The sequence below is a fragment of the Podarcis muralis genome, chromosome 2 (genome assembly GCF_964188315.1).
Source record: "Podarcis muralis chromosome 2, rPodMur119.hap1.1, whole genome shotgun sequence".
NCBI lineage: Eukaryota > Metazoa > Chordata > Lepidosauria > Squamata > Lacertidae > Podarcis > Podarcis muralis.
The window spans coordinates 16096016-16237845 of NC_135656.1; the positions used below are offsets into that span (position 1 = coordinate 16096016).

General features: G+C 44.9%; 8 protein-coding genes and 3 pseudogenes across 13 annotated transcripts; all 11 read right to left on the reverse strand.

Moving 5' to 3' along the window:
- Nucleotides 1–553: 553 nt before the first annotated feature.
- Nucleotides 554–18766, reverse strand: LOC114592818 (transmembrane protease serine 9-like). Its single transcript, XM_077920091.1, has 10 exons — nt 18574–18766; nt 16623–16827; nt 15000–15265; nt 12435–12580; nt 11125–11363; nt 9538–9740; nt 7298–7499; nt 5341–5606; nt 2416–2561; nt 554–816 (listed from the first exon to the last, which is right to left on the reverse strand). Exons 1-10 carry the CDS (start codon nt 18668–18670, stop codon nt 571–573), a joined length of 2016 nt encoding a protein of 671 aa, XP_077776217.1. The 5' UTR covers nt 18671–18766; the 3' UTR covers nt 554–570.
- Nucleotides 18767–20082: 1316 nt separating this feature from the next.
- LOC114587036 (transmembrane protease serine 9-like) lies at nt 20083–44213 on the reverse strand. The gene is made up of 10 exons (XM_077920107.1): nt 44056–44213; nt 40128–40329; nt 37100–37368; nt 36431–36573; nt 35695–35939; nt 32228–32490; nt 28018–28219; nt 25840–26099; nt 23909–24051; nt 20083–21998 (listed from the first exon to the last, which is right to left on the reverse strand). Exons 1-10 carry the CDS (start codon nt 44153–44155, stop codon nt 21762–21764), a joined length of 2064 nt encoding a protein of 687 aa, XP_077776233.1. The 5' UTR covers nt 44156–44213; the 3' UTR covers nt 20083–21761.
- Nucleotides 44214–45574: 1361 nt separating this feature from the next.
- On the reverse strand, nt 45575–55139 carry LOC114592819 (transmembrane protease serine 12-like). Of its 3 annotated transcripts, none has more exons than XM_077923939.1 (5): nt 55013–55139; nt 53494–53692; nt 52153–52220; nt 47919–48061; nt 45575–46707 (listed from the first exon to the last, which is right to left on the reverse strand). In XM_077923939.1, exons 1-5 carry the CDS (start codon nt 55113–55115, stop codon nt 46468–46470), a joined length of 753 nt encoding a protein of 250 aa, XP_077780065.1. In that variant the 5' UTR covers nt 55116–55139; the 3' UTR covers nt 45575–46467. The 3 variants fall into 3 exon arrangements, 2 of the variants coding, with proteins under 2 accessions (XP_077780065.1, XP_028576922.2); XM_028721089.2 differs by having other exon boundaries at nt 52153–52421; XR_013391771.1 differs by lacking the exon at nt 52153–52220 and adding an exon at nt 52343–52421 and having other exon boundaries at nt 46598–46707.
- Nucleotides 55140–56193: 1054 nt separating this feature from the next.
- Nucleotides 56194–69199, reverse strand: LOC144326887 (transmembrane protease serine 12-like). The gene is made up of 5 exons (XM_077923938.1): nt 67877–69199; nt 66098–66302; nt 61922–62187; nt 58808–58950; nt 56194–57445 (listed from the first exon to the last, which is right to left on the reverse strand). The coding sequence occupies exons 1-5, from the start codon at nt 67977–67979 to the stop codon at nt 57206–57208; spliced, it is 957 nt and encodes a 318-aa protein (XP_077780064.1). The 5' UTR covers nt 67980–69199; the 3' UTR covers nt 56194–57205.
- Nucleotides 69200–69705: 506 nt separating this feature from the next.
- Nucleotides 69706–73199, reverse strand: TMT1A (thiol methyltransferase 1A). The gene is made up of 2 exons (XM_028710956.2): nt 72304–73199; nt 69706–71256 (listed from the first exon to the last, which is right to left on the reverse strand). The coding sequence occupies exons 1-2, from the start codon at nt 72802–72804 to the stop codon at nt 71020–71022; spliced, it is 738 nt and encodes a 245-aa protein (XP_028566789.1). The 5' UTR covers nt 72805–73199; the 3' UTR covers nt 69706–71019.
- Nucleotides 73200–75939: 2740 nt separating this feature from the next.
- LOC144326888 (thiol S-methyltransferase TMT1A-like) lies at nt 75940–80828 on the reverse strand. Its single transcript, XM_077923940.1, has 2 exons — nt 80244–80828; nt 75940–77430 (listed from the first exon to the last, which is right to left on the reverse strand). The coding sequence occupies exons 1-2, from the start codon at nt 80811–80813 to the stop codon at nt 77194–77196; spliced, it is 807 nt and encodes a 268-aa protein (XP_077780066.1). The 5' UTR covers nt 80814–80828; the 3' UTR covers nt 75940–77193.
- A 1274-nt stretch (nt 80829–82102) lies between these two features.
- LOC114587070 (thiol S-methyltransferase TMT1A-like) lies at nt 82103–90484 on the reverse strand (annotated as a pseudogene). The gene is made up of 2 exons (XR_013391774.1): nt 85199–90484; nt 82103–82364 (listed from the first exon to the last, which is right to left on the reverse strand). The product of XR_013391774.1 is annotated as a thiol S-methyltransferase TMT1A-like (transcript).
- A 141-nt stretch (nt 90485–90625) lies between these two features.
- Nucleotides 90626–94759, reverse strand: LOC144326890 (thiol S-methyltransferase TMT1A-like). The gene is made up of 2 exons (XM_077923942.1): nt 93974–94759; nt 90626–90887 (listed from the first exon to the last, which is right to left on the reverse strand). The coding sequence occupies exons 1-2, from the start codon at nt 94475–94477 to the stop codon at nt 90651–90653; spliced, it is 741 nt and encodes a 246-aa protein (XP_077780068.1). The 5' UTR covers nt 94478–94759; the 3' UTR covers nt 90626–90650.
- A 7920-nt stretch (nt 94760–102679) lies between these two features.
- Nucleotides 102680–107376, reverse strand: LOC114587050 (thiol S-methyltransferase TMT1A-like; annotated as a pseudogene). Its single transcript, XR_013391772.1, has 2 exons — nt 106356–107376; nt 102680–103273 (listed from the first exon to the last, which is right to left on the reverse strand). The product of XR_013391772.1 is annotated as a thiol S-methyltransferase TMT1A-like (transcript).
- A 1115-nt stretch (nt 107377–108491) lies between these two features.
- On the reverse strand, nt 108492–112741 carry LOC144326889 (thiol S-methyltransferase TMT1A-like; annotated as a pseudogene). The gene is made up of 2 exons (XR_013391773.1): nt 112161–112741; nt 108492–109078 (listed from the first exon to the last, which is right to left on the reverse strand). The product of XR_013391773.1 is annotated as a thiol S-methyltransferase TMT1A-like (transcript).
- A 14451-nt stretch (nt 112742–127192) lies between these two features.
- On the reverse strand, nt 127193–137036 carry LOC114587161 (thiol S-methyltransferase TMT1A-like). Its single transcript, XM_077923941.1, has 2 exons — nt 136394–137036; nt 127193–127458 (listed from the first exon to the last, which is right to left on the reverse strand). Exons 1-2 carry the CDS (start codon nt 136895–136897, stop codon nt 127222–127224), a joined length of 741 nt encoding a protein of 246 aa, XP_077780067.1. The 5' UTR covers nt 136898–137036; the 3' UTR covers nt 127193–127221.
- Between the last annotated feature and the right edge of the window lie 4794 nt (nt 137037–141830).

The window sequence follows — 141830 nt, forward strand, 5'->3', positions numbered from 1 at the left end:
TTGCAACTAAACTTCAAACAAGGTGTGTGCACTTAACTGCAATTTGTGTTTTATTTTTAAAGTGCTATGGCAACATTTAGCATCCGTCGTGTACAGTTTCTATAGCCAAGGATGCAGAATAAAGGGTTAAATGTGTGTTTGAATCCATTGGGGAGGGGGAAGTAAGTAACTGATTTACGGAGCATATTGCTTGTTTAAGAATAATAAATTCCCCTAATATTATTATTTTTTACAACATGGAAGAAGGGAGGGTGTCACCCATCTCTGTCTGTTCCACACTGCTGACACAAGGTTATTTGAACAGAAACTGGGGGTGGGCAGGGCAGAGGTGACTTTTGCATATTCTCTTCCTCACACCACCCTCCCTGTGTTCCTCCAAAGCTCTCCCCCTCCTCCCCTGTGGTGTTACAAAAGGAAGGGGAAGTCAGTGGAAATCACCTCCCTCCATCCTTCTGGTCATGGAAGTCTATGCTAGATTATTCCATTTGTAGAGGAACACAACTGAATATAACCCAGTAAATTTTAAAAGGAATCAGACATCATTCCTGAACAATAAGATAATTTGCTTCTTTATAGAACACTGTGGATGATTACCCATCCCACAGTTAAAAAGATGAGAATACATGGTATGGTCATAGTGATGGTTTTGTCAAATAAAATAGCTTGCGATTGTATCCAGCTCCTGAAACGAGCTGTACGTATATAGACTCCTGGAAATGTTGGTCGGCCACAGCCAAGGCCAAAGCTTGTGACTCCTATCAGGTAATACTTGGTGGCATCTGGGAAATAGCACATAAGTGGTCCACCACTGTCTCCCTGGAACATGAAAAATACAGATGAGGATATGAGTGTTTCTTTTGTTATTGTTAAGCTTTAAGCTGCAGAAAATTGTGGCCCAATCGGTGTTACCTCTCATGAACGGTCAAAAGTGGTGCAAATGATCCAATTGAAAATAAATATTCTGACTATTTCACCAGCACTGAGCCTTAATTTTAGACAGCATTCGAAACTCATTTTTCTAAGTGTGTTTTGCGACAAGGAATTTCATTAGTGCAAGCAGTTTCTGAGCTCTAAGCGCAACACTGTGCCTAAGATTTCAGATTAAAACTGCCCCCAAATCCAACCCTTTTGGACATCAGTCCTACAAGAAATATGCATACTAATAAAACAGGTATTAGAGGCCACTCCAAAACTAGCCCTATTGAATATTTTCCAAGACAACAACTCACACTACAAAGAACTCATAAGCCACTTACTCTCAGCAGATAAAGGTAAAGGTACCCCTGCCCGTACGGGCCAGTCTTGACAGACTCTAGGGTTGTGCGCCCATCTCACTCAAGAGGCCGGGGGCCAGCGCTGTCCGGAGACACTTCCGGGTCACGTGGCCAGTGTGACATCGCTGCTCTGGCGAGCCAGAGCCACACACGGAAACGACGTTTACCTTCCCGCTAGTAAGCGGTCCCTATTTATCTACTTGCACCCGGGGGTGCTTTCGAACTGCTAGGTTGGCAGGCGCTGGGACCGAACAACGGGAGCGCACCCCGCCGCGGGGATTCGAACCGCCGACCTTTCGATCGGCAAGCCCTAGGCGCTGAGGCTTTTACCCACAGCGCCACCCACTCTCAGCAGATAGGAGAGCCATAACCAGACATTGGCGGGACCTGTCAGGAGTAAACATGGACCACTGGTACCAAACTATATTGGGAAACAACCCTACTAGAAAAGCTAAGCAGCAAACTGAAGCTAATAGGGGCAAACAAGAGAGGATGTCTTTGCCCCACTCTATTACATATGTAGCCAACACACACACCCCTCACACACAAACAAAACTCACTGCAATCAACTAAATGCAACTAACCATGCTCTGGGCTCTCAAACCTCTCACACCGTCAACAAAAACAAACACATAATCAAAAAACCTATTCTTGCAACACTGGCGCAAACACACTGCACATACACTAAGCAAACGAATGAAAAATCACTACCTCCCTTCTTTCTGACACCGAAAGTGAGAAAGGACTCTGAATTGAAAACAGATGTATGCACCCTTGCTAAGTATGAAAATTCTTTAATAAAAAAACTAGTAAGAGTATGAAATTAAGGTATTGCTTGGCGTTTACAGTGTCACCCTTAATGTCTTATTTTATCACATGAAGTACCATATACCAATTTCTATGCTTTGATTGCATTCTGCATATTCCTTACGAGGTTTTATATAATCATATAAATCATATAATCATGAAACAGACAGAGGAATAGAATTCTAACTCAGAATTCAAGGAATGTCTTGGGTTTCCTAACTGCTTTAGTGTTACTGCTATTTATTAAGGGACAAAACAATAACTTGACCTAACACCCACAGTATACAGTGATACGTCATGTCTTAAAATGATATACACATTCTGACATCTTTACCTGACAAGTGTCAACACCTCCACTTTCAGAGCCAGCACAAAGCATGTCTTCTTTTTTGAGTGCCCCTCCATACCAGTCAATCCTATTGCAGAGCTGCATTGGAATAATGTCTACTTCGGCTTCTTGTAATACACGTCTTTTTCCACCTGTAAGGAAAACAAGACAAAGCTGGAAGTATGCTTATTTTTGTTTAATATTGCCTGATATACACAGCAATACACAAAAGGGCTTTATATATTGGCAACTCTTGGGCCAGTAGTTCCCCTAAATCTAGTGCACTGGGCACTAGATTTTCTAAATCTCCTGTGCAGAACTAAGATAATCTACAATTCTTGCCAAAATGAAGCTTAAGAAACCTTCCAACACCTTGAGGTGGTAACGAATACTGTTCAGCAGCTAACACAGACCCCGGGTGCATACGAAGCTTTGAATATACTATCCTTAATCCTTGAGTGTGCCCTATTCTCCTTTCATCTTTCCAGCAGCACAATCTTCAAAGTGGGTAGTCAGTGTGACTGGATGAATATTGCCATCACCAGAACTAATCCCAGCACTGCATTAAGTTGTCAGTCAGGATCCTCCCAGTTTGCTCATTCTATTTACATGATGAGTAAAGTTGAACTTTACATCGTTATTAAAGGTAAAGGTACCCCTGCCCGTACGGGCCAGTCTTGAGACTCTAGGGTTGTGCGCCCATCTCACTCAAGAGGCCGGGGGCCAGCGCTGTCCAGAGACACTTCTGGGTCACGTGGCCAGCGTGACATTGCTGCTCTGGCGAGCCAGAGCCGCACACAGAAATGCCGTTTACCTTCCCGCTAGTAAGCGGTCCCTATTTATCTACTTGCACCCGGGGGTGCTTTCAAACTGCTAGGTTGGCAGGCGCTGGGACCGAACAATGGGAGCGCACCCCGCTGCGGGGATTTGAACCGCCAAGCCCTAAGCGCTGAGGCTTTTACCCACAGTGCCACCCGCGTCCCGTATTATCGTTATTGCAGACAGACAAAAGCGGACTTGTGGGACTGTTTGCTACAAACAGGTCACAGGGAAAGGAAGAACTATTTCACACATTGCAGTGGTTAAGACTGTACCTATGAAGTTTTAGTATATGTTTAAACATAATGTATGAATGTGACAAATTGTTGTATCACCCAAGTATGCCAAGCAGAGAACTGATTAGCTTGCCATTCTCTAGCACATCCTCTGAGCAATGTTCGAAATAGCCCCAAATGCACTTACAGCAAAGAAACTTACCTGAAATCACTAAACTTACTTGACCACAACTAGAAGTGGTTATTCTGAAGTAGGTTTACTCTTCCCACCAGCTTTGAAGGTAAGACCATGCAAATAATTTCCTGGTTCACAAGGTGATAAGGCTTTTACAGCATTGAGAATGATTTTGTTGTACTGACAACTGGCTGCAACATTCATCCACCTGACAAGTTTCTCTGTCTCCGACAAAGTAAACTTCTACCACATGTCTGCTGAGAGCAGAGAAACAGAGCTGGCTGCAAAAAGGGGTGAAAGGGGCTCAGGGGCAGGCTCTGGCAATAAATAAATAAATCCCAAACAGGAAACATTTCATTTTGGCTGACACCAGGGCTAACTCTCCAACAATTAGAGGGAAAACTAGAACATGGTATTTATCCAAGCACCTTCAAATGCAGAGTCCCAGATCCTGTGCTAGGTAGTAGATAATCTCTGGTTATCTTTAGTTGAAGTACCTTATGGAAGTTTCTCCAACTATAAGAATATCATCACCTATGAAATCTGCATTAGGTTCTCAGGGTTTCTAAAAGAAGCCCTTTGAGACCACCAACCCATGAAAGTGTTAGTTTTGAAGGTTTATTTTAGCTGGTTATAACTGGAGACATTGCTTATCTGTGCAAGAATATCCATTGTGCGTTGCTTCCACAGTAGCCAAGAGAAAGTGTTACTTCCTTTTCATTATAAACTTAAAACACCACAAAGGAAAAGATAAGGCAGAGGTGGAGCTGCAGCTCAGTGGTAGCGCATGCACAAGATCCTATGTTCAATTCCTGGCACCTCTACCCAAAGGCAGGTGATTCAAGAAAGATCTTTGCCAGGAACCTGGCAGTTTTTGCCAGTCAGAGAAGGCAATAATGGACATGGGAAACATAGTTTGACCTAGCGCAAGGTAATTTTCTATGTTCCTATTTGTGGCACATTTGCTGAGCGAGTGGGGCTGTTCGTTTTGTTCCACTACCAGAAAAAGTTTCAAGGACATTTTGCCAAGGTTCGTAAAGGCATATTATCTGCCTAGTGCATGAAGCACAACTTTGCTAAGATATCTCCCCATTTGGGACATCTGTTGTTCAGTGCTTTAAACTGAAAATATCAGTTCAGTACGTGGGGGAATCTAACAAGCAGTGCTTTGTACAATTGTTCACAGAAAAGTACCTCACTAGGGGTGACGTTGTTTTCAGTCTCATGGCTGGATAGCATCCATCCAAAATTCTTACTAAAGAAAGTAGGAACACTGGACTTGCTGTGAATGTTTATTCTCTTCACTGGGTAGAGATACATATACTGAACACCCAAAAGTTGTCTTGCTGTTGTAGTGAAGCGGCAGCAGTATCTTTGACTCCCAGAAGCAGCAATTCAATATCAACAGAGTCTGGGGATAACCTTCCATCTTCTGCGTATGTTTTCGGCAGAGGAGGGCAATATTCCCACTTCAATGGGTTTTTGGATTGTACAGTAAATCCTGTTTTTATTTAGCTCCATTACCTCCTAAAGCTATGTAAGGACCTCTCACCGAAGGGGCCAAGAATTTGCATAGCTCTACCTTCAAAGCAACCCTTTCCTAGATCACTTCCGTCCACTGCAAATAAAGAACATGCAGGCTAAATCCAAATTTATTTTCTCACTGCTGGCAACAACAACAAAAGAAAAGTATAGATTTACCTCTCTCCAGCGTTTTCCCCCAACCACTTATATAACATGAAGTCTCATTGGTCATAAGAAGCGGAGCCTCAGGTAAACAGATGGGCTGAATATAATCATTGAATCTGATAGAGTCCATTAATTTAAACAAGGCAAGATCATTTTCAAAGGTTTTCTCCTGGAAATCGGAGTGCATAATGATAGCCCTGATCCGGCTCTTCACAGTATAAGGCTGGTACCTATAAAGATGATGCAGTCCCAACACAGCCTTCCAAAACTCGGGGAACCTAGAATAAAATCCTTTGTGAAGTCAATGATCACTATAAAATTGCAACTTTACAGACTGAGACTTGAGAGTTGTCTCTTCCTTCACATCCCCTGCAAAACCATTAAGCATGCAACCAGACTCTGATCAGACGATGAGAGAATGGCTGAGATTGCTCCAAATGATAACATAAATGTAACAAGTAACACATATATTATGCCCAGATGAGAGTAATACTTCTTAAAACAAATTCGTAATGTGTGCAACAGTAGTAAATCAATTAAATTCAAGAATTGTCCTCAAGCAAACTTGGAATCTTACAATGATACAGTACAATGGAATCATGGAGTTGGAAGGGACCCTGAAGATCTAGTCCAAACCTCTGCAATGCAGGAATATAAAGCTGTCCCTTACGGGGATCAAACCTGCAACCTTTGTGTTATCAGCACCATGTTCTAACCAACTGAACTATCCGGCTGACAAAATTACTGTGCTTAATAATGAGTGCAAATACTTTTCCTATCTGAGCCATTCAGCAGAAGACTGGTTTTCTCATGCCAATTACTGCCTATGCAAATTCTACTCAGAATCATCGAAAGCTGTTCTTTTTGAAAACTAAAATAATCACAGCAATTCGGAAGATAAAGTCCATAGCCAAAGAATGGCATGAATAAGTGTGTGTTCCCACAGCAGTTTCTTGAGCAGCAGTTGTCCAAGCCTAAACTGCTGACCTATTGAAAGTGAGAGAAGCTATGCAAGTGGCTTGTGAATCCATATGGGTAAGGCTATTCCAAGCTGCTTACTAGAAACCATAGCCAATATTATTAGAATAGCTTCCATTGGCATGAATGGGAGGTTTTTTAAATCCATGTAAATAGCAGGCATGGTGGCACTCAATCCAGATTTGGACTGCAGCAGGGGCAGTGCATTAGAGTGCCAACTTTACCATCACTACACCTATTATTTACTTTAAAATCATTATTAATGTACTTGAATGCAACTCTTGCTGATGGAAGGGGAGAGCCTGCTAGCTGTCTGTCCCCAGCCCCAAAATAAACCTACCACCCTCTATGAGTTCCAGGGCAACTGTCACGAGGAAGCGTCTTATACTTGTGTGAAAAATGCTAATGCACGCTCTTCCCCTTCCCAAGCTTACTTCACTCAAATTATGAATGCTTGAAAAGGACCTACGTGAAAGTTTTGTGACCCTTGCTACAAAACAATGTGAGCAAAATAAAAAAGGGGAGTGCAATGTTAAGAGCACTGAGAACCAGTGTAGTTCACTGAATAAAAAGGATTATCAGGAAAATGTGGAATCATCCTCCTTTCTGCTATATACTCTTTATACAGCCAGGGTAAGTTATTTTGTTTTAGACTAAGCTGACTATTCAGAATTTTTATGAGGGTGAGCGTGATCCATATTGCAAAGCAAAATTTAAAAGGACAAATAATAAAGCATCTTATCATCATGAACAGGTTGGTATTTTTTCCCAGGCAAACTGCAGCAGATGCAACAAACGCACGCCATAACTTTCTAAGCAGTACCTTTGCAGTCTAGTCTGACAAACCAGTTCAGGGAGACAAGATGGATGCACAAATAATGTACAAATATTTAATTGTCTTACAGATTTTTTCAAGTTCAGCTAATGTATTTGCATATTTTTCTTTCACCTAAAATATATAGGAAAACTTACAGAATCAAAGGATACATACGTCCACTCTTTAATGCAGTGTGCTGCTGTCAGCACTGAGTTGTGGTTAATTAAAGATCCACCACACATGTGCTGATATCCTATGCCAAAGTGGAAAACTTGAAGACTGACTTGCCAAGGCCATGCTCCAAGTTGAGCATCATGTCCACCTACAATCCGAGACCCTGCTGGTATCTCATCCACAATAGGCCTTGTTCCACAAGCTAGAAACAAAACACAGTTAAAATGGTGAAAAGTCATACTTGTTAAGTGCCTCATAAAATGAGGCATTCAGATAAAAAAGTGGCAAAGGAGCAATATTCCTGCTGGTAAAGAACTCAGATAAGCAGGCAAAGACTGTTCTAAACTTTACTTAATTTTATTCAGAAAAAAGAAGTCAAACTATATTTTTGGGAGATAAAGAGTGAAATTCAAAGTAAGATTAAACAGATAGCATAACTTAATGAAGACTGTGTTGCACTTTTCCATGTCCCCCCCGAAACGTAATTATTTTTTAATTTTTTTTAATTAAAGGAATTGAAAAAGGATATGAAGTACATTATCCTGCAGCGTTAGAGGACTTAATTTCTAAAATTAAGAGAAAAAGAGCAATAAGGTATTTAAAAGAGAAATGGTTTGTGTATGTTTACTGCATGAGACACATTTGGTAAACAAGCATCAGAAATACATGAATAAGCAAGTAGATCATGTTTTGTTTTCATTATTTGATATTAAAGTAAAAGGATGTTATTTTCATTGCTAACAATATGCCATTTGAGGCAATTCAGTGTTAAAGAGATTAGGAAGGTAGAACTGAACTGTAATGCTAAAAGGAATGAGACTCAGAGAAAAATGGGCATTAATTGCCACCCCAACTTTCGAGCTGTGCAGGATTCCCTCTCTTTACCCAGGGTTCGGTTTCCTTGGAATGAGGGATACAGGAGCCTGTGTGCTGTCTTGAGGGCGGGGCTTTTTTTCTCAGCTGGAACTCCCTGGAACTCAATTCAGGCACCTCTCAGGTGGGCGCCATTGCCATTATTAGGAGAACAAGGGTGAATTCCAGCAATCCCTTTCCTAGAAAAATAGCACTTTTTGAGGGTATAATATACATATACAGTCATACCTCGGGTTGAATATGCTTCATGTTGAACGCGTTCGAGTTGTGCTCCGTGGCAACCCGGAAGTAACGGAGCGCCTTACTTCCTGGTTTCCCCGCTCGCACATACGCTCAAAATACCATCATGCGCATGTGCAGAAATGGCGAAAAGTGATGTGCGCGCGCGCAGACGTGCCGTCACTAGTTACCGTTTGCTTCTGGATGCGAACGGGGCTCCAGAATGGAGCTTAACAGAACTTAAGTACTTAATTCGTTCCGGAGGTCCGTTCTTAACCTGAAGCTGTTCTTAACCTGAAGCACCACTTTAGCTAATGGGGCCTCCTGCTGCTGCTGTAGCACGATTTTTGTTCTCATCCTGAAGCAAAGTTCTTAACCTGAAGCACTATTTCTGGGTTAGCGGAGTCTGTAACCTGAAGCGTATGTAACTTGAAGCATACGTAACCCGAGGTACCATTGTATTTAACCTGGGCCCAAGATGGAGGGGCTCACAAGCATTAACACCCCAGAAGGGTTTTCTTCTCCCATAGCCCCAGCCTTGGATTCAAGCTGGAACCAGGCGGGGCTCTCCCTTTTCTGCCTGCTTCTAGCCCAGCTCACAATACACTCTCTCCCATTGTCCTCCTCACTCCAGGCCACGGGCCTGACCCACCCGCTGGCCTGGCTACTTCAACAACGGAACCCTCCCCGCTAGATTTAACCCCCCCAAAACAACACCCATGCAATCTCGTTCGCAGATACCAGCCGTGAGCCCAGGAGCTTTCCGACTCCGCCAACTGCTTCCAGCGCCGTTTGCCAGCGGAGGGGAGGGAAGGACCAGCGGCTTCGCTGCTCTGCCCTCCGCCCGAGCGAACCCTCACGGCAGATGCACGTGGCCCAGCAATGTGAGCAGCGTCCCCGCTAGGGAGCGCGCGCCGCTTTCAAATATAGCGTAAAAGTCGGCTTCTGCGGACGTGACCCGGTGGCTGCCGGGACTCGTAGTTCGGAGAGCTTTCTCCTCGCCCTCCCGCCCCCCCCCCCGAACGAGGACGTCGCGCGCAAGCGCAGCAGCAAGAGCGGCCTCTGCCGGCCTTCGGGACGCCCTGGTGTGAGGGGAACCTTGCCCGAGGCCGGCTTCCTCGACGCCAAAGCTGGGCAGCCGGGCCCACCTTTCGTAGGGATGACAGAGGGCTGGACGCCCGGCGGAGCCTCGCACAGCAGCACTAGCGCCGCCACCAAGGAAGCGGCTGAGGGGCGAGAGAGGAGCCGCCGCCGCCGCGGCATCGTCAAGAAAAACGGCGGGCGGCTCTTTCCCCGCCCCCTGACGTCACATAAACGGCACATGATTGGCAGGGAGCGGCGGCGCGCGAGGCTTTTAAATCACATTTCACCGCGTTTTCATCCCCCACTTCCCTTTGCCATCATTTTCCCTTTATCGTTTTATGAAATTGTGCTTCCCTGCGCATTTTCTCTTTGGTGTATGCTAATTTCTCCCCAGTAAATGTAGGAAGACGCTTGGAAAATAGGGAGAGGTGTGTAATGGGAAGCACTTGCAAGGAAGGGGGCTAGAGATAGTTGTACAGCTAGGGAGAGGAAGGTGCTCCAGAAGGTCATAACCACAGCCCAAAGGATTATTGGTCATCCTCTCCCATCTTTGGAAGAACTGTACGGTTCCCGTTGTCTTAGGAAAGCAAATAACATCCTGCAGGATTCATCTCACCCGGGACACAGTCTGTTTGCACTACTGCCTTCTGGCAGGAGATATAGAAACATCAAGTCAAAGACAAATAGACTGAAAAACAGTTTCTATCCAAGAGCTGTGGCCTTTTTGAATGCTGTAACTCGATAGTGTGACCTGGGAGTTTGATGGGTGTTGGTGTGGGTGTGGCTGGAATGTGGTTTGTTTGGTTGTTGTTGTTGTTTTGCTTTTGTTGTTTTAAGGGATGGCATCCAATTTCGTTGCACTTGTGCAATGTTGCACTTGTGTAATGACAATAAAGAATCTATTCTATTCTATTCTATTCTATTCTATTCTAGAGATAGGGAACCTCTACTCAGATTCTAATTTACTGAGCCCTACGTGCCAAAGATAGGGAACCTCTACTCAAGAGTCTGATTTGTCTGCCCAATCGCAATGTTCCATCCCATAATTCATATGTGTTCACTTTACTCCACCAACCTCCTTCACATCATCCCTCCTCTTTTCCCATGGCTCGCTCCAAAGTGAAATGAAATGGTGAGGACTCTAGCCATTGGGAGGAGGTGGAGGGAAAGAAAATGAAGAAACCCCAGCTCAGCCACTCAGTGTGTGTATTTGGCTTTGGCCCCATCCGGTCTGCAGTTCCCCAAAGGTTACCTCTAAAAATGAAGCCCCACCTCCTGCTGAAAAATGGTCCCCACCATGCTATTTGCAAATAAAATTGTCACGTAAGACTTCACAGATCACTAATTGTACTAATGGTAAACATCAACTTGTTTGCTTTATCAAAATAATAATAATCCTTATACAAATTATATATTTTTAAATGCACTAATAATAGTGCAATCCTACATCTGGTCAGAACTGATTCCCACTGAATTCAGTGAAGCTTACTGTCAACTAAATAGGTACTAAATTGCCTTATGACTATTTCTTTTCAGATTAAGAACAAATATTTTCAGTTAGGGTTTAAATAACAAACCAACAGCTGACTAATGGGTTGGTATTGTTAAATATATTAAAATCAGTTGTGGGGGTTTTGAGGAATTTTACCTTTTATAGAACAAGGTGAAAGATTACCCACTTCACAGTCAAAAAGATCAGGACACACTTAATGTTCACAGTGCTGGTTTTACCACTTAGATGTGAAACTATCCAGTCTGAAAAATGACTTGTAGCAAGATAGATTCCTGGATACTTTTGCTGGCCACAGCTAACGCTTGAGATGGTGATTCCTATCAAATAATATTTGGAAACATTTGGGAAATAGCACATCAAAGGTCCACCACTGTCCCCCTGGAACATGAAAAATATAAAATGAAAATTTTAGTGTTGCTTATGTATTTTAAAGTTTTAGTATGCAGAGGGACTGTAAACTAATCAGCCTGAGCAGTGCATTTCATGTCAAAAGAAAACAATGCTTTTCTAGGAAACACAGGTAAATCTTGAAATCTTTGATTGGGTAATCTCACTTTGGCTGGGTTATAGTACCTGCAGGTAAGTTGCTTACAAAACCTTATCATGTGTTCTGAAAAGTCCAGCTACATGGTCAATAAACTTAAGACTTAAAATCAAGCGAAAATCCTAAGAATAGGTTCTAACAATTCTTAGCTCTCATAACATGGTGGTGGTGATGATGGTGATGCACAGATTATGTGAAAGACAAACACACCCCTTTTTGCTTTCACGTTGCTTTTTTGTTTGGAAGCAAAGTGGTACAAGTGTTCAAATTAGAAAAAAAATATGGCTCCTCTAATCTTACCCTTTCACCACTCAGCTAAAGAAGGTCTGCAACTTATGTGGGGGTTTTACATTGCAGGGATCACGCTTAAAGCCAAAATTGCGTACAGTCAAAACCTGCTGGGTTCATTGGCAGGTGCGGCGGCCAAAATCATTTCCCCTGGAACCCTATCCCCTTTTTATTTTTTGCCACATACATAAAACTGAACGTGCACAAGTTGTGAGCTTACTATAGTTATATTTGATGAAAAATTGGTATTAATGGTAACACGTTTTCAACCACAACTGGAATCAGTTTCTTTCCATATCTATAGTACAAAAAAGTAGTTGCCCTTTCCCCCTTCTCCTCTCCACCCTTTTAAAGTCTATGAATCTGCAGACAAGAACTTGTGTGTGTTCTAGATTTTTACAGTGCTGAGAGCACGTTCACAAACAATATTATCTCACTTGAATTTTACATGGATGTCTCTATTGTCTATTTTATCACACAATGTAATCTTAATTTTTATTTTGTAAATTTACTTAGTGCTACTTTGACATCCTACTGGGCAATATAATTTGTCTAAGCAAGCCACATGACAGCATCTGTTGGCAGCGTGGTTTACAGTGGAAATATCTCTGTTTTACCTGACAGGTGTTTTCGTGTCCGCTTGCAGAGTCAGCACAAATTACATCCCTTGATATTCCATGCCCTGAATACCAGGGATGTCTGGCACAGGTGTACAGTGGTATAATGTCTACCTGAGATTCTTGTAATATATATTTCAAATCACCTGTAAAGAAAACACAAAGTATTACTGGAAGTATGTTTGTGTTCAACCTTCTGGGTCCAGTACAAATGTTATAAGCCTGATGCAGCAGACCTTCATCCCCTTGTGCAGAATCTACATGTGTTATCAAACAAGGCTTAGAATTCCTTCTAACATTTTGGAGAAACAAAAAAATTTGTCAGCTAAAACATGAAACTGTAGATGTGATCTCATTTATCCTTGCGTGACTGTCATACCGTGTGACCTGTGGGGGTTCTTATTTTTTATTTTGTTAACAGTACATGAGATTGGCAGGCTGCTATATTTTTCTTTTCCTTTACTGTGGTACTTTCCTTTTATATCTTTCCAATGATGCAATCTTTAAGTGAGCAGCCTGTGTGCCTGGGGGTAAAGATGGTGCAATAAGTCGAGACCACATCATGCATATGGATAACAATTCATACATTAATACAGTGCAATTCTATGGTACCTTTGAGGATATTCTAGAGGCCGTAGGAAAGGTTGGATATACTTCTCAGACATCAGAGAAAATAATCATTTGTAATGGTGCATGTTTGTTCTCGAAGATACAAACATGAGTCTGACCAAACTGCGGGAGGCAGTGGAAGACAGGAGTGCCTGGCGTGCTCTGGTCCATGGGGTCACGAAGAGTCGGACACGACTAAACGACTAAACAACAACAACAAATGGTGCTCGGAAACAGGGCTACACCTCCAAAGTCATTAGCAACGGAATCATTCTTGCCCCTACTGAATCAGGAGTCCACAATTTCCCACTTTAACACATCCTGCCAGCTACTGATAGAAGCAACAAACAGACAAGGGTCAACCACAGGAGGAGACTTCTAGCAGTATAATAAGGCTGAGATGTTTCATAAGGCAATACAGGACCAGGACAATTTTGGGCATCTGTTCCTAGGCACTCCACCCACCCCACCTGGATTTGGGATGAAAGATCATGTAAAAGTGTGCGTGTGAGGAGGTTAAGTTGTAAGCAAGTACAATTTGTGGTATAATTGCTGGCCGTGGGCTACGTCTGTGGGGGACACCATTGCACCTGCAAGCACCCTCTGGCACCTGCAAAAGATACCTACTAACAAATGGACACAGTGAAAATCCAGATGGAAACCAGACTTCAAAGTTCTCTGCTGGGCTGCAGGTATGCTGAGAATGCCTCCTTTCAAAACTAAGTTCCAAATGGATGCACTTCAGGGCAAAAAGAGTACAGGATGTAAAAAGTGACAACACTGCAGAGACTGATGGTGGTTGAAACAAAAAAAATTCCTTCCAGTAGCACCTTAAAGACCAACTAAGTTAGTTCTTGGTATGAGCTTTCGTGTGCATGCACACTTCTTCAGATACACTGAAACAGAAGTTGCCAGATCCTTCTATATAGTGAGAAGGTGGGGAGGGGTATTACTCAGAGGAGGGTGGGGATGGGTGATTGGCAGATAGCTGTGATGAGCCTGTTGACGACTATTAACGACTGCAGTAGGTCTTACAGGAAAAAGCAAGGGGTGAGAAGGTGAAAAATGGCTTTGTCATGTATAGTGAGATAAGAATCCAATGTCTTTATTCAGGCCAGGTGTCTCCATGGTTTTAAGTTTGGTAATGATTTGCAATTCAGCAGCTTCTCTTTCCAGTCTATTTCTGAAATTCCTTTGTAGTAAAACAGCTACTTTGAGATCTTTTTCCTGTAAGACCTACTGCAGTCGTTAATAGTCGTCAACAGGCTCATCACAGCTATCTGCCAATCACCCATCCCCACCCTCCTCTGAGTAATACCCCTCCCCACCTTCTCACTATATAGAAGGATCTGGCAACTTCTGTTTCAGTGTATCTGAAGAAGTGTGCATGCACACGAAAGCTCATACCAAGAACTAACTTAGTTGGTCTTTAAGGTGCTACTGGAAGGAATTTTTTTTGTTTTGACTATGGCAGACCAACACGGCTACCCATCTGTAACTGATGGTGGTTGAGTTTAGGTGGGGCCACAGAGCCCACATGTTCAATCCCTGCCCCCAGTTTTTAATTGTTTGGCTTTTTTAAGGATTTGGGGTTCCACCCCCCCCCCAAAAAAAACATTGCCCAGTCAATAATGAGACTAGGAACAAAACTGAACTTCAATAAATTTATGTATCATCCTGACAGCCAGCAGCAAGCGAAACCCAGGTTTTCCTCAGGTGATATAAATCTTAATGTATTGATGTCAACAAAGCTTTCTGTGTTCACTAAAACAGTGTTTCCCAAGCTTGGATCTCCAGCTGTTTTTGGACTACAACTCCTATCATCCCTAGGTAGCAAGACCAGTGGTCAGGGATGATGGGAATTAAAGTCCGAAAACAGCTGGAGACCCAAGTTTGGGAAACATTGCACTAAACTAATATTAGATTATTCAGAAGGGACAGAAACAAAAGATTTACCTTTCTCCTCTTTTTCCCCCCATCCACTTATATAACATGGGTTCTTGTCTGTCACTAGAAGAGGAATGTCAGGTAAGCAGATGGGCTGAATATAGTCATCGTATTCGACAAACTTTATTAATTCAAATAAGGCAATGTCATTGTCATAGCTGTTCACTTTGAAATGAGAATGGACCACAATGTCTCTCACCCGGCGATTTATAGTATGAGAATGACGTTTATAAAGCTGACGCAAGCCAATCACAACTCTCCAGTACTCTGGGTTCCTAGGACAAAAAAACCCCTTGTATGGTTAATACAAAATTGCTGCTTAAGAGAATTTTAACTTTGAGCAACACCGTAAGAAAGCTCAAAACATGCAGTAATAATTCCACTTGAAATCATTGAAATTATTTTGGCAAACTATTCCATACAAATAGCAATCTTATAACTGGCTTTTCATTCAGCAGGGGATTGATTTTATGACTGCAATAAAGTGGTACCTCGGTTCTCAAACATCTCCATTGACAAACCTTTCAGAACCCAAACACCGAAAACCCAGAAGTAAATGCTTCCGTTTTCAAACACGCCTTGGAAGTCAAACAGCTTCTGCTGCATGTTTTTCAATTCAATTTTCCTCTTTGAGCTTGCAGCCAGCCCTTTTCACCTCAGTTATCAAATGTTTCAGAAGTCAAATGGTCTTATAGAACGGATTACTTTTGAGAACCGAGGTGCCATTGTAATTCCTCATGGAAACTATAATCAGAATCAGAGCAAGTTCTATGTGCTCAACAGGTAATTTAACCTTGTGTTTATTGAGCAGCAGTTGTCTCATGCTGCATGGAAAGTTTTTTGAAACTGAGTGAGTGAAGCTTCATAAACAGTTATTTGGTATGGGAAACTGCTGCTCAAAGTCCAGAATCACCCTTGAAACACAGTATAAGAACCTGGCAGGATGGGGTAAGTGCTGAGAGTGCCATGTATAAGCTAAGCTGCCTAGTAACCTCACATACTGGTGATGAAGTTGTTGAATCACCATGTGTAGCTACACCTTCATAAGGTCCAGTGAAATCAATAAACGCCCCCCCCATGGAAGTTCTTCAAGATGGTTGTATGAATCACCATTCAGAACTTGTGCATCTTTAAGTTCTAAATCACACGCTTCAGATCCAGTGTAACCCGCCATCCTTATTCCTTTTGGAAAATGTAAGAAAGATTGAGTATTATTTGAGATAGTGTTGAACTGATGGCACTGGATCAATTACACAGGTCTTCATGAGATGACACATTACTTGGATAACATGGACAATTGAAGGTGCCACTCAACACCCCTGGCAGCAGCGTGACTTGTAAAGTACACAAAAATCTCAAATAGCGTAAAATACATTCTTATACAGTATGCAGTAATTCTAAAGCACTGGACCCATGATTTAAACATAGCTTACTCTGAGTATGTTTTCGGAAACTGTATTCATAAAATGATATTATTTAAGATTTGTGAGAAGCCTACCAAAATGATGTGCACAGAATACTGACATCAAGACAGGCTATAGCCAAGCAACCAAGAAAAAAGAGGAAAAAAAGAACCCACACATTTTCCCCATTATACCTAAAATGGACAAGATAAAATATAAAGATACATACACCCATTCTTTAATGCAGTGTGCTGCTGTCAATACTAAGTCGTTACTAATTAAAGATCCACAACATCTATGACGATACCCGCCTTGAAAAACACGGTAAATTTGAAGACTAACGAGCCATGGCCATGACCCAAGCTGAGCCTCATTATCACCTACTATCTGAGTCCCAGTTTTTTTCTCATCTATAAGAGGCCTTGTTCCACAACCTAAAAAACAAAACACAGTTATATTGGTGAGATGCAATGTATTTAAGTGTTCCATAAAATACAATCTGCATCCAGCAAAATGCTTAGAGCCACTGCTTTAAACTGATTGGTTCAGTACAGCAATTCCCTAAACAGGCCACCTGCTGGAGAGCTGAAGCAAACCCATTTTGACTCACCATCCCTTGTTATCAGAAGTGAACCCAAAACAATTTCACAGCTTCTTTGATTCTCAGAATAAAAGGACACATACTTGCAGGATGATATCCCAATGTTCAAAAGACAGCGTAATCCATGTGCTTTGTTTATATACTACAATTTATTCAGTATCAGGGCAGTATTCATAGTCTTCCCTCATGTTATCCACATAATAGCATTGTCATGCTGAGGGAGCTTGGTGGCTTAGGGGACAATCCAAACCCAAGATCCACAGGATGTGCAAATTAAAATCCAGTGGATCTCCAGGTCAGCTGGTCAATTCATCGAGGAGTTGGGCTATATATCTTAAGTATAAGGAGTTAATGGTACTTGACTGACCAAGCTGAGTGAAGATCCAAGTTCAACATAGGCTGTCCATTTTTAGGGCTGGACAGCCTATGCTGAACTTGGAGCTTCACTCAGCTTGGTCAGTAAAGTGCCATTAACTCCTCAAGATTGCTCTCTTGGTGTCTATTTGAACTCAGGTCTCCCCAGCCATAAAGGTAAAGGGACCCCTGACCGACTCTGGGGTTGCGGCGCTCATCTCGCTTTATTGGCCGAGGGAGCCGGCGTACAGCTTCCGGGTCATGTGGCCAGCATGACTAAGCCGTTTCTGGCAAACCAGAGCAGCGTGTAGAAACACCGTTTACCTTCCCACCGGAGCAGTACCTATTTATCTACTTGCACTTTGACGTGCTTTCGAACTGCTAGGTTGGCAGGAGCAGGGACCGAGCAACGGGAGCTCACCCCGTTGCGGGGATTCGAAGCGCAGACCTTCTGACTGGCAGGTCCTAGGCTCTGTGGTTTAATCCACAGCGCCACCCGTGTCCCCTCCCCAGCCATAGTTCAGTGCTAACAGGCTACATCATACTGATTGGCATACACTTCATCCCCCCCCCCCCGCCTTCACAAAAAATGACTGCTATCAATGTAACGTCAAGATAAACCGGGTTATAATCACATCGTTAAGATCATCACACTGTCCTTGCACAAAAGCCCAGAGGCTGTGGAAGCAGCACCCTTGAAACAGCACCTCAAAGTGGGTGCTGCGCTGACGTGCGCTTCTCTCCGAACTTGGGCAAATTAGGACAAATGCCGACAGAGGGCAACGTTGGACGTAACACGGCTTAATGATGTCCTTTGCAAAAAGCGTGTCCGTGCAGAGACGCGCTTCCGAAACATCTTTCCGCTGCGACTTAAACCTTAACTACGGCAACTCCCCGTCCCTCTGCCTAGAAATGGACTCTCACAAGCAGCTCCACATGCCTCAAACTCTATGCAAAACACCGCGTGCAAATCCGTTGCCCGCCGAATCTCGCACACGTGACTCCCACGTGAAGGATCGCGCCTTCACACCTGACACCCGAAACGCCACCTGCTTTGTACTGGAGTCTGCCGGGAGTCGTAGTTCAGAAAGGGTGACGCGTACTCCATGCGCAGGCGCAGTTACTAGCTTTTGCCGTGACGGCGCCCGAGCGCTAAAATGTGAACCCGCCCGGCCCACAAAGGGTTTCGACGCCGGCGCCGCACTTCGCGGGAACGGGGGCTCACCGTGTGTAGGGACCCCGGAGGGTCGGGCTCCGGGCGGTGGTCCACACAGCAGCACGAGCAGAGCCAGTGAGAGCGCGGGGCGAAGCCTACGCCGCATCGTCCCTCGAGGGAGAAAAAAATGGCGGCCAACCCGCCGCCTTTCCCGCTCCTCGGCCGGAGCGACGCTGGGAGCGTCACGTGACGGGGCGCGCGGCGGCCTCACGCTCAAGCGTTTTCGGCAGGTTGTCTTTGTGGGAGACGGAAGCCTGCGCAGGGAAAAGGGGGCGCGGGACCTGGGCAAGAACAAAGTATTTTAAATACCGACCCCAAGCCTTCAGCAGTTCTTATAATAACTAGCTGGCAGGGTTCAGGTGCAGAACTTGCGTATTAACAGCGAGTTGGGGAAAGCTGGCTTTTGCAACATCCAGAGTACCTATCAGGAGGAAAGGTGGTGTGCTTTGTAATAATATATGTATATAATAAATAGATAAATAAAACTGTCATCTTCATGTCAGGCTGATGGCCCTTACGCATTTTCTTGATGGGTGTGGTTTTGCTGCTGCTGCTAATTTATTAAGTCTGTGAAATGCGGCGAAGTTCACCTGGCATCTACATTATACACCTTTAGGCGCCAGGCAAAAACATCTCTTTTTAACCAGGCCTTTGGTTGACCTGATCAAAATCCTATACACTTTTAAAATGTGGCTCTTTTTTGGGGGGGGGGGTGGGGTTGTTGTTATTGGGTTATTGTTCTTATTTTGATTTTATATATTGTGATCTTTTATGTGAACCATCCTGAGACCTCTGGGTATAGTGCGGTATATAAATTCAATAAAAGAGAAATTTTTTATACCCTGCCCATCTGGTTGGCTTTCCCCAGCCATTCTGGGCAGCTCCCAACAGAATATTAAAAGCACAAACACCAAACATTAAAAACTTCCCTAAACAGGGCTGCCTTCAGATGTCTTCTGAAAGTTAGTTTATTCCTTGACATCTGATGAGAGGGCATTCCACAGGGCGGGCGCCACTACCGAGAAGGCCCTCTCCCTGGTTCCCTGTAACCTCACTTCTCGCAGTGAGGGAACCACTAGAAGGCCCTTGGAGCTGGACCTCAGGGAGCTTAAGGCAACAGGGATGGGAAGTACTGTTTTGGCTGCCTTATAGGAAACACTTAAACTGAGACAGACCATTGTTGGAGGTGCCTGGGATCGAAGCTGGCCCCTTTTGCAATGCAAAGCGTGGAGTCGAGCACCAAGATACAGCATTACCAGCGATTTGATTTACAGTAATCACTTCCTGTTCCTCCTTTCCTAAGCAGCTGCCAGGCACAGTTCCTCCCCCATTTTATTTTTTATTTCATTTATGAATGAAGAAAACTGCCCAGCCGAAGCTCCTTCAGTACCAGTGGCATGCCCACCACACTGCAGAGAGCAATAGGAGGTGGGTTTTCTGTGTGTAGGAACCACAGAAGGCTGAGCTTCGGGTCAAGCTTCATCCAGCACTATATGCAGTGCCAGTATGGACGCAACTGCACGGCAAAAGCTTCATGGGATTGTCCCATCAAAGAAACAAATAGCTGAGTTGTCCCTCTGCTTTCTCTTTTGTTGGAGGGACATTGACCAGCACATGCCAGGGGACTGGGATGAGGCTGACCAGGAGGATGGATGCATGCAAATTCTGGCATGTTTCTGGCTCAGACTTCTTTTCATAAAGCTACTTAATGAGTTGCCTATTACCCATCTTACATTCTTTGGATGGGGCAGGAGGTCAGTCCACAATGGAGGAAGAGGGAAGATGGGCAGGAACTTTTTTTAGTTCTGTTGCAGCACATTGATCTAGTTGATATCATGTTGATGCGTAGCAGTATTGGAAAAATAAAAACAGCTGTGTGGATGGTCACAGATTATTATGGTCATCAGTATCTTTTAAAATAATTATTTAACAAGAGAACATATTTTCTTGCAATGGAGGAGGGAATCATTGGATGGTTTGTCCCTTCCACTCACTCTACTAGGCAGGACAATACAATTATTTTTGCTTGGCCATGTTCTCCTGTTTCTAGAGGTTTGCTGTTATGTCTTTGGCATGTTCAGCTTGGTTGCTCTTGAACATGAGGTATAATTTGTGTAGTGCTGCCTAGTACAAGGGACAGACCATCTGAGGATCCCGTCCATCCCTGGCAGAAAATGAAGCTTCATGGCAAGTCCAATGTTACATCTACCATTCTGTCACAGAAATTAAATCTACTGGGCCCTGCACATAGGTAACAATCTTCACACAACTGCTTAGTTCAATGATTTGTGTATATATTTAAAACAAATGGGTGACTGCTCCTCTCTTTTTTCAAGTAATAAGGAATCCAAATTCAATATATGGAGAGTTCTGAAGTTTTAAAGTGATACAGGCCTTTGTTCAACTTTAAAAAATACTAGCTTACCAAACTTTTTCAGTACAAAGCACTGCACTTTTACTCAGAAGTTCACCTTTAGTGTAAAGTCTAACACCTAGTCAGTATTTAACAGACTGCACCCTACAACAGATGCTGGTGTTTTGTTTTTAAAAGATTAACACAAAGCTGCTTAGAAGAAATATGGTGTGATTACATTGCAATAAACAAATCAGCAGAGGGAGCAATGACTAAGATAAAACTGTCCAATACTTTAGGCCCTACTTCTTCAAAACACTGTGGATTTACTTTAAGAATGCAACACAATGAATTTTGTTTGCAGGATAGATCCTTGAAAATGTGGTGCTTATATTTAACAGTTCTTCATTTGAGTGAGGAAGTGTTCCACTAGAGTATGTGTATACAAGTATAACATAAGTTTTATTTTAAAGTGCTATGTATATATGACAACATCTGCCATCTATCATAAACTCTGATATTCTAGCAAAGAAATAAGATGTAAATATTGTGATAGTATTGGTTTAATTCTGAAAATTCTTCTAACATTTTTATTGTGTACTGAATGATCATATTCAGTTCTTATTTCTTCAACTGTTAATTTTCATGTTTTATTTTGAAGAGTATGATTTCATAATGTGATTTACAGACCATTAAACACATATATTTTAAATAACATCTGATATATATGTATATTTAATTTATAAGGGGGAATACGGTAAATTTGTTGATAAAAGTGAAGAATTTTGCTTCCAATTTTGCAATCCAAGTTCACTCTAGTACAATGGAGAGAGAGTTTGCCTCTTCATAGAATATGAACGACTGTCCATGCAACAATCCAATAGATCGGAACCCATCGAATGCTCACATTGGTGGTCTTAGCAATTAAATGCGCATCTATCCAATTTTTGTAATTAACTGTACGAGCATAGATTCCTGGATATCTTGGTCGGCCACAACCAAGCCCAAAACTGGTGATTCCTATCAGATAATACCTGCTAACATTTCGAAAATAACACATCAAAGGTCCACCGCTGTCTCCCTGGAACATGAAAAAATATGGTACTCTGAAGTTTTAGGAAACAGGATTGGGATCCAGTCAATCTTGAGTTATGTCTCTCATGAACTATCAAAAGAAAACACGTTTTTCTAGAAACAGTACCTCCAGAAAGCCTGACTTGGGTATCTTACCTTGGTTTCCTTGCTGACACAATTTGATCATGGATGCTTTAGGAATTCCAGCAACAGTTTCAATAAGACAGTGTGGTGTAGTGATTAGTGTGTTGAGAAGGACCTGGGAAACCAGGGTTTAAATCTCAAATCAGTCATGAAGCTCATGAGGTGACCTTGAGTCATTCTCTCAGCGTAACCTATCTCACAGGGTTGTTGTGGGGAGAAAAGGAATAGGAGAATCATGTGCACCACCCCTTGGAGGAAAGATGAGAGATACATGTAATAATATAAGGAAGTAATAAGCTGACCCTGAAAATCAACTCAAGACTCAAAAGGGCTATTTAATCTTAGCTATCAGAGCAAGACATGACACAGGTGTGGGGACAGCACCATCCTGCTTCCATGTTGTCTGTTTTGGATGGAAGCAAAGTGGTCCAATGTGTTCCGAATGGAAGGAAATGAACATCCTACCTTTTCTGCAAAGCTCCTGTACTTTTATCAATAACCCTAAACTTTGGTAATCAGAACACCAACATTCCTAACCCCCTTATATACCCAAATGATTGCTGCGTTCTGAAGGAGTGTCTCTTGCACATGCCACTTCATCAGGTGACCCATTCATATGATGTAGGAACCTACCCTTTGAATCTCGCTGCTATTACAAAGCAAACAAGCACTGTCTCTATCATCTTTTTAAGCTTTCTAAGTGGAGATTTTTATCCCAGTCTGGATCTGTTTTTAAAGGTAAAGGTACCCCTGCCCGTACGGGCCAGTCTTGACAGAGTCTAGGGTTGTGCGCTCATCTCACTCTAGAGGCCGGGAGCCAGCGCTGTCCGCATACACTTCCGGGTCACGTGGCCAGCGTGACGAAGCTGCTCTGGCGAACCGGCACCAGAACAGCACACGGAAACGCCGTTTACCTTCCCGCTATAAAGCGGTACCTATTTATCTACTTGCACTTAAGGGTGCTTTCGAACTGCTAGGTGGGCAGGAGCTGGGACCGAACGACGGGAGCTCACCCCGCCGCGGGGATTCGAACCGCCGACCATGCGATCGGCAAGTCCTAGGCGCTGAGGTTTTACCCACAGCGCCACCTGCATCCCTTGGATCTGTTTTTTATATATGTTTAAATATGCTTTTAAAGTTGAAGTTTTTCAATTGACATTAAATAATTTTGGGATGTTTCATGGGAAGATATTCATAAAAGAAATGACATTATTACTGCATCATCATTATTTTAATATTAGTATTCACAACGTGATATGTTTTAAACCTCAACAAGGATGATGGTTTCTTTATTTATATAATCCTTCGAATCCATATTAGGAAAGAACATTCCCTTTTTCCTCCAATTCCCCTCTGCTTTTGTATTTATTTTTCTTTCTTCAGTTGTGAATTTGCAGTCAGGAACTCATGTGCTGTGTTTTTGTACTGTGCCTCACGCAAATTATGTGCTTTTAGAAAGAACTGATCGTGCTGATTTACAAGGTGAAGTTATGTCGCTGCTTGAATTTTATTGTGATGTTTCTCATGTCCCATTTTCTCACAGCAACTAATTTCCCTCCAAAATGTATTAACTACTTTGGTGCTACTTTGACACAGCAGTGAGTAGCCTGGACAAATAATTGTATGACAGCATGTTTTGGCAATATGTCTTAAAATAAAAATGATTCATTTCCCCCTCATTTACCAGCGACTTTGATATATTGCTTTGATATATTAGTCAAGCAACTACATGACAGAATGTTTTGACTACTTATTGTATATTCTCCATTTTACCTGGCAGCTATCAACACGTCCAGTCAGAGAGCCAGCACAAACCATGTTTTCTGTTAATCTCCCTGCATACGAGTCATATCTATTGCATAATCTCAGCGGAAAAACATCTACCTGAGCTTCTTGTAATATTAATTTGCCAACACCTGAAAGGAAAGCACAAAAACTGCTGGAAGAATGCATTTAACATTCTGAAACAAGGTTCTCAGGTATGCAACGTGGCTGGGTAACCGCTTAAGCTAGTCTAACTCTTAAACTTAATAAACCAGGTTTGTATTTCCCAAGTAGGCCTATGAAACCTACCTTCGTTTTCAGAATAAGGCTCACAAATCCTTACTGAACTTGTAATGAATTATGTTTGCTAGCCATCGCAGGCCCCAGGTATATATGGAGCTGTGTATGCTCAACATTGAGATTTGGGTGCCTATGTTTTAATTACAGTATTTTGTTTTCTTCTTAATTATTCTATGATTTCAGGTGTTATTGAACTTGTTTGTTATTGGTTCAAGGTTTGAGGTATTAATTAATTAAAGCCAGCCCTTCAGTGTTCCCCATCCAGCAAGGTTGAATTGAAATAAAGTGCATTAGGTTATCAGTACATAAGTGTCTGCCGGGTTTGGTTAATACATTTAAATATAGCCCAGTGGCTTACCCAATTCGGTATGCCTGCATCAGCTATGCCCAATTCGGTATGCCTGCATCAGCTATGAGTCATAACAAAAGATATATGCTTTGTAGACTAGATCAAATACCTTAAAAATTAAAGTATAGTTTTCTCAAGTGCACAAATCTCAGGCAAGTTTTGAAAAAGCAGAGAAGTGACTTTCTGAGTGCTTACCGTATTTCTGAAAAGTATGATAGAGACAAATACATGGCAGGTTCAAGGCACAAGTACATATACTGCCCTCATATGATAAGTGCAGAAAGCATGACAAATATTTTGCCTAAGCAATAGATCATATACAAAGAACCTTTGGCCAGCCAGATGATGAACTACAACTCCCATCCTCCCCTGCCACTGGCCATCCTGGCTAGGGCCAATGGGAGTTGCAGTTCAGCAAAATCTGTAGGGTGTGTCTGCAGACCTTGCAGAATCCAGCTTTTCTTAGTGCAGAAATTTGATGCTCACAGAGTGAATTTTTATTTTGTGTTTTCTGACCTTGGTTATAAGCTGTTAAATATTTTTATCTTGATTAATACAGTGGTACCTCGGGTTACATACGCTTCAGGTTACAGACTCCGCTAACCCAGAAATAGTACCTCGGGTTAAGAACTTTGCTTCAGGATGAGAACAGAAATTGTGCTCCGGCGGCGCGGCAGCAGCAGGAGGCCCCATTAGCTAAAGTGGTGCTTCAGGTTAAGAACAGTTTCAGGTTAAGAACGGACCTCCGGAACGAATTAAGTACTTAACCCGAGGTACCACTGTATAGAGTTTAAAAACATAAACACAGCTAAAGAATTTATAGACTCAACAAATGACACTCCCTTTTCTGGATTAAAAGAGCAAATACCTCTGAAGAAATCTGCCCAGTTTGCTTATGGTTAGCTAGTAAATATTCTGCACACAAGATTAAAAATTTGCATCATTACTGCTGACAGAAAAACTGACTCAGGGTTAGGGCTGCTAATATTGATAACACTTCCTGAACACCTGTTTTACAGTTCAGTGCCCAGGAAAGGTGATGAGCAAGAAACATTTCACAATTACATTAAATATTTAAAAACTTTAATTGTACATTAAAAAATATAAAGAAAGGGTACGAAAACCAAATTAATCATCACGACTATCAGAAATTCCTTGTGTACACTAACGGGCAAACCAAACCCAGGTTTACCTTTGTGTAATACACCATCAAATGGCAAAGAAGCTTTTTGAAATAACTAATTCTCACTCTTAACAATAGTTTAGTTTAAAGGAAAAGTAGAAGATTTACCTTTCTCCTTTGTGTTTCCCCAGCCAGCTATGTAACATGGGTACATGTCAATAGTATCATTTTCAGGTATGCAGACGGGCTGAATATAATTATTATATTTTACATGTTTTATTAGCGTAAACAAGGCAATATCATTTTCATAGCTTTCTGAATCATAATCAGAATGGACCGTGATTGTACTGACCCGGCGCTTTCGAGTATAATAGTTGTGTGCATGAAGATGATGCACGGCGATGACAGCCCTCCAAAAGGCTGCGTTCCTAGGACAGAATAAAATCAAAAACAGAGTCAGTAACTATTTTAGAATAGTTACTTCAAGCCTGGTGTAAAACTAGCAAGCATGGAGCCAGAGTCAAATGGTGAGAGAATGACAAAGGTTTCTGCAATAATAGTAATATAACCAGTAAAAGCATATATGCATAAGAGGAATCCTGCTAGATCAAACCAAATCATGCCCTATAACAGCCAATCAGATGGTTGCCTGTAGGAAGCTCACAAGCAGAACCTACAGTTGCTGCTCAGCAATTGGTACTCAGGTATAGTGCCTCTGCATCTAGAAGCAGCATGAGCCATGCTCAGTATGACTATTCACAATTGATAGACATATCCTCCATAAATTTGTCTCATGCACTTTTAAAGTCATCTAAACTGATGGGCCTCACATTGATCAAAGCAACCTTGAAACATGCCCCAATAATTCCATTTGCACACAACTCCCCCACAATCTTATCATGATGGACTTATCAATAAGCACAGCAACTTTATAAGTTGTCTGCCTGTCTCTGCCTCTGGACTGGTCTTATGATAACAATTATCCCTTCTCCAATGTGAATCTCCAGGTCACCGAGATCTGCAGGCGAGACCTTCCTAGCCAAATTGTCATCTGCTAAGGTCCATCTTGCTTTAAGTATGGGATTTCCCCCCCTGTTGTTCCACTGACCCTATGGACTCACCACAGCTCTGAAATAAGACAAGCACCAATAGAGATGTGCTCATGGGGCTTGTTGAAAAATGGTTCTCTCAGATCATTTGTATTAGCTAGCTCTGTTTTTGTTTGGTTTTTTGGGCGCTGCTGTTATTTATTGCTTTAATGTATTGGTCTTAATAACTCTACTGTGAACCATAATGAAATTATCTAAATAGAAAATTGTGTACGTGTGTGTGTGTGTAGAAGCTACAAGTTGGATTCAAGTAACTCGGAGCACTAGAGGAAGCCAGTGCAAAAATGTAAGGATGACGGGAGCTCCGCCCAGTCTGGAAGTTCAGAAAAATCTCCAGAACAGAATGTGGGAAGAGGATATTGTTCCCTCCAGGGTGCAGAAATACTTGTACTAACAGAACAGTCAAATCTCTGTGATGTTGAATTCTAACCTATGTATTTAGAATTAAATAAAATCTCCACCCCTGAAAACCAGAGTAAGAATAATGAGGATGACTCCCCACAGAGTTACAAATACTAAGGTTAGAAGCCGAAGAACTGCAAAAAATAATTATACACCAAGATTTTGGGCATGTGTCAGCTACAAAAGAGTAGCTGATAACCCATGCTGCATGACAAGCATATTTTGAAGCTTGAGTGCAGTTGCATCAACACTTTGCGGAATCAGCCTGTATGCCTGCTGCCAAAGTAGGGAAAAAAACACCTGGGCATACCGTAATTTGGAAATGGGAGGACATTAGTGCCCTCCGTACTTGCGTACCCTAAAATAGATTAGATTGTATTCCGTGCAATGAGTTTCTTGAAACATGAACTTATGCTCGAAACTGTAACCCTACTGTAATAAAGGAGAAGTGCACACAACTGAAATAATCTCATAATTCTTCCCCTGCTTCCATTTCCCTCTTCACCTTTCAGACCTGAGAGGCTTCTGATAAGTGCCAAGGGGAGCAGAGGGGAAGAGCACCAGGAGATGAAAAATCTACTTTGTCACACTGTTTTAACTACCAAACTATATAGTATTAAAAAAGGAAACATCCAGTCATTTACTGCTGTGTTGTTGGGTGGGAAAAGATTTGGGGAGGATGAGAGGAGAAATGTATTCCTGAAGTCCCAGTGTCTCATTTCCTCTCCCACTCCTCCTTGAAATATGTCCCCACTCCCATGAATTCTCAATATTCACCAAGTGCTTAAAAAAATAAATCAGTACACCTTTCTCACACTTTAGAATAGATACATGCCTATTTTTTTTAACGCAGTGTGCTGCTGTCAACACCGTGTTGTTTGTAATTAAACTTCCACCACACAGATGGAAATATCCTAGGCCAATGGTATAATGCTGAAGGCTAACTTGCCATGGCCAAGATCCAACCATGGCATCATGTCCACCTATAATCCGAGACTCTGTTTTTTTCTCATCCATAAGAGGCCTTGTTCCGCAGTCTAGAAATCAAAACACAGATATACTGATGAGATGCCATGAATGTAAATGTTCTGTTAATACAAACCAATCCATCGACCAAAACAAACTTAAAAGTAGATCTAAAGGATCATTGTTATAAATCGACCAGTTTGCTGTAGCGCTTCTGTCTCTGGACCAATGGGAGAGTTTATGCAAGACTGCAAACTTTTGAATCACTTACCCCTCTGACACACGTTGTGGATCCCAATCTGGTTTTTGCCACAGAGTGGTTTTGACTCTGTGGTTGGAGGTGTTAGCACCTTTGTTATGCACCCACCCTCTGGACCTATTTTCTGTGGCTGGTCTTTATATATACCATTTAGAAATGCAAATAATTAAGTGGTATAATATAAATGTCTTAAATAAATAATAAAGATAGACACCATTTCTTGGTGAGTTAGGTCTAGCAGTGATGGTTCCCCCCTGTAAAGGTGAGGGGCAGGTTAAGAAATGTACAGATGATAAGGAATTCTTTAGGGCACTGGTTCCCAAACCTCTCACCCCAGACCACTTGAAAGTTGCTGAAGGTCTTAGTGGACCACTTACGTTTTCTGCCTGTTGTTGTAAATGTGATGCAATTTGCTAAATGCTGTATGATTTTTAACTGCACTTTCATTGCTTCTTTTCTCATATATTGTACTTCATTGTATTGTATTACAATTTGTATTCCTTAGAACCCTTTCCAAGTGTCTTCTTCCCATTACTTCTGGTCCACTTCCTGCTCACCTTGTGGCCAGACTGGATCACTGGGTTCTAAGAATGATGAAGCAGTCTTTGCACCCATTGTTCACAGACAGTGCTCCTATCATTCATGGTCCATTGGCCACATTCTGGGGTCCCCTGCTGTATGGGATTTTCTGATTGGCATGTCTGACACCCCTGTTGAGGTCCTGGTCTCACTGTGGAATGGCAAGGTGTCTAGGGCCATCAAATGCCCACTCCGACATTGCGGAGCCCACCAGAATTTTGACACATGCTTCAGATGATGAAACACTATGAACAATGACTGGACTGTGTCGTAATTTTTTATGTTATTACCCAAAGGTCCTAGGTTGGAAATACACACAATCCAAACCAAAAGTTAAAAATTGAAACTGAAACACTCTAAAACAATATACGGAACTCAGTAACAAATGAAACCATCAGCAACAATATAATTTCAAAGGTTCCATACCACTACTAAAGGAGAGACTGTTCCAAAGAAGAGCAGCCACTGCAGAGAAAGATGGTCCACAGACCCCTATTCCATAAGCCTCAGGGCTTCCCACGTAGATTTTAAAATTCATGCAGGTCACTATGGGAGGAGGCACACTTTCAGATACTTGGAGCCTAGGGCATTCAGGTTAACTTTTAAATTTGTACAGCTTAAATTAGGCCTGGAAGACAATAGACAAGCAGTGCAATTGTTTCAGAATCTATGTTAGAGGATACCCTGCGGCATTCAGCTAGAACTCTGGCATCAGCATTCTGTACCAGTTGCAACTTCCAGGCCATTTTCAAAGGCATGTATTACAATAGCCCTACTAGGAAATAACCAGACTATGAAAACCTGTGGCCAACCAGGGCTTCAACAGCAGCACTAACCATGTGAGTCAGAAAATCCCACGAAGCATTCAGGAATCCTTTGGATTCCATAAGTCTTCAGGGGTGGACCATCTTAACCCCCACCCTTACAGGGGGATCTTGCTGCTACCAGTCCAAAGCACACCAAAAAAGTATTCATCCATGATAAACAATTCACCACAAATCCACAATACCTTCTGTCGCAAAAATCAGATCTGGGGTATGCCCCACAACATGAGTTGAACCTTGATGTACTGAGAAACCCCATGGTTGTCATGGAGGTCATGAAATCCTCCGTGGGCCCAGTAAATGCAGCTTCAGCATGGACACTGAAGTCTTCCAACGCAACAGTGAAATGTTCTCCAACATGACCTCTGAGACCACCTCAGCTAAAAAGACTGCTGGGCAGCGGGATGGGCAGTACATCAATAGTATCTTATTCTATCTCAAGGGCCCAAATCCAGGAACAAACCCTCTTATCAGTTACAGAACACACTGGCTTCCTGGTGAGGACAATGGAATTTTCATGGTCAGCAGCATCTCTCCCCTCGCGTCTGACCCTTGGTTCTGAACCAAGTACCCTGGGGGACAAAGCTAGGATAAATATGGTCTGCTCAGCTAACCCACCTGGGTCTCAGTAATATATGTCACCTTGGGCACCCCCATGGAAAACAGATGACTTATTTGAACTGATCTGGCATCAATTAACATCACTACTAGAGCAAAGGGTTTGCCAACATGTTCACCCAAACTCTGAAGATTGGAGGTTAGTCCACAAAGGATGATGGTCTTACAGGCATCCCCAAACTCAGCCCTCCAGACGTTTTGGGACTACAATTCCCATCATCCCTGACCACTGGTCCTGTTAGCTAGGGATGATGGGAGTTATAGTCCCAAAACATCTGGAGGACCGAGTTTGGGGATGCCTGGTCTTAACCATAACTACTGGCCCTTCCAGATTTTCTAAATAATCTTTAAATGCCATTATTATTATTATTATTATTATTATTATTAAAATTCTACCCTTCCTTCTGCCCCTCATAACACTCCATGCATCCATTGAAGTGATTTTTAGTCCGTGAAAGTTTCTGCCACAATAAAGGTGTTTTTTTTAAAAGCTGCCACAAGATCCGTTGTCCTTGCTGCTGGAAGAGACTAACACAGCTACTCTCTGGGACATGGTTCACAAGAAGCCAATGTTCCATGCTTCAGTAGGGCTTACTCCAAGCTAACGTTGCAGAGGGATGAAGCCTAAAGAATGAATGCCACTCATGAGCTGCCAAATCTAGAGCACTATTTTAACTCGGAAGCAAATGCTCCACTGCCTACTTGCGTCACTGTGTCTATTAAGCAATAGCATGCTCCATGGAAGCACTTTAGGAAGGAGGGGACTTCAATTTCCAAGTAATAATAATTATTTATTATTTATACCCTGCTTTCCCAAATCTGATTGAACTACACACTGAACATTGAAGGTTTATGCCCCCCAAAACAAATCAGCCTCGAAGGTTGCTGCCTCTTTTTTCTGGCAGACCTTCTACCACCCAGCCAACTTCTTTGTTGCTACTCTTTCTACTCTGCTGTGAAATCTATTATCTCTGGGTGACACAGATTTCACAAGGTGTTGAACAGGATTTAACATTCCCAGTATGTTCCCAGTATGTTACACATACTGGGAAACAAGTTGCCATAAATATCCTAGTTTTGACCTTTTTAATAATACAAAAACAAACAAAAACAAACCAACTTGCAGACCTACGGTAACAATCCACTCTGGAGTTCCTCACATAATAGTTCTGGCCATTTTATACTACAAAAACAGAAGCAGAAACCCAACCTGCAGACCTCACTAGCCACCCTGGAGTTCCTCACGCAATAAAGTTTACACGCAAGCACCTTCCTGTGGGGTGGATAACATCATTTGGAATGCTTGAAGTATACACATTTTAACCTTTCCAGTTGTTTTAGATATAATGTATCCCTTTTAAGAAGAGATGTATCCCTTTTTGGAGAAGGGGGCGACAGAGGACGAGATGGTTGGATAGCGTTTTTGAGGTTACCAGCATGAGTTTGACCAAACTGCGGGAGGCAGTGGAGGACAGAGGTGCCTGGCGTGCTCTGGTCCAGGGGGTCACGAAGAGTCGGACACGACTAAACGACTAAACAACAACATCCCTTTTAAGGAGATGGGAGCCCGAGAGGTATTATTTTATGGTTTTTATGATGATGATGTTGGTGATGCTAATAATAATAATAATAATAATAATAATAATAATAATAATAATAATAATAATATAAAAACACCACCACCATAATAATATAAAAACACCACCACCACCAACAACAACAACGCCCCTCCGTTTCGAGCCGCCCAGCGACAGCTTGCTGGAAAGAGAACATTTGTTGGGGTTGGGGATAACAATCACATTTCTCCGGTTCCTGAGGCCGCGATGGGTCTTTCCACGGGGACCCCAATGCCGACGGCGGATCCACAGGCCTCGCCCGCCCGCTCGATTTGGGAGCAAATCCCAGTCCTCTCAGGGACTTTCCGAGGAAATCCCCGCCCCTCCTTCCTTCGCTGCCTCCCACGCGCACGCGCAGTTCCACCCCCTGTCTTTTTTGGCGGCTCGAGCGCAGCGCGCGGAGAACGTGGAAAGGGCGGCCGGAGGGAGAGAAAGCCGGGCTCACCCTCCATGGACAAGAGAGACGTGACGTTTCTGGGCGTGTTGAGCAGCCCCAGGAGCGCCAGCAGAGAGGCCGTGGCTGCCCGGCGGAGCTTTCGGAACATTGTCCGTCGGCGAAACAAAATGGCGGCCGGGCGCCCCCCCCCCGCTCCCTTGGCGGGAATAACGTTGCGGCGGCGGCGGCGCGAGGGAGGGAAGTGGAGCGAAGATGGCGCGGAGTTCCTTCGCTCGTTCTGACAGAACCTTTTGCTGCTTTCCCCCCGCACAAACACCGAACACATACACACACGTCTCGCAGGGTTCTGGTTCTCGAGGGGAGATCATTAAAGGAGCCGAGGCGGTTCTCTCAAGAAAGAACGGGGTTGGAGGTAACCGGATTACGGTTCCTCAAGAGGCTGACCCGAGACATACCTGTTAACATAGGTTAAGGCCTTAGGAGCAGTGCCGGATTTACCTGTAAACTAAACAAGCTATAGCTTACATTTCCAAAATATAAGATAAAAAACTAATAAAATAAAACCTACATACAGCAACAGTGTTTTGTGTTGTGTCCTACTTACATTCTATGATGTAAGTAATGGGCCCCGCCTGCTAGCCTGCTCCCTAAAATATCACTAGTCTGCTCATTTCTATATGCAGTGGTTCCTCAGGTTACATACGCTTCAGGTTACAGACTCCGCTAACCCAGAAATAGTACCTCGGGTTAAGAACTTTGCTTCAGGATGAGAACAGAAATCGTGCTCCGCCGGCGCGGCAGCAGTGGGAGGCCCCATTAGCTAAAGTGGTGCTTCAGGTTAAGAACAGTTCCAGGTTAAGAACGGACCTCAGGAACGAATTAAGTATGTAACCCGAGGTACCACTGTACGATATAGGCTGCCTACATTCTGCATGGAATGGTTGCATGGCAACATGTAGCATGCAGCTGCAGACTGCAGTGTAGCACAGCTGAATGTATACTTCTTGATTGTATTTCAGTTCAACAATTACCTTGATAAAATACACATTTTGTTGTGGAAAATGGCTTTAGATACCTAATAGGTCCATAAATTACCACATAGCATATAAAGGTAAAGGTACCCCTGCCCGTACGGGCCAGTCTTGACAGACTCTAGGGTTGTGCGCCCATCTCACTTAAGAGGCCGGGGGCCAGCGCTGTCCGGAGATACTTTCCGGGTCACGTGGCCAGCGTGACAAGCTGCATCTGGCGAGCCAGCGCAGCACACGGAAACACCGTTTACCTTCCCGCCAGTAAGCGGTCCCTATTTATCTACTTGCACCCGGGGGTGCTTTCGAACTGCTAGGTTGGCAGGCGCTGGGACCGAGCAACGGGAGCGCACCCCGCTGCGGGGATTCGAACCGCCGACCTTTCGATCGGCAAGCCCTAGGCGCTGAGGCTCTTACCCACAGCGCCATCCGTGTCCCACCACATAGCATATATTCAACACAAAAAACAGTGACAATTTGTTGTTGACAACAAAGGACAGCTGGACATATAAAGGGCCCCATTACCTTCAGTAGCTTAGGGGCTCATCAAAACGAAATCCAGCCCTGCATAGGAGCCAACTCCTAGGGGCCGAGGGGTCTGCCCCCCCCCATTTTCCTAGGAACATTTTGCGGCAGGGAATCTCATTAGAGCGATTAAAACTGCAGAGTGGAAGAAAAGGAAGAGCTGTTTCGGCTTCCCCACTTCCAGCCACTCTCTGAAGACCAGAGAAGAGACCCTCTTAAGAATATGGGGGGGGGGGGGTGGGCAGGAGAAGGACTAGACCATGTGAAAAATGAACATGTTTTAGCTGCAGTTCATTCATTGTCAGCTTTGTATTCTTGTGATTAAAAAAGCGCGCCTAGACATTCCGTTGTTGCGCCCATAACCTAGGTTGAAGGTGCCCTTTAGCTCCTAGCTTTCATGTCTCAGGTTTTAACATTGCCATCCAAAGCACAGATAAGGCTATCATATTGCTTTTTGCACTCGGACCTTGCTGAGTTAATCTGCAACTACAGTAGATGTCTTTCCCCTACAGCTTGCCTTCCAGGAGCAGTAGTTCCAATTGCAACATCTTGGCGCAAGTGTAAATAAGTATATACTTAACAGACCTGGCTAGGTATTTACTTAATGAAGAAACTGGCTTGACCATTTTAGTAATAGCTTCTGCAGAATACAATCTTGCCACTATGAAATTACAGGATTGCAGAGGACCCCCAAACCCATTTAATTTAACACCAAATCATTAAATACTTTGCTTTGCTGTAGGAGAAGTTGCAGAAAGCAATTAATAACAATAAACATGGAACTAAGGGTAAAGGTAAAGGGACCCCTGACCATTAGGTCCAGTCGTCACCGACTCCGGGGTTGCGGCGCTCATCTCGCTTTATTGGCCGAGGGAGCCGGTGTACAGCTTCTGGGTCATGTGGCCAGCATGACTAAGCCGCTTCTGGCAAAACCAGAGCAGCACACGGAAACACCGTTTACCTTCCCGCAGGAGCGGTACCTATTCATCTACTTGCACTTTGATGTACTTTTAAACTGCTAGGTTGGCAGGAGCAGGGACTGAGCAATGGGAGCTCACCCCGTCACAGGGATTTGAACCGCCAACCTTCTGATCGGCAAGTCCTAGGCTCTGTGGTTTAACCCACAGCGCCACCCGCATCCCTAAAACATGGAACTACTTATAGGCAAAATTCTCATTTGTAGATTCTCCTTTGGGGGATAAGGACTAAAAAATATTACCCTAGAATTTCAAATATGCCTGTATTCAACTGTAAATTACGTTTGATTTTTTAAATGATACAGAAAAGCATGGCAATGGTAGGCATCTATCATGTACATTTCTTATAGAATATGGATATATATTTTGGATAGGATCATTTGAATTTTGTAAATTAAGCTTCTATGAATAATTAAAGCATTTCTTTCACATATTAAATTAGAATTTTCTTCATGTTTTTGAAACCATGCTCTTTTTTCATATTGCAGCCTATCAGTACAATCACAATATGACTTACAGCCCCCAAACATAAATGTAACTGAACAATGCCTTTTGGATTGACGCTTTTAATGAAGGATTTTTCCATTCATTTTGGAGAAGGTTAAACAACTGAGTACAAAGCATTCATTATTATAAAAACAAATGGCTCCATATACTTGCTTGCAAGAGGAATGAATACGTTTTAAAAGGAAAAGTATAAAATTCCAAAAGAACAGGACTTTTCATAGAACAAGATGGAAGGTTACCAATCCAACGGTCAAAAACATTAGAATGTGTTGAAAGCTCATAGTAGAAGTTCTGCTGAATATTGTGACTGCTCTATCTATCCATGGCCGATAATTTTTTGCACGTATATAGATTCCAGGAAGTTTGGGTCGACCACAGCCAATACCAAAACTGGTGATTCCTATCAGATAAAACTTGGTGTAATCTGGAAAGTAACACATCAGAGGTCCTCCACTGTCCCCCTGGAACATGAAAAACAATAAGTTTTAATTTGCATCTCATGAACAGGCAAAACAAAATACAGTTTTCTAGGAAATATGGATCAGTTGGGAAAGCCTGAATCGATAATCATGCTCTGCCATGTTGCTTTGCCATGTTGCTGTCTGATACAGGTATGGACAGAGATGTTTAAAGCAAACCATTTTTATTTACACAAATCAGAAAAACACACATGCATGCACCCTTCAGCTTTCAGGGCTCGGACATAGGACAGATATTAACAACTGACAAGCTCTTTTCATCCATCTATTCAGTTAAATCTTCCTTTTCTTCATACTCCATTTTCTCCTGCAGTTTCAAAAGATTAAAGAGTCCCAAAACCACATTTCTGTGAGTGCAAGCATAACTGCTAGTTTGCGTACACATGCAGACAGGGAGATGGGAAGCTGGTAAAAAATGACATGCTAATATATTTTTGACAATATGTTTTAAAATAGAAATATTTCCTTTTTACCTGGCAGCTATCCACATGTCCAGTTTCAGAACCAGCACAAAGCATATTCCACGATACTACGCCTGCATACCAGTCATATCTATTGCAGATATATAGTGGAATAACGTCAACTTGAGCTTCTTGTAATATAAATTTTCCTCTACCTGTAATGAACACAAAACACTGTTAGAAGTATGCTTGTGTTTATTTAGCGCCTTGTAATATAAAATTGCTAGGTATAGCAGCTCTTGGGACAGGACAATGATAAAACTCATGAACTGTGCCACACATCCCTTGTGAAGTATTCCACAGAAGATTAATAATTTTTAAAAAGCATTTTAAGAGTACATTTAAAAACACACAGTGTGAATGCAACAAACAAACACACACACACACACACACACACACACACACACACACAGAGAGAGAGAGAGAGAGAGAGAGAGAGAGAGAGAGCGCACTTTGACAGGTACAAGGAATCCTCCGTACATGCTACAGCAAACTCAGTTTTCTTTCTGTGCATTGTGCAAAACAATCCTGAATGTCCTCACTGGAGTGAATCTAATGCTACTCTGAGAAGGGCTAGCATTGAATACAACTCACTGCAAAGATTCTTCCTGAGATCACCAATCTCAATTAGATCACCAAACTGATTTTTAACACAGATTAAAGGACACATAAGATATTTACCCTTCTCCTCTGTGTTTCCCCATCCACTTATGAAACATGGGTTTTCATCTGCCACTAGTTGAGTAGTGCTGTTAGGTAAGCAGATAGGCTGAATATAATCACTGTAGCTGATAGGCCTTTTTAGTTTAAACAAGGCAACATCATTTTCGTACGTGCTTCTCTTGAAACCAGAATGCATCACGATAGCTCTGACATGGCGCTTTACGGTAGAAGATTCATAGTTATAAAGATGGTGCAAGCCAAATACAACCCTCCAAAATGCTGGATCCCTAGGAGAGAATAAAATCCCTTTATCATGTCCACATACAGGAATTTTCTTACAAACGGGTGGTTCAGAAATGATTTTTCTGCACATGTGATTGGTTCATAAGACACCCACATACCTTTTTCAGTCATCATATTTGTTGCTGTTCCACTGCTTACTGTCCACATCAGTAGGCAGATGCTGATGAAAAATATTCTGGATTTTATATTGTTCCTCACCCCAACCACTCTTTCTCTGTCCTCCACTACATTTTTACTGTATTGCCTTGTAAAAAAACGTTCAGAAGTGTGGAAGGCTGCAAATGCAAACACTGCCACCTTCACAACAGGCTTGTGATTTGTGTGTGAGCAACATCTATTTCCGTTTGTTTGTTTTATACCTTAATAATGGAGATCTTGTGCAAAAATATTTGTCTGCGTCTCCATCATGAATGTGGGCATGTATTCTCAATATAATTACCACCTCTTAATGCGACTTCTTTATCACAGTGCAACTACACTTACTGTTCTTCAATGCTTATTATTTTATCTCCAGATGCAATTATAAATACTTCTGGCTAAATCATAGTTTTATTGAGCTAACATAAAGGTAAAGGTAAATGACCCCTGGACTGTCAAGTCCCGTCAAAGGGGACTATCGGGTTGCGGCGCTCATCTTGCTTCAGGCCAAGGGAGCCGGCCTTTGTCTGCAGACAGCTTTCCAGTTCATGTGGCCAGCATGACTAAACCACTTTTGGCGTAACAGAACACCGTGACAGAAGCCAGAGCACACGAAAATGCCATTTACCGTACCTTCCTGCCACAGTGGTACCTATTTATCTACTTGCACTGGCGTGCTTTTGAACTATTAGGTTGGCAGGAGCTGGGGCAGGAGCTCACCCCGTTGTGCGGATTCGAACTGCCGACCTTCAAACTATCCCTGTTTGGAGTTGAAAAGTCAAATACACCTTTGGTTAACAGTCAAATGCACTAACCAGTTGCACCAGAGACACCTGCAAGAAACTGAGTTGAAAAGTGTGATTATCTGCAGTAAACAGAGCCACACCACATTTAAGTATACACATTTTAGTGTATTTTTCATCTTTGTTGGAAGCCGCCCAGAGTGGCTGGGGAAACCCAGCCAGGTGGGCGGGGTACAAATAAATTATTATTATTATTATTATTATTATTATTATTATTATTATTAACATTCATTGCACTCTTAAAGCACACGACTCCCCCCCCCCCATAATCCTGGGGACTGTAGTTTGTTTAGGGTACTGGGGCAGTGAGGAGGCAAACTATAGTTCCCATGATTTTGGGAAGAAGTAATGGGAGGCAGGTGGCGCTGTGGTCTAAACCAGAGCCTAGGGCTTGCTGATCAGAAGGTTGGCGGTACGAATCCCCACAATGGGGTGAGCTCCTGTTGCTCGGTCCCTGCTCCTGCCAACCTAGCAGTTCGAAAGCACGTCAAAGTGCAAGTAGATAAATAGGTACTGCTCCGGCGGGAAGGTAAACGGTGTTTCCATGCACTGCTCTGGTTTGCCAGAAGCAGCTTAGTCATGCTGGCCACAAAACCCGGAAGCTGTATCCTGGCTCCCTCGGCCCATAAAGCGAGATGAGCGCCGCAACCCCAGAGTTGTCCACGACTGGACCAAATGGTCAGAGGTCCCCCTTTAATGTGCTTTTAAAATATGCTGTACATAAGAGATAAGGAAGTAATTACTGAAGTTATTCTTTTGCAGTATAAAATGTCTCCAATTGGATCCATAAATGAATCATTCAGGAAGCTGGTTTCATTGCATCTGCTTTGCTGGCAGCCCAGTTCCATCAGGCACCTCCAGCCTCTGAACTATGCTGGCTGGTCAATACAGAAATATAGAAACTGTCTAGAAATCGGTGCTTGAGTTTTGTTTTCCTCTTCCCTCCTCCTCCCTTTCCCCTTGTGTGTTTGTTTTTTTGTTTGTAAGCCTACAGGTAGGGAGTGTCTTGATTTTATTTCATGTAAGCCGCTCTGGGAGGCTTCTTGGCTGAAGAGCAGAGTACAAATGCTCTACATAAATAAATGCTTGGCATTTTCCTGCAGACAGATGTGAACTCATTTTGTACACAGAAAGCAGAGACCTTGCTCTTTCCTCGCCCCTTTTTCAGATCTGAAAAACTACAACATTCTAGTAGATATCTGTCCACCACCTTGCCCAAGAAGGGGGTATTTATGACTGGGTGGTAGTTCTTTTAACTGCAGGGTCCAGATGGCCTTTTTGTGTGTGTAATGAACTCCACTGTAGAGATCTGGTTTTCCATGCCTTGTATTGATATTTGCAAAGCGTTTGGATGTCTGCGCTGGAATTCACTGCCTGGTGGTTGGAGGGCTGTGAGCATTTGTGTGTGTGTAGAAACCTGTGAACTCCAGAAATGTATGAATTACATTGATTGTTCAATCCACTTTTTGCCTTTGGTTGCCCATAGGCTGTGAAAGGTTCCCCACCCTTGCTATAAAGCATAGCAGGGAATGGTTTCCGGTGGGGATGGGGGGAGTGAAAGGAAAAAGGGCCCCCAATTTCTGAACTATCCCCCTGCCTCTAATCTCTGGATTGATGTTACAGGCCTATTGCCTCAAGAGGGTTGCTCCTGTTATTGATATACTGAAATGTTTTGTTCCAGGTCTCTAGCGGTAGATACAGATTTCAAAAATAAGCTAATATCGTTTTAACGAATACACTTTTCTCACGCCTATAATTGGCAAAAAAAAGAAGAAAAAGATTTAGAACAGAAATATACCTACGTCCATTTTTTAATGCAGTGTGCTGCTGTCAGCACTGAGTAGTTATTAATCACGGATCCACCACATACATGGTGATATCCTGTACCAAAGCGGTAAACCTGAAGACTAACTTGCCATGGCCATGCCCCTGGCTCAGCATCACGTCCACCCACAATCCGATTCCATACTGTCATCTCTCCCATCAGAGGCCTTGTCCCGCAATCTAGAAATGAAAAGACAGTTACGCTAGTGGTGAGATACGTCCCTCAAAATACAGCAGGCGTTCAGCAACAAATACATTTAAAGCAGATCCTTAGAACCGTTGTTTTGAATGGATCGGTATGGCACAACAATTCCGTGACCAGATGAATTTCTGTTGGGCATTGTGGAGGGAAGTATTTATTTACTTATTGGACAACAAAACCCAACTCCCACTCGCCACTTAAACTTATGCTTCTGCCACCATTCAGTCTCACTCATTTTCTCCAAAACTTTAGCTTAACAAAACTAACCAGGTTTCATTAGCTGATCATATAATGCAGGGGACTTTTTATATATATAGATAATTTGGTCCAGAGTTATACAGTCGTACCTTGGAACTTGAATGGAATCGGTTCCAGAAGTCCGTTCGACTTCCAAAACGTTCGGAAACCAAAGCACGGCTTCTGATTGGAAGCTCCTGCAGCCAATCAGAAGCTGTGGAAGCCCCGTCGGACATTCAGGTTCCAAAGAACGCTTGAAAACTGGAACACTCACTTCTGGGTTTGCGGCGTTCGGGAGCTAAAACGTCCGAGTACCAAGGTGTTCAGGATCCAAGGTATGACTGTATAGGGTTTTGTATGTAGGCAAGCAGGAACTTAAAATTAGCTTGGTGGCTATTAGGCAGTCACTGCAAGATCCCTCAATGCTGGCATGGTATGTTCCCACTCACCACCCGAGCTGTAGTCTGCTCTGCACTAGCTGCAAACCCCACATACAGCACATGACAGTAGTCCAGATGGGAGACTTCCAATGCATGTGTCACAGAGGCCAATAAATACACCAGCCACTTGGGCCCCTGTGAACAAGGATGATTCCACGAATACCGCTGAACTGTGTGCCTGTTCTTTCAGAGGGAGTACAAACCCATCTAGAATGGGCAGAGTCCCCAATTCTTAGCACCAGGTATCTCAGGATTCAGTTCACAGCTGTCAACTTACAGATTTGAAAATAAGGGGCCAGCAGCCTCGAAAATAAGGGATCAGCAGCCAAAATAAGGGATTTTCCGGGCACAGGTATGTTCAACTTCTGAGCCCTTCCGAGCCAAAGGCAGAAAGCCCAGCCAGCAGCCAAACGAAGCCTCATCAATAAGGGACAGCAGCGGGACATGGCGCTGGGAAAAGGGACTGTCCCGCCAAATAAGGGACGCTTGAAAGCTATGATTCAGTTGATTGTCCTTCATTCATGGGATCATATATTCCACCTCTGCATCCAGGCAGGCACTGGTTCAGATTATGCATGGCCTCTCCTCACTCAGATTTACTGGAAAAGTAGAGCTGAAAATCATCAGCACACTGACGGCGCTGTGCCCCAAAACTCCTGATGACTGCTTCCAATGGCATCTGATTGGCCACAGAGAGGACAGGTTGCTGGGCTTAGATAGGTCACTGGCCTGATCCAGGAGGCTTTGCCTATGGTTTTAAGTTTACACAATCGATTGAAAGCTCCATGCTTCAATGAGGTGCTATTTCCTCCCTACCACCACTTTGACTCTACTTCGCTGAGAACTGATTGCAGAAAATCCAAGGCATCAGTCATGACACAACAGCATGCCAACCCGGCCCCAAAACCCAACAAGCAATTATAGTCTGCTTTAGAAAAGTTTATTTTAAAAAGCCTATTTTCCACATGAAAGGAATGTCAGAACATTACTACTACTACTACTACTACTACAATAATAGCAGCAACAACAACAATAATAATAATTTATTTATACTTCGCCCATCTGGCTGGGTTTCCTCCGCCACTCTGGGCAGCTTCCAACAAAATATTAAAATACCGTAATGCATCAAACATTAAAAGCTTCCCTAAACAGGGCTGCCTTATTGTATTCACTGCCACTTATTGTTTGGTCATGGTGTTCCACAACTTCCTTAAAATCCTGTTTCTCTCTCGTGCCAATGGATATAAAGCCCGAGGTATGAACTTGGCAAAATGCACCCATTACCATGCATAGGTTCTGGACTACACAGCACCACTTAACCGGAGACATCATTTGTGAGAACCAGCACCTCCACACGCCCAAATTTCTGCTATAACGGAGGCTCTTCTGCATAAATTTCAGTGGCCTTGTGAGCGGCACCCATTTGGAGGTAGCAAGACGCCCCTGGAAAAGCTTTCACATGTGACTGCCCCGCTCCCGATTCGCTTCCCATCTGAACTGCAAAAATGCGAGAATGAGAGCGCGAAGCAGAAACCCACATGTAGGAACCCTGCAGAGCTTGCCTTCCACATTCGCACCCCCCCATCTCCTGGCAAGTGGCTCTGGGGGTGGCATTTGGGTCCCCGTGGAAGGACCCATCATGGTCGTATGAGGCATGCTGTCCCCCCCACCCCCAATGTTTTCTTTCCAGCAAGTGTCGCTAGGCGGCTCAAGATGGAGGGGTGTTTTGTTGTTGTTGTTTTTTAAAAAAACCCTTTAAAAACATAAAATAACACAAGATGTGATCCAATCAAATTAAAAGGAATGAATACATTATATAATTTGAAGGGTTAACATGTGTATACTTCAGCTATTCCAAACTATGCTACCTACCCCAAACACAGGGGTGTGTTTGCGTGTAAACTTTATTGTGTGAGGAACCAGGCCCAGACAGGGGGGGGGGGCATATGGGCCACTTGGCCCGGGCCTCTGATTCCAAAGGGGGCCTTGATCAGCATATTTAGCTATATTTTCCATTTTGTCTTTATATGCAGATACGGTTCAAGCCTTGAAATAAAATTATTTGTCAGCATAACTTTTGTGAAAATTATTTATATACTTACTTATTTATAAGACTTCACTTATCCCCAGGGTAAAAAAAAAAAAGGGGGGGGGGCACATTATCTACCTGGCCCGGGTCTCTGCCTGGCTCTGCAAGGCCCTGTGAGGAACTCCAGAGTGGCTAGTTAGAACTGCAAGTTGGGTTTTTGTTTTTCTGTTATAAAAAGGCCAAAACTATTGTGTGAGGAATGCCAGAGTAGATTGTTAGGTCTGCAAGTTGGTTTTTTTGTTTTTGTATTACTAAAAAGGTCAAAACTAGGATATTTATGGTAACTTGTTTCCCAGTATGTGTAACAGAGTGCTTAAATCTTGTACAACACCTTGTGAACTCTGTGTCAGCCAGAGATAATAGATTTCACAGCAGAGCAGAAAGGGAAGCAACGAAGAAGTTGGCTGGGTGGTAGAAGGTCTGCCTGAAACAAGAGGCAGCAACCTTCCAGACTTACTAGTTTTGGGGGGCATAAACCATCAATGGTCAGGGTATAGTGCTATAAGTATTTTAAGGTCTCAAATATAGAATAAATACTCATAAATGCACACATATCTAAAAGTATAAACAGTGGCCCGTTTCCAGGACCCAAATGCAACCCCCCGAGCCGCTTGCCGGGAGACGGGGAGGGATCCTCACGTCGGATCCACGGGCCTCGATCTGCAGGAAAGAAACCGCCCGCTTGATTTGAGGGATCCAATGCCTTCGCATCCTTCCCTCCCCAGCGGCGACCCCGATGGCGAAGCTGCGCCGCCTGTTGCGCGCTCCGCGCCCGTCCCCCCGGAGGTTTTGAAGCGGCTTCCCTCCCGCTCCCCGCCTTCCTCGGGGAAAAGAGCTCCACGCGCAGCTCCGCCCCTGCGATCCTAAACGCTGAGCGATCCCAAACGCTTCCGACGGGCCGCGCACCGCTCAAGGGGGACGAGGAAAGCCCGGCTCACCCTCCGAGGGAAGCAGAGACGTTATGTTCAGGGTCACGGCTTGACCCAGCAGCAGCGCCAGCAGAGGCGCAGCGGCTGCCCTGAGACGGCTTAGCCGCATCGTCCGTCGAGGAAACTTTCTCCTCCGGCCGAAGTGACGTTAGCGCGGGGGAGGGGAAGGTGGGGGGGGGGGGCGAAGCGCGCAGCGGGAGCTTCCGCGCCTTCTTTACGCCCGTCGGTTGGATCGCTTGCTCCTCGGGGCGGGAGTCTCCTGTCGGGGATCGATAAGGGAATCCCGAGAGCCGGCAACGAGGGAGGATGGGGACGACCTCTCCCCAAGCCGTACGAAAGCGAAACTTCCTATTATTATTTCTTTTATTCTTCCTATTATTATTTCCTTCCCGACGTAAGGAAAGCAAAAAACCGCCTGGTGAAATGTCACAGCGACGGCAGCTCATAAGCCCGTTACAAAAAATCGTATTTTACGAAAGTAATCGGGGCTAAGAGAGGCAACGGGAGGGGGCATAGGTTCTTTTAGCAGTTAAAGGGATTTTGATAAATAAGGATCGATATGCCTAATAATAATGATGATGATGATTTTATTATTTATACCCCGCCCATCTGGCAGGGTTTCCCCAGCCACTCTGGGCAGCTTACAGTACATAAAAAATTGTAAAGGTAACGTAAAGGACCCCTGGACGGTTAAGTCCAGTCAAAGGGGACTATGGGGTGCAGTGCTCATCTGGCTTTAAGGCCGAGGGAGCCGGGTTTGTTTACAGACAGCTTTCCGGGTCACGGCCAGCATGACTAAACCGCTTCTGCCACAACGGGACATAGTGATGGAAACCAGAGCGCACGGAAACGCTGTTTATCTTCCTGCCGCAGCGGTACCTATTTATCTACTTGCACGGGCGTGCTTTCAAACTGCTAGGTTGGCAGAGCAACGGGAGCTCACCCCATCGCAGGGATTCGAACCACCAACCTTCTGATTGGCAAGCCCAAGAGGCTCAGTGGTTTGTCCCTGCTATAAAAATGGTAAAATATTAGGCATTAAAAATTTGCCTTCAGATGTCTTCTAAAGGTCAGGTACCAGTAGTTGTTTATTTCCTTGACATCTGATGGGAGGGTTTTCCACAGGGTGGGTGCCACTACCGAGAAGGCCCTCTTCTTGCCTGGTTCCCTGTAACCTCCCTTCTTGCAGTGAGGGAACCACCAGAAGGCCCTCAGAGTTGGACCTCAGTGTCAGGACTGGACAATGCTTGTGTAAGAGCAACACAAGTGCCCTCCTACTATTCCTTCTTATAGATGACCATTATGCAGTAAGGGCAGGGGGAAGTGTATCTTAAAGCATTTAGTTCTGAATCAACTCACAGTGTTTTGGGGCAGGGTGTAAAACTCATGGAAGGTTGGCTTTGCATCTGGCCAACTGAAGCACTACAGTATTGTAATTCTACAGCACTCTTTGTGTAACTTTTCCCATGGAGGGCGGTGTACATTGTCCCCCCCCCCCCCCATATTATCACAATAACCCTATGAAACAGTTTAGGATGAGAGTTCGTGACTGGCCCAAGGTTACCCCATGAGCTTCATAACCAAGTGGGGATTTCAACCCATGTCTCTTAACTACTAGAGCACACTAGGAAGAAGGACTTATGGTAGAATGAGAGCTATTTGTTTCAATATTTATATGCCACTTTTCCGCAGCTGATAAAGCACTTGTGAACAGTTCACATCAGTATTAAACAATAAATTACAACGGTGTGTGATAAAACACTGAAACAATAATGTATCACTCAACAAACCAGTCTCCCTTGTACTGATAAAGCTTGGTCCTAAACGCAGGCAACTTATTTATTAGCTACCACTGATCTTACTACCGTAGCTTTTAAAATTGTACATAATAATAATGATTTTATTATTTATACTCCACCCATCAAAAAATGTAAAATATACATATATGTAAATTCCGCATATGCTGTGCCTAGAAAGCACAAGTCCTGGCAGTTTCCCGCTTGACTGGAGTTTTCCCCTTTCCAAGGGAAAACCCGCTCTTTAGTGATATATCAGAACAAATGGCAATCTGGGGGAAACCCAGATTCCTGTTTGCTCTAATTGAACACTAAAGAGCAGGGGTTTTTTTTCCAGGAGGATGATGGAAGCAGCATAACAAGGGGAGGCATGGATAAACTAGTCTGTATATACATATTTTTTATTGTGAAATCGCTTTGGGAAGCTTTATGAGAAGCGATTCATAAAGGAAATTAAATGAACAGTGTTTCTGGGTTTATATCTTTGCAGATAAAACTTGTTTTTGAATTTGTCAATTCAACGTAGATTATAAAGCATAGTAACTGTTAAATATTGAATTTTGGTAAAGATTTGCAGGAGGAAATAATTGAGTTTAAAAGTGCAATGGAAGCAGAGTTTGCCTGTTCACAGAACAAGATGAATGGTTACCCACACCACAGTTGAAAAAATCAGAACACATGGAATGCTCACAATGGAGGTTTTGCCAAGTAGGCGTGAATCTATCCAACTTCTGTAATTAGCTGCATGTATATAGATTCCTGGTAATTTTGGTCGACCACAGCCAATACCAAAGCTGGTGATTCCTACCAGATAAAACTTGTCATCATCTGGCAAATAACACATCAGAGGACCACCACTGTCTCCCTGGAAAATGAAAAATAAGGAAGACAATCTAAGTGTTGTTGACAGTATTCGGAAGGTTTCACATGCAGAGGGATTGAGATACAATCGTTTTGAGTTTTACCTCTCAGAAATCATCAAGAGAAAATACTCATTGCTAGGAAATAAGGATGAGTCTGGAAATAATGAATTGGGTAATCTTCCTTTGTGGCTCAACAGCACTACCAACAGGTAAGGTAAAGGGACCCCTGACCGTTAGGTCCAGTCGTGGACGACTCTAGGGTTGCAGCACTCATCTCGCTTTACTGGCCCAGGGAGCCGGCATACAGTTTCCGGGTCATGTGGCCAGCATGACTAAGCCGCTTCTGGCAAAGAAGAGAAGCGCATGGAAATGCCGTTTACCTTCCCGTCGGAGTGGTACCTATTTATCTACTTGCACTTTGATGTGCTTTCGAACTGCTAGGTTGGCAGGAGCAGGGACCGAGCAACGGGAGCTCACCCCATCATGGGGATTCGAACCGCTGACCTTCTGATCGGCAAGCCCTAGGCTCTGTGGTTTAGACCACAGCGCCACCCACTCTCGAGTACCAACAGGTAGGCCACTTTAAAAATGTGATCATTTGGGGCAGGTGGGGAGAGGAATTCTAGACATCAAGCTAGTCATACAATAATAGTACTGTACATGATATTCCATTTAATGTTAGCTACCATAACAAGAGCCATGTTTTTATTACAATTCTTGCCTCACCCTCTGTTGCCAAATTCTGTTTTGGAGGGAAGCAAAGTGGAAATAAGTGAATGCCCTGAATTTTTATGCATAGCTCTTCTTTCATTTATTTTATGTTTTGAAATGTATGCTCCACTTTTCTTTCTAAAGTAAACTCAAAAGTCCCCACTCTCATTTCTCAGCTACTAGTATATTTCAGTGAGCCAAAAAAGGACCCAAAAAGAAAATAGTGGTAACAAGTTCTATATCTTAACTGGAATTATGCCGCATGCAATCTCAAATCAATATTAGGCACATGAAATTATGGTATTGCTTGAATTTTACTGTGATGTGTCAATGAGACCATTTCATCAAATGAAGAAACAGCAACTTATTTCTATTAATTTTCCAACTGCTTTGGTAGTACTGTGACCGGTGTTACCCTCATCCAGTAATGATATTTGAGCTACCAACAACAAGACAACATGTTTCTTCAATTTGTTTTGAAACAGAATTATCTTCATTTTACCAGGCAAGTGTCAACATGTCCACTTTCAGAGCCAGCACAAAGCTGATTCCTTGATAGTTGTCCATTATACCAATCGTAACTATTACAGACTTCGTGTGGAAAAACTTTTATTTCAGCTTCTTGTAATATATAACTTGGTGTACCTATAATGAATACATAAAATACAGCTGGTAGTATGCCTCTGTTTAACATTCTGTAACATATTGAACAATATGCAAAAATGCTGGCTGTTGACATCTTTTAGTCCAAAGTAACTTTCTTAAGCCTCATGCACCACAGCCACATCCCCATTAAAGTGCAGAGAACCTATGTCAATTGCTAAAACGGAGCTCAAAAGTCATTCCACCATCTTGGAGATGTGATGAATTTTGGTACACTGACCCTAGGTGAATACAGAGCTGTAGATACCATCCCTTTTTTTAAAAAAAATATTTTTTATTTATGATTTTCAATCTTATACATTTCAATAATTTTACAATCATTTTAACATTTCAAAACTCGACTTCCTTCCCCCCTTAAATTTTTATTTTATATTTTCTGCATATTCCAAATTAAATTAATCATTTATTCATCTACTTTCAATGTATACTCTCAGCTGTAGATGCAACCCCATTTATCTTTGAGTGTGCTGCATTCTCCTTTAAATTTTCTAGTGGTGCAACCTTTAAATGAGCAATCTGAATGGCTGGGATTAACGATGGTGCAATGAGTTTAGGCATCACTATGGGTAGGGTTAGAAGTCATGGCAGCAGCGTACTAAGTTGTAATAAAATTAATTACAATAGGACCACAAGTTATCTGAGGGGTTATGTGGGATGTCAAGCAACCTTCCCAGAGCCCAGAATGCAAGGCAGAGGGCTTAAAAACTATTTCTGTGGTAGGAAAACCCTTTGTGGAAAGAGCTTTTAAGTCCTCCACCTTTCTTACTGGGCTCTGAGTCACACAAGGGTTCTGGAAGTTCTCACAAGTCTCCAGGACACTGATAAGCAAGGCTGCCCCACCCCCCTGTCTAGTCCCCCTGGTCACAGTGTGTAAAGCTGAGATCAAGTACAGTGGTACCTTGGTTCTCAAACATCTTGGTTCTCAAACTCCAAAAACCGGTAAGTAACTGTTCCAGTTTTCAAACTATTTTTGGAAGCTGAACGTCCGATGCGGCTGTCGGCTATTGTTTCCAGGGCACCTGTACCAATCAGAAGCTGCGCCTTGGTTTTCGAACATTTCGGAAGTAAAACTTCCGGAACGGATTAAGTTTGGTGCTTTTGTTTTTGTTATTTATTTTGTGTTTTTGTTTTTGAGGCTTTTTCGGTTACCGTATTTTTCGCACCATAGGGCGCACCGGACCATAGGGCGCACCCAGTTTTTAGGGGGGGAAATCAAGAAAAAAATCTTCCCCCCCCCCCAGCCCCAAAGAGCAGCGTACAGGGTGCGCACAACCTCTCCCTGCCGGAGGGGTTGCAAGCAGCTATGGAGCAAGCCAAGTTTTGGCTTCCCCTTTAGCCCCATGCAGCCTCTCCTTGCCGGGAGACACTGCGCAGGGCTAAAGAAGCCATAGCCCCGTGCAGCCTCTCCTTGCGGAGGGGTTGCGCGCAGCTATGGAAGAAGGCAAGGCAGCAAGCGGGATGGATCCCGCTCGCTGTTTTGCCTTCCCCTTTAGCCCCGCGCAGCCTCTCCTTGCGGAGGGGTTGCGCGCGGCTATGGAAGAAGGCAAGGCAGCGAGCGGGATGGATCCCGCTCGCTGTTTTGCCTTCCCCTTTAGCCCCGCGCAGCCTCTCCTTGCGGAGGGGTTGCGCGCGGCTATGGAAGAAGGCAAGGCAGCGAGCGGGATGGATCCCGCTCGCTGTTTTGCCTTCTCCTTTAGCCCCGCGCAGCCTCTCCTTGCGGAGGGGTTGCGCGCGGCTATGGAAGAAGGCAAGGCAGCGAGCGGGATGGATCCCGCTCGCTGTTTTGCCTTCCCCTTTAGCCCCGCGCAGCCTCTCCTTGCGGAGGGGTTGCGCGCGGCTATGGAAGAAGGCAAGGCAGCGAGCGGGATGGATCCCGCTCGCTGTTTTGCCTTCCCCTTTAGCCCCGCGCAGCCTCTCCTTGCGGAGGGGTTGCGCGCGGCTATGGAAGAAGGCAAGGCAGCGAGCGGGATCCATCCCGCTCGCTGTTTTGCCTTCCCCTTTAGCCCCGCGCAGCCTCTCCTTGCGGAGGGGTTGCGCGCGGCTATGGAAGAAGGCAAGGCAGCGAGCGGGATGGATCCCGCTCGCTGTTTTGCCTTCCCCTTTAGCCCCGCGCAGCCTCTCCTTGCGGAGGGGTTGCGCGCGGCTATGGAAGAAGGCAAGGCAGCGAGCGGGATGGATCCCGCTCGCTGTTTTGCCTTCTCCTTTAGCCCCGCGCAGCCTCTCCTTGCGGAGGGGTTGCGCGCGGCTATGGAAGAAGGCAAGGCAGCGAGCGGGATGGATCCCGCTCGCTGTTTTGCCTTCCCCTTTAGCCCCGCGCAGCCTCTCCTTGCGGAGGGGTTGCGCGCGGCTATGGAAGAAGGCAAGGCAGCGAGCGGGATGGATCCCGCTCGCTGTTTTGCCTTCCCCTTTAGCCCCGCGCAGCCTCTCCTTGCCGGGAGATGCTGCGCAGGGCTTTCCTGGCTTTCCTGGGAGGTGGGGGAATTCCCTCACCTCTCGCAAAAGCCCGCAGAAGCCGTGAGCTCTTTAAAGGGGCTGCGCGGCTTCTCCTGGCTTTTCTGGGAGGTGGGGGAATTCCCCCACCTCCCGCAAAACCGGCAGAAGCCGCGTGCACTTTAAAAGGGCTGCACGGCTTCTCCTGGCTTTCCTGGGAGGTGGGAGAAGGGACTGATGCGGCCAGTCAGTCCCTTCTCCCTCCTGTGGAAAAGCCCGCAAGAGCGCACGGAGCTTGTGTGCGGCTCTTGGGGGCTTTTCCCGCCTGCCTCCCCCCCTGCATTCGCTCCATAGGACGCACACACATTTTCCCTTGCTTTTTAGGAGGGAAAAAGTGCGTCCTATGGTGCGAAAAATACGGTAATTTGTTTTTGTGACTGTGTGGAACCCAATTCAGCTATTGATTGATTGATTGATTGTATGACTGCGGAAATTGATAAAAGCCCCCCATCCTGACTATCATCAGTGCAGGGAAGAAAAAAATTAAATTTTCCTTTTTATCATCTACAATACTGTCTTATTTATTTTATAGTACAGTACATTGATTATTGCTTATATTTTATGGATCAATGGTCTCGTTAGATAGTAAAATTCATATTAAATTGCTGTTTTAGGGGTTGTTTTTAGAAGTCTGGAATGGATTACTTCATTTTGCACTACTTTCTATGGGAAAGCGTGCCTTGGTTTTGGAACGGACTCCCGGAATGGATTAAGTTTGAGAACCAAGGTACCACTGTATGTGAAATGTGCATATGTTGTGGTCCTAAGTTTATTCTGCTCATTGTCAGTTTATTTGTTTTGGCCATGAACACCTACTGAGTGTATACTTGTTGGGAAACCTGGGTTTCCTTCCGAGTAATGTGAAATAGTCCCAATGTATTCACAGCAAGGAGGTATTCTAAGATCACCAAACTAATTCTCACTCTCAATAATAGATTAGTTGAAAACCATATATATATATATATATATATATATACACACACACACACACACACACACACACGTATTTTTCGCCCTATAGGACGCACTTTCCCCCCTCCAAAAATGAAGGGGAAATGTGTGTGCATCCTATGGGGCGAATGCAGGCTTTCGCTGAAGCCTGGTAAGCGAGAGGCGTCGGTGCGCACCGACCCCTCTCGGTCTCCAGGCTTCAGGAAGCTGTCCGCAAGCCTTGCGCGCCCGGTGGGAGTTCCCGCCGGGCTCGCAAGGCTTGCGGGCAGCAGGCTGAAACCCGAAGCACAGGGCGCGCTTTGGAGCTCGCCCCGTGCAGATGTCCGCAAGCCTTGCGCGCCCGGCAGGAGTTCCTGCCGGGCGCACAAGGCTTGTGGATAGCAGCTTGTTCTGGGGTCGGGGGAAGGGGAATATTTATTTATCCCCCCCCCCAAAAAAAAAACACACACAAAAAACCACCGAGGTGCGTCCTATGGGCCAGTGCGCCCTATAGGGTGAAAAATACGGTGTGTGTGTGTATATATATATATATAGGTTTTATATTCTGATTTTGTTCTGTGAACCGCCCTGAGATCTTCAGGTATAGGGCGGTATATGAAGCCAGTAAATAAAAAATAAAAGGAAATATTTACCATTCTCTTTTGTCAATCCCCATCCACTTATATAACATGGGTTCCTGTCACTCAGGAGAAGAGGGGTGCTAGGTAAACAGATGGGCTGAATATAGTCATTGTATGTGATAACCTGGCTTAATTTAAACAAGGCAATATCATTTACGTGACTTCTTGCATCATAACGACAGTGGGGCATGATTTTCATCACCTGGCTGTTTACAGAATGAATCTTGTCTCCATAAAGTCGACGCAAGCCAAACACAGCCCTCCAAAGCTGTGGTGTTGTCCTAGGACAAAATGAAAGCCCTTGCAGAGTCAATCATTAAGCTAGGATTGCAACTTCAGAGCAATGAATTTTGTGTCTTGCTTCACCATCTGTTCAAAAATAAACATGAAGCTAGACTCATCAAACACCAAAAGAATGAAAGAGATTGCTGCAGATAATAAAAGCAACATATCCAGCAAATCGTTTAGATTCCAAACAGATATACAGATAGGTAATACTAGCCAGAGCAAGCTCAAAACATGCTCAACAAGAGTTTCAATTCACTTCAACTAACTTGGAATTGAGCAAAACTAGGCTTTATTTCACCCAGGTCAAAGACAGAGTTTGGCACCCCCCCCCCATGCTGGGAGCTTCAGTGGCACCCCTCTGGGGGCTAGCCCCTCCGTAGCTATGGCATTGCTTGGAATGCCACAATGACAATTGTGTCTGTAAATAGAGCATTGTTATTTCCTTTTTTTAAAAAAAATGATATTTATTAGAAGTTTAATAGTTACAAAAAAAGAAAGACAATAAAAAGAGCAATGTTATTTCCTTTCCTATCTGTGCCTTTTTTGCAGGGAGTTGATTTTATGATGCTCATTATCCCAGGGGGGAATTACATTCAGAAATTTGCTGGAGTGGACTGGGGGACATTCAGTGAATAGGATGGATCCTCCCTCTGGAACAGATAGGCAAAGCATTTCAAGTCTTTTGCCTCTTCCAGGATTAGGAGCCATTCTACCCTCCAGTTCTGCCCTGCCTCTGGTCAGGTTGGCAGATTCCTTTTTTCTATGGGTAAAGGAGGGGGGTCCTTATTCTATATACCACTGTCTTTGTGGTTTCTCTTTTGCTTCGTTTTTGCCTCTTCCATGTGTTTGAGAGGGTTTTCTCCAACAGATATCCATAATATAGCTATAACACTACAAATCACCTGGCCTTGCAAAAAGCTGAAATAAGATAAAGAGCCACATGTATGGATACACATACAAAAAACATTCAGTAAGTCCATATACATGTACTTATATTTGATCCATATACTTTTCTCACACCAGACACAGAAAAAAGATTGAATATATAAAGATCTGAATATATACCTGTTTTGAATGCAGTGTGCTGCTGTTAGCACGGAGTCATAATCAATTAAAGATCCAGCACATACATGAAGGTATCTTCCATTAGTATGGTGAACTTGAAGACTAACTTGCCAAGGCCATCTTCCAACTTCAGCGTCATGTCCACCTACAATCCGTTCTTCCTCTGTGGTCTCATCTACAAGTGGCCTGGTTCCACATTCTAAATATCAAAATTTATATTGGTGAGATGCAATCCAGCAATTGGTTTGCATCTTTCCATTTATGCAAGGACTTGTGTTTGTGCACTAGTACATTCCTTGAATTGTTGGGGAAACCCAGAACACCTGACGGAGACATTATGCAAACCTGAAACATTCAGTGTGGGGGAAAATAACCCTGGTTATACTGTATTGTTGGGTTGCAAACCAAAGCCAGCCTCTGCAATAACACTGATTTTAACCTATGTTAACAGAAGACTACATTATACGACTATTGTAAGATGCTCTCTTTTTTTACCCCAACAGGGCACCTAAACCTGCAAGAAGATGGGTAAAAATCACATGTTCTAAATTGAGTAAGATCCTAGTTCCAAGGAAAGATCCAGAGTTCATGATTTTCCTCTCCCCCTTTCTGAGGGTGGATGGACAAGGGGCATCAAGAAATCTAAGACTGTTCCTGTTTTGTATGTGGGCATCTCATTCTTTCTCTCGAAGGTGCTCTCCATAAAAGGATCTAGCCTTGTTTCCAGTCAATTAGGTGAAAAAAAGGTAAAGGTAAAGGACCCCTGGACAGATAAGTCCAACCAAAAGCAACTATGGGGTGCAGTGCTCATCTGGCTTTCAGGCCGAGGGAGCCAGTGTTTGTCCACAGCCAGCTTTCCAGTTCGTGTGACCAGCATGACTAAACTGCTTTTGGTGCAATGGGACACCGTGACGGAAACCAAAGCACACGGAAATGCTGTTTACCTTCCGCTGCAGCAGTACCTATTTATCTACTTGCACTGGCGTGCTTCCAAACTCCTAGGTTGGCAGGAGCTGGGACAGAGCAACGGGAGCTCACCTCGTCACATGGATTTGAACTGCTGACCTTCTGATCAGCAAGCCCAAGAGGCTTAGACCACAGCACCACCTGTGTCCCTCCAGTCAATAGTCCCATAGTCGAAGGACTCCATCGTTGCCTTTGACTGGACTTAACCGTCTAGGGGCCCTTTAACTTTACCTTCCAGTCAATTAATTCAAGGATTGGCTCTAAATAATTATTTCCCCACCCCACCCCTAAAACACTGCAGATAATTTTGCTTGCTCCAATAGGATAGAAACCGAATCCCCTTATTTTTGGGATGGCGGCCAAGGGTCTCATTGTGCAGCCCTCACCCCCAGCCTCCTTCCTTATGGGCTGTTCTCACTGGAGGGGAAGCCCCTGACACCGGAGGCCACTAGCAGCCTCCCTCCAGCCCCAGCCTCGAAGGGCGTGCCTGACACGTGAGAACCTGACACGTGAGAATGTGCCCGCGGGTTCCGCCAAGGGAAGCCGGGCTCACTCTCTAGAGAGATCCCGGCCGAGGGGTTCTCGCCAGTAGCCTCGCCCAGCAGCAGCAGGAGCAGCGCCAGCCAGCCAGCAGCCGGCCCACTAAAACGCCGCATCGTCTGTCAAGGACACAAAATGGCGGGCTGCGAGTCTTCTCCCGCTTTCCCCCCCGCGCTTCCCTGCTGAGCGTCACGTGACGGCCGCGCTACGTTTTTCCGACGGCGGCCTTCGCTCCCAGGCGGCGGGTATCCCCAACTCGTTCCTCTGCAAAATGGGTCTCCCCTCCCGGCGGCGGAGGTGGCGGGAGCCGGTGGAAGCGCCTTGCTGGAGGGAGGGAAGGCGATTTCCATTCATTTCCCTGCTCCCGGCCTTCGGGGTCACCTCGCATGCTGTACTGGAGGACGGAAACCGCCTGTTCACCCCCTCCCAATACTTCTGAAGCAGCTTTTTTTTGGGGGGGGGGACTTAACTCTTATTTATAGATCTTCACAATACCAACTGTATGTATCCCCCCCCTCCAGTCATGCGAGGTAGGAAAGAGATTTGTACATGGTGATCCAAGGTATCTATAATGGAGATTCGTAACTTGGCAGGAGTTTGAACTTCGGTTTCCTTTGTTTCATTTTCTGGTAGGTTTACTGTGCCATTAACAAGCTGAGAGGCAGAAACGCAACAGATTGAGCTTTCCTTTTTGCCGCCTTTCCACTCCAGAAACAGTATTCTGGCATATAGGTGTTTCTTTGTTTTATCTAACATTCATTACTGGACCAAGCATGGGAGTGCACTCGTTTAAGCTCTTGTCATGTTCAGAAACACACTGTACTTTAGGCAGCTGTATAGAGATGGTAACAAAACAGAATAATTCTACTGTGCCACAGCACTTTTCGTCCTCCTTTGTATCAAAAGAGCAAGCCTGTATTCAAAATGCTATGTTCCTGTAAAAGGGACGGACTCAGGGTTCAACACACGTGGCTGTTTTCTTATCTCTTGCCAGGGACACAAGTGCATCGGGAAGTTTTTAATGTTTGACGTTTTATTACATTTTTATATTCTGCTGGAAGCCGCCCAGAGTGAATAATATTCACCTCACCCCCCACGCCCAGGTGAATAATATTCACTGCACCCCCACGCCCTGTAAGTTGGGCACCAGCAGCGGAAAGTTAAGGATTCCCATAAATACTACACTTGGGTTTCAAATAGGTTGACATTCAACTGCAAAATTTATTATCAAACACAGTACAATTGTATGGCATTGTTTGTTAGGCAACTGTCGTGTACATTTTTTTCTAGAATAAAAAAATGGGTAAGATTTTAATTCCACAAATTATGAGTCCTGTGCTTAAACATTAATAAAAATATGTTTGTATCGTATGCTCAGTGACTGTTTTCAGAGCATGCCTTTTAGCCCATTTTGAAGAGTGTGATGGTTGCAATGTAAATCACACATGTTAACTGAAAAGTGCCTTTCGGGTTCATATTTTTAAATTAAGGGTGAAATAATATATTTGAATCTTATTTTGTTCTGTGAGCCACACTGAGGTGTCTGGGTATAGGGCAGTATATAAATTCAGTAAATAATAATAAAAATTCAAAGCATATAGGTTGTTTAAAAATAAAGGACTGGATGCAAACTAATAACACAATCCCTTACATAAACACACGTTGATGGGGACTGGATGAAATGTAATCACCTCTCTGCCATGGAGTGGGGGTTGCTTTGCAGATGCCCCAGAATCATTCATTCAAAAAGTTACTGCCAGTGGTAGCTAGCAGCCACAAAGCAGGCATCGCAGGGTAGAGTCAGGGTACTGGCAGCTTTGGGTCTGTTGGACCCAAAATCCCACAGATTCCCTGAGATGTTTGATATTCAAGGCCTCTCAGCTATAGCAGACTGGAGCTGGCACAGCAAAAAATATCCCTCCCCTCCCCAACATCTGCCTTGGTCAGCATGAGTCAGCAGGACTTTTGATGTGGCAACATATTTGTCACTCCACTGCTGTTTCCAAGCCCAGTTTGGGTTGCTCTGTGTGTCACTTTTCATTCCCAATTAAATCCATGGGACAAACTACACTTTGATTTCAACGGGATCTTAATGCCTGAATCCAGATCAATGAATTTTTCTAAAACACATTTGCCAGGAGGAAGAAGTAAATTCAGAAAACAATTTGAGATTATTCTAGTTCAGTGGAGTAGAAGTTTGCCTCTTTTAGAAAATGAGGCGGAAAGTTACCCATCCAGCAGTTGAAAAGATCAGGACAAACTGAATGCTCACAGTGGTGGTTTTGTTGTTAGATACATGTGAATCAATCCAACTTCTGTAATTTGCTGCACGGATATAGATTCCCGGTAATTGTGGTCGGCCACAACCAACACCACTGCTGGTGATTCCTACCAGATAATACTTGTCATCTAGGAAAGAACACATCAGAGGACCACCACTGTCTCCCTGGAGGATAAAAAAAATAAAGAAGATAACTTGAGTGCTGCTGAAGGTATTCTGGAGATGTAGCGTGCATAGAAATTATGATAGTAGGGGCTGTATCTAATGCTGGAGCTTTACGGGTGCAATAGGCTTCCATGCACACAGTGGAACTTCCTCTCCCTTCCCTGTGCACCCTCAGAAACAGTTCTGGAGGGTTGAAAAACCAAACCACTTTTGGGCATTGCAGGGGAGGAGAGGAAGTGGAAGTCCTGTTTGTGAGTGGAACTCTACTCACACAGCACTGGATAGAATTCAGTAAGTCTGAGCTATGCCTTCCATGTTATTGTAAGCCTCCCAGAGAGCTTTGGCATTGTTGAGCGACAGATTAAATGCTATTAATAAGTAACTATAAACAATAGTTATCAAAAGAAAAATACAGATTGCTAGAGAAGATGGATGTGGGAAAGCTGGACTTTGTGGAACAGCACTAAACATAACTATGTCACTTACAAAAAATTGGTAATGCCTATTCTGGGAATTCCAGCTATAAGCTCAGTAAGCCTGATGAGAAATTTAGTCTACGCATTGAAGCGCATGGCGCGCCATCCAGTCTTTGCTCTCGTAACTAGGCATTATGTACACAGGTGTTGAGAAGAACATTCCTCACCCTCTATTTTGAATGCAAATAATGTGGTCCAAGTGTTTGAATGGAAGAAAATAAACACACTCTGACTATTCTATAAAGTTCCTCCGCTTTTATCCCTTACCCCACCTCTTAGCAGTCTTTACTGAGGTAAACAAGTTATTAAAAATCATGGTGAAGGCTTTTCTACTTCAGCTGGAAGTATGCCCAGATTTGCACATTCCTTGAAATCTGTATTAGAAATCTAGTTCCACTAGGGCTGCCATATGAAAAATCGTGATTCTTTTTGTGTTTTTGTCACACACAAAAAGCTCAACAAAACAACTTTGGGGTTTGTCTTTTAAAAAGCGCAACAATTTCTGGGTTTTCCTTTTAAAAAGCTCATTTTGGGGTGGGTCTTCCTAAAAAAGCCTCAACAACTTTAAGGGTGTCCTCGCTTTTATTTTTTGAAATATGGCAACCCTAGTTCCACCCTTTCTCCAATTCTCCTTTTGTCTTTTCAAGTGTATACTTGCAAGGGGGAACTTTTTATTATTTTTGTTCAGTGTGTAAGGGATACTTATGCACTATTGTAAATAATAAATGTTTTAGCACATAAATATGAACAAATTTTTATGTTTCTGGAACTGACTGACTATGGTGTTACACTGACATATAATTGTGTTACTACCAGGTAGTAAAGTTTGACTTAGCAACCACATGGCTGGAGGTTTCGCCAATATGTTTTTCAAATGGAATTTTACCTGGCAGCTATCGACACTCCCGTTTTCAGTACCAGCACAAAGCATATTCACTGATACTCCCCCAGCATACCAATCAAATTTGTTACAGATTTGCTGTGGAATAATGTTGACTCGAGCTTCTTGTAATATACGTACAGCTTTGCCTATAATGAAAACACAAGACAAAAATGGAAGTATGCTAATTTGTTGTTTAATAATCTGCAATGTACAGGACAACAGGGATATTAGTAGCTCTTGGGTCAGTACATCTTTCTTAAGCCTGCTGCACCAGACCCCCATTCTCCATGCATAATCTACATTAGTTGCTAAACTAAGGTTCAAGAGTTATGGCGTGTACTTTTAAGAAACTAATGCAGAACTCAATTCTCTTTCATTTTTCCGGTAGTGCAATTGTTTAATGAGTGTGGCTATGTGTAAATATAGTACATTGAATTTAGATCCCACCACTGAGAGTAGTAGTGTCTACTGTGCAATAAAATGTCATTATGGCTTGGCAAACAGATGTAAATTTAGTAGATTCAGTGCCACATTATTTGCTTTGTAAACTGAACTGCTATACATATTATAAAGATTTTATTACGGCTATCACTATACTATGCATGGTAGTTCAAACAGTTTACAAATTAGCCAGGTTTACAAATTAGCCAGGTTAGTCTGGTGCACAATATGAGAATTATGATGTTTGCACAGGTTTGGTCAGAGCAAAAGCCAGAGTAATTGAGTATCTGAATAACTGGCATTTTTTTTTTTTTGTAGAATAGACCAGCATCTACTCCTCCTTCCCACAAAAATGACTCATTATATATTGAGACATGAGTTCTATCATGTATTGTGCCTTTATCCTCAGATTCCACTTAGAAATACTAGAAGAAACAAGTTACAGTTAGGTAGCCATGTTGGTCTGCCGTAGTCGAAACAAAATAAAAAAAATCCTTCCAGTAGCACCTTAGAGACCAACTAAGTTTGTTATCGGTATGAGCTTTCGTCTGCATCTTAAGAAGTGTGCATGCACACGAAAGCTCATACCAATAACAAACTTAGTTTCTAAGGTGCTACTGGAAGGAATTTTTTTGTTTTGTTTAGAAGAAGCAACACAGCCTGATGGAGGAATTTCCTACAGATGTGCAAGACCAAACCTGTACATACCCATCTCAGGAGCTTTGACCAGGCATCTTGAATCTACTACCCAAAATACACAAAGCAGGAAACCATAGGGAACTGTTTCAGGCATTAGTACCTGCACAGTTGGGGGTGCCTGGATATATAGACTCAATGCCACCAGCAGAGTAATCCTTAATCCTACACGCATTTGACTTGTGCAATTTCAAGCATATGCAGTTGAAGGTGGGCTGGTTGAAGTTGTGCAGGTTAAGTACCAAGCAAGGCAGAGAGCTTAGTCGTTTTGTGCTGGGTCTGCTTGGGGTTACCCAGCATAAAAATAGCTTTAAAGCTCTCTGCCTTGCTTGTTGGTTAAGGCCCGTTCAGCATGCTGGCTGTGAGATGCTCTCATGAGATCTTGCAGGGCAAAATAAACACCACTATCCTTTCAGAGCCAGTGCATTGAGCAGAATTTACCACCCACTACCCCTGCCCCAGCAAGGCAGAGCGCTTAAAAGCTATTTTTTGCTGCAGGTCCATTTGGGTTACATGGTACAAAAAGGTTTTAAGCTCTTCACCTTGCAAGGTTAAGTCCCACTCAGCATGATGGCTTGGTTTGTTGGAGTGGCTCCAATGGTTTGAATATACCTGTTAAGATGTGGCACTACTATACAAATTACATATGGGATACTACTAACTCAGATGAAACTACTGTCCATTGACAATGTCCCCAAAACCACCATGCCAGCTACTATGGATGCTGCAACTCTTTACACCAACAGCTCCCACAAAGATGGACTGCAAGCCATCAGAAGCACCCCCCATGGGGCTACAGAACATCTAGCCACCAAGCCCTGCTACTATGCACTTTCTCACAAATACTTCAGCTTTGGAGAGAACATTCATTGTCAGATCATCTGATCGCAAAGCTCCATAAGACGCAAACATCTCCATAGCTGACTTACAACATTCCTTCCTCAGGTCCTGTCCCTCAAAGTCTCTCTTCTACCTGAGGACACACCAGAGTGTGTAAGTGGTAGCTAGAAGCACTTAAGTATGTGCAGCAGTTAGTGAGTTTCCAATTGAAGGTGATGCTTATATTTCTATTATACAGTTGCACAGTAGTGTCCAGACAGTTAACCTATTGTATGCAGTGGTCCAGGTTAATGTTGGAGTGAAAGTTACTGAAGTCCTGGTGGAACTGCTCAAGAGTCTCCTGCCCAAGAATCCAAATGATAATGTACATCAGTGTATCTCAGACATTCACTTAATGTTGCAAATGGGCCACTGGCAATAAACAGCCTCGGCCCTGTACACCCGAAGGAGCATCTCCACTTCCATTATTCAGCCCAGACACTGAGATCTATCTCCGAGGGCCTTCTAGAGCTTCTGTCACTGAGAAGTTACAGGGAACCAGGCAGAGGGCCTTCTTAGTAGGGACATCCACCCTGTGGAACGCCCTCCCATCAGATGTCAAAGAGATTAACAACTACAAAACTTTCCAAAGACATCTGAAAGCAGCCCTGTATCAGGAGGTTTTTAATGTTTTGCTTTGTTTTTATTATGTCAGAAGCTGCCCAGGGCAACCCAGTCAGATGGGTGAGGTATGTATGTACAAACAAACAATTAAAATTTATTATTATTTCCCTGGAAATGGCAAATCTGGATTAAATGAGGAAAATACAAGCTGCCATTGGGATAATGACATCATGAGGAATCTACAAAATACTTGCAGACATGAAGAACACTGATCCTGCAATAACAGCAATCTGGAAGGTAAAGGAAAAGCTTTTGGGGAAATCCGAAAGTGTTCTAAATCAGCCAGGAAAAGGTTGCCATACTGTGGAGCTATGTATGTGCTCATGGCAGTGCCACTGATCTGAAGATCCATGTTCTCCCCATGTGTGAAATAAGTTCAACTGCTTCAATGGGACTTACTTTCCAGCTAAGTATGCAGCTGGAGATAACTTAATTCTCACTAGTAACAAAAGTTTAAAGGAAAAATAAAAGATTTACCATGTTCATATGTGCTTCCCCATCCACTTATGTAACACGAGGTCTCATGAGACAGGAGAGGAGGAGTGTCAGGTAAGCAGATGGGCTGAATATAGTCATTGTACTTGACAGGCTTGGCAAGTTGAAACAAGGCAACATCATTTTCAAAGGTGCCCCATTCAAAGTCAGAATGGATTGTGATAGTGCTGACCTTCTGTATTACAGTACGAGAGTGGGGTTTATACAGATGATGCAAGCCAATCACTGCCCTCCAAGATTCTGGACTCCTAGGACAGAATAAAATCCCTTCTAGAGTAAATAATTAGTGCAGAAGTTCCCATTTCAGACTTTAAAATTTGAGAGCAACAGCAAAACAGGGTCAACACACATGCAATCATTCCCCTTCAGGAACTCTACTCAAACCATGAACTTCGAATCTTGTCATGGCTCACTCTTCATAAAAGCTAGCCTAGGAGTTTTGCTATCTCTGTGATTTAAATAGTATATTAGTTTTATGGAACTTTATTCGGAAATTCTATTCAGAATCAAAAATAAAGTTAAGTGGGGGGAAAACAAGAAAATAGGAGGTAATGGAAAGATTGTCCATCGATGCAAAAGAACTGCACAGATAATTTTGCATTTGACACTAGAACTTTTGAGTAGAAACTATTCCAGAGCACTTTTGAATGGGAAGAGCTGCATAAGCAGTTTATGCATCAGTTTATACACCTGTTGCTCAAAGTAAACAATCCCTTTGGACATGTCATAGCGAATCATGGAAGCCATACAGAAAGAAAAGATAAGTGTCATTTGTAATCTACAATGGTACGAGTTTCATGATACGAGGCTGTTTTAAAACCTGAACCTATGGTGAAAATCCTTTTGCTGATAAATCCTACTGGAACTTCTAGGTCAGCGCTTTTCAAACTTTTCAAGTTGCTGGCACACTTTTTGGACAAGCATCATTTCACGACACAGTAATTCAGTTTTACTAGCACACTGGAGGTTAAACTAACCCGTTCCAGCCCCTACTTAAGCCCAGTCAAAGGCAACTATGGGGTTGTGGAGCTCATCTTGCTTCAGGCCGAGAGAACTAGCGTTTGTCCAGACTGCTTTCTGAGTCATTTGGCCAGCATGACTAAACTGCTACTGGCACACAGATGACCATAATGAGTGCCAGAGCACATAAACGCTTTTTACCTTCCAGACGCAGCAGTACCTATTTATCTACTTGCACTGGCATGCTTTTGAACTGCTAGGTTGGCAGAAGGCGGGACAGAGTAACAGGTGCTCACTGTGCCGTGTGGATTTGAACTGCCAACTTTCCAATCAGGAAGCCCAAGAGGCTCAGTGGTTTAGACCACAGCGCCACCGGCTCCACTATCTGTAGAAATGAGCCAGTCAATGAAAGCTTATGCCGGTAACACTTGTGAAGTCTTTAAGGTGCCTCAATGCTTCCTGTTTCTCCTGCAAGAGGCTTACATGGCTGCTCTCCTGCAAAGCCTACTGATGATACATCCAAAAAAAGTTCATTGGGGTGTGTGTGTGACCTATTCATATAACTGGTTGACGTGCAAAGTGCACCACTGATGGGCTCTGATCTGCATGTACTTTTCATTTTGCTGGTTCTCCGGCCCCTGCAATTCCGTTGCTCTTGGTCACCAAAGTATGTTGGTGATACAGATATTGTTTTTGTGTTGCATACCACTTAGGTTTTTAGAATATTAAGCAATTTCGAAATGCTTTTAAATAAAGAGAAAGTGCCCTTCGTAGCATCCCCATTCTCAGCTGTTACACGTTACCTTAGCATGCATGGCTGAGGGTTAAAATGGCACATTTATGTTGAAAAATTCCAATAACTATCTACTTGCGCTGGTGTGCTTTCAAACTGCTAGGTTGGCTGGGACAGAGCGATGGGACCTCACCCCGTCATGCAGATTCGAACCACTGCGGATTCGAACCACCGCCCTTCCGATCGGCAAGCCCAAGAGGCTCAGTGGTTTAGACTACTGTGCCACCCGCTTCCCTGCAACACACCTACACACTGCAGCCAGCACACTAATTTGTCGCAGCACAGAGTTTGGAAAGCTCTCTTCTAGGTACTGAATCCTAAATGAGCCTAGCTGTGATCGAAAAGCAATTAAGTATCCAACTATGAGGTTAACAGTGGCTTATTAAGATGGGCTAGATTCTGATCTGGAGGCCAATGTGGGGTGGGGGAGGTAGGCCAAAGGAGGGCAATTTGTTTAGGTGGCGGCAGCTGCTTCATGTGGTGTAGAGCTGCTACAATCAGTAGCCAAATAAGCCATATTTCCCAATACTGCAGTTGAAACACCACTACAAGATCATAACAGAATGTCATTCCTGTCAGGGCATTTTGGAGCGTCACGGTGACCCACAAAACAACCAAAGACAGCAGCTATGCTCTGCTTGAAGTAGTAGGAGAAAATTGTTTTTAGTAAGGCACCACTCCCCCAAAACTGTTCAACTTTCTCCCAGAAATGAAAATGCCTTCCTGCTTTGAATGTTATTTAAAGGACTGACACTGGCTTCTGATGTCACAGAAGCATACAGACTGCACCTAGACAGCCTTTCTGTGATTCTGCTGTGTCGCAGTTCTGTGAAAATGGCACATATCGAAAATTTAGCCTATACCCTCACAGTATGATACTATTCCTATATGGGCTGACACAGCAATTCATTATTTTTTCTCTAGAACTTGGGCAATTGAGGGCCCATCTGTGTGGAAGAGAATTGGTGCCACTCAAAAAAAAAAAAGCGGATTATTTCTGCATATTCGGGGACTTCCTAGATCTGCAGTATTTAAGTTAAATGAAAAAAATATATTTACAAACACAAAGACAAAGAAGCAAAAGCCTGACATGAATCTGAATTTTTGGGCCTAACAGAATCTTAACATCATAGCTGAGAAGGAAAAGAAAAAAGAAAACCTGAGGTGGGGAAAAGAAGGAATTGGCATGCTCAAGACCAAATGGGTTTGGGCAAGCTTCAAGTGACGCTAAATGATTTCTGCCTTCACTGTGCATTCAAATACCAATGATGGAAATGTGTAGGTATGTCGTGATAATTATAGGATCAGAGTGCTATAGATAGTGTGAGTTTAGAAATCTGATCTATCGTTGAGGCTAATTCAGCTGTCGAATGGTGAAGATGTCAATTCAGAGGGCAAGATGGCCTGCTTAAGCCCCTAACATTTAATAGTATACTGTAAGTGATCATTAGAGTTGGCAGATAGGCACCATGAGCTACAAACAAACAAACAAACAAACAAACAAACAAACACTCCTTTCCTGTGCTGCTCTCCCCACCCAGTTTTCTTACCCTTCACCATAAAGTCCCAGAGTGGGTAACAACATAATCATATAATTAAAAACATGTAAATGTGTAAAAATAACTATAGTAAAGTGGCATTCCAGTCCATCTTGCAGATGATTCTCCTGGAGTGTGGATATATCATTTTTGGGGACTCAGAGTTTGAGGTACACCTCTCCACTTCTTTTGTACCTATTTTGAGTATTATTAGCATAATTATATTACTTTAATAAGACTGCATTATTATACAATACTATATGAGCTATTAAGGAAACAACCAAAACTTAAGTACATAACTGTTATGTAGATGTTATGGTTCATGAAATAAGTGCTTCAGGAGGATGGCTGGTGGCTATTTTGGAAAGAAGGTTTCCATGGACATATGCCAGCCTGCAGGTTCTATCTACCCAACTTTTTTTTTTTTTTTTGACAAGCTATGTATTCTATAGCAACCACATGGAAATTGTCATCAGTAAAGACTGCCCTACAGAAGTATTGCACGGATTGGATTAAATTAAGTGTTCAGATTTATGTCTGGCAACCAGCCCTGAACTTGAAAACCACAGTATTATATGGCATAATGGGGAAAGGTTTCAGAATGGTAGGAAAAACTGAAATCTTCCCCTCTTCCTTTTCTCCCTCCTCTTTCCCCTGAGCCATGGCCAACGCTATAGGGCTCCTGCTCTGGTATGGTTCAATTAGGCTAGTTGAAGACACATGAACCAAAACACCCCTGTTAAGGGTTGGCAATAAACAGTACTAAAAAATTTTTCCAGATCCCCCCTTGTGGGTAGAGACCAATACATGTCCCTCAAGCACAAAACTGACAGAAAAAGATTCAGAACAAAAAATAATAATACATACATATTTACTTTAATGCAGTGTGCTGCTGTCAGCACTGAGTTGCTATTAATTAAAGATCCACCACATATATGGTAAAAAGATTCTCGAGGAGCAGGTTGAGCTTGTAGACTAACTTGCCATGGCCAAGCCCCAAGCTGAGCATCATGTCCACCTATAATCCGAGATCCTTCTGCTGTCTCATCCACAAGAGGCCTTCTTCCGCATTCTAAAAATAAAAAAGTTGTACTGGTATTTCAGTGTAAAACACAGCAGGCATTCAGCAACAATACAATATAGCCATTGTTTCAACCGTCCAATCTGACACAGCAGTTCTGTTATCAGATTGCTTTCTGTTGGAGATTATGCAAGTATGAAGGCTTCTGTGAACCATTAAATAATCTTATTGTCAGATGCCGGCCTAAAAGAACACACCAACTTGTTTGATTGAGGTTAACAGAGTGCATGCCTCCAGGATGGTGGCCAAACATATAACAGAAGCCAAAACATAAGAGGTCAATGTGACTGGGACCAGAGTAGCATACAAATTTCATTCACATTCACCCACCCAGTAATTTAAATGCATCCCCTTCTCTCCTTCCTCTTCCCTCCCCGGATGCATTCAAGCTTAGAGAAAAAGTTAGAGTCACACAAATGGAGTGTGTGTGTGTGTGTGTGTGTGTGTGTACACACACATACAATTTTGTTAAAATTATATCCTGCTCTTCCTTACAAAGGAGTTTTATTTCCTAAGCTGAATTGCTGCTCAGACTCCTGGCAATGTTTTTTTTTGGGGGGGGGGCAGAGGTGATTAACCTTTCCCTCCCAACTGCTCCTCACAGCAATTTAGCTTCAGGAAAAGGTTCCAGTTGTTGTGTATGGGACCTTTTTCTCTAAATGGGGTGGGGGTGGCAGCACATGGGAAAGAGAGGATTGTTAAGTTTTCCCACCTCAGCTGCCACTGTTCCCTGAAAATTTCACCCAGAAGGCAATTCAAGTTAAGGGAAAGGCTCCATTTGCACAAATGTTTCTTCCTCTTCCTTTTTACTACAAAAGGCACACGTTTATGAACAGAAACAAAGGAGTACAAAACATTACAATTTTTAAGAGATATTATGGAAGGTATTGTTATAGAAAAATTTGGGGTTGGCTTTTGCAGCCCAACTCTCCATCAAGGGATTCAGTGTCCCTTAAGACAGTTATCGGTCACAGAAGAATGGATGGAGGCAGGAACCAGTCAAAGCAAGGCAGATCTTTATTTTCCTGTTGCACCACCAGAGTCCTCCCTCCCTTGCAAGGAGGTGAGAAGGGCCCACAACACCAGTGTATAACAGCTTTTGAAGACTTAGAAATTACCCAACCCCTTATTCAAAGACCACCCGTTTGACAGGAGCAGAAGGGAGGGAAAAGGGTAGAGTCTACGCTGCCTTCTTTGCCTAACATTAGATCCACGTGCTTCGACCTCCAGGAAAAACAGCAGCCAGGCAGAGCGGCAAACCGAGGGCCGCTTAACTTGAGAAGAGATCCCAGTAATCGGGAGAGTAGAAGGAAAAGCCGTCCGGGAAGAAACAGCTGAGGATTCCACCACGCCAGGAGGCATCCCTCCACGTGCTCGACTCTCCTTGGCATGCCCCTTACGCACTCTGCGTCCGTCGCACTGGAGGCTGCCGGGAGTCGTAGTTCGCATAGTTCGGAGGGGTACTCCGCGCGCAGGCGCACTTCCGCCCAAGGCCCTGAGGGAACCTGCCCTGCCCAAGCGCCCGCTGCCGCACCCACGGGAACCAGGGGGGACGCCGGGCTCACCGTGTGCGGGGACCTTGGAGGGCAGAGCTCCGGGCAGGGGTCCGTACAGCAGCGCGAGGAGCGCCAGCGAGGGCCCGGCTGCGGGGCGAAGGCTCCGCCGCATCGTCCGTCGAGGGAGAAAAAATGGCGGCCAACTTTCCCCCACTCTCGCCGTCTTTCCCTCTCCTCGGCCGGAGTGACGTTGGGAGCGTCACGTGACGGGGGCCGCGAGGAAGCTCCGCGCGGCGGCCTCCCGCTCTTGCATTTGCCTGGAAAGGGCGCGCGGGACGGAAACGAGGTCCGCGCGAAACTCTGGCGGGACGAAACCTCCCTCCGTAATGGGGCAAACATAACAGCGAGGCCGATCGAGCCGCGGTTGCGAGGGATTTCTGCGCGATTTAAAGCCCATTCCAAGAACGCTGAGGGAATACATCCGCAGCCTTCGAAGAAATCTTTTTTGGAAGTAAAATTAAAAGTTAAGATTTGACTCAGATCCTTATTTTTGTTTCGTTTTCGATAAAGAATTGCATTGCATCCGCACCGCCCACACACCTCCTTGCTTTACCGGTTGGTTTGATCTGCAGCAGTTGCAGTATATTATTATTATTATTATTATTATTATTATTATTATTATTATTATTATTAATTGAATTTATATACTGCCCTATACCCAGTTGGTTTGATTTGCTGCAATTGCATTATTATTATTATTATTATTATTATTAATTGAATTTATATACCACCCTATACCCGGAGGTTCACAGAAAAGATATAAAAACCACAATATATAAAAAATCAAAATGAAAACAACCCAATACCCCCCCCCCAAAGGATCCACATTTTAAAAGGGCATAGGATGTCAATCAGATCAACCAAAAGTCTGGTTAAAAAAAAGAATTGCAAATTAAATTTCCAATAAACAGCAAGTGAGCAGTAAGCAGGTGTGTATACAGACGCCTTCGTTTCGTGCATGGAAGCATAGAGTTGGAAGGGGATCCCGAGGGGCATCTAGTCCAACCGCCTGCGATGCAGGAATCTTCTGCCCAACATGGCTGGCTAAGCTTAACTGCTATAAAGCAATGAAGAGGGTGGTAATACAAGGGCTACTGCAATCAACACAATATCACCAAGGTAACTATCTGTAAACAATCAACGTCCATAAAAATGGCAAAAGTTTCTCAAATTGTTGTTGTTGTTTAGTCGTTTAGTCGTGTCCGACTCTTCGTGACCCCATGGACCAGAGCACACCAGGCACCTCTGTCCTCCACTACCTCCCGCAGTTTGGTCAAACTCATGCTGGTAACCTCGAAAACACTATCCAACCATCTCGTCCTCTGTCGCCCCCTTCTCCTTGTGCCCTCCATCTTTCCCAGCATCAGTGTCTTCTCCAGGGAGTCTTCTCATGAGGTGGCCAAAGTGGTGGCCAAAGTACTGGAGCCTCAGCTTCACGATCTGTCCTTCCAGTGAGCACTCAGGGCTGATTTCCTTAAGAATGGATGCATTTGATCTTCTCCAACACCATAATTCAAAAGCATCAATTCTTCGGCGATCAGCCTTCTTTATGGTCCAGCTCTCACTTCCATACATCACTACTGGGAAAACCATGGCTTTAACTATACGGACCTTTGTTGGCAAGGTGACGTCTCTACTTCTCAAATTAGTTTTATCTTAAACAATAGCAAACACAGTAAATAAAGAGTTCACTTGTAATATGACAGTGGTTCAGTGCTCATGTCTTCTCATGTTTAATTCCTACGCTTAGGAGTTCATTGACCCTTTGATGAACTTATGAAGTTGGCATCAACCCCACTGCATATACTTAGGTAGGTATATGAAATATAGTCAAGAAATACCAGAATATCATGAACATTTATTAATCATCCACCATTACCAGGAATTGTAAAAATAAATCTGGCATACTGTTGGATTGTGAAATCTTGTTAAATATAAGGTTCCACATTGGCAAGGAAGATACATGCCCATACTGTTTATTTCTGAGGCTCATGATGATCATTCTTTTGCACTATTCGTCATTAAGATTTCCTACTGCTAGACCATTTTCAACCCCTGGCTCTTTATTCACCCCCTAAACTGTAGGGGGTCAATATCAACCACTTCCAGAACCCAGGTATAAATGCATATTTAACATGTAGAATATGGTAGTCCTAAAGGCATGTTAAAATAGGTTTGGGATAGAGTTTTATGTATAAAATATGTATTGCTATGTCATAAAAAATATATCAAAGTGGGTTGCAGCAATAAAACAACCATAAAGCAAAAATGATAAAGTTAAATACTGACATCAATTAACTACTGCTGAAGTAGGCAACTTTTGAACTGGTTCCTGTACCAACCCCTTTACCAGCAGTTTCATCAACAAAAAATTGTAATAGCTACATTACAAACACATCTTCACTTCTTAATATAGGTAACCATATATAGGGTCAGACTTTTTGTCCAACTCTGCCCGTGCTCACTACGCTGCCAGAGGTCTTGGACAATATTTTTTCCATGTCACCTGCAATTGGGTCCTAACAGGAAGCCCAAGGATTGCACCTTGTACTCTGTCACTGAGCGAGGGTCCCTTCCCCACCAGTTCATCTGCCATGGCTCTGCCCCTCACAGTCCTGGAATTGTTTGAAGCAAGTGGTGAGAATTCCCCAATCTCTACACCCCACTCAGATAATATTTAGGTGCCTGTCAGTAAAAGCTTCACCAGCTGATTTCTGCAGATCAAGTCAGCACAAGCTGGCCAGGCTGATTTCTTTTTCTGGCCAGTTAGCAATGTTATGTGTTTACACATATTTTTTAGGAGAAAAAAGCATGCAGAGAACTTTAAAATGGTGTCTTAGTAGTGCTTTAATTTGCAGTTAATTGATTTAAACAAGCTGTCGTTGACTATATTCTAAGATTTCCCCAGTCTGCTCTGCACTTTAGAAAGTAGAACTGAATTCCTTTCAGAGAAAGAAACTTCCTTTGAAATGTGTATATAAAAGGAGAAGCCTTAGCATGTTTACTCAGAAATAAAAATAAAAGTTCAGTGGGGCTTTCTCCCAAGTAACTGAGCATACTACTGTATTGCAGTCTGACACAGGAGCTGAACTCAGTGGAACATATTTTTCAGTAAACATTCATCTGATTGGATTGCACTGGTGAATTGAGAATTACTTTACAGCATAACCAATGATATGTGGCTGAATCGGTGTCCAGTGTAAGGGGACGTATATATGTTGCAGCTTTACATCTGAGAAATTTGCTTTGTCAAGAACACTCCAGATCTCTCTTGTTAAGCAGCATCCGTCAAAGAGAAGTTTCCATGTTGGGAAGAGAACTTGCTGCCAAAAGTAGCACCAGCTTGAATGGTCTGCAGCCACGTGTTCCAAGAAATAAAATGCTCCACCCTAAAGGAAAGGAGGAGACCATTTGAACAATAAGTATTCCAGGGAAATCAAGAGTGTAGGATGTTTTTGTGCATGATATAAGACCACTTTCAGTGCCTTAAAATCAATTTCACCAGGTATTTATTTTCCCCAAAATCTGACTGACCTACTTGTGCTTTGCTTCTTCCTTGCATAAATACCCGCGAAAATGTCAATATTCCAGTAGCTCGAAGGTCTAAGAGCTCCTACATATGTATGTTATTACAATCTGTTGCAAGCTGCATTGAGGATCATTCAGTCAAAAGGCAAAATATACAGCTTCTGAATGAATATTAGACTTGGGGCATTCGCAAACATGTAAGCCCAAGGGCTGATTACCTGCCACTAGCAATCTCCCTTCTGTCTGACAGGGAAATTTAGTACAAGGTTGGGGTCCGTAGTCAGTGGTCCCAAAAGGAATGCCAAATAGACACAGGCTTCAGTGAAGCTTTAGGCCTTTGTCAAAAGGAACATACACAAAGTCAGTCTGGTAAGACAGATGTCTTCTAAAGGTTGTATAGTTACTTATTTCCTTGGCTCAGGGATCGCATAAATCCATACCCGCCGACATTTATCCAATGAAAATAGGGACCTCCTAAGGAAACGTGGGACATTCCGGGATCGAATCAGAAACCGGGACGGCTTCTGTAACTCTGGGACTGTCCCTGGAAAATAGGGACACTCGGAAGGTCTGCAATCCTAGGCATGTTTATTCGGAAGCAAAGTCCCATTTAGTTCAGTGGAGCTTACCTCCCGATAAGCATGCTTACAATTGCACTGTAACACACAGCTTCTTACCAGGCCTGTTCAGAGCTTGTCTGAGGTCTGGGGTGGGAGTCTTGTTATTGGCATGACAGCGTAAGTTTGGGAGACCCTGGCGAGGGCCCCCATGCCATCTTCGAGGTCTGGAGCAAGTGAACCCCGCTGCTCCCTTCCTTTGCATCGGCCTGCTGCCTACTATACCCCTCTGAAATTGCATCTCTAACCCACCATGTCTCTTTTGCTGCCCTCTCCCCCTCAAATACTCACCGGCTTGAGGACTCTGCAGACTTCGCTCAGAACACTTTGCATGTCCCGCACGGAGCAGAGGACCAAAGTGGAAACAACGACATCGACGGAAGAATCGGCCACCTCCTGCAGATTCTCCGCCGGGGTCACCAAGAAGCTGTCAAACTGAAGGTGCTGGTTCTGGGCCATGCTTTTGGCTAGACTCCGTTGAAAGTGGGGGTTGGGGTCTGTACAGGTGACCCTGCAGTTGGCCGGGAAGAACTGGAAGTTGGAGCCCGTGCCGGTTCCTATCTCCAGTAGCCGCAGCTGCCCCGAGGGGCCTGCAAACTCCAACAAGTTGCGGAACAGCTCTTGTTTCTGCCTTGACATCTTCTTGTTGTAACTGGGTGCAAACTTCTCCATGAAGGCCGGGAAGATCTTCTTGCAGTAGGGCTGCCATACGCCTAAGTACGACAGCACGTATATGGGAAGGGCTAGCAGCTGGAGGCAGAGACGGAGGCAGAAGACCAGGGCTGTTGCCATTTCAACTCCTCCAGCCCAGTCTCGGATCTTTCACCCTCTTTTCCCCCTCGGAAGTCCAGAAGCAGGGGAAATAGCTTTGAGTTCTGTGCAAACATCAATATAGCCTATCTTGGAAAAGTTAGGACGTGGGTGGCTCTCTTTCCTCTATCATCGCTTAGTTCCAGTGCAGATCTCAAAGCAGGGTTGTGGACGAGGAGAGAGGAAGCTGCAAACTTCTTCCTAGGAACTTCCTAAGGATCACGTTACCCACTGACTTCCTCATTCAGCCTGAGCCTTTTGTTTTGACTGCCAAAAGCAGTCTTTGGCAATCTGCCAGAAGGGAAGGGAAGGAGGGTGACTGTGTAACTCTTTCTCCTCTGGTGTTCTGAAGCGCAAAAGCAGTTTGTTTTTTTTGCTTAACCCACAGCTTACTCAGATTTCTCTTACCTGTCACACATGTACACATGAGTGTGTACATATTTTTGTGAGGGGGAATAACTTGGGAAGGGCCTGGAGCTGGGGGCAGAGAGATATGAAGGCACACCTGTTTAGGGAAGTTTTTAATGTTTGATATTTTATCATGCTTTTAATATTCCGTTGGTAGCCTCCCAGAGTGGCTGGGGAAACCCAGCCAGATGGGCAGGGTATAAATAATAATAAAATTATTATTATTATTATTATTATTAGTAGTAGTAGTAGTAGTAGTAGTAGTAGTAGTAGTAGTATGATTATTACCTGCATTTTCCATTCAGAGGCAGCTTAACCCAAGGGTTTATTTTTTTGTGGGGAGGGATTAAGAAAAAAATCTGTGGAGGATATAATCACATAAGAGAGCCAGTGTGGTGCAGTGGTTAAGAGCGGTAGTCTCGTAATCTGGGGAACCGGGTTCGCGTCCCCTCTCCTCCACATGCAGCTGCTGGGTGACCTTGGGCTAGTCACACTTCTTTGAAGTCTCTCAGCCTCACTCACCTCACAGAGTGTTTGTTGTGGGGGAGGAAGGGAAAGGAGAATGTTAGCCGCTTTGAGACTCCTTAAAGGGAGTGAAAGGCGGGATATCAAATCCAAACTCTATAACTGATTAACATGTAGCCAAAACTTAAGTGTTTAGAACAACGTACCCTCAAACATTTATCTGATGAAAATACAGACATCCTATTTAATAATAGTAATAATAATAATAATATTTTTTCTCATTTATACCCCGCCCATCTGCCTGGGTTGTCCCAGCCACTCTGGACCACTTCTAACATATATAAAAACCTAATTAAACGTTTAAAAAACTTCCCTATATAGGGCTGCCTTCAGATGCCTTCTAAAGGTTGTATATTTACTTATCTCCTTGGCTCGAGTGTCCCGTAACTCCATACCCTGCAATATTTCTCCGATGGAAATAGGGACGTGCTAAGGAAAAGCGGAATCATATCAGAAACCGGGATGGCTTCTGTAAATCCAGGCATGTCCCTGGAAAATAGGGACACTTGGGAGGGTCTGGAACAATTTGTTCCTGCTCTAACTCATCCAAGTTGTTCAGCTCAAAGCAGCCTTGCAATCTCTCCCCATAGCTTTCCCTTGATGTCACTGCAACCTTTTGCGCCTCGGGCAGGGATCTAAAGACCTACCTTCTCTGCTCATGTTTTACGGAGAGTTCTTTTGTGCAAAGGACGGCTGTTACAACGGCGGCTCATTTGGGGCTAAGGGCTGCCATTAGCCAGCTAGTTTGGCAAATGTAGCATCAGGATGAAAGGACCTTTCACGGAAAGTTCAGTTTAACCCCACTGTTCGCCAACTCACTGCCCGACACACACCTCTTCAAAAAGCACTTTAATTGCTGGATTGTCTGTTCTATAGAGACATAATCCCTCTTGTACTGCAGCCCTATTTTGCCCCTGTTTTCATCTTCACCCTCCTGTCCATAGCTTCTTTTCTGCCTCCTTTTTGCAACCCCACTTATGCTCAGACCACACTCATAGTAACTGCCTGAACCTTCATCCCCAGTCCCACGCCTCCTTTTTTGCAGCCCCACTTTGGCACTCCCTCCTTTTCACTTTCACCCCTCTTTTCTCCTCTTTTTTTTCAAACTCCCCTTGCACCATCCTCATTTCCATGGCTCCTCAACCCTCCTGTTCTGCAGATATGTTACTGTACTCTTAAGAGGAATGGAACCTTAACAGCAAATCTGCCAGTTTGTTCAGTTAGAGAAGGCTGTGTGGAGAAGGGAGAGCATCTCATGCCTCCTTACTTTCCCGGCTGCTGCACAACAGCCCTGCAGTGCTGCCAGTTGAGTCTTAAGTCTCCAGCAGTTGCTGCCACCGCCACCCAATAAGGGGAGCAGGTGGCGCTGTGGCCTAAACCACCGAGCCTCTTGGGCTTGCCAATCGGAAGGTCGGCAGTTTCAATCCGCTCAATGGTGGTGAGCTCCCATTGCCGTGTCCCAGCTCCTGCCAACTTAGCAGTTCGAAAGCACACCAACACAAGTAGATAAATAGGTACTGCTGCGGCGGGAAGGTAAATGGCGTTTCCATGCGCTCTGGTTTCCGTCACGGTGTCCGTTGCACCAGAAGCAGTTTAGCCATGCTGGCCACATGACCTGGAAAGCTGTCTGTGGACAAACGCCGGCATCCTCAGCCTGAAAGCGAGATGAGCGCCACAACCCCATAGTCGCCTTTGACTGGACTTAACCGTCTGGGGGTCCTTTACCTTTCTACCTTTTACCACCAGCCTCATTTTTAGGCATCACCCACAGTCCCAGAACCCAAGAGGTGGAAGTGGGGGGGACTGGGGCTGCGCCAAAGCAATTCATTTTTTTATTTGGAAAAAAAAGACTCCTAGCAACTGCACCCTGCACTCCTCACCTGCACACAATGTAATGGGGAAAGGGCTAACTTCCAGCTGCCTTATCCCACTCCAAGATCAAAGCCGCTCCACCCACCCACCCACATCTTAAAGCCCTGGAACATTGGGACCAATGCACCCCCCATTTCCCAGACCGTTCGCTTACACGTTGCTCACAGTGTAAAAGCAGGCCACGCTCCCCGTCTTTCCGAGATCAAAGAAGAATGTGCTGGTTTCTTACGATGCTGATCTTCAACATTCAAATTAGCATGAATTCCATGCACATGGGGATTCCAGAACCCTGAGGTTGGTTACTGCACACACTTAAGCGGTCAAACTGTGAAGCTTTATTAGAAATAAAAGGGGAAGCAGGTAGAGGAAGCAGAATACAAAAATAAACCAAAGCGCTGCAGGACAGGGGTCACCAAACTTTCTGAGGCTGAGCTGTGGTGTGGCGTGGATCGGGGTGGTTTCCCTGGGTGCAAAATTTTAACACCCAGTGCTGCTTCAATACAGCTGTGTGGTTTCATCAGTGGACTCTGTTGAAGACGACTTCTCCATGTGAACCAGGAAGTGACCTCTTCAGAAAACGGAACGACTCTTCTTATCTCTGCAGCTGCGATCTCCTGGGTGACACGGATGCCATGAGGCATATATACCTCACCTGTTTCCCTTCATCCCACCCACCCCCTCCACGCAGCCACAGGCGCTGGCATGCCACGCTCTGCCACTGAGCCTGAGGGAACATTAGCAAACCTGATAAGCTGTTGTGGGCACACTCCACAACCTGTTATACCGGCTGCAGTAAGATGTTGCTCTTTTTTAAAAAATAATTTTTAATTAAATTTTCCATTTTAACAATCCAATCAAATCACATTAAATATTCCAAATTATACAATTAAATATCATATAGTCCAAATATTCTGCCAAATTTTAAATTTTTATTGGGACTTCCCATGCTTCAAGTTCGGGGGGGGGGCGCTCTGATCATCTCATATCTCTGCTGCCTTGAGTTTCTAATAGTTCCTTTAAATCTTCCTGTTGTTAACCTTCAGTAAAATTTTGCTTTAAGTGCAGGGAAGGGACTCCGTGGGTTTCAGGAAAGGCCTCTGTTAGCACGCGTTTGCCTGCAAGCACCACACTGGTAGCATCCGCAATAGGAACCTCTCAATCATCTTCCAAATTAAAAAGAAATTCTGTTTAAGATAATCAACAATGGCTGATATCCCAACCTCCATGGGGACCAGATGCTTCCAGGGAGAATAGTAATGGTAGTTCATGCATGCTCACGTATAAGTGAATGAGGCAAGCCCAAGCTATGTGTTATGGCAACGTTCACATCTGCATGGGAGCAGCTGGATTGTGGAAAGTGAAGGTAGCTGGACAGTCTGTCAAGCAGAAATAAAAAATGGATTGGCGATAAGATACATGTGTGTGCATCCAATTACAGATTGCACAAGAGCTTCACAGCCCATAGGTGACATAGTGATGGGCTGTGCTATAATTCTAATGATTAGGTTCTACACCTCAACCCAGAGACACCTGCATGAAGATCTTGTTCAGTAATTTATTTCCAAGCTACTTTACAGCATAACCTATGATATGCGGCCTAATAGGGGGCAATATTAAAGGGGCATGTATGTGCCGTAGCTTCAGCTCTGAGAAGCCAGCTTTTTCCAGGACTTTCCAGGTTTCTCTGGTCATGTGGCACCCGTCAAACAGACATGTCCAAGTTGGATCAGAGATCTGCTGCCAGAAAAGAGTCCAGCTGGAAGGAGCACCTGCAACGTGTTCTAGGAAGTAGTAAGCGCCACCCTGGAGAAACAGAAATGGAAGCATATAAGTTACTTTCTATTCTCCTTTGGAGTTCCTCAGATATTCCTTTGCACAATCAGCGCTAATGGTATCAGAGTGCTGTTAATTTTTCATGGCAACAGCCACTGTTCCCCTGAATTCTGTCCTGAATCTTCCCACATTCAGCTGCATTGGATGGCTTTGGGGTTCTGGTCTTATGAGAAGAACATGGAGAGCTCAGTTGGTTAGAGCATGGGGCTGAGAACGGCAAGGTTGCAGGTTCGATCCCTGTACGGGACAGCTGCATATTCCTGCCTTGTAGGGGGTTGGACTAGATGATCCTCAGGCTCCCTTCTAAGGCTCCCTTGTAATTCTCTGTCCGATTTCTCCATTTCGAACATCACATTACACATCTCCATCATTTGCCTTTTCTCACAGCTGCTACAAGCTGGGTCAACATCTTCACCAAACTATCTGCTATGGCTGCAAAGTCTCATCCCTGGTCACTTACCACCAATTCAGATTCCTGAGGTTATACGTGATTTTATTTTTATTTATCACCCCCAAATCACTCTACACTTGATTACTTTGAACTTCACAGGCCATTTTAATGCCCATTCGCTCAGTTCGGAGCAGGAGTGCCAACTTGAATAAAATATTGGGGAAGGCCAGGTATGCCCCTCCCCATATAATCAACCACAAGAAGTAGTACACAGACACACTCCATTTTAATCGTATTGCCCATCACCTATGGGGGTTCCTGGCCACTCAAATATTTTACTCGTGGGGTCAATGGGACCTCGGCCCCTAGGAGTTGGTTCTATGATTTGGAGAAATCCTTTTGGAGCTTTTCACAACTGCTTTTTGCCAACGTGAAAAATTGTCAAACTTGACCCCAGTTCAGTCCTTGGACATGTTAAGGATTAACAGGTTGAGTTTAAGGGCTCGTTTCTCAAATAACTGATTGTGCAAACTGTAAATTCAAGTATACTGTGAAGTGGTATGTAAACTGTTAAAAATTCTGAAGTTTATTCATGTTGGGTGCTTTTAGGATTGTGAACTGGGATAACTAACGGACCTTTTGGGCCCAAGGTTGCAGTCATGCTTAGCAAACCCTTTGAGAGCTGCATGCCAATGCTGAGATGGTCCAAAACTCAGTATGGATCCATACAGATGTAAGAGTTGAAAAGGGGAGCTATCCCTTTTCCTGGTTCATCAAATCAATTAACTGATGACCGAGGAGAGGGCAATTTACATCCCCACCAGGCCACTGGGCTTGAAGGAGAGGTTTAAATAACTTCATCCACCCTAGTACCCTGGCAGGTGTTTAACTAAGTAGACCTATTGAAATTATGGTAATCGCGGTGACTAAGAGAGGTTCATTCATTTTAATAGGTCTACTCTGCACTGAATGCTACCTTATTTCATTTTTTGTGGCAGCTGTCCAAATTGGTGGTGTTGCAGGGAGAAAGATAATAACTGTTTGGTCTGGATCATGTCCCTATGCTAAGAGTCCTGGATTTACATCCCGGTTTCTGATTTGATCCTGGAATGTCCTGCTTTTCCTCAGTCCCTATTTTCATCAGAGAAATGTTGGAGGATATGGAGTTATGTGACCCCCCAAGGCAAGGAGAAGACATCTGAAGGCAGCCCTGTATAGGGATTTAAAAAAAAATGTTTTATGTTTTATTATGTTTTTATGTATGTTGAAAGCAACCCAGAGTGGTTGGGGCAACCAATAATACAACTGCTGCTGCTGCTGTTTAATAGGATGTCCCTATTTTCATCAAATAAATGTTGGAGGGTATGGGATCTGTCACTAGAGTCAGTTAACAGCTTAGCCAAGGGTGATTTTGAGTTTGCCCCCGACTTTGCCAGTTTCATTGGTGAGCAGAGATGGAAGATGTCAAGGAAATCTCAGTGGGTGAAACAGATACATTTTACTCACTATACTTCGAAAGGAAAGAGAGGCTATAATGTGTTTAAAAAGCCATTCCCAAACATTCATCATTTTTTTTATTTTATTTTTAAAAAAAGGCAGGTGGGGATAGACACAAAACAAATGCAGAGAGGCTGAAATGTGAGAATGAGGAATAATAATAATAATAATAATAATAATAATAATAATAATAATAATAATTTATTTATTCATTCATTCATACATACATACAAGTTTCCCCAGCCACTCTGGATGGCTCCCAAAAGAATATTAAAAACACGATAAAAGATCAAACATTAAAAACGTCCCTAAACAGGGCTGCCTTCAGATGTCTTCTAAAAGTTTATTTCCTTGGCAGGGCGTTCCACAGGGTGGGTGCCACTACCGAGAAGGCCCTCTGTCTGGTTCCCTTCACTGCTCAAAGTGAGCGAACCGCCAGAAGGCCCTCGGAGCTGGATCTCAGTGTCCGGCTGAACGACGGGAGTGGAGAGGCAGCTTCAGGTATACTGGGCCTTCCTGCCCAACCCTCTTATCAGTTTCAACATGAGAGACAAGCATGTTTAAAAATTTGCTTTGGTCTTTCACAAGTGCGCAACAACAACGGACAAAATAATAAGAGGCATGTCTAGATTTGTCTAAAGTGCCCTCAATAACACAGAGTGTAGGATTGTTTCTTCCTAACTGTAGTTAGGGAGAAAAGCAAGGGAGTGATCCCAACATTTGCAACTTAAGAGAATGTAAATAGCTCAGAAGCCAGTTGGTTTACGCAGAAACAACCAGGGATCTGAATCCATCTACCTGCATTTGTGATTCCCCAATGGAAATAGAATTGACTAACACCCGAGAAGACACATGCCCCTGCAGTTACTGAATTGTCCTTGTTCTTCCCACTTACCGGTCTCAGCACCCGCAGAACTTCTTTCATAACTTGCTCGGGGCTCTTCACAGAGCATAGCACCAGCGTTGAAACCACCACATCCACCGATGCAGCTGGTACCTGGTGCAGGTCCTCAGCCGGAGCCACCAAACAGCGTTCCACCTCCACGTGTGGATTTTCAGCCAGGCTTTTGTTGTAAAACTTCTGGAAGTTGGGGTTCGGATCAGTGCATATGATTTTGCATCCCGCGGGGTAGAACTGAAAGTTGGTGCCTGTTCCTGCACCAATCTCCAACAGTGTGAGGGCTCCCGTAGGACTGGCAAAGTCCTTCAGGTTGCTGAACATTTCCTTTTTCTTGTCAGACATATACCTGTTATAAAGGATGGACGCCACGGACAAGAAGTAGGGGAATAACTTCTTGCAAAGGGGCTCCCAGATACCCAGATACCACAGCAAGTAAACAGGGAAGGCTAATATCTGGACGCATAACCTGAGCAGGACAACTAGGTATGTTGCTTCCATGTTAGCAAGAGGGCAGAAAACAGCAAAGTCAGAGGAGAAGAGAAAGCGCCCAGCGTTGGGCGTCATGTATTTAAAGACTCTAACCCCTCCTCCGAATTGGCCACAATCAAAACTCCCCAGTAACCCAATTTAACTAATTATGCCTTGGGTTATCCGATTCTGCCCAGCAACAACAGGGTGGCTTGTATCCCTCAACCGCAACACGTGCTCTCTGTTAGGGAGAACACGCTGTACTAGAGCCCTTGGCAGTGACCACACTGGCTGCAAGATCTCAAAGGGTGGAGAGGGATGTTGTTCATAAACTAAACACACACACACACACACACACACACACACACACACACACACACACACACTGACCAATAACCTTGCCCCTGTCAGAGGGAACTTAAAAACTGTATTTGCTGTCTTTAAGAGGGAAATAATCTCATTTAGGGGGTATTCTAACACTTTATTGCAGACATACCCCGCGGTCCTAAATGCCGGATTTACGTATAAGCTAAACAAGTTATAGCTTAGGGCCCCACTGTCTTGGAGGCTCCCCCTCAAATTTGAAGGAAACCAAACTTGTACATTTCCAAAATATAAGATAAAAAACAAATAAAACAAAACATACATACACCAACACTGTTTTGTGTTGTGTAGGCTTTAAGTGCAGGGAAGGGACTCCGTGAGTTTCAGGAAAGGTCTCTGTTAGCACCACACTGGCAGCACCTGCGATAGGAACCTCTCAGTCATCTTCCAAATTAAAAAGAAATTCTGTTAAAGGTAATCGACAATGGTGTGGTGTAGTGGTTAAGAGTGGTGGACATGTAATCTGGTGAACTGGGTTTGCTTCCCCGCTCTTCCACATACAGCTGCTGGGTGACCTTGGGCTAGTCACACTTCTCTGAAGTCTCTCAGCCTCACTCACCTTACAGAGTGTTTTTTGTGGAGGAGGAAGGGAAAGGAGATTGTTAGCCACTTTGAGACTCCTTAAGGGGAGTGAAAGGCGGGATATCAAGTCCAAACTCTTCTTCTTCTGATATCCCAACCTCCATGGGGATCAGATGCTTCCAGAGAGAATAGTAATGGTAGTTCATGCATGCTCACGTGGAAGTGAATGAGGCAAGCCCAAGCTATGTGTTATGGCAACATTCACATCTGCATGGGAGTAGCTGGATTGTGGAAAGTGAAGGTAGCTGGACAGTTTGTCAAGCAGAAATAAAAAATGGATTGGCGATAACATACATGTGTGTGCATCCAATTACAGATTGCACAAGAGCTTCACAGGCCATAGGTGACATAGTGATGGGCTGTGCTATAATTCTAATGATTAGGTTCTACACCGCAACCCAGAGAAACCTGCATGGAGATCTTGTTCAGTAATTTATTTCCAAGCTACTTTACAGCATAACCTATGATATGCGGCCTAATAGGGGGCCATTTTAAAGGGGCATCTATGTGCCGTAGCTTCAGCTCTGAGAAGCCAGCTTTTTCCAGGTCGTTCCAGGTTTCTCTGGTCATGTGGCACCCGTCAAACAGACATATCCAAGTTGGATCATAGATCTGCTGCCAGAAGAGAGTCCAGCTGGAAGGAGCACCTGCAACGTGTTCTAGGAAGTAGAAAGCGCCACCCTGGAGAAAAAGAAATGGATGCATATAAGTTACTTTCTATTCTCCTTTGGAGTTCCTCAGATATTCCTTTGCACAATCAGCGCTAATGGTATCAGAGTGCTGTTAATTTTTCATGGCAACAGCCACTGTTCCCCTGAATTCTGTCCTGAATCTTTCCACATTCAGTTGCATTGGATGGCTTTGGGGTTCTAGTCTTATGAGAAGAACATGGAGAGCTCAGTGGGTTAGAGCGTGGTGCTGAGAATGGCAAGGTTGCAGGTTCGATCCCTGTACGGGACAGCTGCTTATTCCTGCCTTGTAGGGGGTTGGACTAGATGATCCTCAGGCTCCCTTCTAATTCTACAATTCTATGATTTCTCTGTCTGCTTTCTCCATTCCAAGCATAACATTACACATCTCCATATTTGCCTTTTCTCACAGCTGCTACAAGCTGGGTCAACCTCTTCACCAAACTATCTGCTATGGCTGCAAAGTCTCATCCCTGGTCACTTACCACCAATTCAGATTCCTGAGGTTATACGTGATTTTATTTTTATTTATCACCCCCAAATCACTCTACTTTTGATTACTTTGAACTTCATTGGCCATTTTAATGCCCATTCGCTCAGTTTGGAGAAGGAGTGCCAACTTGAATAAAATATTGGGGAAGGCCAGGTATGCCCCTCCCCATATAATCAACCACAAGAAGTAGTACACAGACACACTCCATTTTAATCGTATTGCCCATCACCTATGGGGGTTCCTGGCCCCCTCAAATGTTTTATTCGTGGGGTCAGTGGGACCTCGGCCCCTAGGAGTTGGTCCTATGGTTTGGAGAAATCCTTTTGGAGCTTTTCACAACCCCTTTTTGCATTAACCAACGTGAAAAATTTGGTATCATTGTCAAACTTGACCCCAGTTCAGTCCTTGGACATGTTAAGGATTAACAGGTTGAGTTTAAGGGCTCGTTTCTCAAATAACTGATTGTGAAAACTAAATTCATGTACCGGTACACTGTGAACTGGTATGTAAACTGTTCAGAATTCCGAAGTTTATTTATGTTGGGTGCTTTTAGGATTGTGAACTGGGATAACTAACGAACCTTTTGGGCCCAAGGTTGCAGTCATGCTTAGCAAACCCTTTGAGAGCTGCATGCCAATGCTGAGATGGTCCAAAACTCAGTATGGATCCATACAGATGTAAGAGTTGAAAAGGGGAGCTATCCCTTTTTCCTGGTTCATCAAATAAATTAACTGATGACCGAGGAGAGGGCAATTTACATCCCCACCAGGCCACTGGGCTTGAAGGAGAGGTTTAAATAACTTCATCCACCCTAGTACCCTGGCAGGTGTTTAACTAAGTAGACCTATTGAAATTACGGTAATCACGGTGACTAAGAGAGGTTCATTCATTTTAATAGGTCTACTCTGCACTGAATGCTACCTTATTTCATTTTTTGTGGCAGCTGTCCAAATTGGTGGTGTTGCAGGGAGAAAGATAATAACTGTTTGGTCTGGATCATGTCCCTATGCTAAGAGTTCTGGATTTACGTCCTGGTTTCTGATTTGATCCTGGAATGTCCTACTTTACCTCAGTCCCTATTTTCATCAGATAAATGTTAGAGGATGTGGAGTTATGTGACCCCCCAAGCCAAGGAGATAAGTAACTATACAACCTTTAGAAAACATCTGAAGGCAGCCCTGTATAGGGATTAAAAAAAAAATGTTTTATGTTTTATCATGTTTTTATGTATGTTGAAAGCCGCCCTTAGTAGTTGGGGCAATCAATAATACAATTGCTGCTGTTGTTGTTTAATAGGATGTTCCTATTTTCATCAAATAAATGTTGGAGGGTATGGGATCTGTCACTAGAGTTAGTTAACAGCTTAGCCAAGGGTGATTTTGAGTTTCCCCCCGACTTTGCCAGTTTCATTGGTAAGCAGAGATGGAAGATGTCAAGGAAATCTCAGTGGGTGAAACAGATACATTTTACTCACTATACTTCGAAAGGAAAAAGAGGCTATAATGTGTTTAAAAAGCCATTCCCAAACATGCATCATTCTATTATTATTTTTTTTAAGGCAGGTGGGGATAGACACAAAACAAATGCAGAGAGGCTGAAATGTGAGAATGAGGAATAATAATAATAATTTATTTATTTATTTATTTATTCATTCATACATACAAGTTTCCCCAGCCACTCTGGATGGCTCCCAACAGAATATTAAAAACACGATAAAAGATCAAACATTAAAAACGTCCCTAAAGAGGGCTGTCTTGAGATGTCTTCTAAAAGTTTATTTCCTTGGCAGGGCGTTCCACAGGGTGGGCGCCACTACCGAGAAGGCCCTCTGTCTGGTTCCCTTCACTGCTCAAAGTGAGCGAACCGCCAGAAGGCCCTCGGAGCTGGATCTCAGTGTCCGGCTGAACGACGGGAGTGGAGAGGCTGCTTCAGGTATACTGGGCCTTCCTGCCCAACCCTCTTATCCGTTTCAACATGAGAGACAAGCATGTTTAAAATTTCGCTTTGCTCTTTCACAAGTGCACAATGGACAATATAATAAGAGGCATGTCTTTATCTGTCTAAGGTACCCTCAATAACACAGAGTGTGGGATTGTTTCTTCCTAACTGTAGTTAGGGAGAAAAGCAAGGGAGTGATCCCAATATTTGCAACTTATGAGAATGTAAATAGCTCAGAAGCAAGTTGGTTTACGCAGAAACAACAAGGGATCCGAATCCATCTACCTGCATTTGTGATTGCCCAACGGATATAGAATTGACTAACACCCGAGAATACACCATGCCCCTGCAGTTACTGAATTGTCCTTGTTCTTCCCACGGCGTGAGCTACTTACCGGTCTCAGCACCCGCAGAACTTCTTTCATAACTTGCTCCGGGCTCTTCACAGAGCATAGCACCAGCGTTGAAACCACCACATCCACCGATGCAGCTGATACCTGGTGCAGGTCCTCAGCTGGAGCCACCAAACAGCGTTCCACCTGAGGGGGGGATTTTCAGCCAAGCTCTTGTTGAGAAAGTTCTGGAAGTTGCAGTTCGGATCAGTGCATATTATTTTGCATTCCACGGGGTAGAACTGAAAGTTGGAGCCAGTTCCTGTGCCAATCTCCAGCAGTGTGAGGGCCCCCGTAGGACTGGCAAAGTCCTTCAGGTTGCTGAACATTTCCCTTTTCTTGTCGGACATCTGCTTATTATAACTGATTGTCACCACAGCCATGAAGTAGGGGAATAACTTCTTGCAAAGGGGTTTCCAGATACCCAGATACCACAGCAAGTAAGCAGGGAAGGCTAATATCTGGACGCATAACCTGCGCAGGATAACTAGGCATGTTGCTTCCATGTTAGCAGGAGGGCAGAAAACAGCAAAGGCAGAGGAGAAGTGAAAGTCAGTCGCAGAGTCTCGAGGGTGGGGCTTGTTATTATCTGTTGCTTCCAGTCCTCAAAGATATCAAAGGGGGGAAAGAAATATTGTTAATAAACTCCACACGCACACAAACTCACCAATAGCATGGTTTGTGCATGCACTTGTAATCTTGCCCATCAGAGGAACTTAAAAACTGTATTTGCTGTCTTTTAGAGGGAAATAATCTCATTTAGGGGGTATTCTTACACTTTATTGCAGCAGTGTACTCCGCGGTCCTGTAGTAACCCAAAGTGAATGTTGGTTTAAATTTGTTACAAGCTTTTCCTAAATAATAGGGGGAAACCCTTTCCCCATGGCAGAACTCTTTCACACCAAAACTGCGGTGAAAAATGTTGGGGTGGAAGGATTTGCTCCCTCTGAGTTGAAACTACGGTCGTCTTCAGTGATATATTTGCTTCCCTTGTGGATTTGTTTTTTTGTCTCAAGCAGCTGCAGACTTGAGCAGCAGTCCTGCCCTGCAAATGCTTTTCTTTTATTCGCTCTGGCTGTTCTTTTATATATATATATAAATTTTCCAACATACATTTATAATATCCATTCTAAATTTAATCACATATTTTCTCTTTTTGACTTCCTTCAACCTCTCTGACAATCATCCATTATTCAAATTCTTAAATACGCATTTCCTAATTTTATATTGCATTTTTTTCTCCCAAACTTGTACTTGATACAATGTATGTGGAGAGATGATTTCCAGAGCCCATGGGTAAAAAATTTACAGCTGAAAATTACGGCAATGGGAATCTCCTCATCCAAATTACTAGAGCAGGACATAGTTCCAGCTAAAAGAACAGTAACCTGTAAGCTAGAGGAGATGGACTTGCAGCAGACGATGGTCTTGGGCAATGGTACCTGCTCACCTCTAAACCTTGGTTTATTACCCCTCTTAAGGCTCCCAAACTATTTGAATTCCTTAACTTCTTCGGCTCATAGATACGCCTTTGTAAAGGCAAGATTCAACACCTTCCCATCGAACGTGCTGAGAAATAGATTCTCCAATGGACAGATATCGCTCTTATGTGATTGTAATTGTGGGGCACCGGAATCGTTGCATCACATAATCTTTGACTGTGCTTTTCACTCACCGGCCAGGAGCAAGTTTCTTGCTCAATATCTAAAGGGAATTGCCGATGATACGAATGAAGCCAAACTGAGATATCTATTAAATGATGATGACCCCCTAAGATCACTCACGGTTGCCAGATTCTTGATCAGCGTCCTATCCCTAAAGAAGAGAAACGGACTCCTGTGTGGCTCAGATAATCCCTTTAAACCATGATCTATGTTTTAGGATGTAATTAGGTGATATCACCATTGATGTCTTCTATTAATTTATGAGCAGAGGGCGATGTTTATGTTACAAATTTATTGTAATGTATGATGTTGGTCTTTTGTTTTTGTTTTGCTTTGGTTCTTGTCTGTTTTTGTAAGTTTTGGCGGTTTTAAATTTGGAGGTTTAGTATATTATGTTGGTATGGGAAACTGTCGTGTGACGGGCCAATGGCCGTAATAAAGATCAATCCAATCCAATCCAATATATTGCATTTTATAAACCTTCACACCCTTAGTTTTCATCAATACAATAGTCCTCTATCATTTACAGAACTTCTTGAAATCCCACTAGCGTTATGTGCTCATCACATACACATTTCAGATAGTCTGAAAATTTTCCCCAGTCTTCAAGGAACTTTTATCTCGTATATATCTGATCTTTCCTGTTAGTTTGTCTAGTTCAGCATAGTCCATCAGTTTCATTCTCCATTCTTTGAGCGTCGGCAGTTGTTCCTGTTTCCATTTTTGGGCCAATAATATTCTTGCTGCTGTTACTGCATATTGGAAAATTTATTTCATTTCCTACTATTCCTAGAAGAAAAGCCTCTGGTTTCTTAACAAACGTATATTTCAACATCTTTTTCATCTCATTATATATCATTTCCCAGAAGCCCTTCACCTTCTTACAGTCCCACCACATATGGTAAAATGTTCCGTCTTTTTCTTTACATTTCCAACACTTATTACATGTTTTATACATTTTTGCCAGTTTCACAAGTGTGATGTACCATGTATAAATCATTTTCATAACATTTTCCTTTAACGCAGTACATGCCGTAAATTTTATATTTTCATTCCATAGTTTTATCCAATCGTTAAACTGTATATTTATATCTCTCGCCCAGTGTATCATAACCGATTTAACTTCCTCATCTTTTGTATACCATTCTAGCAAGATTTTATACATTTTGGAGAAAATTTTATTTTCATTGTTTATTATTTCTATTTGAAATTTAGATTCTTTTTCCTCATAACCTCTTTCTTTTAAGTCCTTTTAAACATTTTGTTAACCTGATAATAATGCAACCAATCATACACATACTCTTTCACTTCTTCATAGGGTTTCATTTTCCATTTTCCTCCTTCCTTTATAATCAATTCTTTATATGTATTCCAGCTCCCCCTCATATTAACTTCCTTAAGACTCATAACTTCTAACGGAGTCAGCCAGTGGGGAGTTTTTGATTCTAATAAACTTCTATATCTCTCCCATATTTCTATGAGAGATCTTCTAAAGATGTGGTTTTCGACAGTGGCGTAGCGTGGGGGGTGCCAGGGGTGCCGGCCGCACCGGGCGCAACATCGGGGGGGGGCGCGAGTCCAGAGGGAAGGGACAAGTTCCTTCCTCCGCCGGGCTCCCCGCCGCCACCGCCAGCCTTGCGCCCTAGTGCGCGCGCGCCCCCCGCCGCTGCTGTGGCTGCGCTCCACTCACTGCTCGCAGGAGGAGCAGCCGCTGCAGCATCGCCGACGCCGCCACCGACGCCTGGCCGGGCACGGGCAGCCTCCGCACCCCGCCGCCGCCGCCATCCCCTCGGCCCAGCCACAGGCGGCGGCTGCTTCTGCCGACTGGGAAGGAGAAGAGCTCCGAGGGGCCTCGCTGCGCACTGCGCTCCCCAAAACCCTCTGAGAGGAAGCCGGCGGGCGGGCGAGGGTCTCCCGGCGGAAGGGGGTGGCGCTGGCTCTGGCTCTCAGCGCAAGTCTCAGCCGCCGGGGGGGGGCGAGGACGGAGCACGGCTGGAAGCCCCTGGACCCGGCCGGGAGAAGGAGAGGCGCTCGCCAAGCCCGGATCTGGAGCTCCACCTACAGCCCAAGGAGAGGAGGGGGCGGGGAGGCGCCCGAGTGGAGGGGGCTTCGGCTGCCTCGGCCCGCAGGGGCTCCGCAAATAATAAAATTAATAAATTCCTGCTGAGCCTTTTGGGGGGTCCCTTGGCTCTTTCGCTCGCCCCCAGCCCCAGTGGCGTAGCGTGGGGGGGTGCAGGGGGGGCCGGGCGCAACATCGGGGGGGGGGGGCGCGCTCGCACTCGAGTGCTAAAATCCACGGGTTAGGGGGCGCAAATTACTTGCCTTGCCCCGGGTGCTGACAACACGCTACGCCACTGGTTTTGAAGCCTTTATGAATCTTTCTTTTCTCACACCATAGATATGCGTGCCAGCCAAATCTATTATCAAAACCTTCTAAATCCAATAACTCAGTATTTTTTAACTTTATCCATTCTTTCAGCCAGCAGAGACATGAAGCTTCATAATATAACTTCAAGTCTGGCAGGGCGAAGCCTCCTCTTTCTTTCGCATCCGTTAATAACTTATACATAATTCTTGGCTTCTTACCCTGCCAGATATATCTTGAAATTGCTCTTTGCCACTCTTTAAATATAGCTGTCCCCTTAATTATTGGAATTGTCTGAAATAAGAATAACATCTTTGGCAGCTGCCACTCTGGCTGTTCTTTTGTTCTCTCGGTGGCAGAAGAGACATGGACACCTGATGGTTTTTATGACCTACTTTAGGTTAATTATAAATTAACCTAAACTGCATAACGTCAGATTTTTTGTGATTTTTTTCAAAAAAAGATTTCCTGCAGCTTACGGTGTCAAGGCCTGATTTCTTAGTGTAGGATAAAAACCCTTTGGTTTTCACCGCTAAACCTTTCAGAGTGGCATTTGCAACCGTTTGGCACCATTTATGAGTGAATTGCATAACGTCAGGATTTTAGTGAAATTCTGACCACGCGGGTAATATAAAAACCCTTCTGTTGAGATTAGAATATAGGCATACAGCGATCCTTTCAGAATAACTGGGCCCTGTAACAGGATCAGTGCTGGATTTACGTACTGTATAAGCTAAGCAAGCTATAGTTTAGGGCCCCACTCTGTTAGAGCCCCCAAAAAATTAAAGGAAAAAACCTTGGATGTACATTTCCAAAATGTAAGATAAAAAAATAAAATAAAACCTACATACAGCAACAGTGTTTTATGTTGTGTAGGCTCCTATGATGTAAGTAATGGGCCCCACCTGCTAGCCTGCCCCCTAAAATATCAGTGGTTTGCTCATTTCTATATATAAGGGGCTACAATCTGCTATTTATAATTATTAGTAGTTTGCATCATATACCGTATTTTTCGCCCTATAGGACGCACTTTTCCCCCTCCAAAAATGAAGGGGAAATGTGTATGCATCCTATGGGGTGAATACAGGTTTTCGGTGAAGCCTGGAGAGCGAGAGGCATCGGTGCGCACTGACCCCTCTCGCTCTCCAGGCTTCAGGAAGCTATCCGCAAGCCTTGTGAGCCCAGGGGAGTTCCCAGGAGCAGCTGGATTGTGGAAAGTGAAGGTAGCTGGACAGTCTGTCAAGTGGAAATAAAAAATGGATTGGCGATAACATACATGTGTGTGCATCCAATTACAGATTGCACAAGAGCTTCACAGGCCATAGGTGACATAGTGATGGGCTGTGCTATAATTCTTATGATTAGGTTCTACACCCCAACCCAGAGACACCTGCATGGAGATCTTGTTCAGTAATTTATTTCCAAGCTACTTTACAGCATAACCTATGATATGCGGCCTAATAGGGGGCCATTTTATAGGGACATGCATGTGCCGTAGCTTCAGCTCTGAGAAGCCAGCTTTTTCCAGGACTTTCCAGTTTTCTCTGGCCAAGTGGCACCCGTCAAACAGACATATCCAAGTTGGATCACAGATCTGCTGCCAGAAAAGAGTCCAGCTGGAAGGAGCACCTGCAACGTGTTCTAGGAAGTAGTAAGCGCCACCCTGGAGAAACAGAAATGGATGCATATAAGTTACTTTCTATTCTCCTTTGGAGTTCCTCAGATATTCCTTTGCACAATCAGCGCTAATGGTATCAGAGTGCTGTTAATTTTTCATGGCAACAGCCACTGTTCCCCTGAATTCTGTCCTGAATCTTCCCACATTCAGCTGCATTGGATGGCTTTGGGGTTCTGGTCTTATGAGAGGAACATGGAGAGCTCAGTGGGTTAGAGCGTGGTGCTGAGAACGGCAAGGTTGCAGGTTCGATCCCTGTACGGGACAGCTGCTTATTCCTGCCTTGTAGGGGGTTGGACTAGATGATCCTCAGGCTCCCTTCTAATTCTACAATTCTATGATTTCTCTGTCTGCTTTCTCCATTCCAAGCATCACATTACACATCTCCATCATTTGCCTTTTCTCACAGCTGCTACAAGCTGGGTCAACCTCTTCACCAAACTATCTGCTATGGCTGCAAAGTCTCATCCCTGGTCACTTACCACCAATTCAGATTCCTGAGGTTATACGTGATTTTATTTTTATTTATCGCCCCCAAATCACTCTACACTTGATTACTTTGAACTTCATTGGCCATTTTAATGCCCATTCGCTCAGTTTGGAGCAGGAGTGCCAACTTGAATAAAATATTGGGGAAGGACAGGTATGCCCCTCCCCATATAATCAACCACAAGAAGTAGTACACAGACACACTCCATTTTAATCGTATTGCCCATCACCTATGGGGGTTCCTGGCCCCCTCAAATGTTTTATTCGTGGGGTCAGTGGGACCTCGGCCCCTAGGAGTTGGTCCTATGGTTTGGAGAAATCCTTTTGGAGCTTTTCACAACCCCTTTTTGCATTAACCAACGTGAAAAATTTGGTATCATTGTCAAACTTGACCCCAGTTGAGTCCTTGGACATGTTCATGATCAACAGGTTGAGTTTAAGGTCTCGTTTCTCAAATAACTGATTGTGCAAACTGTAAATTCAAGTACCGGTACACTGTGAACCAGTATGTAAACTGTTCAAAATTCCGAAGTTTATTTATGTTGGGTGCTTTTAGGATTGTGAACTGGGATAACTCACTAACCTTTTGGGCCCAAGGTTGCAGTCATGCTTAGCAAACCCTTTGAGAGCTGCATGCCAATGCTGAGATGGTCCAAAACTCAGTATGGATCCATACAGATGTAAGAGTTGAAAAGGGGAGCTATCCCTTTTTCCTGGTTCATCAAATAAATTAACTGATGACCGAGGAGAGGGCAATTTACATCCCCACCAGGCCACTGGGCTTGAAGGAGAGGTTTAAATAACTTCATCTACCCTAGTACCCTGGCAGGTGTTTAACTAAGTAGACCTATTGAAATTATGGTAATCACGGTGACTAAGAGAGGTTCATTCATTTTAATAGGTCTACTCTGCACTTAATGCTACCTTATTTCACTTTTTGTGGCAGCTGTCCAAATTGGTGGTGTTGCAGGGAGAAAGATAATAACTGTTGGGGCTGGATCATGTCCCTATGCTAAGAGTCCTGGATTTACGTCCCGGTTTCTGATTTGATCCTGGAATGTCCTGCTTTTCCTCAGTCCCTATTTTCATCAGAGAAAGGTTGGAGGATGTGGTTATGTGACCCCCAAGCCAAGGAGATAAGTAACTATACAACCTTTAGAAAACATCTGAAGGCAGCCTTGTATAGGGATTTTAAAAAAATGTTTTATGTTTTATTATGTTTTTATGTATGTTGAAAGCAAACCAGAGTGGTTGGGGCAACCTGTTATGTACTGAAGTTCTCACCCTGGGCCAGCAGGGGGATACTGTAGATAGTTTTCACTCAGGTCCACGTCAGCTATTTTAGGCAGGAAACCATGGGTTTTTGTTGCTAAGATGCTAACTGCTGGCTGCCTGTAAAAGCAGGCCGGCTGAGCTGTTTGCTGTTCAGTTTTCTGTTCCAGCTTACAAAATAAAGAGCTGCTTTGGAGAAATCGCTGTGTCGTCTGCCATGTCTACCCACTATTTAACACAACCAATAATACAATTGTTGCTGTTGTTGCTTAATAGGATGTCCCTATTTTCATCAAATAAACGTTGGAAGGTATGGGATCTGTCACTAGAGTCAGTTAACAGTTTAGCCAAGGGTGATTTTGAGTTTGCCCCCGACTTTGCCAGTTTCATTGGTAAGCAGAGATGGAAGATGTCAAGGAAATCTCAGTGGGTGAAACAGATACATTTTACTCACTATACCTCAAAAGGAAAGAGAGGCTATAATGTGTTTAAAAAGCCATTCCCAAACATGCATCATTCTATTTTTTTTTTTTTTAAAAGGCAGGTGGGGATAGACACAAAACAAATGCAGAGAGGCTGAAATGTGAGAATGAGGAATAATAATAATAATAATTTATTTATTTATTCATTCATACATACAGGTTTCCCCAGCTACTCTGGATGGCTCCCAACAGAATATTAAAAACACGATAAAAGATCAAACATTAAAAACATCCCCAAACAGGGCTGCCTTGAGATGTCTTCTAAAAGTTTATTTCCTTGACATCTGATGGCAGGGTGTTCCACAGGGTGGACGCCACTACCAAGAAGGCCCTCTGTCTGCTCACAGTGAGGGAACCGCCAGAAGGCCCTCGGAGCTGGATCTAAGTGTCTGGGCTGAACGACAGGAGTGGAGAGGCTGCTTCAGGTATACTGGGCATTCCTGCCCAACCACCTACCACTTTCAACATCAGAGACAAGCATGTTTAAAAATTTTCTTTGGCATTTCACAAGTGCGCAACAACAATGGACAAAATAGTAAGAGGCATGTTTAGATCTGTCTAAGGTACTCTCAGTAACACAGAGTGTGGGATTGTTTCTTCCTAACTGTAGTTAAGAGAGAAAAGCAAGCGAGTGATTCCAACGTTTGCAACTTATGAGAATGCAAATAGCTCAGAAGCAAGTTGGTTTACGCAGAAACAACAAGGGATCCGAATCCATCTACCTGCATTTGTGATTGCCCAACGGATATAGAATTGACTAACACCCGAGAATACAGCATGCCCCTGCAGTTACTGAATTGTCCTTGTTCTTCCTACGGCGGAGCTACTTACCGGTCTCAGCACCCGCAGAATTTCTTTCATAACTTGCTCGGGGCTCTTCACAGAGCATAGCACCGTTGTTGAAACCACCACATCCACCGATGCAGCTGGTACCTGGTGCAGGTCCTCAGCCGGAGCCACCAAACAGCATTCCACCTCCACGTGTGGATTTTCAGCCAGGCTCTTGTTGTAAAACTTCTGGAAGTTGGGGTTCGGATCAGTGCATATGATTTTGCATCCCGCGGGGTAGAACTGAAAGTTGGTGCCAGTTCCCGCACCAATCTCCAACAGTGTGAGGGCTCCCGTAGGACTGGCAAAGTCCTTCAGGTTGCTGAACATTTCCTTTTTCTTGTCAGACATGCACTTGTTATAACAGCTGGACGCCACAGACATGCAGTAGGGGAATAACTTCTTGCAAAGGGGTTCCCAGATACCCAGATACCACAGCAAGTAAACAGGGAAGGCTAATATCTGGACGCAGAACCTGAGCAGGATAACTAGGCATGTTGCTTCCATGTTAGCAAGAGGGCAGAAAACAGCAAAGTCAGAGGAGAAGAGAAAGCGCCCAGCGTTGGGCGTCCTGTATTTAAAGACTCTAACCCCTCCTCCGAATTGGCCACAATCAAAACTCCCCAGCAACCCAATTTAACCAATTATGGCTTGGGTTATCCAAATCTGCACAGCAACAACAGGGCGGCTTGTATCCCCAACCGCAACACGTGCTCTCTGTTAGGGAGAACACGCTGTGCCAGAGCCCTTGGCAGTGACCACACTGGCTGTGAGATCTCAAAGGGTGGAGAGGGATATTTTTTATAAACTAAACACACACACACACACACACACACACACACACACACACACACTCACCAATAACCTTGCCCCTGTCAGAAGGAACTTAAAAACTGTATTTGCTGTCTTTAAGACGGAAATAATCTCATTTAGGGAGTATTCTAACACTTTATTGCAGAAGTACTCCGCGGTCCTAAATGCCGGTGTCAGAGCTGCTCCCCGATCCCAGCTCACAGAGGATCACGCTAGCCAGCGTTCGCTTTATAAAAGTCTTTATTGAGTTACAGTTTCCATTTCCAAGCTGCTGCGTGCAACTCTACGTCTTATGGCTAGACCGGCGAAGCTCCGTCTGAATCTCCGCCCCTCGTACACCAACTTAATATCCTCGCCTTACTCCACCTTTTCCGCCTGACCGTCCTTCTCTGGGTCCCTCTGCCCCCCGTGGTCTCCTCCCTCCGGGACTCCTCTGACGCTGACCCCCCGGACCCTCCTGTCTCCTTGCGTCGGGCTTTAGGACCTGGCTCCCTTTCCGGGCTGCTTACTGCGCCGCCTTCCTGTGCATTTGAACTTGGCGCGCGCGCCCAGCCTTCCACTTTCCGCTTGACCGTTTCTTCGCTCCCCGATGGGGGCGTGGTCACTCCTGACTCATGCCCTCCTCCCTGCTGCGAGCTGCCAGGGCTCGATCCCTGACGTCCTTCCTCTCCACTGCGCTCTGGTGGGGACGCTGGCCCCGATTTCCAACTGCTGCCCTCTGAACCCCCGCTGGTCCCTTCCTCCTGGGGTGTCCCCCTAGGCCCCCCCTTTGCTCTGGCCACTGGCGCCCCTTTCTGTGAATCTTCCGATTCACTGGAAAGACTCGGAGATCTCGGGTCGTCGTCATCACTCATCCTTTCTTTGGACTCCTCCCCCTCGCTCTCTGTTTCCTCCCTTGCCCTCGCCTCTGCTCCTGAACCCCTGACATCCATCCCCCCCTCGAAGCCCCCCTTTCCCCCCTCCCCTCCTTCCGGTGCGGGAGCTGGGTGCTGCCGAGTCATGGGGACGAATGCCGGATACAGTTCGCTTCCCTTGGCGGGCCTCCAACTGAAGACTTCCGATTCTTCCTCCCTGCGCTCGTCGACAGCGGTCACCTCCGCTTCCATCTCTGTGCCGCCGTGCTCGAAGCCCAGGTCCTCCCCGAACATGTCCACGTCCGTCTCCGCCTCAGTCGTTCCCGGGTCCGTCGCTCGACCTGGAACCTCCAGCCACTTCCTGCGCCACTGCTCCTCTGGTCTATCGTCCCACCAATACGAGGGCTCTGAGGCAGATCCCGAGGGCGACCCCTCCGGGGAACGCGTGTCCATTGTCGGTTCCTCGTCCGAGTCGAACCCGTGGAAAGTGCTGGCTGAAAGCGTCGGTGTGAAAAGCCAATCGCCGAAAAAGTCTGCTGGCATGGGCCTGTGTGGGAAAAGGGCGTGAAACTCGTCCTTGAGCAGAGGTTCCTCCAAGGCGTAGCCTGGCACCCAGCTGTTGGCACTGGCCGGGAAGCCCTCCTTGGCGAGGAGGTATTCTACTCCCTCTTCTCCCCATCTAGAGTCCAAAATCTCTGTGACCTCGTTGATGGACTCCTCTTGTGTCACTCCCCCTTGTTCGGTTCCCTCTCGTAGCGGACTCGGAGCCGTTCCTGGTTCCTGAAACCTGTGAGGTGTCTTGTAGGGAGTGAGTACCGACCTGTGGAACACCGGATGCATTCTGGAACCCTCCGGAAGCATCAGCCTGAAAGCCACCGGGTTGATCTGTTCTTCGACTTGGTAGGGCCCTAGTTGTTTATGCCCTAGTTTCTTCTTCGCTAATGACCTGGCCGGCACTGCTTGGGCTGCCAACCAGACCCAGTCTCCCACCTGGATCTCTTCGCCGACTCTCCTGTGTTTGTCCGCTTGCACCTTGTATGCGTGTTTAGCCAGCTCCAGGTGCCGCCGAAGTTGATCGTGGACCTCTTGCAACTCTGACGCGAACGCGTCTGCTGTCTGCGGCTCCCCTTCCCCCATTCTTTCCAGTCCCGGGAAGGTTCTGGGGTGCCTTCCGTTGTTGGCGAAGAACGGCGTCACCCCTGTGGACACGTGTTTCGTGTTGTTGTAGGCGAACTCGGCGAGCGGCAGGTAGTCCACCCACGTCGCAGGCTGTTGATTTGCGTAGCATCTCAAGTACTGCTGGATGATGGCATTGACCCGCTCCGCTTGCCCGTTGGTCTGCGGGTGTCTAGCCGAAGCCAGGTTGATCTTGACGTTCAGGAAGCCCATCAGTTTCTGCCAGAAGTTCGAGATGAACTGCCGCCCCCTGTCAGACAGTATAGACCGCGGCAGACCGTGAACCTTGAACACGTGATCTATGAACAGTTTGGCGGTTTGTTCCACCGTGGCCACCTTCGCACACGGAATGAAATGTGCCATCTTGGAGAACAAGTCCACCACCACTAGCACTGCCGTTTTGCCCCTCGAGCTGGGCAGATCCGTGACAAAGTCCAGGGCCACTCTCTCCCATGGTTCGAACGGGGTTTGCAGAGGTTCCAGCAGTCCCGCCGGCGGTCTGTGTACTGGTTTGGCCCTCTGGCAGGTGTCGCACCTCGCCACGTAGTCCGCGACTTCTCCTCTCATTCTGGGCCACCAGAAGTCTCTGGCGACTAATTCTATCGTCTTCTCTGTGCCAAAGTGCCCGGCAGTGGGCGCGTCGTGCAACTGCTGCAGTACCTTGGCGCGAAGATCGTCCCCTGGCACGTAGATGGCCCCTTTACGGAGGAGTAATCCATCACGAACCTGGAACTCGTCGGTCGCCGCCGTGCCCCTGTGCGCCTCTGCCATCTTTGCTCGCGCGAAAGAGTCGTCCCGCAATGCACGTCGTACCGCCTCCAGGTCAACAGTCGCCGAAGCGCACGCCCATGCTGCCGGTGCGAAGATATGCATGGCCGCCGCTGGCGTCGCCTCTTCGAGGTACTGCGGTTTACGGGAGAGGGCGTCCGCCATGATGTTGGTGTCCCCCGGGACATACTCTATACGGAAGTCGAAGTCCGCAAAGAACTCTGCCCAACGTATTTGCCTCTGGTTCAGGAACCTCGCCGTGCGCCAGTGCTCCAGATTCTTGTGGTCCGTGCGGACCTGCACTGTGTGCTTGGCTCCGATCAGGAAGTGCCTCCACGCCTTGAAGGCTGCATGAATGGCTAACAACTCCCTGTCCCAGATGGTGTAGTTCTGTTCTGACTTGGTGAGCTTCCTGGAGTAGAACGCTCCCGGCCTCCAAGCCCCCTGCGGGTCTTGCTGCAACAGAACTGCTCCTACGGCTCTGTCTGAAGCGTCCGTCTCCACCCTCATTGGTCTGCTGGGGTTGACGTGTAGTAGCTGCTCCTCCGACGTGAAGAGACGCTTGAGTGCCTGAAAGGACTGCTCTGCTTGCGCCGTCCAGATGAATTTCTTCTTCTTGGAGCTGAGCGTGTCCGTGATGGCCGCCGTCTGCATCGCGAACCCCTTGATGAACTTGCGATAGAAGTTCGCAAAGCCCACAAACCGCTGGACCTCCTTCCGGTTGCGCGGACTCTTCCAATCCAAAACTGCGCGAACCTTGGCGCTGTCCATTGCGAGCCCTTTGTCTGACAACCTGTAGCCCAGGAAGTCCACCTCCGACACGTCGAACTGGCATTTTCCCAGCTTGGCGTAGAGCCTATGCTGCTGTAGTCTGCTCAGCACTTCTTTGACGTCTCTGTCGTGATCGTGCTGCGATTCAGAAAAGATGAGTATGTCATCTAGGAAACAGACACACTTCTTGTAGAGCAGCCCTGCCAAGACGTGATGCATAAAAGCTTGAAAGCAGTGGGAGCCATTTTGTAATCCAAAAGGCATAACTCTGTATTCGTAGGTGCCCAGGGGCGTGAACATGGCCGTCTTCCACTCGTCGCCCTCCCGCATACGAATGAGGTTGTACGCCCCTCGGAGGTCCAACTTGGTGAAGACGCGTCCTTTGCGCACCGTCGCGAGGAGGTCGTCGATCCTGGGCATGGGGAAGTCCGATGGCTTGGTCACAGCGTTCAAAATCCGATAGTCCACCACGAGCCTTTTTTGGGGCGTGTTTTTCTTCTTGACAAAGAATACCGGACTGCCCCCCACTGCCTTGGACTCTCGGATGAAACCACGCTCCAGATTGTGATCTATGAACTCCTTGAGGTCCTGTAGTTCGTCCTCAGACATGGAGTACAGTTTCCCCTTTGGCAACGCCGCCCCTGGTAGGAGGTCGATCTTGCAGTCGTATGGTCTGTGGGGGGGGGGTAGCTTGTCCGCCTCCTTCTCGCAGAAAACCTCCAAAAAGTCTGCGTACTTGTGGGGAACAGCTTGCAGCGTCCCAAGCTGCAGCTGTGACTCCTCTTCCTCTCCCTCCTGCTGGGGCAGGATGCAGTGTTCAGCACAATAGGAAGAGCCGAAAGTCAGCTGCCTCTGATTCCACGCCATCGCCGGGCTGTGCTTGTCCAGCCAACTCATACCCAGTACAATGGGCGTGTCCGATAATTGAGTGACATTGAAGCTGATGACTTCCCTGTGGTTCCCAAGTCGCATCACCATTGGTGGCGTTTGCTTCACGACTTGCCCCCCGAGCAGCTCCCTGCCATCCACCGTGACTACCTGCAGGGGCAGTGTGGCAGGCAGCAACTGTATATCGTGCTGGTCGACAAAGTCTTGCCCTATAAAGTCCGCATTGCTTCCTGAGTCAATAGTGATTGGCACGTCCATGGTGAGTCCATTGGGTAGTTGGAGCGATGCGGTGAGCCGCACTACTGGTTTGGGCGGGAGGGGGTCCGTGGGTTGCAACATCTCTGGGGACTGCTTCACTGACACGTCTGGCTGGGCCCCAGTGCCTCTGTCTCCAGCCAGACTCCTTCGTTTCCCTGCTGTGGTTCTCCTTGCTGAGTCGCTGCAGTTACCATTGCTGAGGCTGCAGTGTGCTTGTGGAGCCTCTGGGGACACTCTTTCGCCATGTGCTGGGGATTGTCGCAGATGTAGCACTTCCGGTTCCCTCTAGGAGGCTTTGCTTTCACTGCTCCCGGTGCTAGGGCTCTGGTTGCTGACTGAGCCCTTGCACCGCCAACCTCCATAGGTTCCGCTCCTCCTCCTGGCGGAGGCGTGGATTGCGCACGCGCTGCTTCTCTGGGAATGAAGGAGTAGCCTCTGGCTGGTTCGCGCCCTCCGCGCCCTTCGTCCTTGCCCCAAGGACGTTCCTCCAGACGGACCCCAACTGCGAGCGCCCTCTGAACGATCTCCTGCGTGCTCTGGGGTCTCTCCCCCCTCGCAATTTCGTCCTTAACCGGGCCGCTCAAGCCTTCCCAAAACAGGTCTCTGACTGGCGCCGAATCTCTGTCCCATTCCAGGGCACTGACCAATGCAAAAAAGCGGGCATGATACTGCCGTACACTGGCCCTCCCCTGCTTAAGTCCATGCACCTCCTTCCGGGCAAGATCCACGTCTATGCTTGATAAGAAGCACCCATCCATCGCTTTAATGAAGGCATCCGCATTTTGGAGCACCGGATCCTTATCTCTCCACAAATTGCGCAGCCATGCTTTAGCATTTCCATGCAAATGGGACATGATAAACCCCACCTTCTCTTGCTCATCTCTAAAGTCCTTTTCCAGCAGTTGCAGTGCACACTTTACATCTGCTCTAAAGTTGGGGTACTGTTGCAAATTCCCATCGAAGTGAGAGACTAGACCGCCTGCTCGTCTCCCCAACCCAATCCCCTCCGGTCTGGGTGTCAGTTGCCCTTGCTTCGTAAGCATTTCCAATCTGACCTGGAGATCTCTGTAGGCGGCAGCTGCGTCCTCCTCTCTCTTCCTGGATGCAAGTACCTCGGCATTCAGTTGTGTCACTGCTTCTCTGAGATCCGCTATCTGTTGTTCGGCCGTCATCTTGTCTGCCGTTCGTGAGCTCTCGAGTAGGCACCAGCCTTCTCTCCTCTCCGCTAGGCTTTCGATGCCCACAGAAATGAGAGACGGAGCTTACTGTCAGAGCTGCTCCCCGATCCCAGCTCACAGAGGATCACGCTAGCCAGCGTTCGCTTTATAAAAGTCTTTATTGAGTTACAGTTTCCATTTCCAAGCTGCTGCGTGCAACTCTACGTCTTATGGCTAGACCGGCGAAGCTCCGTCTGAATCTCCGCCCCTCGTACACCAACTTAATATCCTCGCCTTACTCCACCTTTTCCGCCTGACCGTCCTTCTCTGGGTCCCTCTGCCCCCCGTGGTCTCCTCCCTCCGGGACTCCTCTGACGCTGACCCCCCGGACCCTCCTGTCTCCTTGCGTCGGGCTTTAGGACCTGGCTCCCTTTCCGGGCTGCTTACTGCGCCGCCTTCCTGTGCATTTGAACTTGGCGCGCGCGCCCAGCCTTCCACTTTCCGCTTGACCGTTTCTTCGCTCCCCGATGGGGGCGTGGTCACTCCTGACTCATGCCCTCCTCCCTGCTGCGAGCTGCCAGGGCTCGATCCCTGACGTCCTTCCTCTCCACTGCGCTCTGGTGGGGACGCTGGCCCCGATTTCCAACTGCTGCCCTCTGAACCCCCGCTGGTCCCTTCCTCCTGGGGTGTCCCCCTAGGCCCCCCCCCTTTGCTCTGGCCACTGGCGCCCCTTTCTGTGAATCTTCCGATTCACTGGAAAGACTCGGAGATCTCGGGTCGTCGTCATCACTCATCCTTTCTTCGGACTCCTCCCCCTCGCTCTCTGTTTCCTCCCTTGCCCTCGCCTCTGCTCCTGAACCCCTGACAGCCGGATTTACGTATAAGCTAAACAAGTTATAGTTTAGGGCACCACCACTGTTTTGTGTTGTGTAGGCTTTAAGTGCAGGGAAGGGACTCTGTGGGTTTCAGGAAAGGCCTCAGCACCTGCGATAGGAACTTCTCAAACATCTTCCAAATTAAGAGGAAATTCTGCTTAAGGCAATCAACAATGGTGTGGTGTAGTGGTTAAGAGTGGTGGACCCGTAATCTGGTGAACTGGGTTCGCTTCCCTGCTCTTCCACATGCAGCTGCTGGGTGACCTTGGACGTCACACTTCTCTGAAGTCTCTCAGCCTCACTCACCTTACAGAGTGTTTGTTGTGGGGGAGGAAGGAAAAGGAGATTGTTAGCCCCTTGGAGACTCCTTAAGGGGAGTGAAAGGCGGGATATCAAGTCCAAACTCTTCTTCTTCTGATATCCCAACCTCCATGGGGATCAGATGCTTCCAGGGAGAATAGTATTGGGAGTTCATGCATGCTCACGTGGAAGTGAATGAGGCAAGCCCAAGCTATGTGTTATAGCAACATTCACATCTGCATGGGAGCAGCTGGAATGTGGAAAATGAAGGTAGCTGGACAGTCTGTCAAGCAGAAATAAAAAATGGATTGGCGATAACATACATGTGTGTGCATCCAATAACAAATTGCACAAGAGGTTCACAGGCCATAGGTGACATAGTGATGGGTTGTCCTATAATTCTTACTGTTAGGTTTTACACCCCAACCCAGAGACACCTGCATGGAGATTTTGTTCAGTAATTTATTTCCAAGCTAAAAAGGTAAAGGTACCCCTGCCCGTACGGGCCAGTCTTGACAGACTCTAGGGTTGTGCGCCCATCTCACTTAAGAGGCCAGGGGCCAGCGCTGTCCGGAGACACTTCCGGGTCACGTGGCCAGCGTGACATCGCTGCTCTGGCGAGCCAGAGCCGCACACGGAAACGCCGTTTACCTTCCCGCTAGTAAGCGGTCCCTATTTATCTACTTGCACCCAGGGGTGCTTTCGAACTGCTAGGTTGGCAGGCGCTGGGACCGAGCAGCGGGAGCGCACCCCACCGCGGGGATTCGAACCGCCGACCTTTCGATCGGCAAGCCCTAGGCGCTGAGGCTTTCACCCACAGCGCCACCCGCGTCCCCTATTTCCAAGCTACTTTACAGCATAACCTATGATATGCGGAGGGACGCGGGTGGCGCTGTGGGTAAAACCTCAGTGCCTAGGACTTGCCGATCGCATGGTCGGCGGTTCGAATCCCCGCGGTGGGGTGCGCTCCCGTCGTTCGGTCCCAGCGCCTGCCAACCTAGCAGTTCGAAAGCACCCCCGGGTGCAAGTAGATAAATAGGGGCCGCTCTGGCGGGAAGGTAAAAGGCGTTCCGTGTGCTGCGCTGGCTCGCCAGATGCAGCTTGTCACACTGGCCACGTGACCCGGAAGTGTCTGCGGACAGCGCTGGCTCCCGGCCTATAGAGTGAGATGGGCGCACAACCCTAGAGTCTGGCAAGACTGGCCCGTACGGGCAGGGGTACCTTTACCTTTTATGGTATCCGGCTTATTAGGTTGCCATTTTAAAGGGACATGCATGTGTCGTAGCTTCAGCTCTGAGAAGCCAGCTTTTTCCAGGTCGTTCCAGTTTTCTCTGGTCATGTGGCACCCGTCACACAGACATATCTAAGTTGGATCATAGATCTGCTGCCAGAAGAGAGTCCAGTTGGAAGGAGCACCTGCAACAGGAAGTAGAAAGCGCCACCCTGGAGAAACAGAAATGGATGCATATAAGTTACTTTCTATTCTCCTTTGGAGTTCCTCAGATATTCCTTTGCACAATCAGCGCTAATGGTATCAGAGTGCTGTTAATTTTTTCATGGCAACAGCCACTGTTCCCCCGAATTCTGTCCTGAATCTTTCCACATTCAGCTGCATTGGATGTCTTTGGGGTTCTGGTCTTATGAGAGGAACACGGAAAGCTCAGTGGGTTAGAGCGTGGTGCTGAGAATGGCAAGGTTGCAGGTTCGATCCCTGTACGGGACAGCTGCTTATTCCTGCCTTGTAGGGGGTTGGACTAGATGATCCTCAGGCTCCCTTCTAATTCTACAATTCTATGATTTCTCTGTCTGCTTTCTCCATTCCAAGCATAACATTACACATCTCCATCATTTGCCTTTTCTCACAGCTGCTACAAGCTGGGTCAACCTCTTCACCAAACTATCTGCTATGGCTGCAAAGTCTCATCCCTGGTCACTTACCACCAATTCAGATTCCTGAGGTTATACGTGATTTTATTTTTATTTATCACCCCCAAATCACTCTACTTTTGATTACTTTGAACTTCATTGGCCATTTTAATGCCCATTCGCTTAGTTTGGAGCAGGAGTGCCAACTTGAATAATATATTGGGGAAGGCCAGGTATGCCCCTCCCCATATAATCAACCACAAGAAGTAGTACACAGACACACTCCATTTTAATCGTATTGCCCATCACCTATGGGGGTTCCTGGCCCCCTCAAATGTTTTATTCGTGGGGTCAGTGGGACCTCGGCCCCTAGGAGTTGGTCCTATGGTTTGGAGAAATCCTTTTGGAGCTTTTCACAACCCCTTTTTGCATTAACCAACGTGAAAAATTTGGTATCATTGTCAAACTTGACCCCAGTTCAGTCCTTGGACATGTTCATGATCAACAGGTTGAGTTTAAGGTCTCGTTTCTCAAATAACTGATTGTGCAAACTGTAAATTCAAGTACCGGTACACTGTGAACTGGTATGTAAACTGTTCAAAATTCCGAAGTTTATTTATGTTGGGTGCTTTTAGGATTGTGAACTGGGATAACTCACTAACCTTTTGGGCCCAAGGTTGCAGTCATGCTTAGCAAACCCTTTGAGAGCTGCATGCCAATGCTGAGATGGTCCAAAACTCAGTATGGATCCATACAGATGTAAGAGTTGAAAAGGGGAGCTATCCCTTTTTCCTGGTTCATCAAATAAATTAACTGATGACCGAGGAGAGGGCAATTTACATCCCCACCAGGCCACTGGGCTTGAAGGAGAGGTTTAAATAACTTCATCTACCCTAGTACCCTGGCAGGTGTTTAACTAAGTAGACCTATTGAAATTATGGTAATCACGGTGACTAAGAGAGGTTCATTCATTTTAATAGGTCTACGCTGCACTTAATGCTACCTTATTTCACTTTTTGTGGCAGCTGTCCAAATTGGTGGTGTTGCAGGGAGAAAGATAATAACTGTTGGGGCTGGATTATGTCCCTATGCTAAGAGTCCTGGATTTACGTCCCGGTTTCTGATTTGATCCTGGAATGTCCTGCTTTTCCTCAGTCCCTATTTTCATCAGAGAAAGGTTGGAGGATGTGGTTATGTGACCCCCAAGCCAAGGAGATAAGTAACTATACAACCTTTAGAAAACATCTGAAGGCAGCCTTGTATAGGGATTTTAAAAAAATGTTTTATGTTTTATTATGTTTTTATGTATGTTGAAAGCAAACCAGAGTGGTTGGGGCAACCTGTTATGTACTGAAGTTCTCACCCTGGGCCAGCAGGGGGATACTGTAGATAGTTTTCACTCAGGTCCACGTCAGCTATTTTAGGCAGGAAACCATGGGTTTTTGTTGCTAAGATGCTAACTGCTGGCTGCCTGTAAAAGCAGGCCGGCTGAGCTGTTTGCTGTTCAGTTTTCTGTTCCAGCTTACAAAATAAAGAGCTGCTTTGGAGAAATCGCTGTGTCGTCTGCCATGTCTACCCACTATTTAACACAACCAATAATACAATTGCTGCTGTTGTTGCTTAATAGGATGTCCCTATTTTCATCAAATAAACGTTGGAAGGTATGGGATCTGTCACTAGAGTCAGTTAACAGCTCAGCCAAGCGTGATTTTGAGTTTGCCCCCGACTTTGCCAGTTTCATTGGTAAGCAGAGATGGAAGATGTCAAGGAAATCTCAGTGGGTGAAACAGATACATTTTACTCACTATACCTCAAAAGGAAAGAGAGGCTATAATGTGTTTAAAAAGCCATTCCCAAACATGCATCATTCTATTTTTTTTTTTTAAAAGGCAGGTGGGGATAGACACAAAACAAATGCAGAGAGGCTGAAATGTGAGAATGAGGAATAATAATAATAATAATTTATTTATTCATACATACATACAGGTTTCCCCAGCTACTCTGGATGGCTCCCAACAGAATATTAAAAACACGATAAAAGATCAAACATTAAAAACATCCCCAAACAGGGCTGCCTTGAGATGTCTTCTAAGAGTTTATTTCCTTGACATCTGATGGCAGGGTGTTCCACAGGGTGGATGCCACTACCAAGAAGGCCCTCTGTCTGCTCACAGTGAGGGAACCGCCAGAAGGCCCTCGGAGCTGGATCTAAGTGTCTGGGCTGAACGACAGGAGTGGAGAGGCTGCTTCAGGTATACTGGGCGTTCCTGCCCAACCACCTTCCACTTTCAACATCAGAGACAAGCATGTTTAAAAATTTTCTTTGGCATTTCACAAGTGCGCAACAACAATGGACAAAATATTAAGAGGCATGTTTAGATCTGTCTAAGGTACTCTCAGTAACACAGAGTGTGGGATTGTTTCTTCCTAACTGTAGTTAAGAGAGAAAAGCAAGCGAGTGATTCCAACGTTTGCAACTTATGAGAATGCAAATAGCTCAGAAGCAAATTGGTTTACGCAGAAACAACCAGGGATCTGAATCCATCTACCTGCATTTGTGATTCCCCAATGGAAATAGAATTGACTAACACCCGAGAATACAGCATGCCCCTGCATTTACTGAATTGTCCTTGTTCTTCCTACGGCGTGAGCTACTTACCGGTCTCAGCACCCGCAGAACTTCTTTCATAACTTGCTCTGGGCTCTTCACAGAGCATAGCACCAGCGTTGAAACCACCACATCCACCGATGCAGCTGGTACCTGGTGCAGGTCCTCAGCCAGAGCCACCAAACAGCATTCCACCTCCACGTGTGGATTTTCAGCCAGGCTCTTGTTGTAAAACTTCTGGAAGTTGGGGTTCGGATCAGTGCATATGATTTTGCATCCCGCGGGGTAGAACTGAAAGTTGGTGCCAGTTCCCGCACCAATCTCCAACAGTGTGAGGGCTCCCGTAGGACTGGCAAAGTCCTTCAGGTTGCTGAACATTTCCTTTTTCTTGTCAGACATGCACTTGTTATAACAGCTGGACGCCACAGACATGCAGTAGGGGAATAACTTCTTGCAAAGGGGTTCCCAGATACCCAGATACCACAGCAAGTAAACAGGGAAGGCTAATATCTGGACGCAGAACCTGAGCAGGATAACTAGGCATGTTGCTTCCATGTTAGCAAGAGGGCAGAAAACAGCAAAGTCAGAGGAGAAGAGAAAGCGCCCAGCGTTGGGCGTCCTGTATTTAAAGACTCTAACCCGTCCTCCGAATTGGCCACAATCAAAACTCCCCAGCAACCCAATTTAACCGATTATGGCTTGGGTTATCCAAATCTGCCCAGCAACAACAGGGCGGCTTGTATCCCCAACCGCAACACGTGCTCTCTGTTAGGGAGAACACGCTGTGCCAGAGCCCTTGGCAGTGACCACACTGGCTGCAAGATCTCAAAGGGTGGAGAGGGATATTTTTTATAAACTAAACACACACACACACACACACACACACACACACTCACCAATAACCTTGCCCCTGTCAGAAGGAACTTAAAAACTGTATTTGCTGTCTTTAAGACGGAAATAATCTCATTTAGGGAGTATTCTAACACTTTATTGCAGAAGTACTCCGCGGTCCTAAATGCCGGATTTACGTATAAGCTAAACAAGTTATAGTTTAGGGCACCACCACTGTTATGTGTTGTGTAGGCTTTAAGTGCAGGGAAGGGACTCTGTGGGTTTCAGGAAAGGCCTCAGCACCTGCGATAGGAACTTCTCAATCATCTTCCAAATTAAGAGGAAATTCTGCTTAAGGCAATCGACAATGGTGTGGTGTAGTGGTTAAGAGTGGTGGACCCGTAATCTGGTGAACTGGGTTCGCTTCCCTGCTCTTCCACATGCAGCTGCTGGGTGACCTTGGACTAGTCACACTTCTCTGAAGTCTCTCAGCCTCACTCACCTTACAGAGTGTTTGTTGTGGGGGAGGAAGGAAAAGGAGATTGTTAGCCCCTTGGAGACTCCTTAAGGGGAGTGAAAGGCGGGATATCAAGTCCAAACTCTTCTTCTTCTGATATCCCAACCTCCATGGGGATCAATACTATTCTTCCAGGGAGAATAGTATTGGGAGTTCATGCATGCTCATGTGGAAGTGAATGAGGCAAGCCCAAGCTATGTGTTATAGCAACATTCACATCTGCATGGGAGCAGCTGGAATGTGGAAAATGAAGGTAGCTGGACAGTCTGTCAAGCAGAAATAAAAAATGGATTGGCGATAACATACATGTGTGTGCATCCAATAACAAATTGCACAAGAGGTTCACAGGCCATAGGTGACATAGTGATGGGTTGTCCTATAATTCTTACTGTTAGGTTTTACACCCCAACCCAGAGACACCTGCATGGAGATTTTGTTCAGTAATTTATTTCCAAGCTAAAAAGGTAAAGGTACCCCTGCCCGTACGGGCCAGTGTTGACAGACTCTAGGGTTGTGCGCCCATCTCACTTAAGAGGCCAGGGGCCAGCGCTGTCCGGAGACACTTCCGGGTCACGTGGCCAGCGTGACATCGCTGCTCTGGCGAGCCAGAGCCGCACACGGAAACGCCGTTTACCTTCCCGCTAGTAAGCGGTCCCTATTTATCTACTTGCACCCAGGGGTGCTTTCGAACTGCTAGGTTGGCAGGCGCTGGGACCGAGCAGCGGGAGCGCACCCCGCCGCGGGGATTCGAACCGCCGACCTTTCGATCGGCAAGCCCTAGGCACTGAGGCTTTTACCCACAGCGCCACCCGCGTCCCCTATTTCCAAGCTACTTTACAGCATAACCTATGATATGCGGAGGGACGTGGGTGGCGCTGTGGGTAAAACCTCAGTGCCTAGGGCTTGCCGATCGCATGGTCGGCGGTTCGAATCCCCGCGGTGGGGTGCGCTCCCGTCGTTCGGTCCCAGCGCCTGCCAACCTAGCAGTTCGAAAGCACCCCCGGGTGCAAGTAGATAAATAGGGGCCGCTCTGGCGGGAAGGTAAAAGGCGTTCCGTGTGCTGCGCTGGCTCGCCAGATGCAGCTTGTCACGCTGGCCACGTGACCCGGAAGTGTCTGCGGACAGCACTGGCTCCCGGCCTATAGAGTGAGATGGGCGCACAACCCTAGAGTCTGGCAAGACTGGCCCGTACGGGCAGGGGTACCTTTACCTTTTATGGTATCCGGCTTATTAGGTTGCCATTTTAAAGGGACATGCATGTGTCGTAGCTTCAGCTCTGAGAAGCCAGCTTTTTCCAGGTCGTTCCAGTTTTCTCTGGTCATGTGGCACCCGTCACACAGACAAATCTAAGTTGGATCATAGAACTGCTGCCAGAAGAGAGTCCAGTTGGAAGGAGCACCTGCAACAGGAAGTAGTAAGCGCCACCCTGGAGAAACAGAAATGGATGCATATAAGTTACTTTCTATTCTCCTTTGGAGTTCCTCAGATATTCCTTTGCACAATCAGCGCTAATGGTATCAGAGTGCTGTTAATTTTTTCATGGCAACAGCCACTGTTCCCCCGAATTCTGTCCTGAATCTTTCCACATTCAGCTGCATTGGATGGCTTTGGGGTTCTGGTCTTATGAGAGGAACACGGAAAGCTCAGTGGGTTAGAGCGTGGTGCTGAGAATGGCAAGGTTGCAGGTTCGATCCCTGTACGGGACAGCTGCTTATTCCTGCCTTGTAGGGGGTTGGACTAGATGATCCTCAGGCTCCCTTCTAATTCTACAATTCTATGATTTCTCTGTCTGCTTTCTCCATTCCAAGCATAACATTACACATCTCCATCATTTGCCTTTTCTCACAGCTGCTACAAGCTGGGTCAACCTCTTCACCAAACTATCTGCTATGGCTGCAAAGTCTCATCCCTGGTCACTTACCACCAATTCAGATTCCTGAGGTTATACGTGATTTTATTTTTATTTATCACCCCCAAATCACTCTACTTTTGATTACTTTGAACTTCATTGGCCATTTTAATGCCCATTCGCTCAGTTTGGAGCAGGAGTGCCAACTTGAATAATATATTGGGGAAGGCCAGGTATGCCCCTCCCCATATAATCAACCACAAGAAGTAGTACACAGACACACTCCATTTTAATCGTATTGCCCATCACCTATGGGGGTTCCTGGCCCCCTCAAATGTTTTATTCGTGGGGTCAGTGGGACCTCGGCCCCTAGGAGTTGGTCCTATGGTTTGGAGAAATCCTTTTGGAGCTTTTCACAACCCCTTTTTGCATTAACCAACGTGAAAAATTTGGTATCATTGTCAAACTTGACCCCAGTTCAGTCCTTGGACATGTTCATGATCAACAGGTTGAGTTTAAGGTCTCGTTTCTCAAATAACTGATTGTGCAAACTGTAAATTCAAGTACCGGTACACTGTGAACTGGTATGTAAACTGTTCAAAATTCCGAAGTTTATTTATGTTGGGTGCTTTTAGGATTGTGAACTGGGATAACTCACTAACCTTTTGGGCCCAAGGTTGCAGTCATGCTTAGCAAACCCTTTGAGAGCTGCATGCCAATGCTGAGATGGTCCAAAACTCAGTATGGATCCATACAGATGTAAGAGTTGAAAAGGGGAGCTATCCCTTTTTCCTGGTTCATCAAATAAATTAACTGATGACCGAGGAGAGGGCAATTTACATCCCCACCAGGCCACTGGGCTTGAAGGAGAGGTTTAAATAACTTCATCTACCCTAGTACCCTGGCAGGTGTTTAACTAAGTAGACCTATTGAAATTATGGTAATCACGGTGACTAAGAGAGGTTCATTCATTTTAATAGGTCTACTCTGCACTTAATGCTACCTTATTTCACTTTTTGTGGCAGCTGTCCAAATTGGTGGTGTTGCAGGGAGAAAGATAATAACTGTTGGGGCTGGATTATGTCCCTATGCTAAGAGTCCTGGATTTACGTCCCGGTTTCTGATTTGATCCTGGAATGTCCTGCTTTTCCTCAGTCCCTATTTTCATCAGAGAAAGGTTGGAGGATGTGGTTATGTGACCCCCAAGCCAAGGAGATAAGTAACTATACAACCTTTAGAAAACATCTGAAGGCAGCCTTGTATAGGGATTTTAAAAAAATGTTTTATGTTTTATTATGTTTTTATGTATGTTGAAAGCAAACCAGAGTGGTTGGGGCAACCTGTTATGTACTGAAGTTCTCACCCTGGGCCAGCAGGGGGATACTGTAGATAGTTTTCACTCAGGTCCACGTCAGCTATTTTAGGCAGGAAACCATGGGTTTTTGTTGCTAAGATGCTAACTGCTGGCTGCCTGTAAAAGCAGGCCGGCTGAGCTGTTTGCTGTTCAGTTTTCTGTTCCAGCTTACAAAATAAAGAGCTGCTTTGGAGAAATCGCTGTGTCGTCTGCCATGTCTACCCACTATTTAACACAACCAATAATACAATTGCTGCTGTTGTTGCTTAATAGGATGTCCCTATTTTCATCAAATAAACGTTGGAAGGTATGGGATCTGTCACTAGAGTCAGTTAACAGCTCAGCCAAGCGTGATTTTGAGTTTGCCCCCGACTTTGCCAGTTTCATTGGTAAGCAGAGATGGAAGATGTCAAGGAAATCTCAGTGGGTGAAACAGATACATTTTACTCACTATACCTCAAAAGGAAAGAGAGGCTATAATGTGTTTAAAAAGCCATTCCCAAACATGCATCATTCTATTTTTTTTTTTTAAAAGGCAGGTGGGGATAGACACAAAACAAATGCAGAGAGGCTGAAATGTGAGAATGAGGAATAATAATAATAATAATTTATTTATTCATACATACATACAGGTTTCCCCAGCTACTCTGGATGGCTCCCAACAGAATATTAAAAACACGATAAAAGATCAAACATTAAAAACATCCCCAAACAGGGCTGCCTTGAGATGTCTTCTAAGAGTTTATTTCCTTGACATCTGATGGCAGGGTGTTCCACAGGGTGGATGCCACTACCAAGAAGGCCCTCTGTCTGCTCACAGTGAGGGAACCGCCAGAAGGCCCTCGGAGCTGGATCTAAGTGTCTGGGCTGAACGACAGGAGTGGAGAGGCTGCTTCAGGTATACTGGGCGTTCCTGCCCAACCACCTTCCACTTTCAACATCAGAGACAAGCATGTTTAAAAATTTTCTTTGGCATTTCACAAGTGCGCAACAACAATGGACAAAATATTAAGAGGCATGTTTAGATCTGTCTAAGGTACTCTCAGTAACACAGAGTGTGGGATTGTTTCTTCCTAACTGTAGTTAAGAGAGAAAAGCAAGCGAGTGATTCCAACGTTTGCAACTTATGAGAATGCAAATAGCTCAGAAGCAAATTGGTTTACGCAGAAACAACCAGGGATCTGAATCCATCTACCTGCATTTGTGATTCCCCAATGGAAATAGAATTGACTAACACCCGAGAATACAGCATGCCCCTGCATTTACTGAATTGTCCTTGTTCTTCCTACGGCGTGAGCTACTTACCGGTCTCAGCACCCGCAGAACTTCTTTCATAACTTGCTCTGGGCTCTTCACAGAGCATAGCACCAGCGTTGAAACCACCACATCCACCGATGCAGCTGGTACCTGGTGCAGGTCCTCAGCCAGAGCCACCAAACAGCATTCCACCTCCACGTGTGGATTTTCAGCCAGGCTCTTGTTGTAAAACTTCTGGAAGTTGGGGTTCGGATCAGTGCATATGATTTTGCATCCCGCGGGGTAGAACTGAAAGTTGGTGCCAGTTCCCGCACCAATCTCCAACAGTGTGAGGGCTCCCGTAGGACTGGCAAAGTCCTTCAGGTTGCTGAACATTTCCTTTTTCTTGTCAGACATGCACTTGTTATAACAGCTGGACGCCACAGACATGCAGTAGGGGAATAACTTCTTGCAAAGGGGTTCCCAGATACCCAGATACCACAGCAAGTAAACAGGGAAGGCTAATATCTGGACGCAGAACCTGAGCAGGATAACTAGGCATGTTGCTTCCATGTTAGCAAGAGGGCAGAAAACAGCAAAGTCAGAGGAGAAGAGAAAGCGCCCAGCGTTGGGCGTCCTGTATTTAAAGACTCTAACCCGTCCTCCGAATTGGCCACAATCAAAACTCCCCAGCAACCCAATTTAACCGATTATGGCTTGGGTTATCCAAATCTGCCCAGCAACAACAGGGCGGCTTGTATCCCCAACCGCAACACGTGCTCTCTGTTAGGGAGAACACGCTGTGCCAGAGCCCTTGGCAGTGACCACACTGGCTGCAAGATCTCAAAGGGTGGAGAGGGATATTTTTTATAAACTAAACAAACACACACACACACACACACACACACACACACACACACACTCACCAATAACCTTGCCCCTGTCAGAAGGAACTTAAAAACTGTATTTGCTGTCTTTAAGACGGAAATAATCTCATTTAGGGAGTATTCTAACACTTTATTGCAGAAGTACTCCGCGGTCCTAAATGCCGGATTTACGTATAAGCTAAACAAGTTATAGTTTAGGGCACCACCACTGTTATGTGTTGTGTAGGCTTTAAGTGCAGGGAAGGGACTCTGTGGGTTTCAGGAAAGGCCTCAGCACCTGCGATAGGAACTTCTCAATCATCTTCCAAATTAAGAGGAAATTCTGCTTAAGGCAATCGACAATGGTGTGGTGTAGTGGTTAAGAGTGGTGGACCCGTAATCTGGTGAACTGGGTTCGCTTCCCTGCTCTTCCACATGCAGCTGCTGGGTGACCTTGGACTAGTCACACTTCTCTGAAGTCTCTCAGCCTCACTCACCTTACAGAGTGTTTGTTGTGGGGGAGGAAGGAAAAGGAGATTGTTAGCCCCTTGGAGACTCCTTAAGGGGAGTGAAAGGCGGGATATCAAGTCCAAACTCTTCTTCTTCTGATATCCCAACCTCCATGGGGATCAATACTATTCTTCCAGGGAGAATAGTATTGGGAGTTCATGCATGCTCATGTGGAAGTGAATGAGGCAAGCCCAAGCTATGTGTTATAGCAACATTCACATCTGCATGGGAGCAGCTGGAATGTGGAAAATGAAGGTAGCTGGACAGTCTGTCAAGCAGAAATAAAAAATGGATTGGCGATAACATACATGTGTGTGCATCCAATAACAAATTGCACAAGAGGTTCACAGGCCATAGGTGACATAGTGATGGGTTGTCCTATAATTCTTACTGTTAGGTTTTACACCCCAACCCAGAGACACCTGCATGGAGATTTTGTTCAGTAATTTATTTCCAAGCTAAAAAGGTAAAGGTACCCCTGCCCGTACGGGCCAGTGTTGACAGACTCTAGGGTTGTGCGCCCATCTCACTTAAGAGGCCAGGGGCCAGCGCTGTCCGGAGACACTTCCGGGTCACGTGGCCAGCGTGACATCGCTGCTCTGGCGAGCCAGAGCCGCACACGGAAACGCCGTTTACCTTCCCGCTAGTAAGCGGTCCCTATTTATCTACTTGCACCCAGGGGTGCTTTCGAACTGCTAGGTTGGCAGGCGCTGGGACCGAGCAGTGGGAGCGCACCCCGCCGCGGGGATTCGAACCGCCGACCTTTCGATCGGCAAGCCCTAGGCACTGAGGCTTTTACCCACAGCGCCACCCGCGTCCCCTATTTCCAAGCTACTTTACAGCATAACCTATGATATGCGGAGGGACGTGGGTGGCGCTGTGGGTAAAACCTCAGTGCCTAGGGCTTGCCGATCGCATGGTCGGCGGTTCGAATCCCCGCGGTGGGGTGCGCTCCCGTCGTTCGGTCCCAGCGCCTGCCAACCTAGCAGTTCGAAAGCACCCCCGGGTGCAAGTAGATAAATAGGGGCCGCTCTGGCGGGAAGGTAAAAGGCGTTCCGTGTGCTGCGCTGGCTCGCCAGATGCAGCTTGTCACGCTGGCCACGTGACCCGGAAGTGTCTGCGGACAGCACTGGCTCCCGGCCTATAGAGTGAGATGGGCGCACAACCCTAGAGTCTGGCAAGACTGGCCCGTACGGGCAGGGGTACCTTTACCTTTTATGGTATCCGGCTTATTAGGTTGCCATTTTAAAGGGACATGCATGTGTCGTAGCTTCAGCTCTGAGAAGCCAGCTTTTTCCAGGTCGTTCCAGTTTTCTCTGGTCATGTGGCACCCGTCACACAGACAAATCTAAGTTGGATCATAGAACTGCTGCCAGAAGAGAGTCCAGTTGGAAGGAGCACCTGCAACAGGAAGTAGTAAGCGCCACCCTGGAGAAACAGAAATGGATGCATATAAGTTACTTTCTATTCTCCTTTGGAGTTCCTCAGATATTCCTTTGCACAATCAGCGCTAATGGTATCAGAGTGCTGTTAATTTTTTCATGGCAACAGCCACTGTTCCCCCGAATTCTGTCCTGAATCTTTCCACATTCAGCTGCATTGGATGGCTTTGGGGTTCTGGTCTTATGAGAGGAACACGGAAAGCTCAGTGGGTTAGAGCGTGGTGCTGAGAATGGCAAGGTTGCAGGTTCGATCCCTGTACGGGACAGCTGCTTATTCCTGCCTTGTAGGGGGTTGGACTAGATGATCCTCAGGCTCCCTTCTAATTCTACAATTCTATGATTTCTCTGTCTGCTTTCTCCATTCCAAGCATAACATTACACATCTCCATCATTTGCCTTTTCTCACAGCTGCTACAAGCTGGGTCAACCTCTTCACCAAACTATCTGCTATGGCTGCAAAGTCTCATCCCTGGTCACTTACCACCAATTCAGATTCCTGAGGTTATACGTGATTTTATTTTTATTTATCACCCCCAAATCACTCTACTTTTGATTACTTTGAACTTCATTGGCCATTTTAATGCCCATTCGCTCAGTTCGGAGCAGGAGTGCCAACTTGAATAAAATATTGGGGAAGGCCAGGTATGCCCCTCCCCATATAACCAACCACAAGAAGTAGTACACAGACACACTCCATTTTAATCGTATTGCCCATCACCTATGGGGGTTCCTGGCCCCCTCAAATATTTTATTCGTGGAGTCAGTGGGACCTCGGCCCCTAGGAGCTGGTTCTATGGTTTGGAGAAATCCTTTTGGAGCTTTTCACAACCCCTTTTTGCATTAACCAACGTGAAAAATTTGGTATCATTGTCAAACCTGACCCCAGTTCAGTCCTTGGACATGTTAAGGATTAACAGGTTGAGTTTAAGGGCTCGTTTCTCAAATAACTGATTGTGCAAACTGTAAATTCAAGTACCGGTACACTGTGAACCAGTATGTAAACTGTTCAAAATTCCGAAGTTTATTTATGTTGGGTGCTTTTAGGATTGTGAACTGGGATAACTCACTAACCTTTTGGGCCCAAGGTTGCAGTCATGCTTAGCAAACCCTTTGAGAGCTGCATGCCAATGCTGAGATGGTCCAAAACTCAGTATGGATCCATACAGATGTAAGAGTTGAAAAGGGGAGCTATCCCTTTTTCCTGGTTCATCAAATAAATTAACTGATGACCGAGGAGAGGGCAATTTACATCCCCACCAGGCCACTGGGCTTGAAGGAGAGGTTTAAATAATTTCATCCACCCTAGTACCCTGGCAGGTGTTTAACTAAGTTGAACTATTGAAATTATGGTAATCACGGTGACTAAGAGAGGTTCATTCATTTTAATAGGTCTACTCTGCACTGAATGCTACCTTATTTTATTTTTTGTGGCAGCTGTCCAAATTGGTGGTGTTGCAGGGAGAAAGATAATAACTCTTTGGTCTGGATCATGTCCCTATGCTAAGAGTCCTGGATTTACGTCCTGGTTTCTGATTTGATCCTGGAATGTCCTGCTTTTCTCAGTCCCTATTTTCATCAGAGAAATGTTGGAGGATATGGAGTTATGTGACCCCGACGCCAAGGAGATAAGTAACTATACAACCTTTAGAAGACATCTGAAGGCAGCCCTGTATAGGAATTTTTTAAAAAATGTTTTATGTTTTATTATGTTTTTATGTATGTTGAAAGCAGCCCAGAGTGGTTGGGGCAACCAATAATACAATTGCTGCTGCTGCTGTTTAATAGGATGTGCCTATTTTCATCAAATAAATGTTGGAGGGTATGGGACCTGTCACTAGAGTCAGTTAACAGCTTAGCCAAGGGTGATTTTGAGTTTGCCCCTGACTTTGCCAGTTTCATTGGTAAGCAGAGATGGAAGATGTCAATGAAATCTCAGTGGGTGAAACAGATATATTTTACTCACTATACGTCAAAAGGAAAGAGAGGCTATAATGTGTTTAAAAAGCCATTCCCAAACATTCATCATTTTATTTTTATTTTTTTAAAAAAGGCAGGTGGGGATAGACACAAAACAAATGCAGAGAGGCTGAAATGTGAGAATGAGGAATAATAATAATAATAATAATAATAATAATAATAATAATAATAACAACAACAACAACAACAACAATTTATTCATATATACATACAGGTTTCCCCAGCCACTCTGGATGGCTCCCAACAGAATATTAAAAACACGATAAAAGATCAAACATTAAAAACCTCCCTAAACAGGGCTGCCTTCAGATGTCTTCTAAAAGTTTATTTCCTTGACATTTGATGGCAGGCGTTCCACAGGGTGGGCACCAATACCGAGAAGGCATTCTGTCTGGTTCCCTTCACTGCTCAAAGTGAGCGAACCGCCAGAAGGCCCTCGGAGCTGGATCTCAGTGTCCGGCTGAACGACGGGAGTGGAGAGGCTGCTTCAGGTATACTGGGCCTTCCTGCCCAACCACCTACCAGTTTCAACATGAGAGACAAGCATGTTTAAAAATTCGCTTTGGTCTTTCACAAGTGCACAAAATAATAAGAGGCATGTCTAGATTTGTCTAAAGTGCCCTCAATAACAGAGTGCGGGATTGTTTCTTCCTAACTGTAGTTAGGGAGAAAAGCAAGGGAGTGATCCCAACATTTGCAACTGATGAGAATGTAAATAGCTCAGAAACAAATTGGTTTATGCAGAAACAATAAGGGATCAGAATCCATCTACCTGCATTTGTGATTGCACAACAGATATAGAATTGACTAACACCCGAGCTGTCCCAAGCTGGCTGGGAGAGATATAAACAAGGAAATCAATGTGGACGCCCATAAAAAGGACCAGGCTTCCTATAATTTGAACCCTATACAAGAACAAAACCCAGTGGCCCGTCGGCCACGCTACCTCCAGACAATGGCTGAGATTAACCTACCTCCAATCTTGGGAAATAATTGACAAAGATCAGACCAGAGGCAAACACCAGCCGACTCCCTATCTCCGTGGAAATTCGACATAATTAGATATAAACAGACTCAATCCTCACTCACAAATACAGCAAAAGCAGTTCTTCCCTTGAAAGACGCATCCAATCCATCCCAGAGCCTTAAAATTGTCTCCTGGAATGTTAACGGCTGGGCGACAAAGCAAATGGATCCTGAGGCAATAAACTTCATCTCTTCCTTTGACATTGTGTGCCTCCAAGAGACCTGGTCCCAACAAAGTATCGCTCTCCCAAATTATTGCTCCTTTAGCTCCTGTGCTCGTAAACTAACCAACAGGGGTCGCCCCCAAGTTGGCCTCGCCTGCCTTATTTCAACCAGTTTATCCCTCACTATTTGCGAGGAAATTAAATCTTCCCCTTACTTTCTCACTATAAAGATCCATCTACCAAAGACCAAAAGCCCATGGTTGATAACTACAGTATATCTGCCCCCAGTAATTAATGATTTTGACCGCAATGAAAGGTGGTCTGAACTTTCATCTTGGCTCCATGATCTTCAAACAACTAACCCAGGACTTCCTCAAATCCTCTTAGGCGACTTTAATGCAAGAATAGGTCCCAACGACGATGATATATTATCTCTCGCAGCACTCCTGGACAATCCCCTGCAGCCCCCCTGGGGAAACAGATGCTCTCTTGATCCTATAACAAATGCGTCGGGGAGGCTGATGGCCCAATTGGCCATGGAAAACGATCTCTGCATCGCGAATGGTAACATTACTCCCTTGTCCTCGCAGCAGTTAACGTGCATCACTTCCCGGGGAACCAGTGTTGTCGACTACATTTTATTGACGCCAGAGCTATTCTCAATTTCTACAAAAATGGAAGTGGCTGAATATTTTGGTGGTGACCACCTTCCATTGACTCTATTGTTAAACCTAATAGAGCCATTTTCAGCCCCCTCAAACTATAGTTCCACGGCACAAAGCCACCCTGTATACAAAACAAAGAAATAGACAAGCCTCAGTTCCTCTCTTGCCCTGGACATACAAAAATCATTTGATATGTCTGCAGTTCCCTCTGACCCAATTCTGCCCGCTGACCAATACCGGAAATTAATCGATGCTTTCTCAACAACTTACATAACCACCACCTCGCCTATCCACCAACGCCTCTTCTCTGAATCACCTTGGTTTGACAAGGAATGTAAAGCCCTAAGAAGGCGAATTAGGAAAATGGTCAGAATCCTCAAATTTTCCAACGACCCCCAAACCCGTGCAAAGCTCATAGATATTAAAAGGACATACAGAAACATGATTCATTGCAAGAAACAGCAGCACATCCTTGAGGCTTGGTCCACTCTTCGTTCGGCTGTAGAGAGGCATGACTTCCGCTCCTTCTGGCGCTTTGTTAGACCTTCGGCACCACTCAACTCAGCTACCCAGATTTCTGCTGATGAATGGATTGCCTATTATTCAACCAGTTTCGCTTCTCCAAATCATCTTACAGAATTCCTTCAATCCCCGTCGGACCTCTGTTCCTGTTCTCTTAGTCCCACTTCCTCAATAAACTTTACCTCAACTCGCATCTTCAACATCATAATGTCCATGCGAAGGAATAAGGCCCCCGGCCCAGACATGGTCCCGTTGGACCTTTTCCTGACTGATCCTCTTTGGTGGAGCGAACAGCTGACTCCTGTATTCACCGCTATCTCCTCCGCCCTAGACATCCCCGACTCCTGGAGAGAAGCTATAATAGTTCCGATCTTCAAAGGCGGCCAGCCAAACATCCCTAGGAACTATCGCCCCATCAGTTTATTATCTATTCCGGGGAAAATATTTGCCGCTGTTTTACTGGAAGAACTTCTTTCATGGGTCCAGGAGAGGAAAATTCTACCGCTAGAACAGATTGGCTTCCGAAAGTCAGCATCAACCATGGAAGACATCTGCTTATTATAACTGATTGTCATCACAGACACGAAGTAGGGGAATAACTTCTTGCAAAGGGGTTTCCAGATACCCAGATACCACAGCAAGTAAGCAGGGAAGGCTAATATCTGGATGCATAACCTGAGCAGGACAACGAGGCATGTTGCTTCCATGTTAGCAGGAGGGCAGAAAACAGCAAAGTCAGAGGAAAAGAGAAAGTCAGTCGCAGAGTCTCGATGGTGGGGCTTGTTATTATCTGTTGCTTCCAGTCCTCAAAGATCTCAAAGGGGGAAAAGAAATATTGTTAATAAACTCCACACACACACAAACTCACCAATAACATGGTTTGTGCATGCACTTGTAATCTTGCCCGTCAGAGGAACTTAATAACTGTATTTGCTGTCTTTAAGAGGGAAATAATCTCATTTAGGGGGTATTCTTACACTTTATTGCAGCAGTGTACTCCGCGGTCCTGTAGTAACCCAAAGTGAATGTTGGTTTAAATTTGTTACAAGCTTTTCCTAAATATAAGGGGAAACCTTTTTTTCCCATGGCAGAACTCTTTCACACCAAAACTGCGCTGAAAAATGTTGGGGTGGAAGGATTTGCTCCCTCTGAGTTGAAACTACGGTGGTCTTCAGTGATATGTTTGCTTCCCTGGGATTGCTACTGTGGAGGGGCGAGGGAGGTATGGCGGTGGGGGCAGATGTTATAGGCGAAGGGGATGGAGATATGGATACGCTCGTACCCCTTCCAATCTCCGCCCCATCCCGAGGGACGAGGGTAGGGTGAGCAAGGATTACTCACCTCCGTCACTGGTGCGGTTCAATGCCAGGTCTATAGTCAATAAAACCGCCACCCTGCGAGATTTCTTTATCTTGCAGGGGGTCGACCTGGCTTGTGTGACGGAGACCTGGGTGCTCGAAGGGGCAACAGTTACCTTACGAGAGATGGCGCCCCCGGGTTTCTCCGTCCTCCACCAGTCGCGGACTGTGGGCCGGGGGGGAGGGGTGGCATTATTAATCCGGGAAGATTGTCCTTTCAGGGCTCTACCATCGCCATTGATCCCCGGCATTGAATGTGTTGGCCTAGTGTGGGGCTCCGAGGAGAGCTTGGCTGTCTGGCTGGTGTACCGGCCACCTTGCGCACCAGCAGCCACCCTGTCAGGCCTATTGGAGGCGGTGGCCGGCTGGGCCTTGGAGTTCCCTAACCTATTGGTATTGGGGGACTTTAACATCCATGCTGATGCCACTCCCTCCTCACAGGCTCTGGACCTGGTGTCTTCCATGGCGACACTAGGGCTCTCCCAGTTTGTTTCGGGCCCCACACATCAAGCAGGCCACACGTTGGATTTGATCTTTGGCATAGGTATAGATGTGATCATGTCTCCTTCAATGAAGGTGCTATGGTCTGATCACTACGCTCTGAAAGCCAGGATTGACTTTCCACCCCCACCCTGCTTAGGTGGCGAGCTGATTTGGGCTCGCCCGCAGAGGCTGATGGACCCTGATAGATTCCGCCAAGCCTTGCGGGACCTTGCTTTCCCTGGCAACTCATTGACTGAGCTTGTTGAGGGCTGGAATACCCAGCTCCTGGCAGCCATCGATGAGATCGCACCTAGGCGCCCTCTGCGACCCCGCAGAAACCGAGGAGCTCCGGAAAATGAAGCGGGACCTCAGACGGCTAGAGCGAGTATGGTAGGGTGCCCGTGACGGAGCCTCAAGAACATCTTATAGGGCTTTTATGAAAACCTACGAGATGGTGGTGAAGGCTGCTAAGAAGTCATACTTTTCGGCCTCCAATGCATCCGCTAGCTCTCGCCCAGCGCAATTATTTAGTATAATCAGGTCTTTAACGTCCCTTGAGGGACAGCCAAATTTAAATAACAATTTGACACACAGCTGTGAGGCATTTGTGAGCTTTTTTGCGGAGAAGGTCTTGTTGCTCCGCCATGACCTCCCTGCCAATTTGGATACAATAAAGGAACTGGAGGCCCTCCAACGGTCCTTGGGTCCAGTATTGGACCACTTCAACTGGATATCCCCAGCCGATGTGGACAGACTCCTCCGAACTGGAAAGCCCACCACCTGTCCTCTCGACCCGTGCCCGTCTTGGCTGATTAGAGCATGTCGAGACGAGGTGCGGGCCCTCCTGGGGGATATCATCAATTTGTCCCTTGGCACGGGGACATTCCCAGGGGAACTGAAGGAGGCAGTGGTGCGCCCGCTCTTAAAGAAAACATCATTAGATCCTTTAGATCTATCCAATTACTGCCCGGTTTCTAATCTTCCGTTCCTGGGTAAGGTGATTGAGAGAGCAGTTGCTGAACAGCTTGGTGGGTTTCTGGATGAAACATTGGCTCTGGATCCATTCCAGTCCGGCTTCCGCGCTGGTCATGGGACCGAGACGGCTCTGGTTGCCCTAACAGATGATCTTCGTAGACAGCTGGATTGAGGTGGGTCGGGGCTGCTGATTCTTCTAGATCTGTCAGCAGCTTTCGACATGGTCGGTCACGAACTTCTGGACCACCGCCTTGCCGACGTGGGGATCCAGGGCACAGTCCTTCAATGGCTGTGCTCGTTTCTCTCTGGTCGGGGACAGAGGGTGGCGCTTGGGGAATTGTCATCGCGCCACTCCTTGGTGTGTGGAGTACCTCAGGGTGCGATACTCTCCCCGATGCTTTTCAACATCTTTATGCGCCCCCTCACCCAGCTTGTTTGGATGTTGGGCTGGGTTGCCATCAGTATGCCGATGACACCCAACTCTATCTGTTGATGGATGGCCATCCTGACTCGGCCCCAGACACACTGACCAGATGTTTGGAAGCTGTGGCTGGATGGTTACGTGGGAGCCAGTTGAAGCTAAATCCTTCAAAGACAGAGGTCCTGTGGCTGGGACGGGGCGATATGGGATTGGGGGGGGCAATTCCCATCTCTTGCAGGGGCGCAATTAGTGCCAGCACCGTCCGTTAAGAGTTTGGGTGTAATCTTTGACACCTCCCTTTCCATGGAGGCGCAGATTGCAGCTATAACAAAGGCAGCATTTTTCTATCTCCGCCAAGCTAAGCAGTTGGCTCCTTACCTCTCTCGCCCTGACCTAGCCACTGTGATCCACGCGACGGTCACCTCCAGACTGGATTATTGTAACTCGCTCTACGTGGGGCTGCCCTTGAGACTGACCCAGAAACTCCAGCGGGTGCAGAATGCTGCAGCGAGACTTCTTACGAGGTCTTCGCTGCGAGATCACATTCACCCGGTGCTATACCAGCTGCACTGGCTCCCGGTGGAGTACAGGATCAGGTTTAAGATGCTGGTTTTAACCTTTAAAGCCCTATACGGCCTAGGACCCTCGTACCTACGGGACCGCCTCTCCTGGTATGCCCCACAGAGAAACTTACGGTCTTCAAATAAAAACATCTTGAAGGTCCCAGGGCACAGAGAAGTTAGGCTGGCCTCAACTAGAGCCAAGGCTTTTTCGGCTGTGGCTCCGATCTGGTGGAACACTCTGTCACAGGAGACCAGGGCCCTGCGGGACTTGACATCTTTCCGCAGGGCCTGCAAGACAGAGCTGTTCCACCAGGCCTTTGGCCAGGGCACAGCCTGACTCCCTCCCTCAGCAATCTTCGCGGAGCTCTGGCCCAATGGTTGCCAGTGGCTTGAATTAATTAATTTTATAATGAATGATTTTAGAGTGTTGTTTATGCTGTACTTTTGTACTGTTTTATTGTTGTTAGCCGCTCTGAGCCCAGCTTCAGCTGGGGAGGGCAGGATATAAATAATTTTTTATTATTAATTATTATTATTATTATTATTATTATTATTATTATTATTATTATTATTATTCCCTTGTGGGTTTGTTTTTTTTTGTCTCAAGCAGCTGCAGACTTGAGCAGCAGTCCTGCCCTGCAAATGCTTTACTTTTATTCGCTCTGGCTGTTCATATATATATATATATTCCAACATGCATTTATAATATCCTATCTAAATTTTATCACATATTTTCTCTTTTTGACTTCCTTCAACCTCTCTGACAATCATCCATTATTCAAATTCTTAAATACACATTTCCTAATTTTATATTGCATTTTATAAACCTTCACACCCTTAGTTTTCATCAATACAATAGTTCTCTATCATTTACAGAACTTCTTGAAATCCCACTAGCGTTATTTGCTCATCACATACACATTTCAGATAGTCTGAAAATTTTCCCCAGTCTTCAAGGAACTTTTGATCTCGTATATATCTGTTCTTTCCTGTTAGTTTGTCTTGTTCAGCATAGTCCATCAGTTTCATTCTCCATTCTTTGAGCGTCGGCAGTTGTTCCTGTTTCCATTTTTGGGTCAATAATATTCTCGCTGCTGTTACTGCATATTTGAAAAGTTTACAATCCATTCTATTTATTTCATTTCCTACTATTCCTAGAAGAAAAGCCTCTGGTTTCTTAACAAACGTATATTTCAACATCTTTTTCATCTCATTATATATCATTTCCCAGAAGCCCTTCACCTTCTTACAGTCCCACCACATATGGTAAAATATTCCTTCTTTTTCTTTACATTTCCAACACTTATTACATGTTTTATACATTTTTGCCAGTTTCACAGGTGGGATGTACCATCTATAAATCATTTTCATAACATTTTCCTTTAACGCAGTACATGTCGTAAATTTTATATTTTCATTCCACAGTTTTATCCAATCGTTAAACTGTATATTTATATCTCTCGCCCAGTGTATCATAACCGATTTAACTTCCTCATCTTTTGTATACCATTCTAGCAAGATTTTATACATTTTGGACAAAATTGAATTTTCATTGTTTATTATTTCTATTTGAAATTTAGATTCTTTTTCCTCATAACCTCTTTCTTTTAAGTCCTTTTAAACATTTTGTTAACCTGATAATAATGCAACCAATCATACACATACTCTTTCACTTCTTCATAGGGTTTCATTTTCCATTTTCCTCCTTCCTTTATAATCAATTCTTTATATGTAATCCAGTTCCCCCTCATATTAACTTTCTTAAGACTCATAAATTCTAACGGAGATAGCCAGTGGGGAGTTCTTGATTCTAATAAACTTCTATATCTCTCCCATATTTCTATGAGAGATCTTCTAAAGATGTGGTTTTCAAAGCCTTTATGAATCTTTCTTTTCTCACACCATAGCTATGCATGCCAGCCAAATCTGTTATCAAAACCTTCTAAATCCAATAACTCAGTATTTTTTAACTTTATCCATTCTTTCCGCCAGCAGAGACATGAAGCTTCATAATATAATTTCAAGTCTGGCAGGGCGAAGCCTCCTCTTTCTTTCGTATCCATTAATAACTTATACATAATTCTTGGCTTCTTACCCTGCCAGATATATCTTGAAATTGCTCTTTGCCACTCTTTAAATATCACTGTCCCCTTAATTATTGGAATAGTCTGAAATAAGAATAACATCTTTGGCAGCTGCTGCTCTGGCTGTTCTTTTGTTCTCTCGGTGGCAGAAGAGACATGGACACCTGATGGTTTTTATGACCTACTTTAGGTTAATTATAAATTAACCTAAAATGCATAACGTCAGATTTTTTGTGATTTTTTCAAAAAAAGATTTTCCGCAGCTTACGGTGTCAAGGCCTGATTTCTTAGCCTAGGATAAAAACCCTTTTGTTTTCACCGCTAAACCTTTCAGAGTGGCATTTGCAACCGTTTGGCACCATTTATGAGTGAATTGCATAACGTCAGGATTTTAGTGAAATTCTGACCACGCGGGTTAAGGATTTTTTCAAAAAAAGATTTTCTGCAGCATACGGAGTCGAGGCCTGATTTCTTAGCATAGGATAAAAACCCTTCTGTTGAGATTAGAATATAGGCATACAGCGATCCTTTCAGAATAACTGAGCCCTGTAGCAGGATCAGTGCTGGATTTACGTACTGTATAAGCTAAGCAAGCTATAGTTTAGGGCCCCACTCTTTTAGAGCCCCCAAAAAATTAAAGGAAAAAACCTTGGATGTACATTTCCAAAATGTAAGATAAAAAAATAAAATAAAACCTACATACAGCAACAGTGTTTTATGTTGTGTAGGCTCCTATGATGTAAGTAATGGGCCCCACCTGCTAGCCTGCCCCCTAAAATATCAGTGGTTTGCTCATTTCTATATATAGGGGCCTATAATCTGCTATTTATAATTATTAGTAGTTTGCATCATATAGGTACTTATGTCAGAACTCCCTGACATTAGTTATATCAGTGAGCCTGAACTGTATGAAAGACAGGAAGATGAGAGGGAAGAGGGCTTCAGAAGGAGGAGAGACTGAAGTGAACAGGGATTCCCAGCCCACGTTGGGGGAGGAGAGAGAGGGCAGGGAAGAAATGCAAGAAGGGGAGTCGCAGGAAAGGGAGCAGACAGATTCACAGGTGTTGCAGGGTTAAGCTCTGGCTCAGAGGTGGAGCAAAGACCGGAATCTCTGTGCACACGGATATCAGAAGACTGTGGGAACGTAAGAGAAGGGTCGTAAAGGCAACTGGCAGCAGTGATGATGATTGAAATTAGGCCGGCTCTTGCCCGTTGTGTAAATAGCAATAAACAAGGACTACAAAAAGAGCCTGGTAAGCAAACCAGATAAGCTGTTGTGGGCACACTCCACAACCTGTTATACCGGCTGCAATAAAACGTTGCTTTAAGTGCAGGGAAGGGACTCCATGGGTTTCAGGAAAGTCCTCTGTTAGCACACATGTGCCTACAAGCACCACACTGGCAGCACCTGCGATAGGAACCTCTCAGTCATCTTCCAAATTAAAAAGAAATTCTGTTTAAGTTAATGGACAATGGTGTGGTGTAGTGGTTAAGAGCGGTGGACTTGTAATCTGGTGAACTGGGTTTGCTTCCCCACTCTTCCACATGCAGCTGATGGGTGACCTTGGGCTAGTCATACTTCTCTGAAGTCTCTCGGCCTCACTCACCTTACAGAGTGTTTGTTGTGGGGGAGGAAGGGAAAGGAGATTGTTAGCCGCTTGGAGATTCCTTAAGGGGAGTGAAAGGTGGGATATCAAGTCCAAACTCTTCTTCTTCTGATATCCCAACCTCCATGGGGATCAGATGCTTCCAGGGAGAATAGTAATGGTAGTTCATGTATGCTCACTTGGAAGTGAATGAGGCAAGCCCAAGATATGTGTTATGGCAACGTTCACATCTGCATGGGAGCAGCTGGATTGTGGAAAGTGAAGGTAGCTGGACAGTCTGTCAAATGGAAATAAAAAATGGATTGATAATAACATACATGTGTGTGCATCCAATTATAGATTGCGCAAGAGGTTCACAGGCCATAGGTGACATAGTGATGGGTTGTCCTATAATTCTTATGGTTAGGTTCTACACCCCAACCCAGAGACACCTGCATGGAGATTTTGTTCAGTAATTTATTTCCAAGCTACTTTACAGCATAACCTATGATATGCGGCCTAGTAGGGTGCCATTTTAAAGGAGCATGTATGTGTCGTAGCTTCAGCTCTGAGAAGCCAGCTTTTTCCAGGTCATTCCAGGTTTCTCTGGCCAAGTGGCACCCGTCAAACAGACATATCCAAGTTGGATCATAGATCTGCTGCCAGAAGAGAGTCCAGCTGGAAGGAGCACCTGCAACGTGTTCTAGGAAGTAGAAAGCGCCACCCTGGAGAAACAGAAATGGAAGCATATAAGTTACTTTCTATTCTCCTTTAGATTTCCTCAGATATTCTTTTTTTTTATAATAATATTTATTAAAGTTTAACAAAGAAATAACATCAACAAAACATCAATAAAGAAAAAATCACAAAAAGCAAAACAACAGACATCAAAAAACCAAACAGGAAAAACAGAAAAAGAAAAATACAAAAGAAAAAATTTACCTTAAAAGAAACTCTCTTTCGTATTAATAAATTTCAAAAAACCTTATTCTCTTTACTTCCACCCGCCTTCCCTTCTTGTATTCCACTTTAGAACGGTTGTTCAGCAAGATCGTGCATTATTCATTTTAGACTGTTATCCTTCCCTTTATAATCTTATTTGACTTAATCGCTAGAACCCCTTCCTTTCATTTTCAGAACCTTCAGCATTCATAAATTTTACAGTGTTTTTGTAAATAAACTTTAAACTTCTTCCAGTCCTCTTCCACCTGCTCCTCCCCTTGATCTCGGATTCTGCCGGTCATTTCTGCCAGTTCCATATAGTCTATTATTTGCGTCTGCCACTCTTCCAAGGTGGGTAGATCTTGCGTCTTCCAGTGGATTTCCTCAGATATTCCTTTGCACAATCAGCGCTAATGGTATCAGAGTGCTGTTAATTTTTCATGGCAACAGCCACTGTTCCCCTGAATTCTGTCCTGAATCTTCCCACATTCAGCTGCATTGGATGGCTTTGGGGTTCTGGTCTTATGAGAGGAACATGGAGAGCTCAGTGGGTTAGAGCGTGGTGCTGAGAACGGCAAGGTTGCAGGTTTGATCCCTGTACGGGACAGCTGCATATTCCTGCCTTGTAGGGGGTTGGACTAGATGATCCTCAGGCTCCCTTCTAATTCTACAATTCTATGATTTCTCTGTCCGCTTTCTCCATTCCGAGCATAACATTACACATCTCCATCATTTGCCTTTTCTCACAGCTGCTACAAGCTGGGTCAACCTCTTCACCAAACTATCTGCTATGGCTGCAAACTCTCATCCCTGGTCACTTACCACCAATTCAGATTCCTGAGGTTATACGTGATTTTATTTATATTTATCACCCCCAAATCACTCTACACTTTATTACTTTGAACTTCATTGGCCATTTTAATGCCCATTTGCTCAGTCTGGAGCAGGAGTGCCAACTTGAATAATATATTGGAGAAGACCAGGTATGCCCCTCCCCATATAATCAACCACAAGAAGTAGTACACAGACACACTCCATTTTAATTGTATTGCCCATCACCTTTGGGGGTCCTGGCCCCCTCAAATATTTTATTCGTGGGGTCAATGGGACCTCGGCTCCTAGGAGCTGGTTCTATGGTTTGGAGAAATCCTTTTGGAGCTTTTCACAACCCCTTATTGCCAACGTGAAAAATTGTCAAACTTGACCCCAGTTCAGTCCTTGGACATGTTAATGAGTAACAGGTTGAGTTTAAGGGCTCGTTCTCAAATAACTGATTGTGCAAACTGCAAATTCAAGTACACTGTGAACTGGTATGTAAACTGCTAAAAATTCTGAAGTTTATTTATGTTGGGTGCTTTTAGAATTATGAACTGGGATAACTAACTAACCTTTTTGGCCGAAGGTTGCAGTCAAGCTTAGCAAACCCTTTGAGAGGTGCATGCCAATGCTGAGAAGGTCCAAAACTCAGTATGGATCCATACAGATGTAAGAGTTGAAAAGGGGAGCTATCCCTTTTCCTGGTTCATCAAATAAATTAACTGATGACCGAGGAGAGGATTGGATTGGATTGATCTTTATTACGGCCATTGGCCCGTTACACGACAGTTTCCCATACCAACATATTATACTTAAACCTCCAAATTTAAAATCGCCAAAACTTACAAAAGACAAACAATAATCGAAGCAAAACAAAAACAAAAACCACCATCATACATTACAATAAATTTGTAACCTATACATCGCCCTCTGCTCATAAATTAATCAGGGATATCAATGGTGATATCGCCTAAAACATAGATCATGGTTTAAAACAATGGTGATATCACCTAAAACATAGGTCATGGTTTAAAGGGGTTATCCGAATCACACAGGAGACCGTTTCTCTTCTTTAGGGATAGGACGCTGATCAGGAATCTGGCAACCATGAGTGATTTTAGGGGGTCATCATCAATTAGTAGATATCTCAGTTTGGCTTCAATCGTGTCATCGGCAATTCCCTTAAGATATTGAGCAAGAAACTTGCTCCTGGCCGGTAAGTGAAAAGCACAGTCAAAGATTATGTGATGCAACGATTCCGGTGCCCCACTATTACAATCACATAAGAGCAATATCTGTCCATTGGAGAATCTATTTCTCAGCACGTTCGATGGGAAGGTGTTGAATCTTGCCTTTACAAAGGCATATCTATGAGCTGAGGAGGTTAAGGAATTCAAATAGTTTGGGAGCCTTAAGAGGGGTAATAAACCAAGATTTAGAGGTGAGCAGGTACCATTGCCCAAGATCATTTTCTGCTGCAAGTCCATCTCCTCTAGCTTACAGGTTACTGTTCTTTTAGCTGGGACTATGTCCTGCTCTAGTAATTTGGATGGGGAGATTCCCATTGCCGTTATTTTCAGCTGTAAATTTTTTACCCATGGGCTCTGGAAATCATCTCTCCACATACATTGTATCAAGTACAAGTTTGGGAGATTGTGCCATAGAGATAACCAGTGACAAAGTATGTGCTTCCACAGAGCATTTTCCAGGGATACAATATTGAGTCCCATGCGTAACGCTGTATTACTTACACAGTTGGGCAGTTTCAATATCCCTCTTAAAAACTGATTTTGAATGACCTCCAGGTGAGATAGGTTGGCAAAAGTCCCCCAGATTGAGATGGCATAGGCAATCGTCGGGATCACCTTGGCCTTGAAGACTTTCAACGCCGATGGGATATGAAGGGCCCCATCGGTGAAGAAGAATCGCAAGATCGCCAAGGAGATAGCTTTGGCTCTATTTGTAACATAGGCTACATGGGCCTTCCATCTGAGGTTATGTTGTAACCAAACTCCCAAATATTGGAATGACTCTCCCATCAATTCTCCAATTATGGAGTTTCCGGCTCTTTGAGAAAATCAGGATCTTAGATTTCCCATAATTAATTGTAAGGGAATTTGCGTTACAGTATGATCCAAAAAATTTTAGGGCCCTCCTGAGACCTACTCTAGAAAAGGAAAGAATGACTGCGTCATCCGCATATAGTAACAAGGGGCAGCGATAAAGTGCTAGGCGGGGTGCATGAATCCTTTCTTGGGCCTCTATTAGGGGAGTCCTCATGTCACTTATGAACAAATTGAACAGGAGTGGAGCCAATATACAACCCTGTCGGACACCTCTGTTAATGGGAATTGAATTCGTGAGATCACCCTCCGGGGTGAATCTCACTCTGGCTGCTGAGTTCTCATGGAGTTTGATTATTAGCCAGAGAAGCCTTCTGTCGATGCCCCAGCGGGTGAGTTTTTCCCAGAGGATGCTCCTGGGGATACTATCGAATGCTGCCTTTAGGTCAATGAATGCCACACAGAGTTGGCCACCCTTTGGGGTGGAATATTTCCAGGCAAGATGCTGTAAAATTAGAATATGATTAATTGTTGTCTGTTTTGGGCGGAATCCAGCTTGTTCGGGCCCATTAATTTTCTCTCTTCGGCCCATTGGATAAGTCTGTTCAACAGGGAGCGGGCATACAGTTTCCCCACTATTGAGAGCAGGCTGATGTTCCTGTAGTTCCCCGGGTCATCTGGTGAGCCCTTTTTGTGGATTGGAACGATAACAGCGTCCTTCCATACTTGCGGAATCTTTCCAGAGTTGTTAACTGCATCGAAGATGTTCGCCAGGACCTTGGCCCACCAGTCCGCGTGGTATTTTATAGCATCTGCTGGGATCAGGTCTGGCCCAGGCGCTTTCCCTGTTTTAAGGTTGACGATCAAGTCATGGATGTCTTCCGGATCGGTAGGGGGCCAGAGGGGAAGCTGATCTTGAAATTCGTCTCTTGTGTTAACGATACAGTCAGTTGTGGCAAAGTAATTTCTTAAATAAGATTCCCAAACCGGGGCGGGAATAATAGTTAAAGGGTATCTTTTAGTTCTTTTATTTACCAGGAGCCAAAATTGTCTGGTGTTCCGTGATGATGAGGCTTCTATAATTGCCCGCCATTGATTCACTTGCCATTCCAGTCTGGCACCCTTTTGAATTTGCTTGTAGGCCGATTTTGCTTGGAAATATTCTTTTGGCAAGACCGTTGCCCCAGAGGCTTTATACTCTTTGTAGATGTTACCAAGAAGTTGTCTGGCCTGTTTACAAGCACTGTTGAACCACAATGCACCTGTCTTCCTTTGTGTTCGATTTATTTTATGCGTCGGGACAGAGAAAAAAGACGTTAGATCTTCCGACAGGTTCGAGAATAGTCTTAGGGTTTGGTCATAATCATGATAATCCTCAATTAAGCTTGAATATGCTTGTTTTAGTCCTAGTTGTAAATATGCTGAGAATTTTTGAGCCTGTAGTTCGGACCATTTTACACTTTTGACTTGCAGTACTGAGTTCGTAATCAAATGTGTTGGATGTCTGTCTCCATCTGGGGTCCAGTCTATAGTCATTGTGGCGACCAACGGTAGGTGGTCGCTCAGTTGAATATTTTCAACTTTAAAATGGGAAAATTTGGGGAATATATCATGAGATACCAGCATATAATCCAGGACACTGTTTGCAGAGGAGCTTATGTGTGTGAACTCACCCGGTATGTCAGGCGGGCAGTTCCCGTTTAGAATCACTAAGTTTAGACGTACCAATTGGTAAAGAAGGGTTCCTGCTTCATTTACCCTTTTGTCTTTGGAGAGTCTTTGATTATGGAGGGAGAGGTCATTAATGAATTCAGGGGTTATCCACCATTTGGCTTTGGTTAAGGACTCCCAGTTTGTTGCAATGCGAGCATTGAAATCCCCTGCTATAACATTGGGTATATTGGGGTGTTTGGAGTGACAAAGAATAAGATGTTCCTCCAGGATTCCCCATTTATTGTATAAATCTGCAATGTTGCCTCCAGGAGGAAGATAAACATTTGTTATAGCAAGTTCGAAGTTTTTCCCCGTAATCAGGGCTGTAATTGCAAGGGTGGAAGCATTTACAAGCGTGGGTTTTGCCCGTATTTTCAAGGAAATTGCTATGACTAATCCTCCACTAGGCCAGCCTCCTTTAGTAGACCGGCATGCCGGTAATGATATAGCATCAAAACCATTAATATTTACTCTCCCCTCTTCCCATGTTTCCTGCAGGAGAATTACTTGGTGTGAGTTTATTAGTTTTACAAAGTCCGGGTTGAATTTTTTCCCCTTCCAACCTGCTATGTTCCAGCTTAAAAGGGAGAACGGGGGGGGGGGGGGGAGTTTGGCTGAGGTTTGGGTAGTCACAATGGAGAAGGGGGGAACGCTGATCTTGATGGGTTGTCAAGTTTAAAGAAGTCAGTAATTTTCCTTTGGCTAATAGTAAATGGTTTCTCTCCTTTTGGCCCAGGTGTGCCTCTTGAGCTATTTATAATTATGCTCTGCTTGCCCGATCCTATAGGGGTAGTGTCCTGGTTTGGTCTAGTCTCCTCTCTGAAATCCCTTGTTTTATCAGAGAGCTTATCATCTAGGGGAGCAGAGATTAAGTCGGTACAAGTTTTAACTATTATTAGACTTTCCTTCCATGGGTATATCATCTTATTTATATGGCCCAAGGGGTTTTCTGTCCAGTCCGTATCGATAGCAGATTGGACTTCCAAATCATCAGCTAGAGATTCTCCATTCGAAAATGATGACTCCAGATCAGGCATTGAGGAATGTGTCGAAATTTTGTTTATATTTGGCTGTTCTTTAGTAGATTTAACCATTTCAGCAGATGCAGAAAGAGCTGGGTCCAGATTAACTAATAGGGGTGGCGAGACAATTGTCTGTATCGTTGTCTTGGCTTTTATGGATCTATTTCGGGGCTGTGGGCTGAATTTGAGAAGGTCCACTGAGCCTCCAATGGCCCTGTTGGTTTGAATTCCTTTGTTTCCTATTTTGCTTTTGGCCTGAGACATCTTCTCTCTTAATTTATCTAATTTATTTATTATTTTTTCCTTTTCTTGTGACTGTAATTCGTCAAATGAATTCATAAGTGCGCTTTCATTGTTGGATATTCTGGAGCCGCCCAAATTCATCCCTGGTTGTGGACTGCAGGCAATCTCCTCCGTTCTCAGTGGGGAAAGCAACATCTCTTTGTCTGGTGATTTTGTAGAGCTTGTTTCTGGATCTAATATCTCTTTCTCTTTTTCCACAAGTAGTGGTTTTACTATACTGTCCGCAAAATTGCCGAGGAGAGGGCAATTTACATCCAATTTGCAGCTGTCCAAATTGGCGGTGTTGCAGGGAGAAAGATAATAGCTGTTTGGGCTGAATCATGTCCCTAGCCTAAGAATTTACCACTGCTAGTTTAAAATATATTGCTCTTGAGGAATCAGAATGACTCATGGTGGAATATATATACAGTGGTACCAGGGACGCGGGTGGTGCTGTGGGTAAAAGCCTCAGCACCTAGGGCTTGCCGATCAAAAGGTCGGCGGTTCGAATCCCCGCGGCGGGGTGCGCTCCCGCTGCTCGGTCCCAGCGCCTGCCAACCTAGCAGTTCGAAAGCACCTCCGGGTGCAAGTAGATAAATAGGGACCGCTTACTAGCGGGAAGGTAAACGGCGTTTCCGTGTGCTGCGCTGGCTTGCCAGAGCAGCGATGTCACGCTGGCCACGTGACCCGGAAGTGTCTTTGGACAGCACTGGCCCCCGGCCTCTAGAGTGAGATGGGCGCACAACCCCAGAGTCTGGCAAGACTGGCCCGTACGGGCAGGGGTACCTTTACCTTTACCTTGGGTTACAAACACCTCGGGTTACAAACACTTCAGGTTACAGATTCCACTAACCTGGAAGTAGTACCTCGGGTTAAGAGCTTTGCCCCAGGATGAGAACAGAAATCACGCGGCGGCACGGCGCGGCGGCAGCAGGAGGCTCCATTAGCTAAAGTGGTACCTCAGGTTAAGAACGGTTTCAGGTTAAGAACGGACCTCCGGAATGAATTAAGTTCGTAACCAGAGGTACCACTGTACAGTATATGGAAATTATATATATATATATATATATATATATATATATATATATATAATCTGAAAGCACTTTCATTCTTTCTTAAAAATCAGTTTGTCACCGAAGCCAATTGACAGTTATTATCATATATCAGAATTCAAATTCCTTTCCTTTCAGATCAGTTGCGGTTTGCTGACTCAAAGTGAAAATCCTGATACCCCCCACCTCATGAACTCTTACATCATCATCAGACCTTGCATCAAAGAGTGAATCGGAATATTCCATGAAGGATTTGTCCAGAGTAAAGGCCATAGGGATGTAGCAATTTCAACACTCACAACTTTCTGTGTAACTCTGTTTCCTAATCTGTGCTGCTGCGGGAGGTTTAGGATAAGGCAGACATGACCCTCTGCCAGTAGATGAAGCATTTCAAAACTTCCCTGTACAGGGCTGCCTTCAGACGTCTTCTAAAACTTATATAGTTACTTATCCGTTTGATTCAGGGATTGCAGATCTCCATACACTCCAACATTTCTCCAATGAAAATAGGGATATCCTAAGGAAAAGCGGGACATTCCCGGATCAAATAAAAAACCAGCACAGCTTCTGTAAATGAAGGACTGTCCCTGGAAAATAGAAGTGTCTGAGTGTCTGGGGAGCACTGTACAATTCTCTGGGCTTTCACATATTTTACAATGTTTTACAATGAGGTCAGTTTTAAAAAAGAAGTTCAGCCTTGGCTTTCCTCTTTCTTTCTGTCTATTCATCCATATCTGAGAAACGATAGTTAAAGAGAAGTCTTAAGGGTAACATCAAATACTAACGGAAAATTAATTGACTGTTTATTTATGTGTTGGAACAGTCTGCGCAGTTAAACCTCTCCAACTTCTTTTAAAATAGCCTTGGTCGCAAATGCCCTTCTGTAGCTTGAATCTAGGCTGTTGCGAAAGGGGACTTGAAGTTAAGCATGTTCTTATGCACATTCTTGCACAATCCGATTGCTCTTTAGATCTCCTCGTTTAAAAGTAGTTAAGATGTTACGGTTTTGTTATGCTTATAGCATTCTCCTTTAAAACTATGGCTATCTGCTGCTGTCAAAAACATTCAGGAGAATAATAATAATAATAAATTTATCCGCCCAACAGGGTATTAAAAACACAATAAAACATCAAACATTAAAAACTTCCCTAAACAGCCTTCAGATGTCTTCTAAAAGTCATATAGTTGTTTGTTTCCTTGACATCTGATGGCAGGGCGTTCCACAGGGTGGGTGCCACTACCGAGAAGGCCCTCTGCCTGGTACCCTGTATTCTCACTTCTCGCAGTGAGGGAACCGCCAGAAGGCCCTCGGTGCTGGACCTCATTGTCTGGGCTGAATGAGTGGGATGGAGATGCTGCTTCAGGTATACTGGGCCTTCCTGCCCAACCATCTACCAGTTTCAAAGTTGGAGACAAGCACGTTTAAAAATTTGCTTTGGTCTTTCACAAGTGCACAACAACAACAGACAAAATAATAAGAGGCATATCTAGATCTGTCTAAGGTGCCCTCAATAACACAGAGTGTGGGATTGATTCTCCCTAACTGTAGTTAGGGAGAAAAGCAATGGAGTGATCCCAACATTTGCAACTTATGAGAATGTAAATAGCTCAGAAGCAAATTGGTTTACGCAGAAACAACAAGGGATCCGAATCCATCTACCTGTATTTGTGATTGCCCAATGGATATAGAATTGACTAACACCCGAGAATACAGCATGCCCCTGCATTTACTGAATTGTCCTTGTTCTTCCCACGGCGTGAGCTACTTACCGGTCTCAGCACCCGTAGGACTTCTTTCATAACTTGCTCCGGGCTCTTCACAGAGCATAGCACCAGCGTTGAAACCACCACATCCACTGATGCAGCTGGTACCTGGTGCAGGTCCTCAGCCGGAGCCACCAAACAGCGTTCCACCTCCACGTGTGGATTTTCAGCCATGCTCTTGTCAAGAAACTTCTGGAAGTTGGGGTTCGGATCAGTGCATATGATTTTGCATCCCGCGGGGTAGAACTGAAAGTTGGAGCCAGTTCCCGCACCAATCTCCAACAGTGTGAGGGCCCCCGTAGGACTGGCAAAGTCCTTCAGGTTGCTGAACATTTCCTTTTTCTTGTCAGACATGTGCTTATTATAACAGATGGTCACCACAGCCATGAGGTAGGGGAACAACTTCTTGCAAAGGGGTTCCCAGATACCCAGATACCATAGCAAGTAAGCAGGGAAGGCTAATATCTGGACGCAGAACCTGAGCAGGACAACTAGGCATGTTGCTTCCATGTTAGCAAGAGGGCAGAAAACAGCAAAGTCAGAGGAGAAGAGAAAGTCAGTCGCAGAGTCTCGAGGGTGGGGCTTGTTTTTATCTGCAGCTTCCAGTCCTAAATAACTAGCCAGTTAAAACGAAGCAAGCAAGTTCCAGGAATAGCTTGATATATGTTAAAGGTACAGCTGCCAGAGCCCTTGGCAGTGACCACACTGGCTGCGAGATCTCAAAGGGTGGAGAGGAATATTCTTCATAAACTAAACACACACTCTCTCTCACACACACACCAATAACCTTGTGTGTGCACGCACTCGTAATCTTGCCCCTGTCAGAGGGAACTTAAAAACTGTATTTGCTGTCTTTAAGAGGGAAATAATCTCATTTAGGGGGTATTCTAACACTTTATAAGTACTCCGCGGTCCTAAGGGCCGGATTTACGTATAAGCTAAACAAGTTATAGCTTAGGGCCCCACTGTCTTGGAGGCCCCCCACCCCCAATTTGAAGGAAACAAAACTTGTACATTTCCAAAATATAATATAAAAAACAAATAAAACAAAACATACATACACCAACACTGTTTTGTGTTGTGTAGGCTCCTATTTCGTTATGCGCAAATGGCTTTAGATACTTATTAGGTCCATAAATTACCATATAGCATATATTCAACACAAAATAACAGCGACAATTTGTTGTTGACAAAGGACAGCTGGACATATAAAGGGCCCCATTACCGTCAGCAGGTTAGAGCCTCATTAAAGCGAAATCCGACCCTGGCGGTTCTGTAGTTACCCAATGCAAATGTTGGTTTAAATTTGTTACAAGCTTTTCCTAAATATAAGGGGAAACCTTTTTCCCATGGCAGAACTCTTTCACACCAAAACTGTGCTGAAAAATGTTGGGGTGGAAGGATTGGCTCCCTCTGAGTTAAAACTACGGTAGTCTTCAGTGATATGTTTGCTTCCCTTGTGGGTTTGTTTTTTTGTCTCAAGCAGCTGCAGACTTGAGCAACACAGTCCTGCCCTGCAAATGCTTTACTTTTATTTGCTCTGGCTGTACTTTTGGTCTCTCTGTGGCAGAAGAGACATGGACACCTGATGGTTTTTATTACCTACTTTAGGTTAATTATAAATTAACCTAAATTGCATAACGTCAGATCTGACATTATGCAATTCACTCAAAAATGGTGCCAAACTGCTGCAAATTTTCCCCTTTCGATCCTTCGTTTGCATAACTATCTACAGTATCCCCCTGCTGGCCCAGGGTGAGAACTTCAGTACATAACAGAAAGGTTGGGCGGTGAAAACAGAAGGGTTTTTATCCTAGGCTCAGAAATAAGGCCTTGACGCTTTAAGCTGTGGAAAATTCTTTTTTGAAAAAATCCCTAACCCGCGTCAGAATTTTAGTGAAATTTTGACATTCTGCTATTCACTCAAATTCACCTGAATGTAGTGAAATTTAGTGATATTAGTGAAATTCTGACCCCGTGGATTAAAGATTTTTTCAAAAAACGTTTTTCCGCAGTTTACGGCGTCGAGGCCTGATTTCCTAGCCTAGGATAAAAACTCTTCTGTTTTCACTGCCCAACCTTTCTGTTATGTACTGAAGTTCTCACCCTGGGCCAGCAGGGGGATACTGTAGATAGTTATGCAAATGAAGGATCGAAAGTGACGTTCAGTGATTGGATAGTTTTAGGAAGTTGCTACAGTACCGTTGTACTGGAGCTCTATATAAGCAGGCTGACTAAGCCCTTCAGCTCATTTCTGTTGTGGCCCTTGAATAAACAAGAGCTGTTTGAAGAATCGGTGTGGCGTCTGATATGTTCACCCACAACTTAACACTGGCGACGAGGATGGGATTGATGGACATCAGAGCACAGCCAGATGCGGCCATCCTCTGAACTGAGCTGAATCACAGAGCAAAATCACTGAGCGAAATCACTGGACAGAACCAATTCAGAGCTGACTGTTCTGGCTAGAGCACAGTGTTCCATCCATCGCCCTCCACGCCGGCATCGGAATCATGGCTTCACTTGTGCCTCTACCGCCGTTTGCGCCAGCCTCTGAATCATGGGACTCCTACCTCACTCGGTTCGACTGCTACCTCCAAGCCAACGAGCTGACAGAAGTATCAAAGGAGCAGAAGTGGGGCCTATTCCTCAGCCTCTGTGGGCCTGAGGTGTTTGAGACAGCCCGAGCATTGCTTGCACCTGAAGCAGTCCAGGCAGCACCGTGGGACACGATTCAAGAGAAGCTCTGCAACCACTACGGGCCAAAGCCGTCCAAGATTGCTGCCTGCCATGCATTCTACCACTGGAACCAGTCAGAGGGGGAGTCAATTAACAACTACACTACTGCCCTCCAACAGGCTGCAATGCACTGCGAGTTCCGAGACTTAGACGATGCCCTGATGGATCGAATCATCTGCGGGGACATCCATCTGCAACGGCGTCTGCTCGCCAAGCCAGACCTCACGCTGCAGAAAGCCATTGAGGAAGCCGTGGCCTCGGAAGCTGCCGAACGCTCCGCCCAGGAGATCCGCAAGGCCAGCAGCCCGCATCTTGCTAGGAAGCCAGTTCCAGTGCATCATGAAGAGGTCAGCAGTGATGAGGTATTCTCCAGTGAAGACGATGACATGCACCAGACAAAGCGGGAGCGCAGGAAGTTCCAACAGAAGTCCAAGGGCCAACCAGAATGTGGCGGCTGCGGAGGCAACCATTCCCGTGCCAAGTGTCGATTCAGATATGCCATCTGTCGGAAGTGTTCCAGAGGGGCCACATCGCTAAGGTCTGCCAACTTAACACTTTCAGGGGAGCATTTGCAACAGTTTGGCACCATTTCTGAGTGAATTGCAGAACGTCAGATTTTTTGAGAAATTCTGACCCCCGCAGGTTAGGGATTTTTTCAAAAAAAGATTTTCCGTAGCTTAAAGGTCCGAGGCCTGATTTCTTAGCCTAGGATGAAAACCCTTCTGTTTTCACAGCGAAACCTTTCAGGAGAGCATTTGCAACAGTTTGGCGCCATTTATGAGTGAATTGCAGAATGTCAGTTTTTTTGTGTGAAATTTTAATCCCGCAGGTTAAGGACTTAAAAAAAATTAAAAAAAAAATTCCGCCGCTTAAAGCATTGAGGCCTGATTTCTTACTCCAGGATAAGAACCCTTCTGTTTTCACTACCAAACCTTTCAGGGGAGAATCTGCAATAATTTGGCACCATTTCTGAGTGAATTGGATGATGTCAGAATTTTAGTGAAATTCTGAACCAGCGGGTTAAGGGTTTTTTCAGAAAAAGATTTTCTGAAGGCATTGCAGCTTAAGGCATTGGGGCTTGATTTATTAGCCTAGCATAAAAACCCTTCTGTATTCACCGCCAAACCTTTCAGGGCACCATTTGCAAGAGTTTGGCACCATTTCTGAATGAATTGCAGAACGTCAATTTTTTTGAAAAATTGTGGCCCCGTGGGTTAGGTTTTTTCCCCAAAAAAATTTTCCCCACAGATTTCCCACTGTTTCTGCTGGAAATAGAAGAGTTTCTTTCATCGGAAAAAGAATTAGCCCTCGACATCTGAACTTGCGCGAAAACCTTTTTTTGAAAAAATCCCTAAGTCACACGGTCGCAATTTCAGCAAAAATCTGACGTTCTGCAATTCACTCAAAAATGATGGCAAACGGTTACAAACGATCCCCTGACAGGTTTTTCGGTGGAAACAGATGGGTTTTTATCATCTGAAACAGAATTAGACGTTGACGTCTGAACAACTTAAAAAAAAATAAATCCGTAAGTCGCGCGGTCACAATTTCAGCAGAAATGTGAGGTTTTGAAATTCAGTCAAAAATGGTGCCAAACTGTTGCAAACGAACCTCTAACAGGTTTTTCGGTGGAAACGGATGGGTTTTTATCATTGAAACAGAATTAGCCCGCAAGGTTTCAACAACTTTTTTTTGAAAAAATCCCTAAGCCGCACGGTCACAATTTCAGCAAATATCTGACGTTCTGCAATTCACTAAAAAATGGTGCCAAACTGTTGAAAACTATTCCGACAGGTTTTTCGGTGTTAACAGATGGGTTTTTATCCTTGGAAACAGAATTAGCTGTCGACGTCTGAAAAACTTTTTTTTAAAAAAATCCCTAAGCTGCGCGGTAACAATTTCAGCAAAAATCTGACGTTCTGCAATTCACTCAAAAATGGTGCCTACCTGTTGCAAATGATCCCCTGACAGGTTTTTCGGAGGAAACAGATGGGTTTTTATCATTGGAAACAGAATTAGCCGTCGACGTCTGAAAACCTTTTTTTTGAAAAAATCCCTAAACTGCGCGGTCACAATCTCAGCAAAAATCTGACGTTCTGCAATTCACTCAAAAATGGTGCCAAACTGTTGCAAACGATCCCCTGACAGGTTTTTCGGTGGAAACAGATGGGTTTTTATCATTGGAAACAGAATTAGCCGTTGAAGTATAAACAACTTTTTCTTGAAAAAATCCCTAAGCCGCGCCGTCACAATTTCAGAAAAAATCTGACGTTCTGCAATTCACTCAAAAATGGTGCCAAACTGTTGAAAACGATCCCCTGACAGGTTTTTCGGTGGAAACAGATCGCTTTTTATCATTGAAACAGAAATAGCCCGCAAGGTCTGAACAACTTTTTTTTGAAAAAATCCCTAAGCCGCGCGGTCACAATTTCAGCAAAAATCTGAGTTTCTGCAATTTACAAAAAAATGGTGCCAAACTGTTGAAAACTATCCCCTGACAGGTTTTTCGGTGTTAAGAGATGGGTTTTTATCATTGGAAACAGAATTAGCCGTAGACATCTGAAAAACCTTTTTTTGAAAAAATCCGTAAACTGCGCGGTCACAATTTAAGCAAAAATCTGACGTTCTGCCATTCACTCAAAAATGGTGCCAAACTATTGCAAACGATCCCCTGGCAGGTGTTTCGGTGGAAACAGATGGGTTT

Bases quoted from the DNA above. Each gene is read 5' to 3' on its own strand.
- LOC114592818 (XM_077920091.1), bottom strand. From the start codon at position 18,670: ATGCGGCGTAGGCTTCGCCCCGCGCTCTCACTGGCTCTGCTCGTGCTG. The intron at 12,581-14,999 runs GTAAATCTTTTG...TTTTCTTTACAG, and splicing joins GGGGGAAAAAGAGGAGAAAG to GTGATTTGAAATATATATTA. The intron at 817-2,415 runs GTAAAGATGTCA...TTCATGTTCCAG, and splicing joins GAGGTGTTGACACTTGTCAG to GGAGACAGTGGTGGACCACT.
- LOC114587036 (XM_077920107.1), bottom strand. From the start codon at position 44,155: ATGCGGCTAAGCCGTCTCAGGGCAGCCGCTGCGCCTCTGCTGGCGCTG. The intron at 32,491-35,694 runs AAAAGTCCTGTT...TTGTCCATGGAG, and splicing joins ACCTTCCATCTTGTTCTATG to GGTGAGCCCGGCTTTCTCTC. The intron at 28,220-32,227 runs GTGATTGTTATC...TTTGATTTCTAG, and splicing joins GCCTCAGGAACCGGAGAAAT to ACTGCGGAACAAGGCCTCTT.
- LOC114592819 (XM_028721089.2), bottom strand. From the start codon at position 55,115: ATGCGGCGTTTTAGTGGGCCGGCTGCTGGCTGGCTGGCGCTGCTCCTG. The intron at 53,693-55,012 runs GTGAGCCCGGCT...TTTGATATTTAG, and splicing joins GGCCGGGATCTCTCTAGAGA to AATGTGGAACCAGGCCACTT. The intron at 46,708-47,918 runs GTAAAATGAAGA...TTCATTTTCCAG, and splicing joins GACATGTTGACACTTGCCTG to GGAGACAGTGGTGGTCCTCT.
- LOC144326887 (XM_077923938.1), bottom strand. From the start codon at position 67,979: ATGCGGCGGAGCCTTCGCCCCGCAGCCGGGCCCTCGCTGGCGCTCCTC. The intron at 66,303-67,876 runs GTGAGCCCGGCG...TTTTATTTTTAG, and splicing joins CTCCAAGGTCCCCGCACACG to AATGCGGAAGAAGGCCTCTT. The intron at 62,188-66,097 runs GTATGTATTATT...ATTCTGTCCTAG, and splicing joins CACTGCATTAAAGTAAATAT to GAGTCCAGAATCTTGGAGGG.
- TMT1A (XM_028710956.2), bottom strand. From the start codon at position 72,804: ATGGCAACAGCCCTGGTCTTCTGCCTCCGTCTCTGCCTCCAGCTGCTA. The intron at 71,257-72,303 runs GTGAGTATTTGA...CCTTTCCTTTAG, and splicing joins TCTGCAGAGTCCTCAAGCCG to GGTGGAGCATTTTATTTCTT.
- LOC144326888 (XM_077923940.1), bottom strand. From the start codon at position 80,813: ATGACGCCCAACGCTGGGCGCTTTCTCTTCTCCTCTGACTTTGCTGTT. The intron at 77,431-80,243 runs GTAAGTGGGAAG...CTGTTTCTCCAG, and splicing joins TTCTGCGGGTGCTGAGACCG to GGTGGCGCTTACTACTTCCT.
- LOC144326890 (XM_077923942.1), bottom strand. From the start codon at position 94,477: ATGGAAGCAACATGCCTAGTTATCCTGCTCAGGTTCTGCGTCCAGATA. The intron at 90,888-93,973 runs GTAAGTAGCTCC...CTGTTTCTCCAG, and splicing joins TTCTGCGGGTGCTGAGACCG to GGTGGCGCTTACTACTTCCT.
- LOC114587161 (XM_077923941.1), bottom strand. From the start codon at position 136,897: ATGGAAGCAACATGCCTAGTTGTCCTGCTCAGGTTCTGCGTCCAGATA. The intron at 127,459-136,393 runs GTAAGTAGCTCA...CTGTTTCTCCAG, and splicing joins TCCTACGGGTGCTGAGACCG to GGTGGCGCTTTCTACTTCCT.